Source organism: Lepidochelys olivacea (assembly GCF_965140295.1).
Source record: "Lepidochelys olivacea isolate rLepOli2 genome assembly, chromosome: 10".
Lineage (NCBI taxonomy): Eukaryota > Metazoa > Chordata > Testudines > Cheloniidae > Lepidochelys > Lepidochelys olivacea.
Window position 1 is genome coordinate 15364762 of NC_140420.1, and position 144179 is coordinate 15508940.

The 144179-nt window shown below is 42.9% G+C and overlaps 1 protein-coding gene and 1 long non-coding RNA gene across 2 annotated transcripts; both read right to left on the bottom strand.

The window, feature by feature from the left end:
- Positions 1 to 836: 836 nt before the first annotated feature.
- On the bottom strand, positions 837 to 74629 carry LOC311527676. The gene is made up of 4 exons (XR_014713416.1): positions 74543 to 74629; positions 57226 to 57258; positions 20075 to 20149; positions 837 to 1246 (listed from the first exon to the last, which is right to left on the bottom strand). It is a non-coding gene; the product is annotated as an uncharacterized lncRNA (long non-coding RNA).
- A 31998-nt stretch (positions 74630 to 106627) lies between these two features.
- NPTX2 (neuronal pentraxin 2) lies at positions 106628 to 121035 on the bottom strand. The gene is made up of 5 exons (XM_084640862.1): positions 120308 to 121035; positions 117435 to 117651; positions 112086 to 112330; positions 110131 to 110310; positions 106628 to 108357 (listed from the first exon to the last, which is right to left on the bottom strand). Exons 1-5 carry the CDS (start codon positions 120767 to 120769, stop codon positions 108130 to 108132), a joined length of 1332 nt encoding a protein of 443 aa, XP_084496988.1. The 5' UTR covers positions 120770 to 121035; the 3' UTR covers positions 106628 to 108129.
- Between the last annotated feature and the right edge of the window lie 23144 nt (positions 121036 to 144179).

Below are 144179 nucleotides of genomic sequence, written 5' to 3' on the forward strand. Positions count from 1 at the left end.
TTTCATCCAGTTACACACGTACCTTACAGTAATTTCACCAAGACCATGTTTCCCTTGTTTGCTTATGAGACTGTTGTGTGGGACTTTTGTTGTGTCAAAAGCCTCAGTAAAATCAAGATGCATCATATCTACTGCTTCCTCCTATCCACTAGGCCAGTAACCCCACCAAAGAAGGAAATTATGTTGGTTTGGCAAATCTATGTTATCTATTTATTCTTGAGGAATCTATGTTATCTATTAATCACCCTATTATCCTCTAAGTGCTTCCAATTTGATTAATAATTTGTTCCAGTATCTTTCCAGGTATCAAAGTTAGGCTGACTGATCTATAATTCCCTGGGTCCTCGCTGTTTCCCTTTTAAAAAACAGGTCATATGTTTGCCCTTCTCCAGTCCTCTGGGACCTCACCCATCCTTCATGAGTTTTCAAAGATAATTGCTAATAGTTCCAAGACTGCTTCAGCTAGTGCCTTAAGTACCCTAAGATAAATTCCATGAGGCCCTGCCGACTTCAATACATCAAACTTGTCTAAATATTATTTAATTGTTCATTCTCTATTCTGGCTTGTGCTCCTTCCCACTTCCTACTTTGTAAGTGATTTTAAACAAACAACTTAATTACAACAGATCCTCACTAATTCACCTAACGCTTGGGAGATCCACTGCTAATTACCTGCCAATATTAAAAGTTTAATAAGTAAACAGTCACAATTAAAAAACCCATCAAAAACATTTTGTTCATTTGTCAACTGCAGTTTATGGTTTCTTTAATTATTTACAATATGATAATACTTCCTATTATACTAGTCAATATATCGTATTATATGTTGTATTAAATCTTAATGTAGGACACTTCACTAGAGTGTCTTCCTAGGAATACTTGCTCTCCGCTTTTCCATTGTGCAATGAGGTGTTTTGTTCCTCTTGTTGTGCGTATCCTGATGACATTGGCTTTTATTGATTTTGTGACTTCAATGTAAGTATCGACATACAGATCAGATGATAATGTTCTTGTTTTGTGACTTGCATGAATAGTTCCACTGTTCTTTTAGCCATTTTCCGTTTTTCATCCTGTGATACCCTGGGTTGTGAGTGTTGGTCAGGCCGACGCATGGTCTATGCTCAGTTTCCTGGTTTATTCTGCTTTGTGTGGCTTGTTTGGCAGAAGAATTTTGCAGCAGTGCATTCAGGATGCCAGCCCTTGGGCCCTGTAGCTGTGGTACCCCCTCCACTTTGGCCAGGTTGCCCTAGAGTAATAGAGGTATGGTCAGGCTCCCTACTACCGTGGATGCTAACTCGACACCTTCTCGGATTGGTAAGATCTGCCAGAGCATACGCTCCATCATACTTCACTGTCAAACCACATTCACCCCACATCAACGCTGAGGTGGGGAGGGAGGATTTTGTGGGAGCGTCTGCTATGAAGTTATGGCTTAGAAGTGAAATGCAAACAATTGTATCTATTATAGAGTTAGTGGGTTAGCAAGGAGTGGTTTAGCATGGTTATATTAGGAGTAGTTTATAATAGAAACACCAAATGTACCTTAAGACCCCAGTCCTGCCAACACATTGATGAGTAATTTTATGCACATAAGAAGTCATGAGGCTTCTCATATGTGTAAAGTTACTCATGTGTGTAAGTGTTTGCAGTATCAGAACCTAAAACTGCCCGTTTCCCCTATGTAGAAAATTATAGCTGTAATAAAATAAGATCCATTGAAAAGGTAATTTGAGCAAAGTTTTATCTTCAGAACAAATAAATGTTGAAAAACAACTGGAGTTTATCTTATTTATATTGATGATTTCTAGTAAGTTTCCATGGAAGAGACATTATTTCTGATTTTTATCTTACAAGGAATGGATACCATGAAACCCACTTGATCCCAATACTTTTTTTTAATTATTAAGAGTGAGAAAAACACAAAGCTCTGGAGAGTAATTTACACTATTACTAATAGTTGCTAACGTGTAAATGTCCTCCAGAAATTCACAGCTTGGTATTCCAGAAAAAAAAGTGCTTCTGTTGTAGGTAAACATTTCCACACATCAGCAAGTCAATGTCTTGAAAGCTGCCAGCTGAGTTACAAGTTGCTCAGACTCAAGCTGCTTAGGAACTTCATTTGTTTTGAGAAGTAATTACATACACACAAATCTGAAATATGGTTCCAGATGGCAAATTAAATCTTTGAAGAGTAATAGACGTACTAACTTCATAATACAGCCATAAAAAATCCACTCCCCAACTAGCCACAGCAAGAGAGTTACCAAACCTCAAGAGAAATACTGCGTCTCAGTCGTGAGCTGCAAAAATGTATTTTCATTTCATATTTACCACAACTCATTCACATATTTTATTGAGGAAACTTTTTGTACAGATAACTTCTTATCCCTCAGTTAATTTGACCCAATCATCTCTTTGTCCAGTAGGGGAAATACCAGTTTCAACATCTGATTATGGGTTTCTCATTTAAAAGTGCCTTACACCACTAGTAACTATAGGCCTCTGGGCTGACATACTGACTGTCTGAGGAACATATTAAAATGTGTGCCTTTTTCTTCATTGTCCTAGTTTACAGAAGAGAAAACTGAGATAGAGAAACTAAGTGATTTTCCCAAGGCTACACAGGTGGTCAGTGGCAGTGCTGGGAACAGAACATAAGAGTTCATTATGTAACCTGAGAAAGAGGAGGAATGATCATGTTACACTTTCCCCCACCCCCCCGCCATCCTTATTCTTCCCTTCAAAATTCAGTTAGTACATGTGAGCTGAGATATCCCTGCTAGTTATACTTGTGGTACTTAGGAACCCCAGTTTAGAGTCTGATCTGGAGAACAGTCTTATGAAGTTTAGAGGTAAAATTTTGCATTTTTGTTTACAATATCGGCATGATGAGGACTATGAAGGCATAGAAAGCTGGACCCCACATGACCCCTATCAGGGGACAATGATAGGCTTCAGCAGTATACGTTGCAACTGTGACCTGACTTGCTGTTCTTGAGGGGTTTGTCTAAGAAGTGTATGCAAACAGCAGACACACACTACCTACATTTTTCAAGTTTTGATTTGCATTAGGTAGCAACAGCTCAGGCAATGTACACTGGGACTGTTTCATTGATTCTGTTTCACCAGCAAACAGCAATTGCAAAATGGCCCCCTCATGTAAGAAGCATTTCCTGGACAGAGAAGACTACACACAACAAGTGTTGCAATTATAGAATTTTCATTGAGTCCCATAGAGTTAAGTCTAAATGGATCAATGGAACTCTGACAATTAACACCAGCTGAAGATCTGACGTAACACCAGTATTACGTCCCCAAACACGTAATACTGAAAATTTAAAGACAATATGACTAGCCAGATACAACACAGGTAAAGCTGGTTTACACACAAACTTGAACTGAAATAACTCCATTGGCTTAATTCACACCTTTTGTTATTTTGCTGCAAGTTTGTGTGTGGACATTTATTTTGAAATAAGTGTCCTTTTTGGTTCAGCTTAAGCTAGAGAAAAATTGTTTATGGCTAGTCTACACTAGAAAGGAGATGACACTTACACAGGAAAAGGGGATCTTGTACTGGTACAGTTAAACCACCTCCCCAAACAACAGAAGCTATACCAGCAAAAGGAGTCTCCTGTTTTAGTTGTATCCACGGGGCGGGGAAGTTTGCCAGTGTAGCTAAATCAGTCAGGGGTATGGAATTTTTCACACCTTTGACAGACACAGCTATGCCGGCAAAACTTTGTTGTCTAGACCTGGCCTTAGCTTAAGTTGGTCAAAAAATTACTTAAGCTAAATTAATATAGGACACTTCACTTCCAACATAAGTGTCCACATAGAGACTTATACAGAAATAACAAAAGGTATGAATTAAAATGAGTTAAATGTCTGTGTGTGTAGGCTAGCACTTCACCAAAAAGGATCAGTATTCAACTAGCTGGAAGAATCAAGAAAGTGAGCTCTGTAACAGATACAAAATCAAATGAGTAAGAGGGAGCCTATGAATGGCCAACAGCGGGCCAACCGAAAATCAAAATTTCAGCATTACCAATAACAACTGTCAAGAGATGGCATCACCCCCCCCCCCCTTAGGAGGAAGCTCTTTGGCCAAGGACGCTCAACTGAGGAAGAATCTGAGCCCAGTCCAGTCTTGAGTGAACCTGGAGATGAAGAACAAACCTGCCTGTTTACTGTGTCTGCAGGTTGGCAATTTAAGGTGAGAAAAGATCAGTCAAATACAGAGAAAATGGCAAGATTAGATAAGATTAGGATTCCACTGAGGTGTCTGGAATGAGAACCAAACCTATTCTAAATTATGAGAAAACCGCAAATCATGCTCTGTTAGTCAGAGCCAGAGGATCTGATTCTGTGTCCTTGGCAACAGAGTTTGGGAACAACAGGGCACTCTGGCAGCCTGTGCTTTAATGGAAGACGACAATGCTTCACATTGAGGAGTTGATACAGAGGAGGTAAAGAGTTTATCTCGCTCCATCTGGCTTTTCTCTTTACTGCGCCTTCCTGATAAAGTTTATTCATTTCTGTTGATTTGTTGAAGCAATTGAAACAAAAGGAGAAATCTACATAACTGTCAGGCTCACATATTTATGGGACACAATGCATGAGGAATACAAACTCAAGAGTCACTTTGAGACATTACCTTGACTATGGAGTACACATTCCTGCCCAAAAGCTTCTTTCCTATGGTGTGTCATTAGACAGGGAACAAATAAATACGATTAGGTATGATTTCTTTTGTGAAGCAAACTAAGGAAAGCTAAGACATGGAAAGTTAACTGGTAACACTATCCTATTATACATTTGTAAACAGAAAGGGGGACAAAGATATTAAGTTGAAGCTGAGAGATCTGCCTCAGCTCCAAGTACTTCTTGTGTGATTTCTGTCATTAAAAGAAAACAAACTTTATTAAAGATTTCAGAGTAACAGCCATATTAGTCTGTATTCGCAAAAAGAAAAGGAGTACTTGTGGCACCTTAGAGACTAACCAATTTATTTGAGCATAAGCTTTCCTGAGCTACAGCTCACTTCATCGGATGCATACTGTGGAAAGGATACTGTGGATGCATACTTTCCACAGTATGCATCCGATGAAGTGAGCTGTAGCTCACGAAAGCTTATGCTCAAATAAATTGGCTAGTCTCTAAGGTGCCACAAGTACTCCTTTTCTTTTTATTAAAGGTGAAGAGGGATAAAAAACAACAGATTAGGCAACATAGGGACAAATTGTGGTCTGGGTCACTAAGGGTATGTCTACACTGCAATTAAAAACCTGTGGTGGCAGAAGTGAAAGTGGACCGCAGGGCCGTCCCAGGGCATACACAGAATACGCAGCTGCCTATTGCCTCAAATGTCATGGTGCCCTAGGCAGCTGTGAGGGGCAGGGCCATGGGGGGGCTAGGACAACTCCCTCCACCCCACCTCTTACCCTTCCCCCCTGCTCCGCCCCCGGCCCGCCCCCATTTCACCTCTTCCCCCAGCGGCGCCGTACTCACCAGCGGAGCAGCCCGGCCCCAACCTTCCCGCTAATCCCCCGGGCCTGTGGAGCCCACCAAAGCGCCCCCCCCAGCTCCTGCCTCCCAGCCCCCGCAGGCCTTGAGCGCAGCCCAGACCCTAGGGTGGGAGAGGGAGGAGCAAGTGCTTCCCCCCCCCGCGGAGGCCCGGGGCCCCACACAGCCCCCCCCACGTGGGGGTGGGTGCGGGTGCCTAAGGCGCCAAAATGGCTAGGGACTGCTCTGGTGGCCCTTTAAATCACCCCAGGTGGTGTGGTCCAGGCAGCTTGGAAGGGCTGGCAGAGGGAGGCTGACTCCAGCCCCGCCCCTTCTGCCTGAGGTCCCGCCCCTTCTGGGGGCCTGGGGCCAGGCCCACCTACCGCTAGGTATTTTCTCTCACTTTCACCCCTATGGGGCAGGCCCATACCATCTGATTTGGGATGCAGAGCCGCTTCATCACCCTATAGACTTCTGGGCTGGGGCTGCAGTTCACCTCAGACGGCATGGGTCAGCAGTGGGTTTTTAATTGCAGTGTAGACATACCCCAAGAGGAGAGCTGCATATCTGTTTAAAATACTTATATGCCCCCTCCCATTACCATAGTATTTGAGACTCTCAGGCTTTAATGGGTTTAGCCTCATGAGGTAGGGAAATGCTATTTTACAGATGGCAAACTGAGGCATAGAGACACTAAGTGACTTACCCACAGTCATACAGGAAGCCTGTGGTAGAGCGGGGACTTGAACGCAGGTCTTCTGAGTCCTGGGCTGTACCTGAAGCACTAGAATCCCTCAGTTGAGGGCCACCTCAGTCAAAATGCGTAGGGATCATTGGTCTGAGAGCTAGCTTGTATATTATAAATTTCTACTTTCTACCAACCCTGTAGGTAATCTCTGCAGAAGCTAGCCTTGGCTGCAATAACTTCCTGGGGGAATCCCTCCGTGCTATGGGAATTGAGGGTGCTCAGCATTTTGCAGGATTGGTCCTAAGGTTGCCACCATTATTAACAAAAAGAAGAAAAGTCTTATGCAACAACATAAAAAAAAAAAAGATTAATTCCGTTTCAATTAGAGAAGAGGCCAGACAGGCACGGAGCACATCAGCTGTCATCACTCACTGCAAATAGGCATAAGGAGGCTCATTTTGTTCAAGGTCTATGGGTATAATTGAAAATTAATATTTTATTCATTCAGAGCTTCTCTCTCATCCCTCACTCAAATTGTCCTGTCTTTTGCTAGCTTTCCTCTAAACCCTTCCATTGGGGGTGGGGAACCAATGTTAATATAATGAGAGAATAATGGGGTATTAAAAATATACTTGCAGATGCATATAGCAATGTTGCTTAACTGAAGGGGTGCCCATTCAGCATGGTACTTAAGCACGCATCCCATTGACTTCAGGGGGGACTACTCATGTACCTAAAAGACCTTACTGTATTGGGGCGTTAGGCCCTGATCCTACAGACACATATGTAACCCACTTAATGGGATTATCCAGGGACCTGAAATTAAGCTCATATGTAGTACTGCAGGATTGGAGCATGAAGAGCTGCCTTTTTCTTAACTCCTAATGGGTGCATTTATTCTCATATTACCTTCTGAAGTAAGGAAGTGCTATTATCCCCATTTCGCATGGAGAACTGAGGCACAGAGACGCTAAGTGACTTGCTTACAGTCACACAGGAAACTTATGGCAAAGGAAAGAATTGAACCTGGGTCTCCCACGTCACAGGCCAGTAACCTAACCATTGGACAAGACGGCCTCTCCTTACATTTGTTAGTAAAGCAAAAATAAAGTTGTGGCTGAGTTTGGGGGTTTTTTTAAACTTCATTTTCAAGTCGATTCTTGTACTTAGTTCTTGGAGGTTTGCAGGGTAGTTTTTAAACTTTCCTTGGTTTATGTTGTATACATTTCTCATCAGAAGCATCAAGACAAGCAAAAGGTTGCAGAGAGTGTGACAAATGTTACTCTCCGATCTCTTTGTTCTTGCAGGGTTGGTTTTTTTAAAGTCACTTATTTCATTTTGCTACTAACAGAACCTTTGTACCCTGGACAAATTCAATAACCATGACTCAATCTACAACCCATACTGAGCCGTCTTCCGTTTCATCTTACCTATTAAAATCAGCACAGAGTGTTTGATGAGTGGAGAAAGGATTGATTCCAAGCTATATAAACTCTGACAAAGTGGAGGGGTGCACTAGAATCATGAAAGAGCTACTGTATTACTCAGGGCTACACACGTCAATTCATGCTCCTTTCAACGTGAGCAAACACTTCATGTGTCATCCCTTTCACCTCTGACTTTTAGGAGCCATATTTCTGCAATTATGCATCACCTTTTAACTTTTCATTTATTATTTATCTGATGGGGCCAGTAACAGATGGCACCTTGTGCTTTCAGAAAAAGGCCTGTTGTCTTTCAGCCCTGGGTTAAGTCACCTGCTTAACTGCTATTTTGCAACAGCACAGGGCACCGTATAAGCATTAAATATCAGCAAAGGTGTGTTTAGTGCTGCCTCTCTTCAGCTAAAACTTTTCTACCCAAAGCCACAGTCCAGCTCAACAGTAGTCAGTCAGATGCATGACGGCTCACATTTTTGCAGTCATGCTGATTTCTACTGGGCCAAATCTTAGAATCCTTACTCAGCACCAAATCCTCCAGCCCAGCCTGAGGAAGGGTTACAATTACAGCAAGCCCAAAATACACAGGTACTCTGCAGGGTGGTGCAAGATGCTTGATGGATCACATACTGGGTAATAGCACAGGAGGAATCCATTGTTATTAAACTAAGTGGGCTCTTTACTAATGCACCAATTTATAGAGATGCCCCAAATGCAGCTCAGCCTTCCTAGCAATCCACACACACTGATTTCCTGGTGCCTCCTTGAAATTATTCTCTTCTTCCAGGTTGCTATACTAGACCAGAAAAGACTACAGAGGGGGTACCCCATTATCTTGGCACTCCCCTAGGGGGCCTGTCCACCTGGCACTGTGAGAGGTGATAATTAGAGAGGAAGCCAAGGACCTGGCCAGAAGATCAGCAGCTGCACAGGTCCACTGACCACAACACACAAATAGACAGGTACTATGCTACTGTGACAGTCCTAAAGTTGCAGTAGTAGTTGGTGTATATACAGGCCTCTGACAGAGTACTGAGAAGCAACACCTATTGAGTTCTGGGGAAGCAAGCAGGCACAAGCCCACCCACGTCTGAAGGCCCGTACCCCAGGCTAAGGAGGGGAGCCACTAAACCCAGGGCTCAAATGAATTGGGGGGGACAACAAATGATAAACCAGGAACAGATAGGGTTGCCAACCCTCCAGGATTGGTGTGGAGTCTTCAGGAATTAAAGATTAATCTTTAATTAAAGATTATGTCATGTGATGAAATCTCCAGGAATACATCCAATCAAAATTGGCAACCCTAGGAACAGGTGTGAGGGTCACAGGGTCATAAGCATGAAACTTGAGGGAGACACCAAGCAGAAAACCCCAGACAGTGCTCACTGTTCCTCAAAGGTGTCTAGGGAGATGGCGGACGCAACCCAGAGGAACCCTGCCCGGACATGTGAGTGAAGGCAGGAGCGGAAGTAGGTCCCACAGTCACAGAGCACCTTCCTGTCCAGCATCCTCCTCTTGGTGGAACAGATAGCCACATTTGCCAGTGCCAGGAGGTGGAAGACAAGGAACTTGGTGGGACCATGGATAGAGTGTGCATAAATCAACAACTGAGCCAGCACTTTGGTCACTTAAACACCCAATTAATTCCCCACAGGGTGGACCAGGAAGGGCCTAATTAGTGGATGAGAATAGGCTGGGGGAGGACTAATGAGCAAATTGGCCCATTAACACAGCAGGTATAAGAAAGCACAGGAAGGATGTGTAGGGGAAAAAGAACCAGGACCAATCTCTGGGTAGAAAGCCTTTCTTTCTCTTTCCTCTCCTGTCCCTGGCAGAGAACTGAGGAGAAACTGAAACTGTAAATAATATGGTGCATGGATCAGTTAGGTGGTAGGAAGAGCAAATGTAAATAAACTACACTGGGTGTTTAACAACTGAAGGCCTCAGTCAGTGTAGGCAGAGCAGAAGACAAGAGTGGGAAGTTGCCCTGTAACAAGGCTTGATGCCCAAAGTCTGTTTAGTCAGGTGCTACGCATATGAACAGGATATGGCCTTCAATTTTTACCAAGCTATCCTCCTATGGAACTGGATAAGGACTGCAGGGCTTGGCCCAATGTAAATAGATGCTATTTCAGTTCCTGAATGGTGAAAATGCAACAAGAAGATTAAATCTCATGTTATTTCAGCCCTCTCAATGACTTCCTTAGGCTGAAAAAGCCTTCATGAAATGTGAATGCTGAAATATTTGATTTTAAATGGGTCCTCGTGGAATCTGAATACACAGCGTTGATGAAAACTACCTTTAAATAACTTTCAAAATTCTATATGATCTGAGCCTCTAAAAATAGGTTTACCATACATCCAGGTTTACCTGGACAAGAGATTTTTTTTGTTCCTCCGATCTCTGACCAGGTGGATTTTTGAAATATGAACAAATGTCTATGATTTGGTATTGCCACCCTCATTTCCACACTACCTTCAGAGCTGGGTGGCTGGAGAGCAGCAGCTGCTGTATGACCCCTCCCACCTCACAGCAGCGTCCTCTATTTGGAAACTTGAAATATGGTAACACTACCCAAAAAGATATAAATCCCTTTGCCTTCTATCTTGAAGAAAGAGATTTTCATAGGCACAAATGAGTTAGGTGACTTTCACTGGGAGCTGGGCACTTAGCCCCTACTTTTGCTTTTGAATTTCAATAATGACCCTATGTGTGACCCATTGTAAGGACCCAGATCTGTAGAGCTTGGGAGGTCTGATATTCCCACAGGGCCACTGGAAGGCCCAGCAAAGGCACAGCCAGGGAGCCACAGAAGAATAGATACCACAGGAAGTACCCTGCAAGAGACCCAGAATGGCAAGTACCCTGCAAGAGACCCACGGCCCTCTGATTTGCCAAGTGCCCCTACTTAAGCCTAGGGCTTGCCCTAGGAAATGGTCTGGGCAACCATACAGACTTTGGCCTGCTACTATGCTGGACTTTGTCTTGTCTCCTGACCTGACTCCAGCCTGACTTTGACACTGACTCTTGCCTCAAGGTCCTAACCTGGTACTGCCTCTGATCTTTGGCCACCAACCCTGGACTGACTGACCCTGACCTTGCGATTCCTCTAACTCCAGCCTGGCGATTCCTGTCCCTGATGGGCAGACCTCAGCCCAACTGTGACCGCTAGGCAATACTGCCTACACCCCAGTCCCTTACATCCATCAGCTCTAAAAGTGATTTATCATTTTTTGAGATCTGTCTACACAGCCAGTAGTGAGATTAGCATGATAGTGCCTTTAATTTTCACTTCTCTGTAGGGAGGTGTAGACTTTTATCACTCACATTTATATTGGAACTTGGGCCCAGAGCAGGCAACGTTCAAAAGGTTCAGTTGGCTTCTGGATGACAGCAGGAAGGGGAAGGACAGGCGTTGAGGGGCTGGGGGATTACACTGCTTGGAGCATGAGGTTGCTATATGCTGAGTGGTGACAATATGAAGGACCTTGACTGTCCTTAATGCGTAACTGCTTTGCTTTTTGCCAAGGGGAAGAGAGAGGGCTGGGCTTCATACTGCAGAATACTAAACTGAGCAACCTCAGCTTCCATTGAAATCAGTGGGAAATGAAGGCATTCAATTTACTGTGGTGTTTGGGGAATTAGTTGTAATGAGATTTGAAGCTATCCAAATATTAATTGCTTCAATTGCACTAACGCCACTGTGGGGGGAAACCTTTAAGAGGTTTTTTTATAATGTGTTTCACAGAGTAAGTCTCAGGTACTGCACCCAGTAACCAAATTAAATAAATAAATTGGACAAAAGCCTCAAAGATTTCATTTTGAAATCTCCTTAGTCAAGCCTGTAAAAATCTACTAGGTGGGAATTTTCTTTTTTTAAAGCAAGCTTTAAAAAATATTCATGGAGGATACTCCCTTCTTTTAATTAAAACAGGACTATATCAGAGCTCCAGGGAAAAGCACATTTCCTTTAATAGCCTAGTAAGTAATTGCTATGGCATCCTATCCATTACGGTAATATCCAGCAAAAGACCCATCAAGTACTACCTGATCCTCTAATAATTAATAATTTTTTTAATATATATTCATCCCTGAGACTTTACACTAGACTCTGAATAAAGGTGCTGCTAGAGGGGTACTGCACTTTTTGCAGATGCTTGGAGATCCTTTCAGTAGAAGTTAGAACACGTACAATTTAATAATCCTAATAAATCTTAGAAATTAAAGTACTTAATACTACTAAAGTGCTGGGGATAAACTCCAGGACTCTTACACTGCTAAATGAACTCCCATTAGCACCTCTCCAAGGCAAATCTGGAGTTCTATGCAACACAGATAACTGCACTGTCCAAAATAGCCAGTGTATTTGCTACCCTCAACAGGCTGAATGTAGCTGTGGTAATGAACAAGAAAGACTGAGCCTTCCTTAAAACAATAGGGAAATATCCATGCTTTGCTTGAGGTTGCAGTATGGCTTTTTAACATTTGGAGCTTTTGTTGGATCTCCAAGATAGAAATACTTCCTGACAGATTCCTTGTTAACATTCAAGCAACTCAGGAACATATCGTTACAAAGTGGTAAGTTTCAAATTAATTGGCTGTCTTGTTTTAGTTGTTTGGCTTCTCAGGTCTTGTGTTTCTATCTTAGTCTGTGAGTCTATTGGCCACGTGACAAAGGACACATAGGGTAGTCTATCATTATATGGGATTCCAATTAATGAGAGACAATAATGTCGTTCCTCTTCAAAAGGCAGACATCATTCCAAAGGAATCTCCAGAAAATTTTTAACAAATGGGACCATACCATGTCATCCATTTTAAAGTAGTTTTCCTGATTTCAATCGGTAAGGAGTGCTGGTTAAAAGTGGAGGGTAGGATATTTTAAATTCACCACTCAACAGTGATGATGACTCCTCCTTTTCAGAGAAAAGTTTATTTGCCCCCATCTCATTCTTCCTTTTAGCAAGTGGATATTTTCCCTTCTCAGAGATTTTTAAGTAAAAAGCCTCAGAAACAAGATTTAGGCAAAATTCCCAGTTTTCACAGCAGCATCTAATAAAACATGATCTGCCAATTTTCACAGCAACACCTTATAAAATATAAGCTGCTGCCATCATGCATCCAATCTCTCTAAAAAGCCTGCAGGAGTGGTTATAGAGTCTGACATTAAACACAGATGGTCAGAGGAACTTATATCAGGAGTGAATTTGACCTATAAAGACTACAAAATATTTCGATTTTTCAAATAAAAAAATCAGTGGAATAAGTACAAACTGACTCCTTTGAACACTGATTTCCACCTCTCATTTGAAGTGGGGCTGATAGAAACTATTGCCATTTTTCCATTGCATTATATAGTATGGACTATACAGTGCCATCATTAGCTCTTTCCTTATAATTATCATATTATTGAATGGTATGTTTTATCTTTGGAATATCCCATTTTCAAAACTCTGAGTAAAAGCTTGGCCCAATGGAAGTCAATGGGAGTCTTGCCCTGATTTCAATGGGGCCAGGATTTCACCCCATGGATCTAATCCAAAACACATTGCAGAGAAACTAAATGAATTCTTTGCATCGGTTTTCACTTCAGAGGATGTGAGGGAAATTCCCAAACCAGCGCCATTCTTTTTAGGTGACAAATCTGAGGAACTGTCCCAGATTGAGGTGTCATTAGAGCAGTGGTTCTCAAACTAGGGCCGCCGCTTGTTCAGGGAAAGCCCCTGGCGGGCCGGGCCGGTTTGTTTACCTGCCGCGTCCACAAGTTCAGCCAATCGCAGCTCCCACTGGCTGCAGTTTGCCACTCCAGGCTAATGGGGGCTGTGTGAAGCGGCGCAGGCCAAGGGATGTGCTGGCCACCCTTCCTGCAGCCCTCATTGGCCTGGAGCGATGAACCGCGGCCAGTGGGAGCCCCGATTGGCCGAACCTGTGGACACGGCAGGTCAACAAAGCGGCCCGGCCCACCAGGGGCTTTCTCTGTACAAGAGGCAGCCCTAGTTTGAGAACCACTGCATTAGAGGAGGTTTTGGAACAAATGGATAAACTAAACAATAATAAGTCACCAGGACCAGATGGTATTCACCCAAGAGTTCTGAAGGAACTCAAATGTGAAATTGCAGAACTACTCATTTTAGTTTGTAACCAGTCATTTAAATCTGCTTCTGTACCAGATGACTGGAGGATAGCTAATATGACGCCAATATTTAAAAAGGGCTCCAGAGTTGACCCTGGCAATTACAAACCTGACTTCGGTACCGGTCAAACTGGTTGAAACTATAGTAAAAAAACAAAATTGTCAGACACATAGATGAACATAATTTGTTGGGGAAGAGTAAACATGGTTTTTGTAAAGGGAAACCATGCCTCACCATTCTACTATAATTCTTTGAGGGGGTCAACAAGCATTTGGACAAGGGGGATCCAGTGGATCTAGTGTACTTAAATTTTCAGAAAGCCTTTGACAAAGTCTCTCACTAAAGGCTCTTAAGCAAAGTAAGCAGTCATGGGATAAGAGGGAAGGTTCCTTCATGGATTGGTAACTGGTTAAAAGATAGGGGGGAAAGGGTAGGAATAAATGGTCAGTTTTCAGAATGGAGAGAGGTAAATAATGGTGTCCCCCAGGGGTCTGTACTGGGACAAGTCCTATTCAACATATTCATAAATTATCTGGAAAAAGGGTAAACAGTGAGATGGCAAAATTTGCAGATGAAACAAAACTACTCAAGATAGTTAAGTCCCAGGCAGACTGCGAAGAGCTCCAAAAGGATCTCTCAAAATTGGGTGACTGGGCAACAAAATGGCAGATGAAATTCAATGTTGATAAATGCAAAGTAATGCACATTGGAAAACATAATCCCAACTATACATATAAAATGATGAGGTCTCAATTAAGTGTTACCACTCAAGAAAGAGATCTTGGAGTCATTGTGGATAGTTCTCTGAAAACATCCACTCCATGTGCAACAGCAGTCAAAAAAGCAAACAGAATGTTGTGAATCATTAAGAAAGGGATAGATAATAAGACAAAAAGAAACTATCATATTGCCTCTATATAAATCCATGGTACACCCACATCTTGAATATTGTGTGCACATGCGGTCGCCCCATCTCAAAAAAGACATATTGGAACTGGAAAAGATTCAGAAAAGGGCAACAAAAATGATTAGGGGTATGGAACGGCTGTCGTATGAGGAGAGATTAATAAGACTGGGACTTTTCAGCTTGGAAAAGAGACAATTAAGGGGGGATATGATACAGGTCTATAAAATCATGACTGGTGTGGAGAAAGTAAATAAGGAAGTGTTATTTACTCCTTCTCATAACACAAGAACTAGGGGTCACCAAATGAAATTAATAGGCAGCAGGTTTAAAACAAACAAAAGGAAGTATTTTTTCACACAAATGCACAGTCAACCTGTGGAACTCCTTGCCAGAGGATGTTGTGAAGGCCAAGACTATAACGGGGTTCAAAACAGAACTAGATAAATTCATGGAGGATAGGTCCATCAATGGCTATTAGCCAGGACGAGCAGGGATCGTGTCTCTAGCCTGTTTGCCAGAAGCTGGGAATGGGCCACAGAGGATGGATCACTTGATGATTACCTGTTCTGTTCATTCCCTCTAGGGCACATGGATACTGGCCTAGATGGATCTTTGGTCTGACCCAGTATGGCCATTCTTATGTTCTTATATTGAGATTAATGGGAATCTTTCCACTGATTCCAGTGGGCTTTGACCCATGCTTTATAAGTGTTTCTCTAATTCACTATTATAGGCCCTGATTCAGAAAAGTACTTAAAGTATGTGCTTAACTTTAAGCATATGCTTCAGTGCGTGCCTGAATCAGGTCCATATTCATTAACGAAATAAGGGAGGGGACTGATACTGTATTTCAAGGAATATTTACTTTTCTCCTGGGGCTGCAGCGTGAAAATGAATTCTTGTCTCTATCAGATTAGTTAGTGGCACATATATGGAGCCTTTGACTTTGAAACTCAAAAACTTCTCAGTAAAGTTTTCTGGGTTCTAACATCCTAATGCCCTGGGAGGCATCACTTTGAGTTACACAAAACTCAAATAAATATATTTAAATAACTAAAATAATTACTAATTTCCTCATTATTTCATTTAGAAAAAATACTTGTAAGATTGTCAAGGACTTATAAAATGCATTGTTAATTACCCTGAGCCATATCACACCGTCAATTTTTAAGCAAATCTATTAAAGGTCAAAAGAAAAGGAGTACTTGTGGCACCTTAGAGACTAACCAATTTATTTGAGCATGAGCTTTCATGAGATACAGCTCACTTCATCGGATGCATACCGTAGAAACTGCAGTAGACATTATATACACACAGAGACCATGAAACAATACCCCCTCCCACCCCACTGTCCTGCTGGTAATAGCTTATCTAAAGTGATCATCAAGTTGGGCCATTTCCAGCACAAATCCAGGTTTTCCCACCCTCCGCCCCCCCACACATAAACTCACTCTCCTGCTGGTAATAGCCCATCCAAAGTGACCACTCTCTTCACAATGTGTATGATAATCAAGGTGGGTCATTTCCAGCACAAATCCAGGTTCTCTCACTCCCTCACCCCCCTTCCAATAAACCCCACACACAAACTCACTCTCCTACTCGTAATAGCTTATCAAAAGTGACCATTCTCCCTACAATGTGCATGATAATCAAGGTGGGCCATTTCCAGCACAAATCCAGGTTTTCTCACCCCACCCCCACCCCCATACACACACCAACTCACTCTCCTGCTGGTAATAGCTCATCTAAAGTGACCACTCTCCCTACAATGTGCATGGTAATCAAGGTGGGTCATTTCCAGCACAGATCCAGGCTCTCTCACCCCCCCACCCCCGGGAAAACACACACACACACACATAAACTCACTCTCCTGCTGGCAATAGCTCATCCAAACTGACCACTCTCCAAGTTTAAATCCAAGTTTAACCAGAACGTCTGGGGAGGGGGGGTAGGAAAAAGCAAGGGGAAATAGGCTACCTTGCATAATGACTTAGCCACTCCCAGTCTCTATTTAAGCCTAAATTAATAGTTGAATGAATTCCAATTCAGCAGTTTCTCGCTGGAGTCTGGATTTGAAGTTTTTTTGTTTTAAGATAGCGACCTTCATGTCTGTAATTGCGTGACCAGAGAGATGAAAGTGTTCTCCGACTGGTTTATGAATGTTATAATTCTTGACATCTGATTTGTGTCCATTTATTCTTTTACGTAGAGACTGTCCAGTTTGACCAATGTAAATGGCAGAGGGGCATTGCTGGCACATGATGGCATATATCACATTGGTGGATGTGCAGGTGAATGAGCCTCTGATAGTGTGGCTGATGTTATTAGGCCCTGTGATGGTGTCCCCTGAATAGATATGTGGGCACAGTTGGCAACGGGCTTTGTTGCAAGGATAAGTTCCTGGGTTAGTGGTTCTGTTGTGTGGTATGTGGTTGTTGGTGAGTATTTGCTTCAGGTTGCGGGGCTGTCTGTAGGCAAGGACTGGCCTGTCTCCCAAGATTTGTGAGAGTGCTGGGTCATCCTTCAGGATAGGTTGTAGATCCTTAATAATGCGTTGGAGAGGTTTTAGTTGGGGGCTGAAGGTGACGGCTAGTGGCGTTCTGTTATTTTCTTTGTTAGGCCTGTCCTGTAGTAGGTGACTTCTGGGAACTCTTCTGGCTCTATCAATCTGTTTCTTCACTTCCGCAGGTGGGTATTGTAGTTGTAAGAAAGCTTGACAGAGATCTTGTAGGTGTTTGTCTCTGTCTGAGGGGTTGGAGCAAATGCGGTTGTATCGCAGAGCTTGGCTGTAGACGATGGATCGTGTGGTGTGGTCAGGGTGAAAGCTGGAGGCATGTAGGTAGGAATAGCGGTCAGTAGGTTTCCGGTATAGGGTGGTGTTTATGTGACCATTGTTTATTAGCACTGTAGTGTCCAGGAAGTGGATCTCTTGTGTGGACTGGACCAGGCTGAGGTTGATGGTAGGATGGAAATTGTTGAAATCATGGTGGAATTCCTCAAGGGCTTCTTTTCCATGGGTCCAGATGAAGAAGATGTCATCAATATAGCGCAAGTAGAGTAGGGGCTTTAGGGGACGAGAGCTGAGGAAGCGTTGTTCTAAATCAGCCATAAAAATGTTGGCATACTGTGGGGCCATGCGGGTACCCATAGCAGTCCCGCTGATCTGAAGGTATACATTGTCCCCAAATGTGAAATAGTTATGGGTAAGGACAAAGTCACAAAGTTCAGCCACCAGGTTAGCCGTGACATTATCGGGGATAGTGTTCTTGACGGCTTGTAGTCCATCTTTGTGTGGAATGTTGGTGTAGAGGGCTTCTACATCCATAGTGGCCAGGATGGTGTTATCAGGAAGATCGCCGATGGATTGAAGTTTCCTCAGGAAGTCAGTGGTGTCTCGAAGGTAGCTGGGAGTGCTGGTAGCGTAGGGCCTGAGGAGGGAGTCTACATAGCCAGACAATCCTGCTGTCAGGGTGCCAATGCCTGAGATGATGGGGCACCCAGGATTTCCAGGTTTATGGATCTTGGGTAGTAGATAGAATATCCCAGGTCGGGGTTCCAGGGGTGTGTCTGTGCGGATTTGATCTTGTGCTTTTTCAGGAAGTTTCTTGAGCAAATGCTGTAGTTGCTTTTGGTAACTCTCAGTGGGATCATAGGGTAATGGCTTGTAGAAACTCGTGTTGGAGAGCTGCCGAGCAGCCTCTTGTTCATATTCTGACCTATTCATGACGACAACAGCATCTCCTTTGTCAGCCTTTTTGATTATGATGTCAGAGTTGTTTCTGAGGCTGTGGATGGCATTGTGTTCTGCACGGCTGAGGTTATGGGGCAAGTGATGCAGCTTTTCCACAATTTCAGCCCGTGCATGTCGGCGGAAGCACTCTATGTAGAAGTCCAATCTGCTGTTTCGACCTTCAGGAGGAGTCCACCTAGAATCCTTCTTTTTGTAGTGTTGGTAGGGAGGCCTCTGTGGATTAGTATGTTGTTCAGAGGTATTTTGGAAATATTCCTTGAGTCGGAGACGTCGAAAATAGGATTCTAGGTCACCACAGAACTGTATCGTGTTCGTGGGGGTGGAGGGGCAGAAGGAGAGGCCCTGAGATAGGACAGCTGCTTCTGCTGGGCTGAGAGTATAGTTGGATAGGTTAACAATATTGCTGGGTGGGTTGAGGGAACCATTGCTGTGGCCCCTTGTAGCATGTAGAAACCTATTAAAGGTCAAGTTTTGCTTAAAACCAGTGGGACAATATGGCCCAAAGTTTATTTCATTAGGTAATAAAAATAAAAGTATTCCCTCCCTATTTCACACCAACACAACAAATTTCAGGGGGTTAAGCTGAGCAATGCCTATTAAAGTCAATAAGAATTATGCAAATAAAACCTTGTACAAGTCTTTGAAAAGTTATACCTGAAGGCTTAATACATATCTTGTAAAGAATATAATTGACCCTATACATATTTTCTTATTAAAATTACATCAAATATTTTATTGAAGTCATACCAGTTGAAGTTACCATTTTCTTATTATTTATTTGTGTTATAATAGCACCTAGAGGTCAACCATGACCAGGGCCCCATTGTACAGTCATATAGTAACTCCCTGCTCAAGATAGCTGACAATCTAAATACATAAAATTGAAGGATGAGAGGGAAGGGAAGAAAAAGAAAATATTATCATCCTGATTTTAGATATGGGGAATTGAGGCACAGTGAGATCAAATGACTTGCCCAAGTTCAAACAAGAAGTCTGTGGCAGAACTGGGAATTGAACTCAGATCCTGAATCCCAGGCTAGTGTCTTAACCATAAAACTCTCCATCTTCCACCAGAAATTAAGCAAGGTCAGATTCGGTCAGCAGTTGCACAGTAGTCCCTAGGAAACCCACTGTGTCACATGAAGTGGTGTTACCTAATATTTGCAATGCTGCTGAAGAAGCAGAGCACAAGACATAAATCCCAGGTCATAGCAACTTGTGTTAAAACTACCATGCACTTGTTACAGTAGACGTATTGTTCACCATGGTGTCATAACCAAATTCCACCTGTAGTTTCCATATAGTTATGTCAATATGCCTACCACACCCTATAATCATTTATAAACACAAAGCTACAAAATGCGAAACACTGAATTTAATTTGATTAGATATGGTATGTTTCACTTCCCTGTCATTAGCGACTGCAGTGTTACTGTGATTGTTCCTTTGTTCCCCAGAGGTGACTGCATTTTAATGGTAGGGAAGATGATTCTTGTATCCATAGTTTCTAAAGCATTTTGGAATCTAAAATAATCTAAAGATTACTCTGTTATTAAAAAAAGCTCATTTAACTGTAAACTTCCTCCTTCCTCCTATTTATCTCACTCAACTATCTAGCACAGCTTGAATTTCAAAGATTGAAAACTCACGGTCCCCTTCATACAAGTTTGTGCAGCACCCAGCGCAATAAGGTCTTGGTCCTTGAATGGAGCCCCTAGACATCACTGAAATAAAAATACAGATGCAAAAAAATTGGAAGTCATTATTAATAATGTCATAACTTAAACGGGCCAAATCCCTCTCTAGTGTAACTCTTCATTAGCTTCAATACATTACATCGTTTATAATAAATTAGTCAGTCATTCTTCTAAGTGCATGCAAGTTGTTGTAGTTTAAATTTAGAAAAAAGTATCACATTTGTTCAGTTGGGAGGTGGGAAGGAAAAAAAGCATTAGCGCCCTTCTCTAACCTTATCAAGTGATATACAAAAAACACAGACATATGTCTGGGGGTGGCAGCTGGTAGAATGTAGGCTGTGCTGAGTATCCTCCTGGATTTGTAGAGTCCTCAGGTCGCAAGGCACTTGTAATCCTGTAAGAATTACACTTAGCTTTTGCTCCAATTAACGCAAAAGGTATTTTTTGGAGCTTCAGTAGTGCAGAAGGCGATGTATTTTGCTGGATCAGGTTCTAGCCACAGAAATATACTAGATTCCAAAGCATTTGGAAACAAACAGTTCAAGTTGATAATTGTGTAAACACTGAAACCCAGTTTCTAAAATTAATGCCAACTATGATGACTGCAGAAACATGTGGAACAGATGTGTATGGGCACACACGCATCTCCAGAAGCCTGAGAAAACAATGGGCTACAACATAGACCAATAATACTTCTATGTGAAGCCAAAAATAATCTTTTGCATTTCTGGACCCTATCACAAATAGGAGATGATAGTGTCTGTGAGAACCAGGTCAGGAAGGCTATTCCATGTGTACAGGGTCACATGGAAGAAAGCCTATGGAGTGTTGTGGGACAAGCAGACAAAAAGCAGTAGGGAGTAATGAGACTTACCTCAGTGGTGGAGTGGAAGGGGAGGTGTTGGAAGAATGTGATTAAACCTGAATATTTTATTGCCTAATGCTTCTCTGTGGGCTACTCCCTCACTGAGGCAAGGAAACCAAGTTTGGGGTCATTGTTTTCCAATCAGAGAAACCAGAGTTTGCAAGGGAAAGTGGGCTCTGCCCTCAACTTTTAGATCCATGATTTTATAGCTCTGCCCTCCTTTGCGTGGAGGCCTCGTTTCTGTGCATTGCCTCCCATTTCTGGCCCACTCATCTGCCACCTCCAAAAGCTCTCCACCAACAGAGACAGTTAAGAGGATGCATTGATTCAGCTCATACCCAGGCTTCACCTCCCAATAGCCAGCACTGATCTCTTTTGAAGTGATACTGACCTCTGCAACTGCTTTGGGCTGCTGCATCTTCCCCCAGTGGTGAGCTTTCCACCACCAGGATGTACACCAGAGATCATGAGCTGAATCTGCCCCAGTATTTCTTAGGATGCAAGCTAGTTTAACTAAACCAAAATTAGCCACTGGCAATGGAAGTGGCAAAATACCCACTATGTAAGACATTTCATCCTAGGTTGGCAAGCACCGAAGATCATAGGGAACAAGAGATACTATAATACACAGTGGCAGAGAAGATGAACCAAGTGACTCAACAGCTCATTTCCATCTCTAACTCCAATGATCCAGTTTTTTCAAAGGATAGACTATTCATACGGGCAAAGACTTTTCTAATGAGAGACTTTTTTTGGGTAACTCATTAAACTAAATTCCTTGCGGCAAAATGTAAGGTCAGTGGCCTTTCAGCAAATGGTTAACTTCGTTGTAATAGTACTATTATCAAAAGAATACATTTTCGTTGTGCTAGTCAAGTCCTAAGATTTAGGACTATTTTTCTGGTCAATGTATTTGCTTTATTTTTTAATGCATGCTGCAAAGATTTACACAGGGCGTGAATGTTTTCTCCTAACATATTGTCAGTGCTTTACTGCTCCACCTTAAGCAATTTGCCAACAACCATTTTCTGCAAAATGAGCTGTGAGTTTGGAACAAAGAACTGCCATTCTGACAGGCATCTTCACTCCCTTGCCCACCTTTCTCTACTGACTAAACTGGTTCAATTTTATTCCACGGTCAACAGGAAGCTTATGGGGAGAGAAACAATGTGGGGAGATTTCAGAGTAACAGCCGTGTTAGTCTGTATTCGCAAAAAGAAAAGGAGTACTTGTGGCACCTTAGAGACTAACCAATTTATTTGAGCATAAGCTTTCGTGAGCTACAGCTCACTTCATTGGATGCATACTGTGGAAACTGCAGAAGACATTATATACACAGAGACCATGAAACAATACCTCCTCCCACCCCACTCTCCTGCTGGTAATAGCCCATCCAAAGTGACCACTCTCCTTACAATGTGTATGAAAATCAAGGTGGGCCATTTCCAGCACAAATCCAGGTTCTCACCCCCCTCCCCAAAACACACACACACAAACTCACTCTCCTGCTGGTAATAGCTTATGTGTGTGGTTTTTGAACAAAAGGGGGGGGGGTGAGAAAACCTGGATTTGTGCTGGAAATGGCCCACCTTGATTATCATACACATTGTAAGGAGAGAGTGATCACTTTAGATAAGCTATTACCAGCAGGAGAGTGGGGTGGGAGGAGGTATTGTTTCATGGTCTCTGTGTATATAATGTCTTCTGCAGTTTCCACAGTATGCATCCGATGAAGTGAGCTGTAGCTCACGAAAGCTTATGCTCAAATAAATTGGTTAGTCTCTAAGGTGCCACAAGTACTCCTTTTCTTAATGTGAGGAGACTGATGAATTGATTTGGAAAAACTCCAGCAGAATTGAAACATTGCATCTTTCTTTATTATTAACATGAAACAGTGAAAAATATCTATAGGGAAAAAAAAGACTAAGAATTCCCCATGGGGAGATCTGAAACAATGAGACCAAAACAGAGGATCTGAGGATTCATGGCTTCGAGCAGGCAGGAAATACCCAGCTGACTTTCAAAGCTGAGAATGCTCTTCAGTGAGACAGCCTAGGAGAATTCTTCAAGTAAATGATTCAGTGGACTCAGCTAGAACAGGCTGACATGATACAAAATAAAGGAAAAAGAAGTCAAGGGACCAACATGCAGTGATGAATTGAGCTGGATTTGGAAATGGAAATCTGTTACAATCCTCAGGAATACTTGAACTACTTAGGAAGTTTCAGTAAGGAATAAGGGCTTCTTCAGGAACAACTGGGCGATATTTTCCATCCAAAGCCGTAAGCTTTCCAGGACATTTTAAGTTTAAATTAATTGTATCAACACTTGCAAAAGTGGAATGGGTTTTTTGTTTGTTTGCTTTTTAAAAATAGACAGGGACGAAGAGGATTTTAGGTTTACTTGGGCCTGGCACAGCTCAGGGAGTGGGACTTGACCTCTCGAGGTCCCTTTCAGCCCTACATTTCTTTGATTCAGGTTTTGTCACAGAATTCTTAAAATGATTACAAAAATAAGAGAGAAACATAGAAGAGGTGAGACAGTAGGGCCTTCTCAGATAAAGAAGGAAAAGGAAAAGTACTATTAGATAAAACAGGGCTTTGCCTCTCTTCTCTTCTTCACACTGCCCTGCCTTCACAGCACTTCTCTCTGTAACCCAGGATAAAAAAGATGTCAGGTATCTTTAGGATATAGAAGTGGAATATAACAATGTTTTAAGACAATGACTACAAGCCTCAGGCCTGCAAGAGATTTAGCTTAGCCAAATTAGGCCTTAGGATAAATTAGCTACATTATAAAGATAACATGCTTACACTGAGAGGGGACTCTGATGAGAATGAGCAATTGAGAAGGGTGGGAATAAACTTTCTCAACCAATAATAAATCTGCTGAGCTTGTGTCTATGTCTGTGGTACACTGATGTTTTGCAAGTAACTGGTGGGTTTGGGTAATAATGTCCACGAGAGATCAGTGGGCACCACAAGATGACCATTGGTAGCTGGGTTGAAATCTTAGAGACTTCATTAAGGTAACTGCCTATCACTATGGTGATAAGGGGACATACATGTAATGGGAATTAAATGAGTTAGCCTATGAAAAACTGGGCATCCCAAAAGTAGTGTGGTGTGGAAGTTCAAATAAGGAAAAGGGGTTAACACTTTCATAAATATTTATGAACCCCAGTGGGCTTCAGTGTAATACATTATAAAAGCGGTATCCCAATCTGTGTGCCTTGTGGGAGTGGGAATGGAGATGCGAGGATGACAACCACTGGTGATGACGATGATGACTAACACTTTGGGTTTTTCTGCAAGGCATGGTGTGAGTAATGCAAATACTATGCGTTCTGTATTGGTCTTTTGCTCCTTTACCAGATTGCAGTGTGTGTATTGTTGTTTGGTTGGTTAATAAAAATAATTATGATAGAAAGAGCACTGCGTAGTCTGTGTGCGCACTGTGGCATTCCCCTTCTATTGATAGCCTCCCTGCTATAGTCAATCTTCGGGGGGAAATCAGTGAGCAGGAGTTGTGGAAAAGCCTGATTGAGCTTTTGTTTCATCCTCACATTACTTTTCTGCACACTTATTTATGGGGGCAGGAGGGAGGCAGGTGCTTAGGAACAAAGAAATGTATGCCTCAGCACAGAAGAGAAGAGGTAGGAGGGGCAGGTAACTGTGTGCTCCATATGAACCAACTACTTGGTGGATGCAGCACATTATCAAAATCAGGTAATCAGTATGTCCCCTTGATCTCAGTGCACTGGCAGGACTTCAGAAGTGACGCGACCCCGAGTGCAGGATTTAGCAGGGTCCAGTGGGGAATCCAAGCTGTCAGCTTAGATTTGCTCCCTGTGAGCAGCTAGTCCCCGTGGTCACTTCTGAAGCTTTTAAAGCTGAGTTTTCAATTACTGAAGCTTATTTGAAGATTTCAAGTATTCAAATACACTTTTGTAATTGAAAGGAAGGAGGCTGTTTAGGATAATGCATTCCTCCTCACCCACATAACAAGTACCAGGGTTGTGAGTACCTGCATTACATTTCAGTTAAGCAATGACATCCCTCCAAATCCTACCAACTGTTTTGGTTTGTTTCAGAGTTTATTGTTCTGCTTTTATCTGAACTTAACTTGATGCCAAACCAGTAAAATAGACAATAGTATAAAACACATTTGATGTCTAGATTACATTATGTCTGCATGCTTCTCTTCATTATTTACTGTGCTCTTGCATTTAGTTGCTTCTGCAAACTTGGAAATCTCATATTTCATGTCAATTGGCCACAGCTATTGTAATTTACCAAGGTTCCAGCAATGTACACCTGCTACTATCAGCAAACTCTCATTGACTTGAAAACCATTTTCTTGGTTTCCAGCCCATTAGCCAATTACCATTCTCATTTGCCAAAACACCTCTTAGTTCAGTCACATGCCTTAGATGTAGAAGGAACCAAATATACTGGAGTGGATATATTTCCAATTCATCCAATTTCTGAAGAATCCCTTATGATGTTTTTATTTAAATCCATTTTTGAATATGTCTCCTCTCCCCCGTACTCCCCCCCAAATACTGCAGGAGTTAAAGAGATTATGAAATTATCATCTTTTCTTTCATGGATGCCTATCTAGTATCATCATGTAACTTTGACATATAGCACCTATACATCATGGATTGATTTGTATACTAGAGGGTTGCACACTTCATTTTTTCTGTTCCAGGCCAATGGGGCTGCGGGAAGCAGTGGCCAGCACATCCCTCACCCCACGTCACTTCCTGCAGCCCACATTGGCCTGGAATGGTGAACCACGGCCAGTGGGAGCTGTGATCAGCCAAACCTGCGGACGCTGCAGGTAAACAAACCGGCCCGCCAGCAAATTTCCCTGACGGGCCGCTTGCCAAAGGTTGCCGATCCCTGATTTAGATGATAGGCTCTTAAGAGCAGTGACTGTCTCTCATTATGTGGTTGTAGAGTGACTAGCACTCTGGGACCTTGACCTCAGTTGGGGCTTGTGGGCACCATTACTAATAAAAATGCTCAGAGTCACCCTTTTGAGGCCTCCTGAACTTGGAAATCAGGCCTGATTTTAATTCTTATGAGTGAGTTTCTGGCTCTTTTGCTCAAGGAGAAGGTCAGCTTGGATTTATACGCTTATCACTAGGGTTGGAAGATAGACAATGATTTTCCTTCCTGCTCCACTTCTACTCTCACCCCACCCCCACCCAAAAAAATCCACAGGTGATTCACAGACCCTTCAGAATAATTGCAGTCTGGAAATAACAGCCACAGCAAGACCCAGATCAGTACACAGCTGTAGGGAGCAACTCCACCCATGCTACTGCCAACAGCATTCAAAGACCTGCAAAATGCAGACCAGCTGGCTGCCTGAGGCTGAGCCAGCTACTCTGCTGAGGAGGCAGAACGTAGAAAGGAAAGCCACCTTTCAGTAAGATCAACATTGCTGGCTCTGGAATGTGTTGATACCAAAGGCTGGGAGGGCCACTTTGGCCATGACCCAACCACTTTTTGGCCCACCACAGCCCAGTTCAGGGGAGGTGATCTGGCAGTACCAAAGCCAGAAGGGGGTTGGGCAGGAGAGAGCAGGGGGAGGGCCCCACCTGTTTGGTATACAGAAAGACCATCTGGCCAGAGCAGGGAGCCAGGCCAGCCCAGCAGAACAGGAGCTGCTGCAGGGTGGGATCATGCTCCAGTTCCCCTCTGAGCCTCCCATCCCTGGGGACTAAAGTGATCTTTAGCCTGTGGAGGTGGGAGAAAGCTGCTTACAACCCCAAACACCTAGCTCCACTCCCCCCATTTGGCTGGAGCAACTAAACAAATGTTGAACCTCCGGTCAACTTCTCTCTCCTGCTCCTGTTCCCAAGGTTTGTCTTCCTGGTGCGCTGTTCAGGGATCTGGGAAGCAGGGCAAATGTGCGGAGAGGTAAATAATAGAAATTACAGCCAAGTAATCTGCTTGATATCACTCAGGGAAGTCTCAGAACGAGGATTCAGGGAGGAAAAGGTTTGGCAAATAACACAGCTAATTTGGGACCCGCAGCAGGAAGAGCTGGTCATACATAATGAATTTACTGGAAGTCTTTCAGGATAGTCATGCCAGGGTACTATGCGACAGCATCCTAGTCCCACAGGTTCCTCAATTTATATCAACATGGCTTCCAGCAGTAAGAGTGGGATGGCGTGATGCTACTACAATTACTCTTCCTACTCCTAGTACTTTAATGCATCATTGATAAAAGAATTTCTCAGGAACAACAAAGGCTTAGATTTTCCAGATGCCTCTAGACCCAAAAGGGAACTATGCCTCCAAGGTTATAGAGTGCAAAAGAACTGGAAGGAGGTAGAGCAGTCAGTGCTCAGCACCAGCGTTACTAATTGTTCTGAAATCACCTCAAATCATCGTTTCTCAAATAGATCAATATGCCTTCTTATGTACAGAAGATATTGGGAGGCATTTTCAAGACACACAGCTTTGATCCAACTCTTCTCCCATTGAAGTCAAGGCTTGTCTGCACACAGAAATTGTATCAGTTTAACTTAAACTGGTTTAAAAACTCATATAGTTAAACTGGAATCCCTCGATGGACAGACATTCATTAAAAATTGGTTGCATCAGATTACATACCTGAGTTTACACATGCAAGATAAACTGATAAACCAGGTTTAAGCTGATTTAAGAGTGTCCACAAACGAAGTTGGTCAGGTTTAACAAAATCATTTTTAACAAACAACAAAATCATACTTCTATTTAAACCAGTACAACCTTGTGTCTGGACGAGACTAAATGGGAGTTTTACTCAGGATTTCAATAGGAACTGAATCAGGTCAATGCCAAGAGCTTTTGAAAATCCCACCCATTTTCACTCTGTTAGTAGTTGGACAGAAGTTCACAGAGGTTGGCTGAGCTCATACTTATTTACAGCTGGCGTTGAGACCTGTCTCCTGCTCTAGTCACAGTGAATACGCAAAGGATTGTTTCAGTTTAATAGACCTCTTTTTGAAGTATTTATTTGAAGTATAACCTCTTACATTACTAAAACAGATGCACAACTAAAAAATAGTGGCTAAGACCCTGCAATATAGCAGAAACGCACAGAACAATTGTTGCAATGAACCCAGTCCCACTTTTCCCTGCAGTTTATTTTCTAGTGCTTTGTCCAATATATTTTTAATACATCCCAAACAATTAAATTTCCTCTTCTGTAAATTTCCTAAAGAAATTATGTAACCAATGGATCTCACTATAAGAAAGTTTTCTGAAGATTCAGTCCAGTCTACATTTTATTTCTTTGGTTTCATCCACTATTCTGTTTCATGACCCATGAGGCCAGCTTGACATTTACAAGATATTTTTTAAGTCATTTACAAGATACCATTATGTCTTCAAGTTATCAAACAATTTTGAATGACTGTTATGGACAAAAACAAAGACGCATGAAAAAAGCACTTTAAAATAGTATGAGAAAGATCATTCTCTCCTTACTCTACATTCTTATTTCAATAGGTTCAAGAAAGTTCAATTTGAACTGTTAGACTTCATTCATACTCTGACTCCCACTGAATTCTCAGGATCAGTACCAGACAGCACATCTAAATTCTGTATGAATAATAAGAGTTGCATCTATAATAAAAGGGAAAGAAATCAAATCTTCAAAATATTAGCAGCTTGAATTTAACCTTTACATGAAATAAGTGATTCCCTTTATTTATTTATTTTACTTAATGCAGATATTGTTCTGCCAATCAGGAGACTTTGAATCTGACAAATCCCCAAGACCACAATTACAGGCTTTTCTTGGCTGTACTAGCAACAGGTGTTACTGACCAATCTAATCGCAGTGCAGTTCACACATACAGGCTCACACTGTACAGACTACATAATACAAAGATGAAAGTGACTCAACTTCTGCACACACACAAAGGTTATAAGCTACCTCTGGCAAGAGGCAAGATAATGACAATTTTAAACTCCCTAGTTTTTTTTTTAATTCTAATCCTTCAGTGAATTTTCTTTAGATATGTCCATTATAAAATGCATGACATGTTCCTAAGAGTCTCAGCTCAGCTGTATCTGTCCTAAGGGCAACAAAAATAGAACTTGAAGTAACAATCTAAAATGATGTAAAGCTGCTTTATTGTACCTAGTTGAATATATTAGCAGATGGTCAAGCCTCAGCCTATACAATGTATAACAAATACACACATTCTAGTAGGAGGGAGGTTGCCTTTCAAGATACACAGCACTCAATGCACCATCAACACAAATTTCTTTGATGAAAGCATTTGCCTGTGACGGTTTGTAAGTTGTTTTGTTTTTTCTCCCCTCAGCCGTTATCAGAAGATGTATCTAGATTGTAATTTAACTTGTTACAGAATGAGGCAGTTCACTTATGAATCCACATGAGCTGCAACCATGGCGGTAACATCTAGCGTGAGGAAGGAGATGCAAAGCTCATTTCATTGTTAATGGAAGCTGCACGTCCCAACTCCTCACATACATACACAGAAATCTGACCCCATGATGTTTATCTCCAACTACAACACAAGCAGCAGCTCCGAATCGCTAGATGTGGAAGCTGGTAATTTTCTCTCAGCTGCTTTTGTCTCCTCGCTGCCACTGCGTAGGACATGCCATATGCTACAAAGGAAAAGATAGACCTTTCTGTCAGGTAGACTTGTGTTCCAAATTAGACATGAAATTAATGTTTATAAAATAATTCATTTAGGGGCAGACTGACTATTTTGCCAAGCTCACAGTCAGATACAATGAAGCACTTCTTTCCAAAAGGCTCGTGTTTTTATTTCTTCCAGGCATTCCTTCTGGAAAATAAATGCTTTCTGTACACCCCTGGATAGCTCATGGGCACTGAACCTGGGAAGTCTTGAATCTTAATAGAAGATCCTCTACTACCTGAGTGAAAAGACTCACCTCTCTTAGCCGTAAGAGGCAGTTGTAGGCTCATCCATCACTAAGGAGGCAGAACACCACATTGGGTTACATCAGCAAAGTTGGGGAATGAGTCTGCTTGTTAATAACTGATGACTACAGCTGGGTGGGAAATGACAGACCCCTCCTCCCCTTCCCACCCCACCCCGCCCCAAAAAACCACATTGTTTCATTTAAATTTTGCACAGATAATTTCCATTTTTTCTGAGAAAATTCAAATACCAAAATTTTCCATTTGGAAATGCTGCCACAGTGCCTCCTGGGAGTTGTCATTTGGGTGCCTCATGCTCCATTTCTCCTCTACAGGCCAGAGTCCCTCGTCAAACTACATCTCCCACAATGTACCATGGTCTTGCCTCCTGAGAGGAGACAGTGCATCTGTGAAGTTCAGCCAGGGAGCCCAGCCAGAGGACAAGGAGAGCACGAGGCACCAAAACTACAGCTCCCATGAAGCACTGCAGCACCAAATCCAAATACTTTGGGTTTTGCGCATTCAGTTTTCAATGAAAAAAGTTAAATTTTATACAGAGCAGCCATTTTTTGTAGAAAAATTTCATTTAATAAAAAAAAATTTTTTTTGGAAAATGTTTGACCAGCCCCACTGACCACCCCTACTGGTTCTAAAAAAAGAGGAAACTTAGAGAAGCCACTGCCAGTCCTCCCCGCTCCTTCAACAGAGGACTCCTTCAATGATCATTCTGCCCCTCAGTTTTGTAGCACCAGGAACAGGTACCAAGTGCACAAACTGAACAAGTAAATACCAGCCTTCGCAAGATGGATGATTTCAAAGAAACACCAATGCCTACCTTTTTGTCTGTTTAATGGCATTTTGCTTTATGCATTATGTGTTTTGAAAGAGCACAGCCCCCTCATCAAATCAACTAAGCCCACAGGGGCGTTGTATTATTAATTAACCTTTGAGTTCCACTAGTAAGTAATACTGTCATTCTTTTCTGGGATATGAAAAAATCCTTTATGAATAAGCATGTTTCTACAATGTAAATACATTCACAATGGATAGAATTTCCATTACAAATGTGCTTGATCTTTAGTAAGTAGACCAGCTCCACGAAAAGCCTAATTCAATATCAATTATTAAATGCAACTGAAAGGCTTCCATTGATCTCTCTCCGGCCCTAAAGCACTACATTCTGATGGGACTTTAGATGGCAGTTTCAGTCACTTTCATTATATTTTGATATGGTCTTTATGATGAGTATTTGTGCAGCTACTGTAACCTATATGGCAACTCAGCTTGAGTCCCAAAAATATTTGTAAGAAAACTTTAAAAGTTACGGAAGGCAGATTTAATTGTCCAAATTACTTTACTTCTTATCAAATGCTTCCAGAAGCCTTTGCTAGATCTAAACCCCCCCCCCTTCCTTTTTGATGATAAAATGTCAAAAAAGGATGAAGGACAAATTCCTAAAGCAGCTTCTAATACTGTATCTGCCATGGGGGTTTGGATGCGCAATTTTTTGGCATTGGAGTGTTTGCATGTGTAAACTGCATTTCTGTATGCAAATCAAGTGGGCAGGTCTCGAGCAGCAGGTGCTAAGTTGGAACTTTTGCCCAAGGACTTTGTAAAAGTTACCGTCGGTCTTGGAAAATGGTCAAAACCAAACGGTTTTTTCCCTCCCATGGTCTCCACTTTGGTGTTGCACCTGGTGTAAGAACAAATAGTTGCTTTCCCTAGTACAGGGGTGGCCAACCTGAGCCCGAGAAGGAGCCAGAATTTACCAAGGTACATTGCCAAAGAGCCCCAGTAATACATCAGCAGCCCCCATCAGCCGCCAGCCCCAGCACCTCCTGCTCGCTGGCAGCCTTGCCAATCATCACCTCCCACTCCCTCCCTGTGCCTCCTGCCCACCGCGATCAGCTGTTCTGCAGTGTACAGGAGGCTCTGGGATGGAGGGGGGAGGAGCAAGGGTGCAGCAGGCTCAGCGGAGCGGGCAGGAAGGGGCGGGGGCCTTGGGGTAAGGGGTGGAGTGGGGGGAAGGGCCTGGGGTTGAGCAGGGGAAAGTTGGCACCTGTAGCTCCAGCCCCGGAGTCAGCACCTGTGCAAGGAGCTGCATATTAACTTCTGAAGAGCCGCATGCAGCTCCGGAGCCACAGGTTGGCCACCCCTGCCCTAGTACTTTTACAAACTATTAGGGAATAATATGGGCATCAATTTTTAGACGATGGAGGTGTGCAAGTTCTGTTAACATAAATGAGAGTGAACTGCCTGAACCCCTCACTGCTTAGTTTCAATGACCAGAAATGCTCGGTTAATGCACCTATGTTATAATGGAATTCTTTGCCACTACTAAAGAATCATTAGCCAGCACATGAGTTTCCTCCCAAAGCACAGACTTTGAGAATGAGTAATTTTACCACTTCACGTAACCACAGATTTTGTTCATAACACGAACAGCTTTCCTGTATTCATCCCCTCTGAACCACAATATATGTCTCTTTAAACACTATTTCCTCACCACCAAACAGCACTTGCAAAGATATGCCACCTGCATAAATATTTAAGTTGGTATTTGATATCTTAGCTCTTGCAATAACCAACAGGAAGGGTTGCTCAAGCTGTAACAGCATATATCTGAAAACAGAAATTCAAAAAGTACCTGAAATAAATCATGGCTCAATCCACCAGTACCCCCAGTCAGTTTGCATTGGTAAAGGAAACAAAATTCATTGGAATCAGTTTCCATTAAGAAAAGGAGTACTTGTGGCACCTTAGAGACTAACAAATTTATTTGAGCATAAGCTTTCGTGAGCTACAGATGCATCCGATGAAGTGGGCTGTAGCTCACGAAAGCTTATGCTCAAATAAATTTGTTAGTCTCTAAGGTGCCACAAGTACTCCTTTTCTTTTTGCAAATACAGACTAACACGGCTGCTACTCAGTTTCCATTAAGATCCCAACATGGTGCGGAAGTAAATAAGTGACTGATACGTATTTGATATTTGAGAACACCAGACTCTTAAATTAATCACTGCATATCATATGTGCTTCCACAGGCAAAGATGATAATGATATATTGGTTTAAATTATGTTGCCAGTTAATCTGGATTTGCTCCAGTGTAACTCCACTACACTCATTGGATTTATTCCAGATTTATGACAGTGCAAGTAATAGCAAAATTCCAAGGTCCATATGGTTCTGTTGATTTTCAAGCAGAACATAAGCAAGCAGAATGATTCAGTGGGTGGAATAGCAAAGGCAAAGCAATCTTTTGGGCCATGTGTGTTCCCCAAATCTTTTTGATTCCCTGGGATGTTCAGGGTGCAATATTTACAATAAATACAATAAAATGGTCAGTCTTTGCCAAAAATCAAAGCTAACTCCACACCTGTGCTCACACACACCATCCATGTGGCCTAGCACTTTAACCTTATTGTGTGACTTGATTCAGGATTTCCATATTCCAAGGCATCCTCCACGTTCTGTCTCCCTGCAGCTACCTGGGTTTCACTGTGTACAGAATATCACAGAAGCCTGGCTTGTAAACTCCTTCACATGGATGGCAAGATCTTCTTCAGAGTTGTTTCTCTCATCTCTGTGGGAGAAACACTGAATTTTCTTCTTGGAGAATAACTCCATTCCAGAGCTTGTGTATCTCCCCTGTGCAGATGGAAGATCAACTTACCTACCTATTGCCCACTTGGAAAAAAACGAAGAACAAACAGTACCTGATTGTCCTGTCAGTAGGGGAATTCCATTTTTTAGAAGCCATCGACAAATTCCCAATGTCTTAAACCTCTGGCTTAGTCTTTGAAGACATTTAGTCCTTGTAAATATCTCCCTTGGCTGACTGACTTGTTGTAACCTAGGAACGTCTTAGTGCCAACTAGCAAAGAGTACAGAGGGGGTGCAGAAGTGTTACAAGGATCTCCTGAGTCTGGTATGTATATTTTTAGTGAGGTCTCAAATAAAAGCCAGTGTCACATTGGTCATTAATATAATTGTGAAATGCACATGTGGATGTTGTATAAGGAGTTATGTTTCTACACTGAAAATTATGTCCTTATGGTCTGTGTCTAGGGACTGGTCACCAGCAAAGGTGAAAAACAGATCCCGCCAGACAAGAAATGTTTATCCAGCTGTCTGCTTATATATAAATTACGTATTGTATAGTTCACAATGGGTCTCCTCTAACCAGTCTGAACTGAATGCTAATGAAGGATTATGAAAACTTTGAAGAGAGAAAAGTAACAGGAAAAAGCAAGTAGCTGGTAGGTGGGCGGTAGTGGGGACTACCCTATCTTCAGGTGAACATCAAGTATATTTGGGAGACAAAGACGACACCTTGGCATCCTTCACTGAGGAAATAAATAGATAGCAGGTTTGCCTCTTGAAAGAGGAGTCTCAGCCAGGATTGGTTGAAAACACTGGAGAGAATTCTTGGTGAGGTAAGCTTGTTTGGATAGGAGGTTAACTCAGTAGTTAAGTTTAGTCTCTAGAAAGCTTGTTATGATTTTGTTTTATATGTAACCATTTGTTTCTGATATTGTTACTCACTCTCACTTGAAGCTCTGTTCTTTGATAATAAACGTATTCTTGTTTTCACTATAAATACATCAAAATGCTGTGGTGTTAAGCAAAGTAGTGATCCTGAGTTGAAGTTTACTAACTGGTGTGTACTGTTCCTTTGGGGAGAGTAGGTCTGGCAATTCTGTGAGCGTCCAGTGGACGTGGAGCTGGATAATATAGGGAATGTTCTAATGACTCAGGGGTTGGTCTATGCCTATCTCTACCAGGACAGAAAGAGGGAGGCCTGTGGAGGCTGGAAGGCAGTGCTTGTGCTGCCAGAGGATGGTCATTTCAGGGAGCTGGTGATCCAAAGCAGGCACAGAAAAGACTTCCTCATGCTAAGGGCAGGTGGTGGTGAGGTCCCTCACTGCTCTGGGTACCCCAGGAATGTCACACTCGGCTGTTTAACGTTAGGAATGGACATCTAGAATACTGTTAGTGAGAGGGCAGAGCAAATGTCTAAGGAATACAGCTTTCTTTGGAGGACATAAGAAATGAACCTGTTAGCTAAGGCAACCTCTGATCCCATATTGGACCTAGATGAGACTCCCTCCCACATACGTCTGACGTGCCCTGGTATTTTCTTCTCGTTGTTTTGCTTGTTTGGCTGTTGCTGCAGCTGGGGAGGGGGAAGGGTGGAAAGGTAAGATGCCTACTACACCATCCCCCATTTCCATAAGAAACGTTCAGGGAAGCTTCTGAGACTTAGGGCTTGTCTTCACGTATAGCGCTACAGCTCCAGTGCAGCTGCACCATTGCAGCGCTTTACCAAAGATGCGACCACATTGAGAAGCAGTAGCTTCTCCACTGACCTAGTGCTGCCTACATGGGGGGTTAGGTCAATATAACTACGTCGATATGGGGTGTGGATTTTTACACCCCCGCATAACAGTGATAGTGATATACGTCTGTAGTGTAGACCTGGCCTATTGCTTGAAGAAAAGATCTTTCTGTGGTCCGTGCTGGTGAATGTAATATATAGAGCAAGTTCCATTGTGAAACTAGATCAAAGCTGCATCTTGTACAAACTGAAGTATGAACCAGAATAATGACTCGACCTTTTTAGATCTAAAAATGCATCAATACTGTAAACTGGGACATGTAGAACAAATGAAGAGAATTAATTCTGTATCCAATAACGTAGCCCCACAGTTTAGTCTTTTGAACATAGCAATTAAGGAATTGTGTTAAGTAAAGAGCTGTTTGCGCTGTTCCTGTTGATAACGGTAGGTGTGACCCAGAGAAAGATCATGCGGCCAGGTGATCTCACTACTTCCCAGGTCCAGCAAAAAGAACACAATTTAATTCAGATATAGCCAAAAGTCTAACAAAATACTCTGCCTATAAAAGCTAATTTGACACAAAAGCAATATTTAATCTATTTGGATGTCAAATTAGATCAGACTTTGACATCAAAATGACTTTCTTTTGGACAGTTAATCATCAAGACACTTTCATTTTGAAGATGTAATTGACCATGTCTAGGAAAAAGGCAGTTAATACCAAAGTGTGTATTTAATGTGCTAATTTTAACCACACTAATTACCAATGTGGGACTGCATTGTTATTTATGTACCGTTAGGCTCCAGCAATCAAGTGCTAAATAAATGACTAATTGTTAAGCACAACCTAGCAGACGTTGCAAACTGTACTGCAGAGTTAAGCAACATTACTGCTCTGAGATTAAATTGGCCATCATTCAGAGAGGTAAGTGCATGCCGGATCTGTTCCAGCTCCCACTGATCAGTGAAAAGGTTCCCTTTGACTGCAGTGGGACCTAGATTAGGGTATGTCTACAATGCAGTTAGACACCCGTGGCTGGCCCGTGCCAGCTGACTTGGTCTCGCAGGGCTCGGGCTAAAGGGCCGTTTAATTGTGGTACAGACGTCCGGGCTGGGACCTCAGCTCTAGGACCCAACGAGGTGGGAGGGTCCCAGAGCCCAAGCCCGAACATCTACACTACAATTAAACAGCCAGCTCTTTAGCCTGAACCCCATGAGACCAAGTCAGCTGGCATGGGCCAGCCGCATGTTTTTAATTGCAGTGCAGACATACCCTTAGTCACCAAGTTAGTCAAACATCCCAGAATAGAGATGCTTAATGTCTGGTTTTCAGGGATCCTGAGCACCCCCAGCTCCAGCTGAAGTCAATTGGAGCTGCTAGTACGCACCTTCTCTGAAAACCAGGAAATTTAACTGATGCACAGGACCCAGAGGGAGGCCTTAAGGAGTCTCCATGAACCATAAATTAATACTCATTTTGGGCTCAGAGAGTCAGAAATTTGATACGTAGCTTCCCCCACACACCTCCCATCTCTCAGGGAGTTGTAGGTCTGAATCCAGTTTCGGTCAACAGTAATCAGCATCCAAATCTCAGTCCCTTTCCGGATAGGTGCCCATGTCACAAAACCCATTGCTGGCAGACACAGGAAAGCAGTTTAGAATGAGCATGGGCTTGGAGATGCAACTTCTCTCACTCCTAGAGGTGGCCCTGGCAAGTCATAGTAGAGGTTATGATGCTGTCTGCCCTGGTGCCAGCTCTGGGCAGGGCTACATAATAATCACATGCTAATAGAAATCAAATGAGTATCAAAAGGTATTGTAGTGAAATCAGGCCAATTCATTTGTGTGTTAGTTTAGGTCAAAGGAAATGTTAATGGTATTGTCTTCACTTATCTATAACCAGTTAATTGCCATCACATTACATTATGTATATCCCTGTAACTAGTTAACCCTAGATCAAAAGTGTGTGTCAGTGTTAAGATGAGAATGTACTTGATGTGTAAACTTCATGAAAGCTAATGAAAGATTGGTGTGTGCAATTACATTACCTTTTACAGTGTGTACATTCCTGTAATTAAATTACCCATCAGACACGACTGGAACTTTAGAAATGCAAACTTCAAAGCAAGGGCCATTGTGCTCGATAATAGAAATTCACTGGCCCATGTGGGTGAAGACAATTCAGATTGTTTTCTGTGAGCAGAAACTATAAATACTGATGCAAAGGAATAATCCTTATTTCTGGACTGTTTGGATTCTAACAGGGTGGAATATCTGGACAAGCCAACTGAGATCCCCAGAGTTATTCTGGGTAACCCTGAAAGACTTGAGAAACTAGCAGATTGCTATATCTCTGCTATCATTTTGGATATCCATTTTGACCCACCCATTCAATGTATTTCCCCTGCTTTAACTTCTCAATATCTCATTTATTTTCTTAGCTAATAAATCTTTAGTTTACTAGAGAATTGGCTCCCAGTGTTGTCTTTAATGTGAGATCTAAAGTACTAAATTGATCTGGGGTAAGTGACTGACCCTTTGGGATTGGGAGTAATTTAATGTGATGTGATTTTTGGTTTATATAACCTTTTATCACAAAGTTCAGTTTGTCTGGGTGGCAAGAAAGCCTACGGGGACTGTTCTCTTCATGTGTCAGTATATTTATATCGGCATCTGTAACTTTCATTCCATGCATCTGAAGAAGTGGTGTTTTTACCCACAAAAGCTTATGCTCAAATAAATCTGTTAGCCCTGGTCTACACTAGGAGTTGAGGTCGAATTTAGCAGCATTAAATCGATTTAACCCTCCACTCGTCCACATGACGAAGCCCCCTTTTTTTTTTTTTAAACCTTGAAGGGCTCTTAAAATCGATTTCTTTACTCCACCCCCGACAAGGGGATTAGCACTGAAATCAGCCTTGCCGGGTCGAATTTGGAGTACTATAGACACAATTAGATGGTATTAGCCTCCGGGAGCTATCCCAGAGCTTCTCCATTGTGACCACTCTGGACAGCACTCTCAAGTCAGATGCGCTGGCCAGGTAGACAGAAAAAGGCCCACAAACTTTTTAATTTCATTTCCTGTTTGGACAGGATGGCAAGCTGCAGGTGAGGGCGGAGCTCATCAGCAGAGGTGACCATGATGGAGTCCCAGAATCGCAAAAGAGCTCCAGCATGGACCGAATGGGAGGTACAGGATCTGATTGCTGTATGGGAAGAGGAATCCGTGCTATCAAAACTCTGTTCCAGTTTTCAAAATGCCAGAACATTTGTCAAAATCTCCCAGGGCATGAAGAACAGAGGCCATAACAGGGACCTGAAGCAGTACCGCGTGAAACTTAAGGAGCTGAGGCAAGCCTACCAGAAAACCAGAGATGCAAACGGCCGCTCTGGGTCAGAGCCCCAAGCATGCCGCTTCTATGATGAGCTGCATGCCATTTTAGGGGGTTCAGCCACCATTACCCCAACTGTGTGCTTTGACTCCTTCATTGGAGAGGGAGGCAACATGGAAGCAGGTTGGGGAAACGAGGAAGATGAGGAGGTTGTAGACAGCTCACAGCAAGCAAGCAGAGAAACCAATTTTCCCAACAGCCAGGAACTGTTTCTCACCCTGGACCCAGAGCCAGTACCCCCCGAACCCACCCAAGGCTGCCTCCCACACCCACCAGGTGGAGAAGGGACCTCTAGTGAGTGTACCTTTTTAAATAGTATACATGGTTTAAAAGCAAGCGTGTTTAATGATTAATTTGCCTGGCATTCATGGCCAGTACAGCTACTGGAAAGTCTGTTAACGTGTTTGGGGATGGAGCGGAAATCCTCCAGGGACATCTCCATAAAGCTCTCCTGGATGTACTCCCAAAGCCTTTGCAAAAGGTTTCTGGGGAGGGCAGCCTTATTCCATCCTCCATGGCAGGACACTTTACGACGCCAGGACAGTAGCACGTAGTCGGGAATCATTGTAGAACAAAGCATTGCAGTGTATGTTTGCTGGCATTCAAACAACATCCATTCTTTATCTCTCTGTGTTATCCTCACGAAAGTGATATCACTCATGGTCACCTGGTTGAAATAGGGTGCTTTTCTTAAGTGGACATTCAGAGGTGCCCGTTCCTGCTGGGCTGTTTGCCTGTGGCTGAACAGAAATGTTCCCCGCTGTTAGCCATGGGGAGGGATAAGGGGTTGGCCATGCGGTGTGGGGAGGCAAAATGCAACCTTGTAACAAAAGCACATGTGCTATGTATGTAATGTTAATAGCAAGGTTTACCGTGAAAGAGGGTACCTATTGTTCTATAAAATGGGTCTTTTTAAATACCACTGTCCCTTTTTTTTTCTCTACCAGCTGCATGTGTTTCAAGGATCACAGGATCTTCTCCTTCCCAGACGCTAGCGAAGATTAGAAGGTGAAAAAAATGCACTCGCGATGAAATGTTCTCTGAGCTCATGCTATCCTCCCACACTGACAGAGCACAGATGAATGTGTGGAGGCAGACAATGTCAGAGTGCAGGAAAGCACAAAATGACCGGGAGGAGAGGTGGCGGGCTGAAGAGAGGGCTGAAGCTGAAAGGTGGCGGCAGTGTGATGAGAGGAGGCAGGATTCAATGCTGAGGCTGCTGGAGGATCAAACTAATATGCTCCAGCATATGGTTGAGCTGCAGGAAAGGCAGCAGGAGCACAGACTGCCGCTACAGCCCCTGTGTAACCAACTGCCCTCCTCCCTAAGTTCCATAGCCTCCTCACCCAGACGCCCAAGAAAGCGGTGAGGGGGGGCCTCCGGCCACTCCACTCCAGAGGATTGCCCAAGCTCCAGAAGGCTGGCATTCAATAAGTTTTAAACTTTTAAGGTGATGTGTGGCCTTGTCCTTCCCTCCTCCACCACCCCTCCCGGGCTACCATGGCAGTTATCCCCATATTTTGATGAATTAATAAAGAATGCATGAATGTGAAGCAACAATGACTTTATTGCCTCTGCAAGTGGTGATCGAATGGGGGAGGGGAGGGTGATTAGCTTACAGGGAAGTAGAGTGAACCAGGCCGGGGGAGGGTTCATCAAGGAGAAACAAACAGAACTTTCACACCATAGCCTGGCCAGTCACGAAACTGGTTTTCAAAGCTCTCCGATGTGCACTATGCCCTCCTGTGCTCTTCTAACTGTCCTGGTGTCTGGCGTAACAAGCGGCCAGGCAATTTGCTTCAACGTCTCCCCCTTACTCTCACAGATATTGTGGAACGCACAGCAAGCAGTAATAACAATAGGAATATTGGTTTCGCTGAGGTCTAACGGAGTCAATAAACTGCGCCAGCACACTTTTAAACGTCCAAATGCACATTCTACCACAATTCTGCACTTGCTCAGCCTGTAGTTGAACAGCTCCTGACTACTGTCCAGGCTGCCTGTGTATGGCTTCATGAGCCATGGCATTAAGGGGTAGGCTGGGTCCCCAAGGATAACTGTAGGCATTTCAACATCCCCAACAGTTATTTTCTGGTCTGGGAATAAAGTCCCTTCCTGCAGCTTTTGAAACAGACCAGAGTTCCTGAAGATGCGAGCGTCATGTACCTTTTCTGACCATCCCACGTTGATGTTGGTGAAACGTCCCTTGTGATCCACCAGTGCTTGCAGCACTATTGAAAAGTATTCCTTGCGGTTTATGTACTTGCCGGCTTGGTGCTCCAGTGCCAAGATAGGGATATGGATTCCATCTATCACCCCACCACAGTTAGGGAATCCCATTGCAGCAAAGCCATCCACTATGACCTGCACATTTCCCAGGGTCACTACCCTTGGCTACTTGCATCACAGCAGCCCCAACAGTAGATTTGCCCACTCCAAATTGATTCCCGACTGACCAGTAGCTGTCTGGAGTTGCAAGCTTCCACAGCGCTAACGCCACTCACTTCTCAACTGTGAGGGCTGCTCTCATCTTGGTATTCTTGCACCTCAGGGCAGGGGAAAGCAAGTCACAAAGTTCCATGAAAGTACCCTTACACATGCAAAAGTTTCGCAGCCACTGAGAATCGTCCCAGACCTGCAACACTATGTGGTCCCACCAGTCTGTGCTTTTTCCTGGGCCCAGAATCGGCATTCCACCGCATGAACCTGCCCCATTAGCACCATGATGCCCGCATAGCCAGGGCCCGTGCTTTGAGAGAAATTTCTGTCCATGTTCTCATCACTCTCGCTACTGCACTGACATCGCCTACTCGCCCGGTTTCGCTTTGCCAGGTTCTGGTGCTGCATAATGCGCGTGGTGTTTAATGTGCTTCTAATTGCCAAAGTGACCTGAGCAGGCTCCATGCTTGCTGTGGTATGGCGTCTGCACAGAAAAAAAGGCGCAGAACAATTGTCTGCCGTTGCTCTGACGGAGGGAGGGGTGACTGACGACATGGCTTACAGGGAATTAAAATCAACAAAGGGGGTGGCTTTACATCGAGGAGAAACAAAAACAACTGTCACACAGAATGGCCCCCTCAAGGATTGAACTCAAAACCCTGGGTTGAGCAGGCCAATGCACAACCCAATGCTCAACCCACTGAGCTATCCCTCCCCCCGGTATTTCAGGCAGGACTGAATCTCCATTAAACTTTTCCAGGTGCTTCTGACAGACCTCACCGAAATGATTGTTGGCTGTTGATTTCACAGAGGGATGGAGGGAGGGAGGAGCAAAGGAATACAAAACAAATCTGGTCTATTACTTGTTTTGATCCACTCCATCTATCTTTTACATCTTTGGCTGGCAGCAGATGGTGTAGGACTGCTAGCCATCCTCATGTCCTGCCTGCTCGGTAGAAGATGGTGCAATAGGACTGCCGGCAGGACTAAAGAGAATGACCTGGTCAAGTCACTCCTATTTTAGTCCCTGCACCCATGTCTGCCCAGGCGCTCCTGAGCGACCTTACTGAGGCAGCCAAGAGCACCTTGGACATGACGATGATGGTTATCAGGCCTATTGCACTGTCTGCTGCCACAAGGCAATGAGCTGCTGCTGTGTAGCAATGCAGTACCACATCTGCCAGCACCCAGGAGATGTAAGGCGACAATGAGCTGAGCAGGCTCCATACTTGCCGTGGTATGGCGTCTGCACAGGTAACTCAGGAAAAAAAGGCGCAAAACGATTGTCTGCCGTTGCTTTCACGGAGGGAGGGAGGGCCTGACAACATGTACCCAGAACTACTCGCGACAATGTTTTTGCCCCATTAGGCATTGGGATCTCAACCCAGAATTCAAATGGGCGGCGGAGACTGTGGAAACTGTGGGATAGTTACCCACAGTGTAATGCTCCAGAAGTCGACACTAGCCTCGGTACTGTGGAAGCACTCCGAGTTAATGCACTTAGAGCATTTTGTGTGGGGACACACACAATCGACTATATAAAAACGATTTATAAAAAAACGACTTCTATACATTCGACCTAATTTCGTAATGTAGACATTGTAAAACTCCAATTGAGTTCAACAGAGCCAGGATTTCACCCTAGGGCCACGTTCTACTAAAATGTAAAGAGGAGCTCCCAATGTACTGAGAATATGGAAATACATGATTTTTTTATAGTAGTGCCTCTCCAGAGCACAAGCAACAGGATATGACACAAATGCAATATCATGCTCTTAAAATATACAAATGGTAGAGGCAGTTTTATATTAGTCACCTTCTTTTCCAATCTCTCTATTAAAGGCAAACGGAGGCCTTTATAACATCAAGAGTTTTTTAGACACTTCTATGTTTAAAAGTGCAGTATACAGAAAAAAGAAAGACCATATCCTCTTTCAGCAGCCTAGCTTCTTATCCCACAATAATATTAAGACCTCACCTCAGATAAAATCTGTATTTCCACTCACATAAATAACGGAATTAGAGCATCAGAATAAGCAACCAGAAGAAAGTCATCCTCAATATCTATTGCCCATTTTCTAAATTTAAAACATTGGCCCCAATTTATTCCTCTGAGCTATTAAAATAGACAACAATATGAAAATGCTTTGAGATTAGTTTGCCTGTGTGTGGATTTGAAAACACTAAATCCTTTCTTTTGGAAGAAATGTTAATTTTTTTTCAAATTCTCTTCCCATTCGTAGCTCCCCTTTCTTCAGATATCCAAAGAAAAGCTATAAGGTCAATTTGGCTTTTTCTAGCCCATATTAACAGGCATCCGTACAAAAAATATGCTCTGGTTGCTATTTCCCTGCTGTCCCTCGCTATATTTAGTCCTCTGACCCACCTGGAATGTCTTGCCTTCTACTAAGATCACAAGCAATTTGGAGCAGGGACTGTCTTACTATAGTATATGTCTGTTCTGTACATAGTACTATGGGGCCCTGACCTGGTCAGGGCCTCTAGCAACTACAATAAAGGTGTATAATTGCAACCAACTGCACAGAAGGGTGATGCTGTGAGTAGAACTGGTCAAAAAAATTCTGGCAAAGCATTATTTCTATTGGAATTTGCCAATTTGTCAAAATGAAAACGTTTTGCAGAAACAGTTCAATTCTGACTAACTTCTGATGGATCCCTGCTCATTTTCCTGTCAGCTCACCTACCCGAGTCCTCCACAGCCCGCCTGGCAGGCTCCTAGGGAACTGGGGCTTCCTGGGTCTAGAGCTCCAGTGCCAAGGCTGGCCTTACCATGAGGTGAACTGACGCGGCCGCCTCAGGTGCCAGACTGGGGCGGGGGGTGTGAGTGCCACTGGGACCCAGACTGTAGAAAGTTGTGTCTTCTGCTGGTGCATATATGTATTCTCTCTGCTCTAGATGCACAGAGATGGTGGAGTGTGGTGCTGGAGGAAGGAGGGCACAAGAGAAAAGGTGAGAGGGAATAACAGAAAGCAGCAGGAGCTGCAGGGAGAGAGAGGAGGAGCCTTTTATGTACCTCTCTAGCACCCCTAGGAGCCTGGACTGATTCACACCAGCTTCTCAGGGAGCTTCCTGTTTCCTGCTGCTTCTCTGAACCCACTTAAGGAGAACTGGCAGTCAACTGAAGTAGTAGGAGCCAGTTAGGCCCTGAAGACACTGATATCTTCCCTCACGCAGGCCCTGCTACCAGCCTGCTTATTTGTCCCCTTCAATTGAGTGGTGAGAGCCACTATAGCTGGCACTGAATAGCAGTCATGAGTGAAAGAAGAAAATGCCCCTCTGGGTCAGCATTCAGAAAAAGAAAGAAAGCAAAGGAAAGTTTTCTATCTAAAGCAGGAAGGAGCTCTCCTGAGATACACAGACCCAGTGAGGATTTGAGGGGTGAGGAGATGCCTGATCTTCCAGTTATTCAGAGTGAAGGTGACCTGGCAGCAACTGCAGCATCCATATCTCCATCTCAAATGGATGTAACCATGCACATTCCTGAAGAAAAGTGTAGATCAGAGAAGAGTGTGGTGGAGGCACAAGAAACAGCTGCTGCTGAGTTTAGTTCCTTAAGTCTAGATGATCCAGAACTGTGGACCTACTCGAGCAGTATCCTGAGGGACTTCCTTGTACTGCATGGGCCACAGCAAGTGAAAAACTTCATGTTCCCCAAAGACAATGAAAATGGAAGTTTTCATCCAACATATTACTGGTGTGAAATCCCCAATGGTGTCAAAGTGGAGAGGCCATGGCTTGTGTACTCCAAAACCCAGAATGCTGCATACTGTTTTTGTTGCAAACTCTTCCAGTCTAATGTTCCAGCCACATTGGGTTCTACAGGAACAAAGGACTGGAAAAATCTGGCTAGAAATCTGGCTTGCCATGAGAAGGCAGCAAATCACCAGAAAGCATTCCACAGGTGGAAAGACCGTGAGATGAGACTAAGGTTAAAGTCCACCACAGATGATCAACATCAAGAGAAGATTGCATCAGAGTCTCTTTACTGGCAAAATGTTCTAAAAAGGCTCATTGCCATTGTGAGAAAGCTTGCTACCCAAAACCTAGCACCACGTGGCACTTCAGATCAGCTGTATGTGCCAAACAATGGAAACCTCTCTTAAAATTGTGGAGCTGATGGCTGAGTTTGATGCTGTATTCCAGGAGCACCTAAGAAGAGTCACCACCCAAGAAATGTACACACGCCACTACCTTGGAAAAACAATTCAAAATGAGATCATACAGTTACTGGCAACAAAAGTCAAACAGAAGATTGTGGCAGATCTGAAGTCAGCAAGATATTACTCTTATCCTGGACTGCACACCTGACATCAGCCATACGGAACAAATGACTTTAATGGTGCATTTTGTAACCATAACAGAACCTAATGAAAATGTCCCTGCAATGGTGACTGTCAGAGAGCATTTTCTAGAATTTATTGACATTGATGATACTGCAGGAGCTGGTATGACAAATGCGCTTCTTAAAAAGCTGGAAGATACAGGAATTGTGATAGCTGGCATAAGAGATCAGGGCTATGATAATGGTGCCAACATGAGAGGAAAGAACAGAGGAGTGCAGACACGGATCCGAGAGTTAAATCTTCGAGCTTTTTTTGTCCCATGCAGTTCTCATTCGGTGAACTTTGTGGTCAGTGATGCAGCATCAGCTTCTAGTGAGGCTGCTGAATTTTTAATGTAATTCAAAGCATCTATGTATTTTTCTCTGCATCAACTCATTGATGGCAAATTTTGAAGCAACATCTGGGAACATCCTCTCTGACACTGAAACCACTGAGTGCCACATGATGGGAAAGTCGAGTGCAGGCGATAAAGCCTATCGAACATCAAATTGGGAAGATACATGCTGCCATAGTTGCCATTATGGAGAATGTTAGGGGGCTTATTCCTTCACTCACTCACTTCCCTGGTCCTTCTCGCATGAAGAGAGAGCAACAATACCCGAAGTCCAAAGGTGCAAACAATTCGATGTTTATTGGGGTGAACTTCCAGCAAGCATGATTCCAGTTTCCTTCCTTAGTGTCCCCCTTCCCAGCTCTGACACCACAGAGCCTTACCTATGTCCCTGTTCCCATTCCCCACCCTTCGCAAAACATGATTCCAATTTCCCCACCCCCATTCCCTGTTCCCACCCTCCCCTCCACACACACACACACACACACACACTTCCTGATTGACTGCAGACTATATAGAAAAACTTGAGTTCTGCTTAGCTATACCTTAACCAATCATTTTGCTGAAATTTAACTAACCAATCCTAACATATTGTAACCTGATTATTTAACCAATTATATCGCACCACCTTAATTAGTTTACACCCAGCAAAATTAATTATACAGCAGACAGGAACAATCACAGAACCAGACAGAAATTATGCAGACAAACAATAGGGAAATGGGGACTACAGTGATAGAACAAACACAGAAATGAGGATTTCACATCCCTGCTGTTGTGAAGTGAGTTCTTGCCAGACAGGATACTATCAAACTAAGTTTCCTTTTACATCTTCTAGGCACTTCCCTTTCTCTGGAGGCCATAGGCATTATCAGGACAGGATTGTATTTGTAACAGCCCAATAGCACCTTATTTCAATGTGACTAGTTTGGAATGTGAGGATGTGGACTGTTCGCTTCCCAGCTTATGGCTGCCTCTGCTGCTTAGCCAAAGATCTTAGCCCAAGCACAGGGCCTCAGACTGTCACAGTAAGAGAAGACCCTTACACCAGCAGACAGTGATTTTGATTCTTTCTTACCTCTATAACTAGCTAAGTGATAAGAATACACCTAAATTCTTATAGGCCTGTACAGATAGGCCTGAATATCTATATCCTAACAGAGGATAATGCTATGACAGGAACTGTTCGTGGGAGAACGGTGGCAGAGGGAAATGGAATCACCAGAAACATACATAACTTCAAATTTCTGTGTGGCTTAATATACTGTTTGAAATAAAAGTTGTAAGCAAGAGACTCCAAGGTGTTGACCTTGATATATCTGGAGCAATGGAACAACTGGGCAAAGCAAAGTCATACCTACAGTCTTACAGGTCAGATGAGGGATTTCAAAATGTTCTGAAGAGGGCACAGAAGTTGGCAGAGGAACTTCACACTGAAGCTATTTTCTCACCCATTCAAGAATACAAGAGTCATGGAAGAAGACATTTTGATTACGAGGCACGGGATAATCCCGTGAGAGACCCCAAACAACAATTCAAAGTTGAATTCTTTAACCAGGTGCTAGACTGTGCAATACAGTCAGTTAAAGAACGTTTCATGCAGCTCAAGGGAACACAGCAGTATATTTGGAATGTTGTATGATATTCCAAAACTCCTCACCGTACCTGAAGAAGGCCTGCACCAGCAATGCAGGGCACTAGAGACAGTGTTGACACATGATGACATGCGCGATATTGATGTAAGTGATTTAGGTGATGAACTGAAAGCTCTTTCAAGATACATTTCAGGAGGATCAACTCCAAAGGCTGTTCTGGAATATGTGTGCACAAATAAGATGACCACCCTCTTTCCAAATGCTTTTGTTGCTCTGTGCATACTTCTAACACTTCCGGTAACAGTTGCCAGTGGAGGACACAGCTTCTCCAAGCTGAAGTTAATAAAAACACATCTACGCTCCACAATGACACAGGAGAGGCTGGTCGGCCTTGCAACCAGCTCAATAGAGCATGAGCTACCCAGACTGTGGACCTTCAGGAAGCAGTTCAAATCTTTGCAACCAAGACGGCATGGAAAGCACCACTTTGATTGTTCAAACAGATAAAAATGCCAGTGTTTACTCTGCAGACAAGAAAAGTTACATTTGCTGTTCAAGCCTTTGAAAGTTAAGTGTTACTTAAAATTTTTGAACAAGGCATTTTAAGTTGTTAGTTCTCCTTCATTGGGGTAGGTAGCAGAGCAGTACCATGAGAGGAGTAGAACTGGAAGAAGGCAGAATTGAGACCTCTCAAAGTTTTGGCCCAAGTGAGGGGGCATGGGGGCATCATTTGAGCTCCCCGCCTCAGGTGCCAAAATGTTGTGGGCCGGCCCTGTCCGGTGCAGCCCCCTAGAGGCATGCAGGTTGTTCTGTGCCCACCCAGATTTGCTGCTCAGCTTGTACTGAGCATGCTCAGTAACTCTGCTGAAGCCAGCTGCCCTCACTCTGCCTCCTCACCTCCACTATTGGCAAACTGCCTGCAAGTAAAGGACCATAAAGCTTCCAGACTCCTGAGCTAGCTCGCTGCCTGCACTGTCCCTGGGAGCCAACTGGCCTGGGAGTTGGGAAGCCCTGGCTTCCAAGCTCCTTAACAGCCCACCCGATCTTTATCGCCTCTTCCACCTGGTTGCTTCAGAGCTGACACTCCCAGCGTTTTCAGGCTCCCAGCCCGCCCATCGGACAGGTTTGCCATGGAGCCAGACTGTGGAAATATTTGGCAATATTTGGAAATAATCCTGGCAGCTACAGACTGAAATGACATGTTTCTGTCAGTTTTGCTGCTGCCCACTAGTCTATAGCAGCAGTGAAACTAACCAGTCTCTTGCTCACTTGACATATGGTCAGCGCCACTGCTAGATCAAATGCTACAACAGAGTTGACTGACCATGTTCTCCTATAGCAAGAATCAGTCCATGCCCAGAATTGCCTGACTTAGCAGCTTGTAGATTTTAAGCAAACACCCTATGGAGGTAGACAAAGATGACAAGCTGATTACAGCTTTCTTCCCCATCTCAGCATCTCTAAAATAAGACTTTAGATGTTGCCATTTTTTTTGTAAATACAAATATCTGGTTTCATTATCATCACTGTTTCTAGCCCACTAGCTTGACTGTCATAAAAATAGAAACCCCCATGTCTTTTCCATTTACAAATACATCTAGATTAATTTGCATTCTGAAAGCTTAAATCAAATATTTTAAGACCGGACATGGAAAAGCAGTAATCCACTTCTGGGCTGAATTCCAAATAAATAAATAAAAGATTTGACATCAAAGCAATAAACAATAGTAACGCCAGTTACTCGTTAGAATTTCAGGTCTGAAAACATGACTGACAAATGCTTTAATAAAAGGCTAAAGAATGCCATGAAACCAAAGTGCTCGTTGCTCTTCAAGCTTTTCCTGCTTGTTTAGGCAACATCACTGTGATGTGATGATCATTCCTGAATATATTCACAGAGTTCTAACGTACCCAAGGGCTAGAGTTCTTTTAAATAAGAGTCATTGAGGAAGACACATATGAAGGGAAGAGATGTTTCCATTTCATTTGTAACTTGCCTGTATATTTTAATGCTAGGCTATGGTTAATTCTTTTTCTGATCTAAGAATAAGAAAGTGTTGTTTTTCAAGGGGTGAGAGAGACTGTATCCCTTGCAAACACTCAGCTATTCCTTCGGGATAGATTGTGACTTTAGGCACTGCCCTAAGCAAGGGGTGGCATGTAAACCGCAACACCACAGGAGGCATTGTGACTCACACACACATACTTCTGAGTCACAATTCCTCCTCTGCTTTCCTCTTCAAGAATTCGGAGGAAGTAATTCGCAGCAGACCTGCACCAGTAATTACTGCCTGCTGGGGATTGGGAATAGCGAGGTTCACTATTACCAACCTCAAGCATTCAAAACAGCACAAGACAGGCCCCCCATAGAAATCATGACATTGGCTTAAAAAAAATATCACAGGATGTTTTAAATGATAAGTTTGAGGATTTTTTTATTTGCCTTCTGCTTTTTGAGCCATTAGGGTCGGGTTTTCAAGCTTTTCTTTGTAACTATGAGGGATTACCTTCTCCTCCCCACCGCAAACGAAGGTGGAGCTTCTCATGTACTCACCTCATTCCAGGCTTTGAGAAAAACAACCAGTTATCACAAGACTCAAAATAAGAATCACAAGAGTTGAAACTAAGGCTCTGCCTGTTTCCACTCACCTCCAGCTAATCCAAGGAGGAAGTAGAATCATAGAATATCAGGGACCTCAGGACGTCATCTAGTCCAACCGCCTGCTCAAAGCAGGACCAATCCCCAACTAAATCATCCCAGCCAGGTCCTTGTCAAGCCTCACCTTAAAAACCTCTAAGGAAGGAGATTCTACCACCTCCCTAGGTAACCCATTCCAGTGCTTCACCACCCTCCTAGTGAAAAAGTTGTTCCTAACATCAATCTAGACCTCCCCCAGTTAAGCTGGTGAGTAGCCCCGCCAACTCCTACATGCCCAGATTCAGGGTCCAAATATCCCCTGAAATCCACTTCATTTCACAATCTAGACTTTAATTAGGCCCTGATTACAGGTTTAATAGGACTCCTCATAGGTGCAAGAACCTATAGGATCATGCCTTTACATTATTTGGAGAACTTAAAGAGCCATGACCAAAATTAGCAAGTCAAAACATGTATCTGATCTTAACAGCAATCATCTTTTTTCCCCCTCAAGTGTCCACGTGAGGGAGTGAGGTTTAGTGGTTAGAGCAAGGAGTATAGATTTGTGTTAGTATATTATAGAGGATTTGATGGTTTGTCTTGGACTCACCAAAATAAAACATTGTGAACCAAATTTTGTTCTTATTGGCACCTATGAAATCCCAAAGTCTAGGGACGTGCACAGAAGTGACAGAGGATATAGATCTCCACCAGTAATTCCTCCTTATCCCCGCCACTTGTGCCAATGAGTTGAAGCCCTAATGGGGCCAAACTCTGCTAGGAGTTATAATAAACATTCTCCACAGTTGTACCTCACAGCACTTTTCATAGGAAGAGCTTCAGGGCCCAGATCCTGAAAGGTATTTCAGCCCCTAACTCACATTGAAATTGTGGATCTGGGCCCAAGTATTTTGCAAAGCTAGCTAAATATTATTAGCCCTATTTTAAAAAGAAGGGAACCGAGAGGCTGAATGGGCTAGTGGTTAGGGCACAAACCTATGCTTTGGGAAACTGGGTTTCAAATCCCTGCTCTGCTACAAACTTCATGTACGACCTTGGGCAAGTCCCTTAGCTTCTCTGTGCCTTTTTTCCCTCTCTGTTAAATGGGGATATTAGCACTGCCCTCTGTCAGTACAATGGTATTTAATATCTCAGAGATAATTGTAGAGAGGTTAGGTGATTTGTCAGGGGGCAAAGCCAGGATGTATGCTTAGAAATTCTACCTTTCAAGCTCCTATTAAAACTACTAGACCACACTGTCAATAGGAAGGGATCCATGTAACCGAGAGTAGGATTTGATCCACAATTATGTAAAAATTAGAGAATTGGTCTGAAATCGAAAAGATGAACGCCAATAGAAACAAGTACAACTCTTAGGAAAGAAAAACTCAAATGCCCAAATACAAAATGAGGAATAACTGTAGAAAAGGATCTATAAGGGTCTATAGGGATCACACATTCAGTATGAGCCAACAATGTGATGCAGTTGAGAAAAAGGGTAATATTCTGGGGTGTATTAACAGGAGTGTTGTATGTAAGACATGGGAGGTAATTGTCCTGCTCTACAGGCTTCTGGAGAGTACTGTGTCCACTTTTGGGTGCCACGCTTTAAAAAAAGATACCAAGAAATTGGAGAGAATCCAGAGGAGAGCCACAAAAATGATAAAGGGTTTAGAGAATCTGACCTATGAGGAAAGATTTAAAAAAAAATCTGGGTATGTTTAGTCTTGAGAAAAGAGGACTGGGGAGACCTGATAGCCTTCAAATATGTTAGGGCCACCATAAAGAGGACTATGATCAATTGTTCTCCATGTCCATGGAGGATAGAACAAGCAATAATCAACTGAATCTGCAACAAGGGAGATTTAGATTAGATATTAGGAAAAACTTTCCAATTTGAAGTTAAGTACTGAAAAAGGTTGCTAAGGAAGATTGTCTAACCTGTTCTTGAAATCTTCCAAGGATGGGGATTCCACAAACTGTGGTCTAACAGGGATGGTCTGTGCATGTTTGACCCTGCCTCAGAACAGGGCAGGGCTAGACTATAATCTGGCCTCTCACGGTCCCTTCCAGTCCCACAGTTCGACCATTCTATGAAAAACCCAGTCAGTAGATCCCTGCAATACAGCTCTGCCAATACCTAAGCAGTTGCTAAGTAAAGGCTAAACTGCCAGATGAAATGTTTGCCCTTATGCCTTAGCGTCTCTCTCTGGGGCACCAAAGTCAAATCTTACCAATACTTTATACAATTCAGGAGTTGTATTCAGATTTGATGTGTATGAGAGGAATAATGACCCAAAATAGCATCTACTACAGTAGATGACAAAGAAAAAGCACACACAGGCTGCCTTTCATGGCCTTTCTTCCTGGAGTAGTACACAAGCCTTCCTGCCAATTGGTAATGAAAATTCCTTTACTATCTGCTCAGTGCTTACAGCCCTGGTTTCTCTGAGCCACACCCCCCAATATGTTTCTCTGATTGATTTTCCCTTCCCCCACAATCAACTTCAGTGATGATCAGATTTTAGATTGTAAGCGATGTAGGTCGGGGACGATGTTCTTTGCAAGAAGTGAGGAGGGGTGGGAGGCAAAGCAAAAACAGCATACAGCATGTCATCGTCAGAACTCACTGAATGAGCTAATGCACTCCAAGGCTACATGCTCAAGATAGCCCTGATCCTGCAAGCTGTTCATGTGGGCAGAGGCTTACATAAGGGAGTTGCACATGGCTATCGGATCGGCCCTTATTGCTTACACCATCAGGGCCTGAGGGTTGAATAGTATTGTAGAGAGGGGGCACAGAAGAGGCGGCTGGGGAGTGAGCTGGGATGCAAAATAGTAGGCAGCCAGAAGCACAGACTGAAACATGTTTGAAAATCAATATGTAGATTTTTTTTCCCCTCCCAAGAAATCTAACCATAATATTTTTTTTTTAAATCTATTTTCCTAGCTCCCTCCCTCCCCCATCACCACACACAGATTTTGTTATTCTTGCAAGCTCCTGTTTGAATTCTGGAATGGTTTGGTTCAAAATCCTTTCATGTCTCACCCGGTAGAGCGCCGGATGATTTGATGAGCTTAATGTAATTAATGGACAACACACTCATGGGCTGGGTCTCAACAAGGAAGGGAGTTGTGACCATTCATTTTTCTCTCCACGCCTGAGAAGATGGCGAGGAAGACCAGTAGCAGCTTACTTCCACCCATCCCAACCCACCTGGCAAAGCAGAGCTTCTGTCTACAACCTGCTACAGCAAAATGGGGGAAGAGTGCCTTTAAGGATGATAGTAGTTTCCTTATTTCAAGCAAACTTTCTTGCTCAGGGCTAAATGAAAGTAGCCCTTTCTGTGATTCCTTACTATGGTCATACGACCACCTATTCTTACAAGAGTTTTAACCTAGCATTACAGATATAGGGTTCTTTATCCCCGTTGTTTGCTGCTTATCCATCACTAGTTAGAGCATATCACCATCAGATGGAGAGATTTGTCATGTAATGTTCTATTTATATTTATACCATAATAGCTATCGGTGGTTTGGTGACTAATGCATCTTCGGGGGAAGAGCAGACTGGATAGAAAAGTTGGTACCAAGTGAAAAAAGTCTGCAGTTTGATTTAGACAGTAGTTTTCCCCAGATGTTATTTTGATGGAATGTCTTAATATTCACAACTGGTAAAAGTTTGCAGCAATGACAACAGTACAAAAATTATGTGGCTCAACGGATATGCCAACTCTTCCCACTTGGCTTTTCGAGTTACTGTACCAGGACACATCTGTGACTACGTCATAGCGAACAAGATGTTCTCAGATCTACAGATAAACAAGACTAAAATTTAAAACAAAGAGTAAACCTATTTGGTGGGCAATGATGCGTTGCTGCCTGAAACAGAATATTGTTCTCACACAATTATCCCAACTGACTCACACCCTACAGCATCTCTTATGAAACAAAAAGCATGACAGCACTTTCTAAGCCCACATCACAGAGGAATTATGTTCCCTGCCAGAAGGTTCCCAGAGGACAGGAATGTTCAACTTTTCCCCATCTGTGACCCCCAAACCACCTCAATTTGTTTCCTTGTGGCCCCTGTCCCAGAATCCTTTGTATATATTTTTGATCCAAAAAGACTAAAATGCTATAGTACATCTGCAGAGAATGAGGGTGTTATAAGTAGTATTTTTTTATAAATATTATATGCACCTCAGATTGTGTGAGATATTCTCTTTCCTGAATGCATAGAGTTAAATCAAAGGAATGAAGGAGAGAAGGCTAAATAAAAATAAAAGCCCTGAGGAAACAGTAGGATGGTGGTTTATTGGGGAATACCCCCTACCTAGCTCTACCCAGGCTAAGAACAGTTTACTCCTCTGAAGGCTAGCCCTACGGTGAAAGGGGATCCTAAACCTTAAAGGTTTCAGAGTAACAGCCGTGTTAGTCTGTATTCGCAAAAAGAAAAGGAGTACTTGTGGCACCTTAGAGACTAACCAATTTATTTGAGCATGAGCTTTCGTGAGCTACAGCTCACTAAAGATAGTCAGAAAGGAGGGGAGGCTGGCCAGGCAGTGTCAAATGCTTGCAAGGAAAGAATGAGGTGTAGGAAATATACATACAGGATTTTTTGTTATCTTGACCTTCTGTCCTGTGTACTTTGTACCTTTGGGCGAATGAATAAATACTTGTTTTTAAGACCCTGGGTTGCTGCAAATTGATACTGTCACATGCTCCCGAGTGGAAAAGGCTTATAGGTGCCAAACTGAGTCTGTCCGGATAACAGAGCTGGGAAACGGGGGGCTGCAGCCCAAAGATCCAATTTAAGAGTGGATTGAACAATGTGACTTAGCTTCTGAGCAGCTTTGCTCTGCAGTTCAGTGGCATCCTATTGCTTCAGCTAACATGATACAAAGTGGCATTTAAATACACCTTCCATTTAACCTGAATGAAATTTGGTTAGTACCCCAATAGACTTTAACCAGATCTGTGATTGATCTATAGATGAAAGTCGTGCTTGATGGCAGTCATTAACACCTTCCAGCCTAACAATATCTGAGTAAATCTATTAGGAAAACTGCATAAACCACACTCTTTAATTTTCAGTTGCTAAAGCTTTGATCCTGCAAAGCCTTACACACATGTAGAACGTTACAGTAGAATCGTGTGTATTTGTAGACTCTGAAGGATCAGCGCACACAGACAAATATGCAAGCAGAAGTGTTGCAAGATTCAGAATTGAAAGCAATAAACAATGCTACATCTGTAACATCAGAAAATAGCTTCCAAACTCAAGGTTGAGATCCTCAGACATACAGGGTGAAACCCTAGCTCCAATTAAGTCAATGGGAATTTTGCCTTGGACTTCAATGGGGACAGGATTTCATCTACTACCTCGGATGGAAATGGAATTATGTACTATTGGGGAGGCCTTCTGACCTTCACCAAAATTATCCATATCGTACACATGAAGCATGCATTACACATTCAAACTATGTCTGATCTTATCTCCCTGTCTTCTTTTTGCCTCCAAATTAGTGTTTGTCTTCTCACCTAAAACCTTGTTCCTTTCTTATGCTAATCTCATTGCTTAAAGGGCAGGGAGAAAGAGAGAATGGTGAGATTAGGGTCCATGAGACAGCCCAATTTAAAAAGCATCAGGGGATGTCTACATTATGCACTGGATCAATGGGAAGCGATCGATCCAGCAGGGGTCGACTCATCACATCTAGTCTAGAGGCGATAAATCAACCGCCGAGTGCTCTCCTGTTGACTCCTGTACTCCACCAGAGCGAGAAGCGTAGGTGGGGTCGACTTACCACAGTGAAGACACCACGTAATAGATCTAAGTACGCTGACTTCAGCTACGCTATTCATGTAGCTGAAGTTGCGTAATTTATATCGATCCCGTCCCCCTAGTGTAGACCAGGCCTCCGATGTACCATATGTGAAGTTGGTTTGATTTTATCAGACTACATGCTTTAGTTCCCTTGGGGAAAAACAAATCATTTAAATTTTAACCCTGACTGAAATCTACAAAAAAGACAAAAAGCAAGTGCAAGTTTTGGTTTGTTTGAACACCAATTTTGGTTCACCAACTCTTATCCTCAAGAATGGAGTTCTCAATGTAAGTTAAGTAAATAACAAGAGAGACATAACTGGGTTTTCTCAGCATATAATAGCATTCCTGAAGAGCACCAGCTACTCATATTTCTGAACAGAAAGGAAAGTTCTCAGGCCCAGGTTCCAGTCTCTCTTTTTATGGGCCTCAAAACTCTTGGACCTTGACCCAGTGCTCGTTTATGTATCTGCTTTAATTGAAGCACCTGTTACATGTGTATTGCAGGTTGAGGGGTGGGGAGGAATGAGGGAGGCTACTGGCCAATTGCTAGTTGAAGATAATCAGCTATTGCCAGTTTGCCCCTCTTCTATTGGCAAATCCTGGAACCTGTAGTTTAGTCATTCAGCATTTTCTGACCCACTCTCACCAGCAGCAGATGGGAAACTCAGCCCTTCCTTAAGGAATTAAACCTTCACCAACCCAAATTTGCAGTTTTCCTGGAAGACAGTGTTAGAGCTCCACATTTTTTATAATAAATTCATCAAGGACCTGGTCATAATATGCTTTCCTATCTGATGCAGCTGGCTCCTGGTGCACTGTACAGTGTATATTACAACAATTAGATGGGTATCTAGCCTTTCATCTAAGATGAGTTTAGGGTGTTCTTCCAAGGCCCCATCTGTGGCCTTTGCAAAACCCCCAAACAACTGGCACTCTCAATTTAAATTGGAGGAGGAGTGAGTTGATGATAGCATTGCAGGTCCACGCTGAGGTTCACTGACAACACTTGTGCTGAAATATTCACAATGGGTCAGATTCTGGTCTCGATTACACTTGAAGTCAAAAGAGTTTCAACAGATTTACTCTGGTATAACTGAGATCAGAATCTGGTCCTATATGCCTGGCTCAGGCTAGTGGGGCTATTTCTCCACCACCTTGCATCATCATTTATTCCTGTGCGGAGGATATGTAAAACTGTACCACATCAGAATCAGAGCACTGACTTTATGAGGGTGCAAAGTAATGAGTGATCAGGTCCAGTGTTTTAAGTCTCTCACTTTCATGAGTATTTAATGCACTTATTCGGGGGTGGGGGGGGTAGCGGAGGAAGGAGAATATTAGACATTTAAAAATATATATATTAAAATAATTTAAATACCTTGGGAAAAGAATCTGTGCTGATGGGCTCTTTCTGAAAGAGGAAGAGAAAAACTGGATCATTATGTGGAGTCAGTCAGTCAATTTACTAAATCCTTAACAGACGTAAGAAGCTTAATCTGTCATCCCCTCAACCTCTAGTCCTTGTTGCCTTGTTACTTTTAGTGACAGCCACTATGAAGCATAGTGAAGGCTGGGAACATTAATCCATACTGATTTTTTTTTTCCCTCTCAAGTATAACGTATATTGTACCTGGGGAAAAAGGCTACATAATGATACATTCAAGGCCAATGATGGGTTATTTAAAGTTTGTGAATGACACCTTGATATTATACGCCAGATCCTCAGCCAGTCTGAGCTGAAGACCATACAGCGATGCGGATTTACACCAGCTAAGATCTGGCCCTATGTTTTTAATTCATAAAGATGACTGGCAAAGGCTATTTTTCAAAATTGGTTTTATTTGTAATTTGTGTTACTGTTTCATGCAAAGCACTTGAGAAAGTTTCTCTGATTTTCCATCTCTCACACAAAGTCTGGGCCTTAGAATTTTATTACAAAGAAAAAGTTTTTTGAGAGGAATTAAAATGTGAAGACTGAAGTATCATTTAGATTCATTTTCCAATGCAAAAAAAGAAAAAAAAAAATCAAAACTTGGTTCCAGTGACAGTATTTTTCCTGTGAAAGTCTTTTTTGTTTGTTTCTGGTTGTATTGCAGATTGAGACTTTAGAGTATGGGAACGTTCTCAGATAATTGATCTGCCTCTGCACTGCCTTTAATAAATTTGTAATAATTTTACTAATGATCTAGAGTAATTGTCAATGCCTCCTGCTGCAAAAAAATATTCTGTGTTCTGTTTTATCATGCATGCAACTAATGCTTTATGTATTTTCATTTATTCAGTATTTTATTTTGGGAGATGTTCAGAAAAGGAGAATTTTTACAAATTCCTCCTCTGTGTTTCTTATGCAGTAAGAGAAATTCTCAAACTCCCACCACAATAATACTTAGTATTTCCACAGTACTTTGCAAGCATTACCTAACCTTATCAATCTTGCAATGCCACCAGTTACAATTTAAAAGTTTGCACCAGTATTACACGTACAGGAAATCTCTCCAAATTGTATAAAGTTGATGACCAGCAGGGGTCTTGCATGCACACCAAGTATAGTAAAAAGAAAAGGAGGACTTGTGGCACCTTAGAGACTAACCAATTTATTTGAGCATAAGCTTTCGCGAGCTACAGCTCACTTCATCGGATGTTCACGAAAGCTTATGCTCAAATAAATTGGTTAGTCGCTAAGGTGCCACAAGTCCTCCTTTTCTTTTTGTGACTACAGACTAACACGGCTGCTACTCTGAAACCAAGTATAGTAGTATCCCTGTACTGAGATACAGGCATCACCTCTTGGTCCCAATGAAGTCAATGGGGGCCACAGAAAAGGTAAGCTATGCATTTTCAAAAGCTGCCTTTCATTTTGGGCACACAACTTCCAGGTGCAGTGGACTTGGTTTTCAGAGCCACTGAACATCTGTAGCTGCCTTTAGCTTCTGTAGGAGCTGTGGGTATCATCACTTTTGAGAGTTGTGCCAAAGTATCTCAAGTTGGGAATCCCTTTTTTAAAAATGTGTGACAGGTTGGGTCACAGAAACCCCCTTAGGAACTGGCACCTGATGTGCTGGGACTACCTCTGAGCCTGTTTTCCCTGGCAGCTTGGGACTTCACTGCCCTGCATGGTTGTGCCAGACACACTAGCCTGCTACAAACACAGATCCAGGTCTGAACCACGTCCCCCAAAAGCTGCAAGCTTAACTGAGAACAGCTTAAGAAGTGCTCCTGTCTCCAACACCCAGATACCCCAGTTCCCAATGGGATCCAAACCCCAAATAAATCCGTTTTACTCTGTATAAAGCTTACACAGGGTAAACTCATAAATTTTTCGCCCCCTATAACACAGAGAGATATGCAGAGCAGTTTGCTCCACCAAGAATTATTAATTCACCCAGAGCAAGTAAAAAGTGATTAAATATAAAAAATAGGATTTAAATGGTTCCAAGTAATAACAAACAGAACAAAGTGAATTACAAAGCAAAATAAAATAAAACACACAAGTCTAAGCCTAATACAGTAAGAAACTAAATGCAGGTCAATTCCAACTTTGTCCCAGGGAATGGCAAGTTTATGCTACATCACTGGTTCTTTCAGCTGAGAATCCCTGTACTTCTGACACATTCAGTACCTGCTCACCATTTCTTTGATTTAATTATTTATCCATGGCCAGAATATAACTTCTCTCTCTTTTTTGATTTGGTCATTCTCAGGTGCCCTTGTATTTGTTCCAATATTTTCCTTATCACTGTGGGAACCACGATCTGTGTCCCCTTCAGGAGCACTCCTGAGGATCATCAAAAGTTCATTTTTATAGCAGGTGGGAAGCACTGATTTTCCCTCCTTTACTTATCACTTGTATCACTGTTTGTAGCATTTCACCTTCACCTATTTCTGACTCCAATTAATCCCCTATGCCTGGAGATACAAGACATTTATATGATGTTAACATGTGTTTTTACTGTTTGTTCCAGATCATCAAGTTGTATATTGTCAGATAGAGCATATGTTTTTGAGAGTAATGTCTCCCATTATTAAGTACCATCCAGGTTGGAACTCCAGGGTCAAATCATACTTCTGTATTTTCAAAAGTAGCCACTCTATACTTAGTTGTGCTTCCTCAAGTCCTGTTTTGTATATTGCGTTCAGTGGTCTGTCATCAGTTTCTGCTTTGAAGCTACGAGCCCAGAGAAAGAGTCATGAAATCTTGTACATCCATATACCAGACCGAGTGTTTCTTTTTCAGTTTGGGCATACAACTTCTCTGCATCTCTCACAGCCCTAGATGCAGGAGACTGGCAACCAAGCAGTTCCATGACACTGTAACAGTATTGCTCCCAGTCTTCTTTTTGGGCATCTGTGGAGAGTTTGATGTCTTTCAGTGGGACAAAAAATTGCAGCGTGGAGCTGATGTCAGAATGTGCTTTAAATCATTGCACTCTACAATCCATGCCCATTCAGTGACCTTGTGGAGACGTCGTCTTAGGCGAGTTGTGTGAGCTGTATAGTTAGGCATGAATTTGCTGATGTAATTCAATATGCCCAGCAACCTTTGAATTTCCTTTTAATCTTCAGGTCTCAGCATGTTCAGTATTGCTTGAATCTTTGATTCACGGGGCAAAATTCTCTTGGAGGTCAGCCTCTCTCCCAAGTAGGTTTGGGATGGATATTTAGCTTTCTTCATTTTCTTGTTATTAGTTCTTGTAATTTCCAGTACTCTCCTCAGTCATTCCTGAGGTGAGATGGCAGTGCTGCCCCAAATTGTCATGTCATCTGTGTATGCTTTCACACTTGCTAGACGCTCTAGCATCTGGCTCATTAGACAGTGAAAGACTCCTCAGACTGCCTTTTGGAGTACGTTTGGCTCCAGAACTAGCTACCAAATGGCGTGTTGAAAGTGCAGACCCTGGAGCTTTTCCGTGTCCCCAGGGATTTGCCAGAATCCAGCCCGTGCTGAAAAATTTGGCCCCTGACATCTCAAACAGTTCACTTCTTGTGGGCATACATAGGAGTGAATCCAAATCAGCTGGTTCTTCCAGTCTCTGAATTATACCATTTGCGGTCATGTTTTCTGGTTCTTCTTTTAGCCCCTTTAAGGCGTGTGGGACTTTTTGTGCAGCGTGTACCACAGGGTTCTGCATTTTCTCTTAACTGTAGCTTGTACGTTACTGGGAGGCACTCATTTCCTGTGAATACCTCTTCATATGTTGCTATTAATACTTTCTACCTGGTTCATGTGGTATACCTTGATCATATGGCAGCCCCCACTAGAGTGCTTTTCTGAGGCAGGCCACAGCATGCCTGGTGTACCTGCCTCACTTTCCCCTCTCAGGTAACCCAAGGACTTCACAGCATCCTCTCTTGCCTCAAAAATATAACCCACCCTTGGGGTTCTGTAGCATGGCAGCGACTCACCCCTGCGGCACCTCCTGCTGGTCGTGCAGGGAATTAGCATTCCAGCCTCTGGCGCGCCCTCTGCAGGCCAGTGTCCAGCTTGCCGCTGGCCCCCATGTGCCTCCCAGACCCCAGGGCCCCTTTTACCTGGGGTGCTGCCCCCTAGCAGTAACCCCACAACTCACCCCTCTACCCCCACCTTGCCTCAGTCTATGGCCACTGCCAGTCATCAACTAGTCCCCATTCCCTGGGGCCAACTCCAGTGTAAATGCCACTTATCACAGGTAAGCGGGGGTTGGACCTGCTGCCTCTGCCTACCCGTGGCTGCCCCCTGCAACCTCAGTACCTAGTTGGCCTTATTCTAGGCCTGCAGCCTGGGGGGTTTCCAGGCCAGAACTCCCCAGCTCCTCTGGCCTTCCCCCAGCCCTGCTCCACCTCAGGTACTCTTTCAGCTTCCAGGCAGCCAGGCCCTTCTCCCTCAGCAGGCTAGAGGGACAGTCCCCTAAGCTCCTGGCTTCCCTGGCCTTTATAAGGCCAGCTGGGTCTGTTTGGGGCATGGCCCCAGCTGCAGCTGCTCCGCCAATCAGCCCAGCTTTTCCCCTGCCCCAGCCCTCTCCCAAGGCTGTTTTAAGCCCTTCCAGGCAGGAGCAGGTGACCACTCCGCTACAGGTTCATTACAAAAGCTGTGTGCAAACTGTCCAAAACATAAGTCCCAAAACATAGTCCATTTTCACCCCACTGCAAGTAGTCCTTAAAAGCCCAAGACATCTCATCCATTGATGGAACACGTAGCATCTTTGTAGGCAGTCTTCTGTCCCTCTGCCAGGGCAGAGACCCCACCCTTTCCAGCTGAAGTGCAACCTGCTATTCCCAGCAGGAAACCCCCACCCCAGCCCCAGCCTCTCTACTGGGAAATCATCCCAACCAGGGAAGCATCCCTCACTGTTCCCCTGGGTCCAGCTCTCCAGCATATTTCAGAATATAAGTCGCCCTGCTGCTCCTCTGCCTTTAGCCCTCCCTGGCCCTCAGCTTTGGCTCTCCAGTGTAGACATCAACAAGCAACTACCCCTGCTGCTCTCTGGTCTTCAGTCCCCTCCAGCTCTCCATCCCTGGCTTGGGGAAGTCAGCCATCAAACCCCTGCTCTCCTGCCTTTCTCCAAGATCCCCCACAGGACCTTCCTGGCAACTCTCACCTTCCCTCTTCCTGACTGTCTCCTGCTGTCTCTGACTCCAATTCAGCAAGTCTCCTTCTCTAGGGCTTAGGTCCTCTCTTTTAAACCCAGTTAGAGTGAGCTGATGAGTCAGAGGTGCTCTGACCTTTCTCCTTTTTAAAGGACCAGTGCCACCCTGTGACAACATCATCTTCATGTTTGTAGGCCCAACACTGGTTGCTTGCCTCTCTGTACCACCACAAACACCTGTTTTATCCTTTTCATTTTGTATTTAAGTGTCAGTGTGTACTCCCCCAAAACGGGAATCGTTCCTCCATTATGCTCTTTCACAGATACTTTTGACTCTTCCACTTTTACATGCTCCCCACAGTCTGTCTTTTGATGCACATTTAAATTAGCCAATCTTCTAAGTTTTCAGGCTCCTTATTATGCAGAAGAGCAGCTTTTCCTCTATTTGACAAATCCCTTTTTTACACTTAATACATGCCCTTTCCTGCTTTCTCAGCCCATTTTAGCATAATGGTTGGGTTTATTGCTGTTTCTACATATTTGCCTGAATGTTGGGCATTCCTATATTCATGCAGGTCGCCACATCACTGGTGTGGTTTCCTACTTTCCATGTTTCTGTCCTTGGCCAAATTAATTTCTGTGCGCTTTTCCCATGCTGGATAACTATAGTACTCACAATCATCAGCTGTGTGCCTTTCTCCAGGCTTTTTATTTGTGTTTCCATTTGTTCTGCTCGGTATATACACATTGCTCTTTCTAGTATCGGATCCATATCCCTTAGTAACCATTCACAGATTTTTTATTGTCACACCCCACGACAGTCTGGTCTTTAATGAGAGAGTCTTTGAATACACCAAATCCACAGGAGTGACTTTTTGGTTTTAAGTCCGTGACAGACTCCTCTATTGTTCCCCCTTCATTCTGTGTTCTCATCCTGAAAATCTCTCTCATAAGTAACATTTTTCCTAGGGACACAATGATCCTCAAATGTTTTCATTATTTCTGCAAAGCTTTCCCCTCTCTACCCATCACAATCACAATATGGAATGCATTGTATATGTTGGGCTTCTGTGCCTACCCCTGTGAAGAGCACAGCAATCTTTTGCTCATCCTCCAGTTTATTTGCCCCCAAGGCTTTCATATATAGTTCAAATTATTGTCTGAACCTTTTCAGGGCATAGTTAGCATTTCCCCTGGTTCTCAGCGCTGGAGGGGGGAGGTATGCGCAGTTGCACAGGCTCTGTAGCAATTATTGCAAGGTTATCTCTCACAGGGTGTTCCAGCCTGCTTTGCCTTCCACTTCTGGTACCATGTACAGTAGAACCTCAGAGTTACAAACACCAGAGTTACAAACTGACTAGTCAACCACACACCTCATTTGGAATCGGAAGTACACAAATCAGACAGAAGCAGAGCCAAAAAAAAAAAAAACAAATACAGTACAGTACTGTGGTAAACTAAAACAATAAAGAGAAAGTTTAAAAAAAGATGTGACGAGGTGAGGAAACAATTTCGGTGCGTGTCATTTAAATTAGGATGGTTAAAAGCAACATTTTTCTTCTGCATAGTAAAGTTTCAAAGCTGTATCAAGTCAATATGCAGTTGAAAACTTTTGAAAGAACCATAACGTTTTGTTCAGACTTATGAACATTTCAGAGTTACGAACAGCCTCCATTCCTGAGGTGTTCGTAACTCTGCGGTTCCACTGTAGTACTGCAGGCCCTTGTCAACAAGATGCACAGAATAAAAGTAACAAACTTCCTCCTGCTCTGTGCATCTGCAGCCAGGAGCGGAGGAACCGCCCTGAAAGTGAGGGAGGGGGCTCTCACCGGCATCCATTCCCCCTGAGGCCCCGCCCCCCACGCTGACCCCTCTCCCTGTGCTCTCACCCCACCCTTTCCCCCCAAGGCTTCGCTCCCACTCTGCCCCTTCCCCCCCAAGACCCCACCCCGCATTTGCTCCTCTCTGCCCCTCCCCCAGTCGCTCACCCTTATGGCCAGTAAAAAGTGGGAGGACTTCCCCCTCCCACTTTTAAATGCGGGGAGACCCTGTTCCCCTCTGTTCCAGTGCCCCTGGCTGCAACCTATGACTGCCCTGCTCTGAGTTTCTTTGTTTCTGCCCCCGCAGGAAATGAAAGACTGCATCTAGAGTATATAGGAAGTGGGGCATCGCTATACTTCGCAGAGGATGTACTCTACAGCACAGCTATGGCCTGGTTCCTAACTGGCTCCTTAGCTGCTCACTCTTTTTCCTCATGGACTGTGGACCACATAGTGGGCCTGATTCTAGGCTTGCCTGGACGGCTGTAAATTAGAAGTTACCCTATGGAAGTCTGTGGAATTACACTGGTGTGAATGTGGTGTAAGGGGGTGGAGACTCAAGGCCCATGGGCAGTGGGTATAATAGGCAAGGGGAGGCATTGCCTCCCCTAGCACAGCCATCCTTGCTGCCCAACACCTGGGCCATGGTGCCCCCCACACACACACACACCTCTTCCCCTCCCTGCTCTGACGCTTCCCCAAGGCTCCCACAGCTTCCTGCTGCTTGGGATGAATCTTCCTCCTCTCCTCTCCTCCACCCCATCCACTGGCCCCCTTGCAGGTCCCAGCAGCTGCCGACCATGTCTCTCCTCACCCCCTGCTTTCTCCAGGGCACGGGGGTGTGTGAGAATGCAAGCAGGGAGTCGGTGGCAGATGTGGGGAGTGAGAAGGCAAGCAGAGGGGGTCCCTGAGTAACTTTACACAGTGAAAAAACCTTCCAGAGACCCAGTAGCAGAGATCACTGAAACTGTTAAAGAGCCATTGAAGTGGTAATAAAGCCATTTAACAGGCATTCGCCAACGCCCAGGAAGCCTTTGGCCACTTTCAGCTGGCTTTTATATTGTAGGAAAATGCGTTATTGGGGTTAAAAAACAGTTTCCAAATAACAACTCTTCACTTATTCTCGTACCCAGAAGTAACTGCTAACCTGGCTCAAGGAGGAGCTGACTTAGCCAGTGAGTTTATTTCTTGATCTAGTCGTTTTATTCAAACCCAGTTTAAGGGCTTGTCTACACTGCGAAGTTGTCGACAAAACTTTTGTCTTTCACGGATACTTAAAAAAGCCCCCCCCGAAAGACAAAAGTTTTGCCGACTCAAATGGCAGTGTAAACGTGGCTTTCTTAAAGCTAACGCGCTCACGGGCCTGGAAGTATTTTGTCGGCAAAAGTGCCAACAAAGTACCGACAAAGAGCGTTCACACATGCTGACTTGTAGCCACAAGGCTGTGTCAACACAGCCTTGTCACTAAAAGTTGCGTGGTATAGACAAGCCTTAGGGTTTGTCTAAGTAAATGAGTCTGGCAGGGAATTCTGTGTAAGAAAGGTGATTAAACTACTGCCTGAATGCAGTCTGTCAATGAGAAGCACTTTTTCAAAAGGAGAGATTAAGCTTCAGGTTGGCGCAGGTAGCCTGGCTTTTCGTCTCTCTCTATACAGCATACGCCGAACTCCCTGCCGCACAGAGGAGAATCTATCTGGCAATTGAGCCTGTTCAGTTCCCTTGGGGAATGTTATCAGTGCTTTAAGATGAAAATGGGAGAGGGTGTCATGGCGGGGCGGGGGCAGCAGCTGGGTGAGGAGGCAAGCGGTGAGCACAGCAGGTGGGGGTCTTGTGGCAGGCGGGGAAAGGGTCTGGCTGGAGGGTGAGGAAGTGAGCAGCAGGTGGGCTGGGGAGGTGGTGAACAGAGGAGGGGATTTCAGGGTCAGTGAAGAGGTGAGTGGCAAATCAGCAGTGGGAGGGGCCGGGGCTGTGGGCAGAAGAGACAGGACAAGGAGCTTGCCTCCCCCCAGGAGAAGTTTCACCTACTACCCATGTCAAGGCCAGAGAATTTGGGGAGGGGGATAAAGGCAGTTACAGTAGGGGGGGATGGGAGGATACCCTATACATCAATCTCGCCCATGTACCTTCAGAGCAAGTTTTGCCCCAGTTTTGTTCTCTTCTGTTCTGTCCAGTAGGGGCACACAAAGGCCCCAAGCAAATAACCTTACAAGGTTAAACTTGTTTTGATGCACTGGTTTCAAACAGTTCTGACAATGTCATCAGTCAGTCGTTTCCATGATCACCAGATATACATGTGTTTTAGGAACACTTTTCCTTCAAAATACTGGAGAGCAAGTTTTTATAAATTGGAGCTTTGGGACCTGAGGGGTTTTTGTACTGCTGGTAGCAGTGACAAGGAATACAAATGTGCTAGCTTCCCTGACATCAATTCAGATGCCATCAAACCCATGTCATGGTGAAACTTTCTGCTGGTTTGTCCACTTAACAATTCTATTCCTTTTAGTAGAACACAGAATACCATTATACAATGTAACATTACAACATATTGCGTGTTGGTGTTCTACACCACAAGAGTTAAATTTTAGTCAGGAAAAAAAAAAAGCCTTTATTTGAAGATGCTACTTCCAACTTACATCCAAAGTAATAGTGCATCAGTGTGGATATTCGCTAGTGAATGGGTGGAGACCAAGGTCACTGCAATTGTAGCCGAATAAACTTGCATTTTGATGTTATTTCATTTGATTTTTGAATATCTAAAAAAGTTTGTTCCAGGGTCTAGGCCCTGCAAAACATTTCTTCTAAAAAATCCAGACATATAAACCAGCAAAAGTAACCAATCCAAAACCAATTCCCAGCAAATACACCAGTGAATTACCAGAGGAAAAGCATACACAATCTCTGTTGAATCCAGCCCTCCTACATTTCAGTCTTCCCCCAAAACCCAAGGGTCAGATTCTACACCTTTACTTTATTTATGAAGTAAGGAGCTGCTCAGTGCAAGTCAGGGTGGCAGGATCTGGCCCTAAGAAAACAAATAGGTACTCTAGAGGTCAATACTCTGTATCCAGGCTGGGAAAAGAGGGGAGTGAATTCCAGTGGAGGGGCCTTCATGGAGAACGTTCTGCCAGCAACCCTCTACCGTGTGGAACAGAGCTCTCCAGAAGTGGTAGAGACTTGACCCTGCAAGGTGCTGAGCACCTTGCCCCTGTTCCAGCAAAACACTTAAGCATGTGCTTCACTCTAAGCACACAAGTAGGGTCTCTGAGTTCATGGAATTATTCAGATGTTTAAGTCTGGGCTGGATTTGGGATGCATTGTTTGTGTTTATCATTGTTTGCCAAACATTTCCTCTCCCCATCCCACCCACCATGACTCCTCTTTCTCAAATTATGGACCTTTCAAAAGTTACTCTGCATGACAGGGGTAACCAAGCCTCCAGCTGATGGCCAATACTCCTTTAAGACACTGCAGCCACTGCTCCTCATCCCATACCTGCATAACTATTCGGTCCCACCAGTCTGTGCTTGTTTCCCTGGCCCAGAAGCAGTGTTCCACCATGTCAACAAGCCCAGCTGCCACCGTCAGTATGTGCAAATTGCTCCATTCCATGGCTTCCAGAATGGTTATTTGCATGGCATCACATTCTTCCATGCGGTGGCTCCTGGTTAGGCTCTGCAAATACTGCAGGACGAGGCGCGAGGTGTTTGCAATGCTCACAACAACAGTGTACAGCTGAGCAGGGTCCATGCTTGCCATGCTATGGCATCTGCATGAGTAACCCAGGCTTAGGCACAAAAATGATTGTTTGCCGTTGCTTTCAGGGATGGAGGAAGGGAGGGATGGAGGAGGCAAGTACATCATGGGAGGCTGATGATATGTAGCCAAAACAACTCGTGAAAATGTTTTTGTCCCATCAGGCATTGGGAGCCTATCCCAGAATTCCAATCAGCAGCAGGAACTGTGGTATAGCTTCCCACAGTGCATCGCTCCATGAGTCGATGCTAGCTGTGGTAGTGAGGATGCACTCCGCTGATGGAATGTGCATAGTGGGGACATGCAGCACTGGCTTTGTAAAATTGAACATTAAATGTTGACTTAAATAAATTCGACCTAATTTCGTAGCGTCGACATGCCCTAAGACTAAGGTCCCACTGCTGCTTCTTTTTGGCCAGCCACCCATTGTGCCTGGTGTCTACCAGCTGATGGTTTTGGCACTTGCCAGGCTGCCTGGTCAGGAAGTTTGTCTTATTGGCTCCACTGTGGGAGTAGACAGCAGAATTTAATGCCATGAAAAGGAAGGAAGAACAGAGAGAGTGTGTCTCACAGAAATGTGCAGAACCAGCATTCTAATAGCCCAGATGATGCATCACTTGCAGTTAAACAAGCATAACAAGAGGGGGTGCTTCATTTTCCTCTGGAATAATTCGATTCTCTCATTGCGATCAACCACTTTGCCTTCAGCCTTCCAAGCTGTCCACCTGGGAACCTGATTATTGCCTTGTGAAATGAGGCACCCTGCCTGCTATGTTTACTATCACTCCCCGTTAATTAGCAAAACTGGATGTGGAATGCACCCCTACCCATTATGACTAAACCTCACTCAATATGACTTAATTATGACTGTGTTAAAGCAAAATCAGTCGTCTAATCAAGTTTAAATTAAATGCATATTTAGGAATTTTAATTTTAGCATTCCCAGAAATGTGATATTTTGGCAATGAATTATTTATTTTGACTTTATATCTCCAGTATATTTTTTTTAAGGATAAGAACAGCAGCAACACACCAGCCCCCCAGGAAGCTAGGTAAATAAATTCAGACTCTAGTCAATAGCATTTTTCTAAATTAATATCTTCCCCACTGTGTTGGATGGCACACACTCAGAGCCGTCACAGTAAATGGAATAAAGAGCATTCAAAGCATACCAACAAAATTAAAATGTGGTTTTCCAGGATAAATATGGATTGAGGAATTATATATTACCAGCAACCCTCAGGTAATATTTACCTTTTTGTCTGCCTGGCTGAAATCCCAGAGGCATATTTGCTGTAGCATCTACTGTTTAAAGGCTAAGAACAGATATTTTCCCCCATTATTCGGGGTCTTTAATGTTTGTGAAAGGTGCTAGATTGACAGCAGAACCGATACAGCAAAGGTAGTAGCAATGGCAGCATCCCTGTTCTGCCCAGATCATGCACTATTGGGACAGATCTTCAACTATTTACTGAGTAGGGCCTAATTCAGCAAAACACTTATTCACAAGATTAACTTTAAGCAGGTACCTAAGTCAATTGAAGTCAATCGGACGTAAGCATGCGCTTAAAGTAAGCACCTGCTTTGTTGAATTGGAACCTTGATGTTGGGACCTGGGTTCTCTGGTACTAGGTTAGATCCAGATTCAGAAAAGCATCTCTATTTAACAAAGTGTATGCTGAAGTGAACTTAAGCAAGTGCTCAAAGTTCAGCACATGCATAAGTGCTTTACTGAAGTTGTCTTTTAGCTTGTCTGTGCTGAAGTTTGCCTGTTTATTACACAGATATAATAATGGTCCATTGGATTGGTGTGAAGCTTAATTAATGTAGTTAAAATATTTTGAGATTCTTGAATGAAGAGGAATATAAGCACAAATTGTTATTATTTTATGACATCAAAAAGTAACTAATGTCATTAAAGCTACACATATACATATTTAAGTACTATATAATTATCTACTCAGTTAATAATTAGCCATTACATTTGCTTGTGACTTACCCTCTGCCATCCTTACATTTGTACTGCTGCTCATAAAATGAAACATTTACCGGAAATGTCAAGTTGAATTTTCAATGAGGTCTGAATTTTGTACATCACCTGCTTTTGACAAACAGCAACAGCGACAAAAAATCAATGTGGTAGGACCACTGTGGTTTAGTGGCCAGCTTTCATTGAAAATAGAGTGATCTGCTTTCCGTTGTTCATCATAATACCCATTGAAATCATGAGGGGAACATACAAAATATGTAACAGGATCTTATTAATATTACAGGGGGATTTTTCCATCAGTCCTTTAAGACTCTGCAGCCTCTGTTAATTCTAGGTTATCTTAAAAAGGAATGTTTCAATAATTTGATGTTAAATCATGATAAAGGTTTGTGCCTAAGGTTCTCTCTCCCTGCATCCTGTCCCTCCCCACCCCGCTTCCCTGAGATGCCAAGCATTAATCAAATTCTACACTTGTAAAATAGTTTAGACAGTTTGTCTAAGTTTCAGACAAAAATACAATACAATGTCACATTGAAGGTACCTTCTTTAAAAAACACCCCTGCATGTACATGACAGATGAAGCTTATAGACACAACACGTCGGATATGGCTACACTGTAATCAGAGGTGTGACTACAGCTCAGATAGCCCTACCTGGTCTAGCTTTAATCTAACTAGCATGGCTAAAAATAGCAGTGTAGACACAGCGGCTCAGGCTGTACAAGCCCATCTGGATCCCTGAGTATGTATTCACATTGCTAGCCTGCACCAGGATCCATGCTGCCACTGGTTTTGCATCTATTTTTAGCCACACTGACTAGACTAAAGCTAGCATGGATGTGTCTACCTTAGCAGCAATCATATCTCTGTCTTCCCTGTAGACACACACGTAGTGACCTGTTTTCCCTTCTTTTCAACGTTTAAGGGTAAGAACAAATCTTTGCTCTCTTGAAAGGTTACTGAAAGAGATTGGACTCAAGCCACAAACAGTGGAATGGGATGAGAAAGTGTGGAGATGTGAAGATACAGATCAGCCCACTACAGAGATCTTGCCCAGACAAAGAGCATGGCCAGACCAAATGTGGATCTAAGCGTTCACAAAGTCTGGAGGTGTTCAGTCATGAGGATTTGGTTTGCATTTATCACTAGTTCCTGAGCTTTCGGAAGCCTATTTCAAATCAGGCAAAATAGTAATTTGTATTTATCATGTGGCTTTCAGTTGGCAGTCTCCAAGCACTCTACCAAATTAATTAATTAAGCTCCTCAGTGCATCTGTGAGGCAGATAATACTGTTGCCCCTTTTTGACCTGAGCTGCTAGACAAAGTTTGGGGATGTTCCAAATGGAGTCTGCGATTTGCTTTGATGCACTCTTGTTTATATAATGTTCAAAGTCCTGCTTTTCCAAGTGCAGGAGGAACCAAGAACAAAAGCAGCTGTTTCTTAGCTTATTGCCCCACATCTCTTCAGCCAACAGACCCAAAGCTTGCCCTCTCTAGCTTTTCCCATGCTCGCACTGTGCTTACAGGCAGCTTCTCAATTCTCTTACTACCTCTCAGTTTCCTTACACACACGCACATGATCACAATACCCAGTCAAACCCTCTGCATGCTTGTTTCTGGGCAGACACAGTTAGACCTTGTCTTAGGGGTGGCCTTTTCAGTGTTTCTTACAACCATCCAACCAACCAACCTTCACACATCAATTTTAACAAGTTTTCAACACAACCTATAACACGGTTTCACCCAATTCAGAATGTTATCCATTCTAAAGATGCAGACAGGACTCTGGGGCAGGGACTGTCTCATGTGTGTTTGACAGTTTCTAGCCCAATGAGCCCCAGATATTGTTAGTATCTCCAGATGCTTTGTAATACAAAAAATAGCTAAAAATAATAAGGAGGCATGAAGAAGTTAAGTTACTCATCACACAGCAAGTAGGTGACAAAGTCGGAACAGAACCCAGACATCCCGATGTTCATTTCCCTGGATTAACTATTGCCTTGGTATAAGTACTCTGTGGGTAACAGAAGCACGTTTAAAGACAAGAAAACTGCAGAGTGGGCATCTAATAATATATCCTGATTTACCTGCTAAAAGTTTAATTAACCCCTCTCCACCCAAAATGGTCACTCTTACATATTTTCCAATTGCCTTAGATAAAAATGCATTGTTTCCATAGTTGCAGGATTCCTTACATATTGCCTATAATAGGTAAGGAAAACTGGGATATCTATTTAAGGCAAAATTAGTCAGATTTTAAGGTTTCAGATTTTAAGGAGGACCACTATATTGCTCTTTGACGAAAAATATGAAGAGTATTATAGACTAGTCTTTTGCAGTCACTGTTTTAATCTAAACTTTATCCTCATACTTATTAAGCGATGATAACATGTCTGAAAGTAGCATTTAAAGTCAGATCTCCAATCATAATGAAAGAGAACTAATGAATAAACAGATGCAATCACCACACAGCCTGAGGATAAGCTAGTATCTTAGATAGTTATACTTATATCTGATTAAAATAGCTAGTTTTAGTATTCAGTTAATATAGACAATGTTTTTTATTATTTATCTGGCTTTTTCCAGGATTGTAAATCTTAAGAACTGACACTAAATATGTTTATAAAAGGCCAAGCCGGAATTTGGCCAGGATTTAAGAGCTAATATGGCTTTCTTTGAGAAAGAGCTGAGCTAATAAAAGAATAGAAGTAATAGTATGGCTCTAAATCCCAGGCAACCACCTACTGAAAAGGAGTAGGACTGAACCGGAGAGCACCACTTACTGATTGACCAGCACCATTAGTTCCTTGAGGGCTCCAACCAGCTACTGACCAAGCCTGAAGCTTGAGACATAAGGCCACAGCCTGAGGTGAATGAGTTGTGGGACTAAACTAGAGCTTTAAATAGGAAATGTGGTTGAATAAGAGAATGAAGATCCTGCACTTCATACAAATAAAAACAGTCAAATTCCTGTTGCATCTTTCACCTCGAATGAGCAGTGAGCTATTACTTACTCACGCTGCTTGACCTTATATTCCTCATGTCAAGGACTCAACAGTACACATTTAAGATTGACACTTCTTGTTTTCTTTTCATCTTTTGCTATTTGTTTGAGAAACTCATTAAATAGCTTAAAAGACCTTGTTCCACAGGACTGAAGGTCAGACTGTACCACATCCCATGTGAGTTTGGCTGTGTAATTGGATAAACTTGGCCTGCTTTTTAAAATTGGTTTAAAGGGACTTCAAAAGGAACAGAACACTAAGTGAGCCCTGGCTAAGTGCACAATTTAAGAAAGATCAAGCTGAATCTATTATTTCTGAACCAAAGCAGAGGGAACGAATTCACAGAAAAATTGCACACTTGCTAGCTTCACAAAATCTTGTCTGTTGAAAGGATGGCAATCACCTAATGGAAGTCTGGAATTTAATATTAAATAAGATCTCTATTTCCAGAGTAAATAATAGATAATCTTCCTAATGCATCAGAAAAATTAATTCAATCTTTTGCAGCTGTGTTTTGACCTGGGTAAAGCAATAACTGCTTGGGGCCACATCCCCTCCCTGGTGTAACTCTACTGACAACAGGGATTAATTTGCCTCATGGTATTTTAACGTGAATATGCATTAAGTTAAATTCACAATAGGTCTGATTCTGATTTTACCTGCTCCTGATTTCATATGAAGTATGTGGAGTTACTCTAGTGTGAAATGAATATACTTGAGATCAGAAACGGGCCCAGTGATGTGAGTTGCTGTGGCCCTGATCCACAAAGAGGCACCTAAACCAGTAGATTTAGGAACCTAAGTCCCATTTTTAGGCACGACTGTGATCCACAAAACCCCAGCCCTTCTTGGCTGCTACCTAACCACACAGGCACCTGAACTCACTTGGTGCCTAAAGTTCCAGGATAAAAGTTCTCTAGGTTTTTGCCTCTGGGAATGCAGACTGCCTATCACCCTGCTAAGCCCCAGAGCAAGAGGATGAGGGACTATAGAGGGAGTCTCATCCTCTCTGACCCAACTAGTACTTAGTTATTTAATTAAAGCAGAAAAACATCAATAGGAAAGATTGAGGAAGACAGAGGGGGGACTTGAACTGGTGGTCTCCCAAAATGGAGCTGAGTACCCGAAGCGCTGTGCTGATGGTTATAAGGGAGCTTCTCCCCCCACCCTGGCTGTTTTGTGTGGAGCGAGGCGGCCTGTGAGCATGCCTACCGGATTGTGCCCTGCACACAAGAAAGGCAGAGGAGCACCTTGTCTAGCCCTGTATCATGGATCACAAGCAGAGAGTCGCTGAGCTCCATGAGGGGGCAGGGCATAGGACACACCCCTCTCTTCGGCATCTCCCATGGTCTCGTTTAGACAGCTTTTCACCTAGCATGCTGGCTTTTGAGGATCACATTCTAAGGTGACAATCTCTTCCCATGCGTCATGTAGGGATCCTAATTCAGGCTCTGTGGCTCTCCTCCTATGACGCAGAGCACCGCAACTCCACTGTTGACAGGCCTATGTTTCTGAAGCTGGAGCTACTTAAATCCCTGTGCAGATTAACTGGAACATTTACTTACGTGTCAAATGAATTCTGTCAGGCAACGATCGTCGTGCTTTGCAAACTAAGCTGCTGAGAGGCCACCCCCATCATTCGTTGAAGTTTGACATCTACTGGAATCAGCACATTCAGCACTGACCATGAGTTTAAAGTTCAGGAGCAGTTTTTTCACCCCGTAGGAAATGTCTGCCTCACACATTCCCTATCAGAGCTCATACAAAGCTATATGATTGTGAGCCATGGGACTTGCCTACCCTAGAAAGTTGTACCGTTTTAACTATACCAATCTATTTAGCCCCCAGCACCAGCCCCTAAGTGTGGATGCAATTATCTCTGTGTAAAGATGGTTTACAACTGTGTCCATATTAGGGCTTCTACAAGTAGAACTATCTCAGTTAAAAAAACAAAATCAACATACCCCTAAACAACATAGTTATACCGGTAAAACTTAAGTACTTGGGTCATGAGGAATTTAACTGTCTACAAGTATATGAGGTGAAAACACCAAAGAGGGAAAGGAATTACTCAGAGGGGATTGGGGAGGGAAGGCACATAGATTGGAGTAATAGGATGAAATTAAGCTAAGGAAAATGTAGGGTGAATATCTTGAAAAAAGACCTAGCAGTGAGCAGGGCTGGCTGTTGGGATTCTGCTATCCTTAGCAAATGTCACACACACGCTAGCCTGCAGCCACCCATACAAACTACCACTGTGCATTCACCACCTTTAATATTTAACCACACTAGATCACCTGTTCTGCCTGTATGACAGAGCCAGCCCTGACAGTCAGACCCTTTTAAATCATGGCATGTATAACCATTTGCTTGAGCTGTTAAAGCAAGACTAGATAAAGCTTTAGTCAATATACTAAGTGAAAAATCCTACAATGAGCCTGTGGCCCTGGACTAGGTGACCACACAGATAGATCCGGTTAATCTTTAATTTCAGTGGTTCTCTCTATTCCATGCACATATTTTTTTGTGGTTGGGTATGAAGATTTTCCCCACTGAATTTTCTACATCTTTTCACATAGCTGGGATTTTGGTAAATACTGTCTCCTTCACAAACAGGAGTTATTTATGAGTTCATTTCTTCTGCACCACTTCATGAATCCTGGTGCAATATACCCGTTTTTCCATATGTCAAATGTCTCACTAGGGGAGGACTTTTCAGTGAATATTTTTGTGGATTCAGTCCTTGAAAGCACTAAAAAAATAAAGGGGTGCCCATTTTCCTAATCTGTGATACCTTGAACCCCAATTAACTGTCCCCAGTGTTCATTGTTCAGGCCATTTAATCAATGAAGTAAGTCTGTTTACCGTAGTCAGATGTAGCTCTGCTTCTGCATGAAACCAGGCTGGAGCGGAGACATAATTTTGTGGATGCTCTGGTTCAGACAGTCAATCACTTTATGGCAGAGACAGGACTCAGTTACCTGACAACGAACCCCTTCTCCTTTCGGCCATAGGACTAGCAGGAGTAAGGAAGGAGAAAAAGTGATAGTACTGAGTGTGACGTTTCACTCCATATCTTTATGAAAATATGCTTATGATATGAATGACATAACTGAGATGTACTGTATGCAAGATGGCTCATGTAAGATATCATTGGAAAGGTTATGATTTACTGAATGTGATTATCCAATGTGTATGCCTGTATCATTTCTGTATCTGAAGTTAGGAATATTGACTATGTATCTGTATTTCAACTATGCCTCTTTGGGTGACACCCACACTTCAGGTAGGACAATGGAAGAGCCAGACAGGGCAGATGGCTTATCAGTAAGGACAATGGACTGTGAAAAGGCTTAGCCTTCTTGCGGACGCTTGATACAGCCACTGATTCATGCCCGCTGTGATACTACAGAGTCAGGTGATCTTTTCACCTGATACTAAACATTACCTGACACTTGTAACTTTCCACTGGAAGGGAGGGGGGTCAAGTTTGGGAAACAAAGGATTCCCACCTTATGCAAATCCTATTTAAGGGTAGGGAGGAAAGCAAAGGGGACTCCTCCTCTCCATGGCCTGTCTGTCCAAGAAGAAAGACTGCTAAAGTCACCTGAAGGGAAGGAAAGGGGGAGTCTGGACTGAGACAGGGGTCCAGTCTGAAAAGGAATATAACTGGAACTCTGAACCACAGAAACTTTGCAACCTGCCTAAAATAACGTTTAGGGTAAGAAATTACATTTTGTAACCTGTTTCTTAAGTATATTCAGCTTAGCTTGCGTACTTTGGTTTATTTGGTCAGTAATCTGCTTTGTTCTGTCTGTTATCTCTTATGGTCACTTAAAATTCACCTTTTATAGTTAATAAACATATTGCTTGTTTATAATATAACCCAGTTTCTGCAATTTCTAACTGGAGGGGCAAGAAGTGTGCATATCTGCCTCCACATTGAGGGAGGGGGCTAATTTTATAAAACCTTTGGGTTTGTACCCCTTAAAGGGAGTGGGCACCAGAGTGTTGGAGGGAGCCCCTAAGGCTGAATCTTTCCAGAGCGGATCTCTGTCTCTCTGTGCAGCTGGATGTGTCCCTGCCTGTGTGCTTGGCTGGAAGAGGCTTGTGAGCCTAACCCAACAAGGCCAGGTAAAGGGGACCCAGGCTAGCAGAATAGGCTGATTGAGCAGGGGAGACTCAGTTAAACCCCAACAAATCAGGTGACACCCACAAAGGGCCCAAACCCATCACACAAAGTATTGGAGGCTTTTTAAGCTGTTGTATCAAGTTGGAAAGATCTTGGGAGCATTTGTAAGAAGCGGTCATATAAAAAACTTGCAAAGAAATATTAATGAGGTACCCTATAATTATAGCTAATTGGTCTGGATTAACTAGTTCACTAACAGCAATTGTCTGTAAAGTTCTTTGAAGCTATAAAACACATCTAAGTGCTGAGTATTATTATTGCTAGTTCATTGAGGATTACTATTGTGTCAAATCCTGATGCTGGGAGCTTTTCTGGATTGTGAATCCCACAGCATACAGCAGTCCCTGAGCTCCAGGGCTGCAACTCTCTCTACTCTCCCAGGACCCACTGTGCCTTGAACGGGGTGGGGAGGAGGTGAGGGCATGGCTCCACCCCTTCCTCCCCCCAACTCCAGGTCATGGAACAGGACTGACAGAGGGGACAGTATGTTGCCCCCTATCAGGGGGCATTATGACAGATCTGTTGGAAAAACTTTGATGGAACTATTTTCTGTTAGAAAATGCAGTTTTGTAGAAGTCAAAACACTTTGCAAAACTGGTGAAATTGACACAAAATTTCCATTCAGAAGAAAACCCAGTAAGAGTTCTGACATAGTCAACAGACCCCTTTCAGTTCTTCATTGTGAAACAGCATTCTGTTTTGAATTAAGATTTTGGATTTAATAAAATAGAAAAAAATGAAATAAAAGTGAAACATCTGATTGTCAAACCAAGATATTTTGATCAATCTGAAGTTAAATATGTTTTGGAGTTTGGAGATTTTTCCACAGAGAATTTTTAAAAGCTCAGGATTTATTCCTGATCAAAATGAAGACACGTGTCAAAATTCTTCATGAAACAGAATATCCATCCTCCACCCAGCTCCACCAGGGGGTTTATGGGAGCAATCCACCCTCCTGCTTCCACTCTGGGCAGAGCACCCTGCACCACTTTTTACCCTGAGCTGTGCTTAATAGGCACAATCTAGTCCTCAAATGTAATTCTGTCCTTAGCAGTCAAAACTCAGTGAGGTGAATTGGGAGTTTACCTGAGTAAAGGCCTTAAGATCTGACCCATCACTGAGTTATTTTTAATCACTTATTGTCACTTACTAAGAAGTTTCAGCAGCAATCTTAGACTCAAACAACCAACATTGTAGTGCAGTGGAGAAATATTTGCAATGTTGCCAGCTCTTGCAGTTTTATCACAAGTCTCACACTGCTCTCTTTCCTGGTCAGCCTCAAACTGAGCTGGGCCTTCTCTTTTTAAGTCCTTCTCCACCTCAGACATCTGCTGCAGGATGGGGCCAGTTGGGTCCACAGGCCTCATTAACTTCTCCTTGAGTGTTAGCCTTGCATGCCCTTTCACAACAGCTGCCTCCTTTCTAAAAAGAGGTGAATGTGACCAGTCTGCAAATTGTACTTAGATTCCCTGATTAGCCCATATGAATCTCAAGTACACACACACTTTCGCTTTGCTTATTTCAACCATTTAATTTGATTCTCACCGACAAGCAAGAACATGGGATAATTAATACTCCACTTGTGGTTCTAGTATCATCATCTTTAGAGGGGAGCATTCAGCAGATCTATTTTTCTATCTAATAAATTCTGCATTAATTCCCTAGCAGCGTATTAATCTTTCTGTCAAGAAGTCCCAGCTCCCCTGAACAGACACTATTGCTCCAAGTACTCAGAAGCCTAACACTTCTGCACAGTAGATTTGACCCCCAACACTTACAGAAGGCGACATCAGATGTGCCTGGCTCACTCGGCATTCAGATAATGGGGAACTGTTCAGAAAATTGAAGATGGGGGCACTGTGGTAAGAGGAAAATGGCTTTAAGTTTTGTCCACTGGCTAAGCAGCCATCTCCAGACCCTAAGCCTCATTCAATGCCCATTGAAATCATTGGAAAGATTCCCATTGGCTTCAAATGGACATTGGGCCAAACCCTGAGTGCTGTAGGTTTAAGGCCACCTTATTTAGCCTTAACTATCGTGAGAATTTTCAACCATTCTCCCACAGCTGGTCTAGCATTAGGACAGCTCCATCAGTCGTAGCAACAATGGCAGCCCAGTGTAGGATCAGCACAGGTATTTTTACCCCTATGGGGCCAGAGCGTGAATCCCTTACGCGCCAATCAACGGGATTACTCATGTAAGTAACTGCTCACCAGTGTGAGCAGAGGGGACACAACCTAACCCATACTGTTTAACGCTGGTTCAAGCACATTTAGAAAACGTGGTGGTAAAAATGCCTGTCCCAGTCTCCCCTAGAGCTAGCTTCCATTGGAACTAAACCAGCAGTGCGGGAATTGCTGGAAATTGTGTGTTGATGCAGCCTCTGTGGCACAACGCCAATAACCTGCTGTAACCTCAGTCCTGCCCTTAAAACTTTTTTCAGGGTTTCCTAAAATAGAATTTGTAAGCAGATGTTTGGGAGATGCAAAGAGACATCTGTCCCATTAGAAATGTAAATCCCTGATGGCCCCACTCCAACCGTTCTCCAGCCTGGCAGCAGCCCACCCTCTATCCTGGGGGGTTTAAAGCCTCAGCCCAGTATCATAGCAGTCACCTCCAAAGAGAGACCAAGGTCACACTATGTAAAGCCAGATACCAGCAATATAACCCCTTCCTGACACCAATACTATAACTCCAGCTGCATTTGCAAGGATGTTAGCCTGATTGCCCAGAAACATTTTCTGAAAGGAGTGCTGTAAGATATAGGCTCATATGGTGTGAGCACGTGTGTGTGTGTATGCAAGCACGCACATGTGATTATATGGTGCAAATTGCAACATACAATATCACAGAGGAAAAAAGGTGCCAGAAGGAAAATCCTGGCTGCTACTTTAATTGAAAGTGTGCTTGTTTTCTGTGTTCTCTGCTGGCAGTGCGAGGCTTTGAATAAAACATGACCAGTAATTTATTTAGCAAGCAAGTCTTTGAAAAATTCTTTTGCACAGCTTTTATTAATTTATGTTACACAAAATTAACCCTGCTTTGTGCTCCTCATGTCCATGTACTTGAAATGGCTGGTGGGAAGATAAAACATATGAAAAAAGAAATCCTGCAATCTAAGTGTTACACTCTGCTAAATTTCTAGTTATCTGTTCCAACCACTAGCAGCCTTTGAACGTTCTAATCAAGGATTCACTCTCTCATTTCTGAGATTCACTTTTATTTTGCTTCTCTCAGCAGCAGTGCTTTTTCTTCAGTAGCATCTGACATAATATATTATAGCCCTGATCCTGCAAGTGTTTGACTTCACAGATCCATCTAAGCCCATGTAGCTCCACCTGCGCCCAGGATTTCAGCCAGAGGACGTTATCTTGCAGGATCACATATTGGTTATATAATCATTGAGCGAAAGAAAGTTGTATAGTATGGATTTCACCACATTTACTATACGTGGTTCACCAAACACCACCAGTTGTTAGAGCATGTAGTTAGGGTGACAGACCCGCAAAGCATCTCTCAGAAGAGCATCCTTATGGTGTTGGACCTCAGGGCTGACCAAGGAGAAGAGGGTGGGACAAAATTGAACAAGAACTTAAGAGCTCTTAATGTGAATGAACATGAATGGGGAAAATGTGTCCTTGAAAGAAAGATGGGGGCAGTGACCCAGGACCTCCATGGTCTAGAGCAGAGCTTCTCAACCTTTTCTTTTCTGAGGCCCCCCTCAAGATGCTATAACAACTTCATGGCCCACCCGTGCCACAACAACTGTTCTTCTGCATATCCAGTAGATTAAAAGCCAGGCTCTGGGAGTAGCAAGCAGGGCAATTGCCCAGGGCCCCATGCAGCTAAGTTGCTCTGGCTTCAGCCCTGGGTGATGGGACTCAGGGCCCCGGGCTTCTATCCCACACAGTGGGGCTTCAACTTTCCACCCTGGGCTCCAGCAAGTCTAACGCCAGTCCTGCTTGGTGGACCCCCTGAAACCTGCTTGCAGCCCCTCAGGGGGCCCCGGACACCTGGTTGAGAATTGCTTGTATAGAGCATCAGGCATTAATATAGCATGGACCAGATTTCCATAACTACTGTGCACTGTTCCTGTGACTCGAAGTGGCCATAAACCCAGCTTACCCAGACAGTTCAGATCAGTTTGTGGCTGGTTTGCATTGCAGAGTGGTTCAAAGCAGCCAGAATGTTCTGGTGAGTCTTGCCCTATATTGTTGAACAAGTTTTTCTGGAACACTTGTAAAAGGCCTAGTAAAAAGGTGACTTTGTGTCCTAATTAATTCCAGCTTACCTTCTCTCAAGTTTAATTATTTATTAAACACCAGTAGTGTTTTCAGACCATTGATTGCAACTTCCAGAGAATGGGTTATCTGAGTAGTAAGTACTTAGCTAGGAAGGAAGGACAGAAAATTAAAAAAAAACACCACACTATCTAAACATATACAGCCTCACTCTAAGAACCTAGGCACTAGGGTGATGGATGCATAACGAAGACCATGATTCAGCAAGGTGCATAGTTCCCCTGAAATCATATCCACAGTTTCACTCAACAGGACTCCTCATGTGCTTAAATTTAGGCAAGTGCTTGAAGACTCAGTTGAATCAGGGCCAAATGCCTTAAATAGCTAGGCAGACCAAAAGAGAAGATAAGCAATTGCAAAATAAAAACCAAACCACCACACACACACACATTAATCCTAGGTCAAAAGTTTGCAAAAAGCATTTGCGAAAAAAGCGTTCCCTTTTTTCTCATTAAAAAAATGTGAAGTTTATCAGCCAGCTCTATTGAATCTCCCTCTCAACATTAGTCTTCATTCTTTTCAAGTGAATATTAATAAGACAACCAGACCATATAGTGAAGGCTCAGTTATATTATTTGCTGCTTAATGTGAGCTGCACAAAAGAACAGTACACAACTCTGTTGAACACACTGTTTTTTGTTAGGCTTAAAAGATCCTTGAATAGCAATCAAGATGTAATGATACTAGCAGAAGAAACCCAAGGATAGATAGGGGTACAGGGATAGCCTAGGTTCACCACAAGTGTGTCATTTAGGGTCTCTAATGAAAGCCTGTGTCACACTGCTCACCATAATCATTCTGAGATGTACTTATATATGCATAAGTATTTTCTCTAGGCCTTGTAGTTAAGGACACATCACTCAGAGGTAGCACACCTTGAGATAAGGGTCTCCTGCCTGGAGAAATCTATTTTCCTGGCAGACCATTCCATGCCTTACAATGGAAGTCTTTTAGGATACTAACTCAAATGCTAATATAGAGCTTTCAGAGACTTCAGAAGGAAAAGGTAAACAGCAGGGGGATGGGAGGGACCCTGTTTTCAAAGCATAGTCTGGGATATCTGCAGGTGCACAGGAATCTGGCATCCTTCAGTCTGTGAAGACAAGCTGCCAGCAGGCTCGATCTTATTTCCATAGGGTACTTACCACTAGGGCACCTCCTTCTGGCCACCCTGGGAATTAACCCTCCACAAGTCTGATGCCTCCCATCTGTCAGCTTCTCAACCTGTGGTCTCTATCTTTCTCTGGGATTCAGGGTGCTCCTTCTTCATGACTCAGCCCTCCAGCCAGATCACTATAGCTCTCCCCTTCCTGGGTATCAAAGCCCCATTGGCCATTCCAGTCAACCTTCCAGCCCAAGGCCAGGTCCAGTGCTGCTTTTCCAGCAGCCAGTAGGGAAACCCAGGCTCACCCACAACTCTGGGTTCCAGTCCAGGGAACCTTATACTTGGCAGCTATGGTCTGCTAGCTCCCAGATCCTGTTGCTACTTCCCTGGACTTCTTCCCTCTTTATCCTCTGGACCTCCTTTGAGTTTACCAGCCCAAACTCCCTGCTCTCAGGAAGGAGCTGTAGACGACACCATCTCTGGCTTCTTGACAGCCTCCATAGCCCCAAACGCACCTCTCTTCTCCCCAGGAGTGACTACAGACTACCTACAACCCCCTTCCGGTCTTAGCTTGCTGGCTTTCTACAAGCTCAGCCTGCTCTGCCCAGGTAGGCTTCCTCATCAGTTAGTGTTTCTGGCTCTCACCCAGGTGTAGGCTATCAGATTAATTGTCTTAACAAACTGCTCTGCCCAAGGGGGCTGGAACAATTTGTATAGTGGAGGTGCTGAGAGCCATTAAACCAAACTATAAACCCTGTGTATGATGGAAACCAAGCCAAACTTTTTACCCCATGCCCCCCCTTACTCCTGTTCAGGCTCCCCTGCCCCTAGATCTTGGGTCGGGAGCAGGGCTGTGGCTCTGGGAGGGGAGGGGGGACACAGACAGGGGTAAGGGGGCCAAGGCTGGGGCCACAGCTTGGGATGGGTGCAGAGCCCTTGGTGTGGGGCTGGCAGCCGGTACCCCATATGCAGGACTGGGAGTGGAGCCCCACGTAAAACCCAGGGGTGCTACAGCACCCCCCACTTCCCTAGTTCCCACACCTACGGTGGTAAGATGCTTCACAGACCTTGTACCCTGAGAAGTGTCACACTCACTCTGAGGTTTGGTGGAGAGAGCAGGGTTCAACTATATATAAAAGAAGGAGTGCAAACTCTGATTTGGCAAGATCAAGCTTGATTCTGATTTCCCCCATTGTACATCAGGAGTAATTCCATTGAAATCTAAGGTATAAATCCAATGTAAGTGAGATCAGAGTTAGGCCCCAAACAGGCAAATATTTATAGGAGAATTTTTTTAAAAATTCAGACCATGTTCTCTCTTTCCCCAGTCTCCATCCCACCTCTTCAGAGCTAATCATTTCCTCAAGACCAGGAACTCTTCCATGTTTTAACAGTCAGAAATCCACCCAAAAATGCTGGATCTGAAACCTGTATCTAGAGCCTCATTTTTAAATGGCTTTGTCTCTGTGAGAGGAAGAACTGACACTCCCGATCCAAATATTTAAGTGTTTGAAATCTGCCTTAGTGTTTTGTGATCTGATCCTATCTCTGCTATTTCACTCACACAGCTACTATAGAAGACAGAATACCTCAATCCCCTCCCAAATTCTGCTCACCTCTTTTGCAGTGCTTGGGGCCTGAAAATGAATTGACTTTACTTGTGTCCATATTGATTTTGTTGGGTAAGAAGATTTTGAGGAGACAAAGTCTACAACTCAAATAAAGATGATCTGATTAAGTCTGCAAATGGACTTATTGCTCCTGGATCCTTTTTTATTTTTAAAAGTGTTATTGATTTGGAATTTGTAAAAGACTTCAGAGTAACACCAAAGAATGCTGTGCACAAAGGGATAAAGTCCGGGAAGATTGCACTGTCTTACGTAGCATTCATCTTTCACTAGAATTACAAAATAATACTTGTCAAGGCATACAAATTAAGATATGCAGATCACACAGCCATGAATTTGTCAAATATCTTCTTGCAAATCATTGGGGGCCACATGCCCAGCACTGATCAAAAGGATAGATGTTGATTTTCACTTGACAGGTTTAGGGCTAACTTCTCCTTCATGTGCGTGCTCATGTCTCTCATCAAATGCAAGGACCGCCCAACAGTTTGAAGACTGGCCTGAGATTTGGTGTTATGTTAAGAGTATAAAATACTCTTTCTGGAAGCTGCAATGTAACACTAATTTTTCTCAGAATCCCAGAACTATAACAGCCAGGAACCAAAAAGAGAGAGAGAGACAAAGCAAGCTGCTCCCTAAGGGAGACACAATTCACTCCATCTTGCTTTAGGCTGGCTCTTTGCAAACTGTCTGCTGAAGACCCCACCTTGCATGCCTCCCTACACAACCCACTATCCTGCAAACAGGACCAGGAAAACCCCATAGAATTTAAAGTGATAGCGTATAATGCTAACACAGTTTCCCCCCTTGGAAGACATGGATTCAATTCCTGTGCTGCCACAGACTTCCTTTGTGAGCTGTGGCAATTAATTTAATCTACCGGAGCCTCAATTCGCCACTTGCATAAGGGGAGTAAAATCACTCCCCTACCTCACAGGGGTGTTGTGGGGATAAGTGTATTACAACTGTGAGGTGCTCAGATTCTACAGTAATGAGGACCATAGCAGTAGAACTAGGAGTTCCCAAACTGAGTTCTGAGAACTACAGAGGATCTGCTGAGCACTTGCTGGGGATGTGCCATCTGCTGGCTAGTAATTCTGGTTCTCCTCCTTGTCTTTAGCTGCTGCATTTAATTAAAAGACAGCTAAACAGACACTAAATACTTTCCTAGTGTAACTTTCCCATGACCGTAATTCATGTCTTTGCCACAGGGATACTGTAGGATCATGAATGGCAGGGAAAGCATCCCACACAATTTTAAATGGGATAATCACTCTAATGAGAAGTGGTGCAGGGTGTGAAACAGCGTGAAACTCCTGTTCCAGGCAAAAACCCTGCAGGAGACAATAGTTCTAGGAACAATTCTGTTCTCCTTATTCAAAAAAAGCTCTTTCTTCACAATTTAGAAGGAAATGACTCTTTCAGTGATTTTTTACCATTGTCATATGACGCAAACTGACTTGAAACCTTGGTTTACACAGTTTTACCATATAGACGGCCCAATGCTCTTCTGACTTGCACCAGTTTTACACCAGTGTAAAGCTATTAATTTCAGTGGAATCGGTCCTGATTTACACCAGTGTCGGAGAAAAGGAAATCAGGCCAATAGTGTGTCTTAATTAATAAATTAGATACTTAGAAATCCAGGGTATATTAACATAAATTGCTAGTTTACACATATGATGTATATATACATAGCACCTAAAGCACTTTGAAACTGGAGACATACGACATCACTGAAATGTAGCCATTTCTGGGATGGCATGCAGCAGCAAACTCAAGAAAAGCGTCATTGATTTCAGTGACGTTATTTGAACCTTTACATGCAACTTGCACAATTCACCGGGCATATACCCAGGCAGGAGGGTTCCTTAAAAGGTATAAGGTTTGATTCTCCTTCTTACACCAATATAAAACAGGAATAAAGTCCTGGAAATTAATGGAATTACACTGACGCAAAACTAGTTCTAAGGCCCCAATTCAGGAAAGCACTTAGCCATGTGCTTAAAGCTAGGCACATGCTTAAGTGCATTCCTAAATCAGGGCCCATCTGAGATCAGAATGAGGCCCACAGTATTTAATAAAGCTGCAAGATACTACATGCATTCAAATTCCCATGAAAGACAGAGATAAGGCCACATACAGCTGAAGAGGAAAAGAAAGGATGATTGGTAAAAGAGTTCAAAGAGAAATATTGAGTTGATATTCCAAACAGAAACCTGAATTCCCTATAGAACTCCCGCACAGAAGGTCAATTTGGAGACCTACCAATGGGGGAGGAAACAGTATACACTTTATTGATCGAGTTACCTAAGCTATCCAGCTACTGAAAAATGACAAAATAAAAGGGAATAGGTATTGATCTGCTCTCAGGGAAATGTGGAGAGGAAAAACTTGCTGCTGCTGAAAAAGATTGAGATTTTAACTTTTAGTGTATTTATTGTGGTACTTAGTAGTTTCAAATAAAGCACCTGTAAATGGATTAAAAACTGGCTAACTGATATGTCTCAAAAAGTAGTCATCAATACAGAATCATCATCAAATGAGCAGTACTTCTAGTGGGGTTCCTCAGGGATCAGAATTAGAACCAACAGTATTCAATATTTTCATCAATGATCTGGAAGTAAATATAAAAATTTGCAGATGACACAAAGATTGGTGAAAGGGTAAATAATGAGTATAAGACAGGCATACAGGGGGATTTGGATCACTTAGTAAGCTGGGCGCATTCAAGCAAAATGGGTTTTAGTATTACAGCCAAATGCAAAGTTATACATCAAGGAACAAGGCATGCAGGCCACACCTACAGAATGGGGGAACTGTAGCTTGGAAATCAATGACTCAGAAAAGTATTTAGTGACCATAATGGACAAGCAAATGAATATTAGTCCCAGGGCAATGCTGTCACAAAAAGCATTAATGCGATTCTTGGATGTAGAAACAGGGCAACAGTGAGTAGGAGCAGGGAGATGATTTTACCTGTGTGTATGGCACTGGTGAGACCAATATGGAATACTGTGCACGGGTCCGGAGTCCACATTTTCAAACCAATATGGAAATACTAGACAGTGTGCAGAAAAGAGCCAAAACAATGTGCAAGTAAATGAGCCTCTGATGGTGTGGTTGGGTCCTATGATGGTGTCACTAGAGTAGATAGGGGGACGAGCCTCGCTTACACACAGCCCTCCAACCTGAAGCAAATACTCACCAGCAATTACACACCACACCACAGAAACACTAACCCAGGAACCTATCCCTGCAACAAACCCCGGCGCCAACTCTGTCCCCATATCTACTTTAATCAATTATTGGCCTTCAGCATTGGTTCTCCATTTGTAAGGTAACTCCCTTCTCTTCATGTGCCATTATATATTTATGCCTATATCTGTAATTTTCACTTCATGCATCTGAAGAAGTGGGTTTTTCTCATTAGAGTGATTATGCCCAAATAAATCTGTTAGTCTTTAAGGTGCCACTAGACTCCTCATTGTTTTTGTGGATACAGATTAACATGGCTACTCCCTCTGATACTCAATCTGGTTAGCTTATCAAAAACAAAAATTGAGAGGTGACTTGATTACAGCAAATACCAAATACTAAAGAGCTCTTTAATGTAACAGAGAAAGGCAGAACCAGAACCAACAGCTGGAAGCTGAGACCAGACAAATTCAAATTAGAAATTCAGCACATATTTTTAATAGTGAAGGTAATGAAACATGGAAATAAATTACTCAGGGAAGCATTAGATTTTCCATTTCTCATCATCTTCAGATCAAGACTGGATGCCTTTCTAGAAGATATACTTAAGACAAATGCAGGTTATTGAGCTCAGTACAGAGTAACTGGATGAAATTTAATGGGCAGTGTTATACAAAAGATCAGACTAGATGATCTAATGGTCCCTGGTGGCCGTAAATGTGATGCATCTATGAATTCCATACCATAGTAGTTGAATGTGTCCTGTCAACACCACAATTTAAGGCCGGATCCCCATTGAAGTCTATAGGCCTTTGGCATTGAGTTCAATAGGAAAAGGATGAGGCTGCTTGCTCATCAACCAACTTATTCATAGATGACATATGGAGGAGGATAGCTCAGTGGTTTGAGCATTGGCCTGCTAAACCCAGGGTTGTCAGTTCAATCCTTGAAGGGGCCATTTAGGGATCAGGGCAAAAATTGGGGATTGGTCCTGCTTTGAGCAGGGGGTTGGACTAGATGACCTCATGAGGTCCCTTCCAACCGTGACATTCTGTGACCTGGTTTACGTTTCCCCTGGGTTTTAGTTTTCCCGGTCTAATTGCCTTCCCCTCGTTTAACTATCATTTCAGGGAAGTTTATTAGCCCTGAACTGCAATGGACACTTGTTCAGCTGGTGTTGTAGCTGAGTGGTGTTAATTGTTCTGTCCCATGGTCCCATGTGAGCAGGAGGGGACACAGTGGCTCTGTAGAGGCCCTTCCTTGGTGCTGCCACAAGCCCTAAGTATTTCATGGTTTCCCTGTTTTCTTTGGATTTTTTCAGTTGCAGCTTTCTTCTGTGATCGTTTCCCTCAGAACAAGAGCTACAAAAGGATCTCTCAAAACTGGGTGACTGGGCAACAAAATGGCAGATGAAACTTAATGTTGCTAAATGCAAAGTAATGCACATTGGAAGGCATAATCCCAACTATACATATAAAATGATGGGGTCTAAATTAGCTGTTACCACTCAAGAAAGAGATCTTGGAGTCACAGTGGATAGTTCCCTGAAAACATCCATTCAATGTGCAGCGGCAGTCAAAAAAGCAAACAGAATGCTGGGAATAATTAAGAAAGAGAAGTAATAGGATAGAAAATACCATGTTGCTTCTATATAAATCTGTGGTAAGCCCACATCTTGAATAGTGTGTGCAGATGTGGTTGCCCCATCTCAAAAAAGATATATTGGAATTGGAAAAGGTTCAGAAAAGGGCAACAGAAATGATTGGGGGTATGGAATGGCTTCCATATGAGGAGAGATTAATAAGACTGGGACTTTTCAGCTTGGAAAAGAGATGATTAAGGGGAGATATGATTGAGGTCTATAAAATCATGACTGGTGTAGAGAAAGTAGATAAGGAAGTGTTGTTTACTACTTCTCATAACACAAGAACTAGAGGTCACCAAATGAAATTAATAGGCAGTAGGCTTAAAACAAATAAAAAGTATTTGTTCACACAATGCACAGTCAACCTGTGGAACTCCTTGCCAGATGATGTTGTGAAGGCCAAGACCGTAACAGGGTTAAAAAAAAAAACTAGATAAATTCATGGAGGATAAGTACATCAATAGCTATTAGTCAGGATGGGCAGGAATGGTGTCCCTACCCTCTGTTTGCCAGAAGCTGGAAATGAGCGACAGAGGATGGATCATTTGATGATTATTTGTTCTGTTCATTCCCTCTGGGGCACCTGGCACTGGCCACTGTTGGAAGACAGGATACTGGGCTAGATGGACCTTTGGTCTGACCCAGTAGGGCCCTTCTTACGTTAAATCACAAATGCCTCATTTCAGTCTGAACCCTAGTATAATGAAGATTTTTGTCTGTGTGTGTATATGTGCACTGTTAATTAATATAAACCCTGGATACAGTGCATGTTATTAAAAACTCATAATAAATATTATTGCCAGGTGCTGAACAGCAGATGTTAAGCAGTATTTAAAGATTACGGGACCAAGGTAGGTCAAGTTATTTTAGTTCCACTCTCTGGAATCTAGGGCCTTTTAAGCAGATTATGTGAGGGGAACATGATTGCCTGCTTTCATTACCAGAAATTCACCATATCTAATCCCCTTGTTTTATGTGGCAGAGTGTGCTGAGTGACATTTGAATACTTCTTCTGGTTCATTTTAATCCACCATTCATAGTGATGGTCAGGCATCTGGGCACTCAATTGTTTGGACTAATTAATATATTAATATGCACCAGCGGGCCGTAAGTGCGGAAAATAATTCTGTAAAGATGATGAAGTTGGTGCTAAAGCCACTCAGACCTGTATGAAAGTACAGCATTTGCTCAGGCCACACCTAGGAAATGTGGATCATTAAGAATGATGGACAATAGAGATGAACTAATGCAACTTGAAGTTTAATGGACAGGTACGCAGACTGCGCACTAGCTGCCAAGGAAGCTTCCAAGACGCCCGTTCGTGAAGGTTGCGTGTATCCTTTGCTTTGAAGAAGCAACAAAGTCCCAGGTTCATCTGAGAGTGGACTGATGGCTAGTGCTTCGATTAAAAGGCTCAGGTGAGGTCTACACTACGGACCTTACAGCTGTACAGCTGCAGCTGCACTGCTGTCAGGTCTTTTATTATAGCTGCTCTATGCTGACGGGAGAGAGCTCTCCTGTCGACATGACATGATTCTGTGTCTGATGCTCTCCTGCCGACATAAGAATGGCCATACTGGGTCAGACCAAGGTCCATCTAGCCCAGTATCCTGTCCTCTGACAGTGGCCAATGCCAGGTGCCCCAAAGGGAATGAACAGACAGGTTATCATCCAGTGATCCATGCCCTGACACCCAATCCCAGCATTCTGGCAAACAGGGACACCATAGGGACACCATTCCTGCCCATCCCGGCTAATAGCCATTGATGGACCTATCCTCCATTAACTTATCTAGTTCTTTTTTTGAACTCTGTTATAGCCATTGATGGACCTATCTTCCAAGAATCTATCTAGCTCCCTTTTGAACCCCGTTATAGTATTGGCCTTCACATCACCCTCTGGCAAGGAGTTCCAGAGGTTGACAGTGCATTGCGTGAAAAAAATACTTTCTTGTGTTTGTTTTAAACCTGCTACCTAGTCATTTCATTTGGTGGCCCCTTGTTCTTGGCTTTTGTCAGTGAAACTTATGTCAGTCAGGGGTGTGGTTTTTTCACCAACAAAAGTTTTACCGACAAAAGTGCTAATGTGCTATAGACACAGGCTCAGTTGTCCCCTTCAGAGTGTGAACAATAGCTCAAGCTGTAGGTTTGACTGCTGAAGCAGTGCTTCAGGGCGGTTTCTCTGCTTCTCAAAAAGAGAGAGACAATGAATAAAAGATTCTAGATGGAGACATTGAGCCAGATCCCAAGCCCATTGAAATCAATAGAAAGATTCCAATTGGCTTTAATGAGCTTTGGATCAGGCCCTTTGTTATCCTTATATTTCAACCTAGTTTTGCTTTGGTTGGTCTCTTTAATCATTTGGATTCTGTATTTCAAGTCCATTTCCATTCTCCTTTCCTATTTTAGTAGCTCAGCTCTTATCTAGTCTCAGTCTGTAAATAATTCTTTTCTCACTCCCCGTTTTTGTTAAAACTGAAAGTAATAATATCCAAAGAGGGACGGGGAGGAGGATGAGAGGTGAAGTGGAGGCCAATGTGACCATCTTTGAAGCATGACAGTCACCATTATCTAAGAAACCAAGGAGTTACTCTTAGCTCTGGGTAAGCTTAAGCAATTACAATAAGAGTTCATTTGATAGCAACAAAATCCTATTTTATCCACTATTTAAAGATCCATCACATTGCATCACATTCAGCTGATCAGATAGTAAAGTTATAGTCTAGCCCTATCTGCCCTGAGTCAGGGGTGGCATAGTAGCTCTATCGCACCAGGAGAAACCCATGGACCAGGCACTGAACTGTGACTCAGAATTCCTCCGCTGCTCCCCCCTTGATCTGAGGGGAGACTAATGGCAAGTCTACACTTAAAATGCTATGTTGGTGCCGATGCTGTAGCTCTTTAATTAAGACACTCTAAGCCGATGAGATAAAGCTGTCCCATTGGTCTGGTTAATCCACTTCCCCAAGAGGCGGTAGTTATGTCTCCTGTCAACATACCACTGTCTACACCAGGGGTTAGGCTGGTATAACTGCATCCTTCGGGGGTGGATTTTTCTCGCCCTTGAGCAATGTAGTTATACCAATGTCAGAGTATAGTGTAGACCTGGCCTGAGTAAGGGCAGTGAGATTCTAGCTCATAAAAACTAGAGCTGAGCTAATAATGGAGTTTTTGGTTCCTTGACTATTCTGAAAAATCTGAAATAAAAATTACATTGGGTCAAACTGAAGATGAATGTTTTAGAAATTTCCAGCATATCAAAAAGTCAACAACAAAAAACCCAGTTGTTTTGGATAAAACAAAACATTGTGTTCAACCTGAAACAAAAACGTTTGTTTTAATTTTTTAGACTTAACATTTTTAAGTGTTTTAAAATAAAATGAAAGGAAATGTGTCTTTGTTCCCACAATAACTTCTAATCCACTTGTCTTCGTTATCGTTGGGGTTTATTAGCTAGATCAACTTCCATGAGCAGTTCACTTCCAACACACCAGGACAAATTATTTGTACACTCCAAAATTCACCCCTGTGTTGAGAGCCACTACTGATGTATGCACTGCTTAGCTCCCAGTTAAGCCCTCTGGACAGAGATGAATTTTGCTCAGAGGAATTACATAAAAATTCTGGGGACAGATCCTCAGATTGTGTGAATCTCTGCAGCTCAACTAAAGTCAATGGATCTATGGCATTTTACACCAGCTGAGGATCTGGTCCCAGAAACTAACTACACAATTATAAACTGGCTGTCCAGTTTATGGCTATTCTGCTTTAGCCTCCAAGGCACATCTCAACAGATATTTAAAGAAAACTTCCCAGAGCGTTTCGCTGGCTTGGAAGTCTTTTTTCCGTCTTTATAATCACTGGGGGGGGGGAGCCTTTTTTCATTCCATGTGATTATGCAACACACTTCAGAACTAGGCTGTGAGAGCTAAAAAGCCTGTAGGTCTTAGACTGGGATCAATCTGACAGCCACTAACCTAACATGGCTGTAATCTGATACAGCAACATAATCATGGAGGAACATATCAGGACTCCACAGATCCCTGCAAACCTCGACTTAATGATTTCAAAGCCAAGACGACTGTTACAATCAGGATGTATACATGAAATATTCTTAAAAATCCATATTCTCATTAGTATTAATTATTTTTCTAAAGTACCAGCCAGAAGCTGCAGGCTGGTCCGAGGCCCCACTGTGTTAGGTGGTGACATGGTGCCTGCCTCAAAAGGGTTGCAGTTTTTATACAGTGCAAGGGAATATGATGCATGATCTGCATGCAGTTCTCTACATGCAAAATGGGGTCAGCTGCCTCCAGGCAGCATTCTGCTCTTCCATGGGCCAGAGGCCCATTCAGGGGCAGTAGGGACAGTGGACAGGCCATGGAGGAATGTGTGAGCCATGTGAAGCAAGGGGATTCTTGCCTAACAGCCAGAACACACAAATATCATTTCCCCCGCTCCCCATAGGCCAAGCTTACTCACAGAGTCATATTACAATGTGATGCTGTATTGATTCTCCATACTCCTCCTATCCCATTCATGGCAGCTCTGGCCAACTGGCCATGGGACTTCTTGACAGTAGAGCTGCAATGGAACCATACTGCTAGCAAATCTGTATAGGGGGAAGTCCTGGGATACTATAGCCAGCAAGGAGGCATAAATTCTCTATGCCGGTGGCCCTGGTTCCTAGGTCTTTGGCAAACAAAAAATATTGTCCCAGAGGAACCATTCGGTAGGGACTCTGTGAGATTTCCTTCTCCGCAGCTCCCTCCCATGTGTTTTACAATGTGAGAAGGGATCAAGCCCAGAATTACGCACTTTATCATACAATCTCTGCTCCATAATGGCAGCAAAATATAAAGCAGCTGTTACTTTAGTGACCATATTAAATAAGTTTTGTCTCTTAGGGGATGTTTCAGAAACTCAGCTAGATCACAAACAAAGGCTCTGATTCTCCCCACCCACCACCACCACCTCAAATTCAGGAGAAGTTTTAAATTCCAGGAATGCTAAATTGGCCTTTTCTCCTCTCCTTCCCAGCTAATTAAAGTTTAATATTTGGTGCTTCTAGTCTTTCATTATTAGAGAACAGAAAATGTTGTGAATCACTAAAAATCAAAGAGCTGTACTCTGCTATCACTGTTTACCCAAACCTGTACCCATCTCAATAGCAATTTTGCAGGCAGAAATTCTAATGATGGCAGATTATGGCCCAACACTAAGATGAAAATAATATAGATAAATCTTCATTTGTGGTTATGTCAGTCAAGTATTTCACGTCTCAGGAGGGTTCATTATAGAAATCCAGGGCTGGGACAAACTGAAGAATAACCTTTCCAGCCTGTTCTAGTGCTTTAAGTGATGTAATCATCACAGCCGAAATTCTGTTCTGTGAAAATCCAGAGTGACTTCGATGACTACCAGCAACATTTACATCTTGGCTAAGAAAGTATAATGGGTTCGCAAACACAATGGCTACCTGACGCCATTGATTTTTAACCAAAGATTTATTGCTTAAAAATTGAGGGTGCAAAGTATCCCAACATCTTTTCTGGAAAGAAAACACAGTTTTTTCCCCTTTTCTTTCCCAACACAGTAGGGAAAGAAAAGGGGGAAAAAACTATTAGCCTTTTAATGTGATTTGCTGGGTTTTCAATCAAAGCCATTGCGGAATACACACTGTTTATTATTCAGTGCTCTGGGAAACTCATTTTGGGCCATGTTCTCTATTTAGAAGTATAATTTGATGAAACACAGGGGTTTTTTATATTTTGTGTCATGGTAAAGTCTCTGAAATTGTATTCAGACTATAGGAGAGTATAGTTATTAACCAAAGCAATATTGCATCCAGATTTGTACAACTAACTGTAACAGCATGCCTAACCCAAGAAGATAGAAATAGCATCTAAGGAACTGTAAGGTTACAGATGTACACGACAGTGCTTCTCAGCCAGTAGGCAGTGACACTCAGGGATCAGAAAAGACAATCAGGTGTGTCCTGAGACATTGAAAATGTCATTACAATCTAAAGCAAAGAAACTCCAACTCCCTTCCCACCCTCACCCTTCAAGGTCAGGTATTCTCTGTCAACCTCTCAAAATACACATACAAATAGATTATGTAGACACAACATTGTTATCCCGGATATATTTACTGTATGAGTAAGAGTAAAATCTAAGGGGGGGGGAAGGTCACAACACATTTGATTTTGAATGAGGGGCTGCCAATATGAAAAGGTTGGGAAACACTGGTATCATAGGGTACACTTTACAGTGGGCCCAGCAATAAACCTACTGAAGTCAATGGGATTCTTTCCACTGACTTCAGCTGACTCTGGGTCAGGCCCAGCACAGATCATAGGACATTCTTTGTGGTGGTTTGAGCTTTAAACCTTGTCTGCTCTACAGGGTCTATAGCAGTATAGCCACAGCCCCATAGCTATGCTGGCATAAGCGAGTAGTGTAAACGCAGCCTGCAGCAACAGAAGGGTTTTTTCCTATCACTGTAGTAACTCCACTGATGGGTGGTAGCTAGGTCAACGGGAGCAGTCTTCTGTCGTCCTAGCTGTGGCTATCCCAGGACTTTTCACATCCCTGAGTGATATAGCTACGTTGATTTGCATTTTAATGGTAGACATGCCAGCCTTTTCAAGTCAAAACCTTTTCCTTGTACCACTGAAAACAGAAATAGCTGAAGAAAGATTTTACAAGTGACACAACCCTCAGACTGTACAAACAGCCTTTGCAAGTCTGACACAGATTTCTACAACAACCTGTTTTCACCTTGGCCTTTATTCAATTCAGATGGCTCTGCGGAGCTCTGGTCTGTCTCTGGAAAAGCAAATGATCATATTTCCAGTAATTACAAGATATTTTCCCCCCAGCCCATGGGATAGTATAATGAAAATAAATATGTCTGAAGCCAGCTGCTGCAGTATTGTTTCCCAAAACATGAACCTGACCTTCAGGCAAAGTCTGAGTGAGAGATAGTTTTTTCTGTACCCATGAAGATCAGAATGATTTAGATGTGTCCTGAAAAGCCAGTCGAACAGCCATTATTTCTGACTTCTACTGTTGAGTTCAGAGACAGCTTTTTCCCTTATCACATTTTTAATATTGTCACAGGCACTAGTTCCTTTCATAATTTTTTTCCATTCTTAATATAATGGATTATGTTATTTCATTTTGGATGATTTGGATTTTCATTTTTTTTCCCAGTTGTGACAATGTGGCTACTATAAGCTGGGGAAATTATTATGTAAAGAAAACTGCCACCGCTCAGATCAATAGCTGCTACTAAAATTAACATCCCTCACATGGAAAACAGTTGTGTGGGGTTTGCTCCTATGCATACTGACACAGAACAGAAATCTGGGGCCCAATCCTGCTCCCATTAAATATTAATGGCCACTTTCCCATTACTAATTACAGGGGCTTTGCTTTTATTTTACTTTCCCACTCCAAATGACAGCAAACTCAGGCTCTCAAAACGCTCACTAAAAACAAAACCTTGTATAGAAAGTGTTTAACAGATGAATTACCATCAGCCTTTTTCCTCCATGCCTGAAAGTCAGCTCAGCAATTTCACAGCATCCAGCAAAAACAAAACACAAACCAAGGAATCGGAAAAGCTCCCTGACACCCAGAATGCAGATCAAAGGCAAATTGCCATCCTGTTCACCACAAAACAACCAAAAGAGAAAAAATTAGATGGAAACTAAACATTTTGGTAAAGATTAATTGCCTTCCTTTTTATTTCTGTAGTGAGTTTATATAAATTCCTTTTGTAATGCATTTGGTATACCAGGCCGCTTTCTGATCCTTTGCGGTGATAATTATTGTACTCATCAACACTGGCACATTCCCCCTTTAACATGTGTAACCTATCTTTTAAAGAATCTCCGCTCCAGCACCATGCAGTCTTCAAAATTACTAGGTGTCAGAATAAAAAAAACAAAAACAAAGAATATAACAGAGCCTGGGTGATTCAGAGTAACCATTCTCCCCTGTGATTTAACGTCACAGTATATTTTTCACTTCATCCTTGTAACTTGTTTTTACCAGTATGCCTAGACTTACCATAACAAACAACAGCAAGCCTAGTGTCTGATCTCATTCACATTTAACTCAGTGGGAATTCTTCCACTGAGTCAGAGTGTGATTTTCACCCCGGTGACAGCTGGGTAAATTGACCAGAGCAATATAAAGGGGGTTCCCAGTGCAGATACTGGGAAGAAACCCATAAAGTTGTCTTTCAAGGGCCACTTTCAAGCCCTGCTGCAAGACACGTCCCATAGGGGCTACATTAACTTTGGGTATGCTTACACTTCAAGCTAGAAGGTGTAATTTCCAGTTCGAGGGAGATTCCTGCGCTAGCTCTGATCAAAGTAGAAGAGTAAAATAGTATGTAGCCATAGCGGTGTGAGCAATAAGAGAGGCTAACTGTCCTGAGTACATGTCTCTGACAGGCTAGCCCTTCCTGCCACCACAGCTACACTCTATTTTCAGTGCCCTAGCTCCATCAGGGCTAGCATGGGTATGTCTCCTGGAGCTGGGAATGACACCCCGAGCTCACAGTGTAGACAAACCCTTAGACAGACACCCAGGGCTCTCTAAGTTAGCCTGCAGGCTTCTCCAGCCCCCAGAGCAGCCCAGCGTCGGGAGGCTTAAATCTCACTCCTAGATGTCTCAAGTTGAGCACCCACACATCAAGGCACCCCAAACCGCCAATTAAATTGGGTTGAGACGAAGGAAATATTTTCCTGGTTCTTTTTTAAATCCCCAATATAGACAAAAGACAGCATCTTCTGTATAATGTATGAGAGACCAGGGCATAACTTAAAAAGGGAGAACTGCACACAGTCTTTATCTTCGATCTTGAATCCAGAGTGTAAAGCCCTGTTCCTAGCTGACCCGTAGAGTCAGTGATGGCTGGGTAACCATGGCAGCATATTTGAACAATGCCAAATGCTTGTAAACTGAGAGACAGAAGTCCAAGGAGTGAAATATACAAAACATGGAGCTGACTCTGGTGTAAACTAGAAAGAAGGCCATTGACGTCCCTGGATTACACTGCTGTGAGACCAGGGTAAGTGAGAGGGGAATCAGGCCTGCTTTGTTTCTAAGAGACTGAAATGAGGTATTTGAACACTGCATCTAAGATGTATTCAGCATATTTAAATCCCACTATAAGTTGTGCCCACTGGGCGAAATTCAGTAGTGGTGTAAATCAGAAGTCATGGGTGAGTGAGAAAATGGGAGTGATGGTAAAGGCTTGGTGTCACTGGAGATAATGCAGATTTACACCAGTGTAACTGGTAGTGGAATCTGACCTTGGAACAGCTCCAGAATTGCTTTGATGGACAATGATCAACAAACGGTTGTTTGATCTGCCCACTTTCAATGCCGCTAGCAAGCCCTGATAGCTCCTCTCACCACACCATGAATAGCTATTTTCCTAGATGTGACAAGGATACCGTACCCAGCCAAAAACAATCCTGGATGTACTAGACTATACCTTTGTGCCGCAAGTATTTACCTATCATAATTACCCCTGAAGCTGGAATCAGTTCCAAGACCTGATGAGCCTTGAGAAACCCCAATTAACGCACTACCATAAATAATTTGATCTCTTAGGACTATGTGCACTCTCTAAACTATAACAAACAGCTTCTTTAATGGAAAAAGGGATGATTGTATTGTCTGTTTTTCCCAGCCGCCTATAATTGGCCATAAAGAACCTGATTCCTTGCTTAAAACAAAAGCCAAAAATAAACCCCAAACCCCCCAGTATCCTGCCTGCTAGTCAGAGTGTGCTTTTGAAGTGAGTCCAGCCCTGCTCCACTTTGTTAACCAGAAACTTCACTACCTGCTTCTCTGGATAGAAGACATTATACATAGCATCAGATGAAGACCTGATACTCACATGAATTCGCCCAAGCCTCCTTCAGGACTAGAGGCACTGAAATGGTTGCACTGGGCCTTCTGCTTCCAACCTTCTGGAATGATTTGGGAACAGCCATTTTCAATCCATTTAGCCAGTTTTTAATCCATTTAATGTGTGTCATGTTAATTTTATTTCATTCTAGTTTTTTTAATCAAAAGTTAGGGAAGTCAGCAATTTTGAAGCTTTCTCTAAAATTAATAGAATCCAATATTTATTACAGAAATTAATAGTTTCCCACACATACTCTAATGCTGCATGGAGTGAGCTCAAACTGTGCATGGATTATCAGACCGAAAGATTCACAGAGCATACAGTAATTTAAGGGGGAAAGCAGATCTCTCTTTCACAATAAGACCTGTGCAGACACGGGCCTTTGTAGAGCATCCTGCCTATGTAACAATATTTGGCTGCATCTTTTGAACAGAAAAACCTTTGCTGGCTAGACAGTGAATTTACAGTGAATTCCCTCATAAATAAGAGATAAAAACTGACCTACATGATCTGTGCTTACCGATGCCCTACACATTAGCCAAAATCCCATACAGCATTAAGTGACATCATTTAGACATACACACTGAAGGCTAGATTCTCTGCTGTGCCCAATATCCACTAGACAAATCAAGTGGGAAGAGCTACAAACAAGATAGTCCCTGATCCAAGGGTTGGTTCTACACTGGCTGCAGTCCTGGCATACCGTGAGCGATGTCACCAAAGGGGTCATTTGCCAGGCGGGGATCAATGGAGCCCAGCAACATACTCCTACTGGCCCACCATTCCTGCCCCACAACCATGTCTCCAGTATGCATCTACACCATGGCTGAGATGGACGTGGTGTAGGAACCAACTGAGGACTGTTCCAACTCAAGGAGATCTTCAGCTGGAGATACCTAGCCTGTTTACAGCCCCAAAGGGGCCATATGACGGAGAGAGGCCGGCTCATGAGTACTTTCATTTCTTTGCTCACAGCAAGTTATAGCTTTGTGTGTTTTAAAGTGGAACAGATTTCATAGAAATCTGCATTATTGCATGTTCCAAGTGCTATAGCTGTCACTCAGCTCCCCATAAGTCATTACTTCCACATATTCAAAGCTTTTTGAGAAATGAAGTTTGTCATGTCACTTTCACACTCCATAAACAATATAGATGCCGGAATATGGTAATATTTACTCCTGTTTTGCCATCTGCTTATATATGCATATAAAATGTGAGACTCCCAGGAATCTGGAGCTGAAGAATCATATCCCTTTTAGATGCAAGAAAAAGGTTAAAAATGCAATAAATACACTTTCTTCTTTTTAATAAAACAATGTAGTATTGCACCCATTTAGAGGAAAGGTTATCAAACAATGTAAAACCACACTCAGTGGATAATATGCTGTTCAGTGTCATGCCTTTGCTGAAAAGAACCGTTCTATAAAATAACACCATTTTAGTTATGTAATCAGTCAAAACACAGTGGAATACCAGTTGTTTATCTTAGGCAAGCAGAGACATATCCATCCCTGATATAATTCCATTGCAGTCAATTTATCCTAGGGAAGAGTTTCAGCCCTGAAAGCACCCTTACCTGAGTATTGAGCCATCTCCTTTAAAATGCTAACACTTTGTTCTTTGATTTCTGCACTGGAGATGCAATCCAACCCCTTCTTTGTAGTTTTAGAATCTTTTCATTCCCTCCACTGCACAGCAGAGATGGAACTTGTGCAAGAAACAGTCAACAAGTAAGGGCCTGACTTTCAGAGCTGCTTATCCACACCAGCTCCCACTGAAGTCAGGAGCTGTGAGTAGGATGCCGCTGAAAATCAAATCATAAGTATGGAGGAGGCCGGTGGTGGTGGTCGGGGACTCTCTTCTCAGGGGGACTGAGGTATCTACCTGCCGCCCTGACCGGGAAAACCGAGAAGTCTGCTGCTTGCCAGGAGCTAGGATTCACGATGTGACAGAGAGACTGCCAAGACTCATCAAGCCCTCGGATCGCTACCCCTTCATGCTTCTCCACGTGGGCACCAATGATACTGCCAAGAATGACCGTGAGCGGATCACTGCGGACTACGTGGCTCTGGGAAGAAGGATAAAGGAGTTTGAGGCACAAGTGGTGTTCTCGTCCATCCTCCCCGTGGAAGGAAAAGGCCTGGGTAGAGACCATCGAATCGTGGAAGTCAACGAATGGCTACACAGGTGGTGTCGGAGAGAAGGCTTTGGATTCTTTGATCATGGGATGGTGTTCCAAGAAGGAGGAGTGCTAGGCATAGACAGGCTCCACCTAACGAAGAGAGGGAAGAGCATCTTCGGAAGCAGGCTGGCTACCCTAGTGAGGAGGGCTTTAAACTAGGTTCACCAGGGGAAGGAGGTAAGTAGGGATGTGGGATACAGGGAGGAAGCACGAGCAGGAGAATGCGAAAGGGGAGGGCTCCTGCCTCATACTAAGAAACAGCAAGTTATCTCAAGTGCCTATACACAAATGCAAGAAGCCTGGGAAACAAGCAGGGAGAACTGGAAGTCCTGGCACAGTCAAGGAATTATGATGTGATTGGAATAACAGAGACTTGGTGGGATAACTCACATGACTGGAGTACTGTCATGGATGGATATAAACTGTTCAGGAAGGACAGGCAGGGTAGAAAAGGTGGGGGAGTTGCATTGCATGTAAGGGAGCAGTATGACTGCTCAGAGCTCTGGTATGAAACTGCAGAAAAACCTGAGTGTCTCTGAACTAAGTTTAGAAGCGTGAGCAACCAGGGTGATGTCGTGGTGGGAGTCTGCTATAGACCACCGATCAGGGGGATGAGGTGGATGAGGCTTTCTTCCGGCAACTATCGGAAGTTACTAGATCGCAGGCCCTGGTTCTTATGGGAGACTTCAATCACCCTAATATCTGCTGGGAGAGCAATACAGCGGTGCACAGACAATCCAGGAAGTTTCAGGAAAATGTAGGGGACAATTTCCTCTTGCAAGTGCTGGAGGAACCAACTAGGGGCAGAGCTCTTCTTGATCTGTTCTCACAAACCGGGAAGAATTAGTAGGGGAAGCAAAAGTGGATGGGAACCTGGGAGGCAGTGACAATGAGATGGTCGAGCTCAGGATCCTGACACAAGGAAGAAAGGAAAGCAGCAGAATACGGACCCTGGACTTCAGAAAAGCAGACTTTGACAACCTCAGGGAACTGATGGGCAGGATCCCCTGGGAGAATAACTTGAGGGGGAAAGGAGTCCAAGAGAGCTGGCTGTATTTTCAAGAATCCTTATTGAGGTTACAGGGACAAACCATCCCGATGTGTAGAAAGAATAGTAAATATGGCAGGCGACCAGCTTGGCTTAACAGTGAAATCCTTGCTGATCTTAAATACAAAAAAGAAGCTTACAAGAAGTGGAAGATTGGACAAATGACTAGGGATGAGTATAAAAATATTGCTCGGGCATGCAGGAGTGAAATCAGGAAGGCCAAATCACACCTGGAGTTGCAGCTAGCAAGAGATGGTAAGAGTAACAAGAAGGGTTTCTTCAGGTATGTTAGCAACAAGAAGAAAGGCAAGGAAAGTGTGGGCCCCTTACTAAATAGGGGAGGCAACCTAGTGACCGAGGATGTGGAAAAAGCTAATGTACTCAATGCTTTTTTTGCCTCTGTCTTCACGAACAAGGTCAGCTCCCAGACTGCTGCACTGGGAAGCACAACATGGGGAGGAGGTGACCAGCCCTCTGTGAAGGAAGAAGTGGTTCAGGACTATTTAGAAAAGCCGGATGAGCACAAGTCCATGGGGCTGGATGCGCTGCATCCGAGAGAGCTAAAGGAGTTGGCGGATGTGATTGCAGAGCCATTGGTCATTATCTTTGAAAACTCATGGCGATTGGGGGAGGTCCCGGACGACTGGAAAAAGGCTAATGTAGTGCCCATCTTTAAAAAAGGGAAGAAGGAGGATCCTGGGAACTACAGGCCAGTCAGCCTCACCTCAGTCCCTGGAAAAATCATGGAGTAGGTCCTCAAGGAATCAATTCTGAAGCACTTAGAGGAGAGGAAAGTGATCAGGAACAGTCAGCATGGATTCACCAAGGGCAAATCATGCCTGACTAATCTAATTGCCTTCTATGACGAGCTAACTGGTTCTGTGGATGAAGGGAAAGCAGTGGACGTGGTGTTCCTTGACTTTAGCAAAGCTTTTGACACTGTCTCCCACAGTATTCTTGCCAGCAAGTTAAAGAAGTATGGGCTGGATGAATGGACTATAAGGTGGATAGAAAGCTGGCTAGATTGTCGGGCTCAACGGGTAGTGATCAATGGCTCCATGTTTAGTTGGCAGCCAGTATGAAATGGAGTGCCCCAAGGGTCAGTCTTGGGGCCGGTTTTGTTCAATATCTTCATTAATGATCTGGAGGATGGTGTTGATTGCACCCTCAGCAAGTTTGCAGATGACACTAAACTGGGAGGAGAGGTAGATACGCTGGAGGGTAGGGATAGGATACAGAGGGCCCTAGACAAATTAGAAGATTGGGCCAAAAGAAATCTAATGAGGTTCAACAAGGACAAGTGCAGAGTCCTGCACTTAGGACAGAAGAATCCCATGCACCGCTACAGACTAGGGACCGAATGGCTAGGCAGCAGTTCTGCAGAAAAGGACCTACGGGTTACAGTGGATGAGAAGCTGGATATGATTCAACAGTGTGCCCTTGTTGCCAAGAAGGCCAATGGCATTTTGGAATGTATAAGTAGGGGCATTGCCAGCAGATCGAGGGGCATGATTGTTCCCCTCTATTCAACATTGGTGAGGCCTCATCTGGAGAACTGTGTCCAGTTTTGGGCCCCACTCTACAAGAAGGATGTGGAAAAATTGGAAAGAGTCCAGTGGAGGACAACAAAAATGATTAGGGGACTGGAACACATGACTTATGAGGAGAGGCTGAGAGAACTGGGATTGTTTAGTCTGCGGAAGAGAAGAATGAGGGGGGATTTGATAGCTGCTTTCAACTACTTGAAAGGGGGTTCCAAAGAGGATGGCTCTAGACTGTTCTCAGTGGTAGCTGATTACAGAACAAGGAGTAATGGTCTCAAGTTGCAGTGGGGGAGGTTTAGGTTGGATATTAGGAAAAACTTTTTCACTAGGAGGGTGGTGAAACACTGGAATGTGTTACCTACGGAGGTGTTGGAATCTCCTTCCTTAGAAGTTTTTAAGGTCAGGCTTGACAAAGCCCTGGCTGGGATGATTTAGTTGGGGATTGGTCCTGCTTTGAGGAGGGGGTTGGACTAGATGACCTCCTGAGGTCCCTTCCAACCCTGATATTCTATGATTCTATGAAAAGGCAGAGAACACTTAGGAGAGCCAGGTATCGCCCCACACTGTCCCCACACTCCAGGAAGTCCTCCCCATACAGTGGGGATCCGCAAGCTTTGAGATGGTGGAGCTGGGAGGCTCAGTGGAGTAGATTGCACAGTTGTGTTATATCCTGATTTAGGCCCCAGTTTAGCAAGTTACTTAAGCATGTGTTGAACTTTAAGTACATGACTAGTCCCACTGAAGTCAATTTCAGAGTAACAGCCGTGTTAGTCTGTATTCGCAAAAAGAAAATGAGTACTTGTGGCACCTTAGAGACTAACCAATTTATTTGAGCATAAGCTTTCATGAGCTACAGCTCACTTCGCTGTAGCTCACGAAAGCTTATGCTCAAATAAATTGATTAGTCTCTAAGGTGCCACAAGTACTCCTTTTCTTTTTACTGAAGTCAATGTGATTACTCCTATGCTTAAAGTAAGGCATGTGCTAAAGCACCTTTCTGAATAAGGACCCACAGGACCAACAAACTCATAGGCCTTTGCTTACCTCAGATACGGAAAGGATCCCAAGGCTCTAGCTGTGAATTGTTAGGCCCGCTCTTTAGGGCAGAGACCCAGTTATATGGGGGAGTGTCTGAGTCAGAGCTCCACCCATTACTCCTGAAAGCCTCTTCTTGGAGAGAGGCTGGGTCTCCAAGTAGAGTAGACCTGAGGTAACTACCAGTTTGATTAGGAAAGGAAGGAGGGAGAGAAAGAGAGGGATGGAGACAGAAAGATGGCCTGAGTGGTGGATCTAGTTGTTTATCATCCCAATGGGATGAAGGAAGAATATGAGCCCCTCAGCTCAATGTCCTGCTGTTTTTTGTTTGATAACTGTAGTAGGAATGTTTTAAATCTTAACCACACTCCAGAGTCAGGCAACCCTGTTTTGTTCAGGGTTGCTCTAATTTACACCAGGCTGCTCCCAGCCCCCCAATGCTGTTCTGGCAGCTGAGAAAAATGGGGACATACAGATACCTCAGCCAGAGTCCTCTCTGAGGAGGGTGTGTCAGAGCTGCAACAGCAGCTGTACACCAACTGAGGCTTCTTCTATGCAGAGGGGTGTTTCAATGTCTAGATCCTCCAGCTTTAAACCTACTTTGTACCACCAGCCCAATGCAAGTATCCTACACAGGGCCCAGGATTAGGACCTTAATCTCTTGCTACCAGACCCTGTGGTCTTCAGTGCAGTTTATGTCTAGCAATTTGATGAACAATTTATGCATAGGGCACAACATCATTTCACTCAGTTCTGATCCATGTAACTGATAGTTATAGATTTCAAAATTATTTGCTGCATATGTTATCTCCTCAGATTCTTTGGGATATACATGGAGACAGAGGGGGTTGAAAGGTCAGGACACCTGTTGTTTTAAGGCTTATATTGAAGACTGCAGTTCTGTGTGCTATTGGTGGGTGCTACAGGATAGGCAGGTAAACTTTGCTCCTGATTAATTCACTTGGTGTGGGTCTTTCTGATGAGACGTTAAAAGATTGACACTTTGTATAGGAGTAAGGGGATTAGCCCACTGCCTTCACCACACTGTGTAGCATACTCTTCACTCCTTGCTTGCCACCTACTACCCTTCCCCTGAGAGTAGCTATGGCTATGTGCTCCCCTGGCATTTGCCCTGTCTCTCTCTGTACCCCTCCAGGGAGGGGAATCATTCCCACTAGCTCTTGGCCTACCTGCCCTGCGGTGCATCCATTGCTTTCCCCTCTGAACTCTTGCCACAGTGTGGAATAGTATAGCTACAGAAGGGTTGTGACTATTGCTCAATACAATGCAAATTACATAATTCATGCCATCATAAGCAGGGGGAGAGACACTCCTCCCTCCCCAAGCCTAGACAAGACCTCCCAGCTGTGGATGGGAACATGGAGAGGGTGTGAGAAAGTGAATGCCAGCATTGGTACTTAGGGTTCTCTCCCCCTCTACTCCCCAAGTGAAGCTCATGCATATTATCAGTAGGTCTGGCTCCCTGTGCCACAGTGGTGAAAGAAAATGCCTTTTTACAAAAGACTTTACATGCCACTTAATAGTGACTGCAGCCACCTGGGTGTACAGGGTACATACACGTCAGTCAGTGCAGGATTGGGGCTGTAGTTTGTATGGCATTCTGGAATAAAGGAAATAGAAATATAATTTGAGAAGACCACTTTTTTTTTTTTTTTTTTTTTTTTTTTTTTTTAAGAGGCACAGTTTATAGGTCTAAAAAATGATTAAAATCATAGCACTGTGAAGTAGCAGATGGTACTTTGCAAGAATATAAAGGAAAGTAGTGATTTTACAGTGCATTTTTTAATTAAAAGTTGTATGAATTTTTCCTTTAAGATCATACTACATTAGTGGGATTATGTAACTTTATCCAACAAATGGAACTGTAACTATAGAGATTCTTACAATTCAAAAGATGAAAAATAAAATATGGTATTTAACTTTATAAATTTCCTCTTTTAAAAATCATTTTTCTTTAAATCAATAAGTATTAACTCTTTCTGGTACAGTACATATGCTATCTGCAAGCCACAAACCAAAGAGTCACTAAATACCAAGAAAATACAACTCTGTCCCCAAAGTATTAAGAAAAAAGCATAATAAAATATACTTTGTAAAGTCAGCTCAATGCTTACAGAAGTCATGACAATTAACAAGAATTGAAAGCCAACACATTAGTCATAGCACATAGGACCATCATAATACAGGAAGTGTCTGCAATAGAGACTTATGTTGGAAAAATATATATATTAGTGATTCTCAGCAAATGGAAACTGAACTTTGGCACTTGCTTATAAAAAGGCCTTTCAGAGTAAAACTGAAATTCACTTAGAAATATTTTATATGTATTTAGAAAAGAAAAAGACTAGTGATTGAAATCAGAGATAAATGCAGCATACTCATTAACCTACATAAAATACAAGTACAGTCATTCAACCATCACCTAATCCATGGGAGTGGGGAGGAGCAGAGGGAACACATGCAGACTGGGGACCAGAACATCAGCTGGTATAAACTGATATAAATCAGCATAGCTCCATTGATTTCATGGAGCCATGCTGATTTACATCAGCTGAGTATCTAGCCTGGTCTCTGAATTTGGAGTGGAATAGCATTTGCATTGTATTATATAGTCCCTCATGACCTAAAAGAGGCAACAAGATGTGGGGGGGGGGGTCATCATCTTTTATTGGACCAACTTCTGTTGGAAGAAGGTACAAACTTGTGAACTACACAGAGCTCTTCTTCAGGTCTGGGGAAGGAGGCAGAGTGTTTCGGTCATGACATACCACAAGGCAAGGATTCTAACTTGTCTAAATTGTAGAGCAATTACCTTCTGTAATGCGGGTAGTGGCTACTCTGCTGCTGCTCTCTGCAGATCTCAGGTGTGTTGAGTTACGGTGTGATAAATGCAGTATAAGGATTACCTCATTTCTTTAAAAAGGTTGTAAAAGAATTGAATACGGGGGGGGGGGAGGGGAGATTCAATACCAAGGTGTACACTTTGCCTGTTATCAGAGAGAAGCAATTTTCCACTTGATATAGGTAACATTTGCAAAACAGATTCCCCTAGAAGAATTAATGTACCAAGCAAGAACCTGATCCAAAGTCCATTGAACTCAATAGGTATCTTTGGATCCACCTTAAGACAACTGCTATTTGAGCCTCTTTCATCTTCAGGATTCATGCCAAGAGCTACCAGCTTTATTTGTCCCCAAGCAGTTTACTCAGGATTTCCCCCCCCGACCCCCCAATTCATTTGGTAGGGAAATAAGTGTGACAGACCTTACAAGGATTGTCCTAATAAAATGGGGCACTTAAATAGAAAAGTGATTGTAGCTATAAATCTAGCAAACGCTCTTCACATGTCTCCACAGGCCATTTAGTTGCACCTCCAAATACATCAACATTGTTATCAACCCAGGGTATGATGTTGCCAGGCATGTTGGTAGAGCAGTTAGCAATATTCATGATATCTTCTGCTTTTAAGACCCTGTCCCAGATATTGAACTGGCTCATCTCCCCAACGAAGGCTTGAGTTGCATCAAATCTGCCTCCAACCGTGTCCTTTATGAATAAAAAATAAAAGAATTAGATGAACAGGTTTTTCCATGTGCTTTAAAATTACAGAAGCCACCCACACTACCCGCAATAGGTGAAATGCAAGTGCAAAATGCTAGTCACCAAGATTTCTAAATGGTCTTTGTTTTACTTTTCACAAAATATTGCTCTTTCAAGCATTTAGAAGCTCATGTCTCAAAGAACTGGTGTGCTGTATCACAAGAGTGTGAACGCCATTTCCAATAGCAAGAGGGTAAAGTCATAAATCAGAGGAGCTACTCATGCTCACCTCTGGGAGCAAGGCATACAGATGCTGGCCTTAAAAAAAATATATTAGAGCTGATTTAAGGCCTGATTGGGTAGTGCTTGCCCAGACTAGATTTTGTTATCTTCAGTGATAACTATGCATGTGTAAAGTGTGCTGGTTTGAGCCCTTATGCAATTATAGTAGTAAATATAACCATGCCCCTGGACCAGTCATCTGCAGGGATTGAACCAGGACCTCTGGGTTTAAAAAAAAAAGTATAGCTTCTATTGCCTGTATTAAAGGACCAACATCATGTTGGAGGTAATAGCAGTCTGACTCCTTAAATGGTCCAGCCACTAGCAAGTGGCGAAGAGCTACACTGAGTTGGCATGATTATACAGTGAGTTGGCAGTACAGATTGGAGCCAAGTATAGTATGAGTAGGCAGAGGGAAAGCTTTACAGAAGAGCTCGCCAGTGCTTTAATGGTGAACTTGAGCATCTACTATGCAGCGACTGACATGAGCAAGGAGCAATTAGTTTACAGCCAATAATTTTAGTGAATCTCACTTCCTTTTCAATGGAAAAAGATCACAAAATCTGTCAATTTATTCCTTAGGTAATTTGACAATTTCATAGCAAGATATCTTCTGTTTTACAAAAATTATTAGTAAAGGCCATTGCCAATATTCAAATATCACAATTTGCAGCGTGTTGGTTACATAAGTCACTGTATAGCGAGTGGTCGGATGACTTCTGATTGGAGAGCTCCGAGTACCACAGAGAAAAGTGGCCTATTCTTCCCCTTTACAAAGGCATAGCATGTGCTTCAGCCTCCAGTGGGTTTGCCTCTGGGACAGGGCAGGAAGGGACCCCGGACACAGCCACAAGCCTCTCCATTATGCCCCCTACTTGGGTTTAGTGCTCAGTTGCCATAATAGTTTGATTCCTCTACGCATTCATAGAGGAACAGTGCCAATATTCTAGCTATGAAGGGGGTGGAAGGAAAAGGAAGGGGCTCCTTGTGCTCTCCCTGAAAGAGGAACAAATTGCGCTGGCCTGAAGATTGGAGGCACGGCAACTACTGTTGCAAGCAGTTGTCCATCACTATGTGCAGATGCATCATAACTGATCCAATTCAGCCTATTTCCACAGAGTATTTAGCCTCCATATAGCTGCCAGCAATCAGTTTCAAAGGATTCATATCTGACTAATGCCTTGAATCACTGGCAAAAGTAACAGAACCAATGCTTCATATTTTAGCATTAAATTAAGACTTGCAATAGGAAATATTAAATAAGAGAAATACAGCATGGTAATAGGTACTGGTTCCACCAAATATCTGTTGCTTTGTCATGCATCTCAGATGTTACACATGGAGCATGGGGAATGGTATTTTATAACTGGACAACGGCAGTCCTATGAATTCCAAATTCATTTTATTTGTAAACAGTAGGTTTTTCTTTAATTTCTGCTTTTAGAGAAGGGAGAGAGATTTGGTTATTTTTATAAGAAAAATTTTTCTTCAACTCACCTGCTCCTGACCCAAAATCAGGACCCCTCCAGGTTTAATTGGGTGCCAAGGGGCTAAATTTTCCCCAGTGCCGAGCTTCTCTCCATCCTGAAAAGCCTCCCACATTCCATCTCTAGTTGTCCACGTGACACAGATATGATGCCACTTTCCATCGCTAATAAAGAGAGGGAGCTGGGCAACCTACATGTAGATAACAATAATGAATACCGGAGACCTGTGTCTGGCAGTGCCAGCCCTTGAATAATGGCAACCGACCAAGGCTTTATTACTATTCTAGTGTCTTCATACACTGATACAGGACAGACATTCATTCCCATAGAAAATTTAAACACAAGTCATTCTACATTGTCCCAGGTTTACAGCTACACTGCAAATGGCTAAAAAGAGAATCATCTCAATGAAAGGAGGGGTGGAGGTATGTTCAATGCACTGGGAATTCAGCAAGACAGACATGTTTTCTGCTCCAGTTGTGGCTAAATACCACAGGTACGAGAGCCTGGGCTACCACCATTCCTGCTGATGCTGCAGGTTAGTCCATAGCATTTCTTTGTTGTTGAAATCCCTTCATGCTTAGCTCTAACCTTCCATTCAGTTTTCGTGCTAGGATAGTCCTTCAATCCTGGGGCTTGCCTGTGGCATTTGTAGAAAATACTGCTGCACTCTACTTGCCAAGATCGATCTTGAGCCCCTCCTACTCAAACTGTCTATGGGACCTTTACTGTGGGCTTCCAGGGGCACAGGCTTAGGCCCCTTTATGGGCATAATCCAACACAGAAGTCAATAGTAAGACTCACTGGCTTCAGTGGACTTTGGATCAACCCTTAGCGTAGAAGAATATTTTTAGCCTTGCACAAGCAGTTAACAGTGTAGGCTAACAAGCCTACAAATGGGGAGAACATTAGAGAGAACTTAACAACCTCCTTTCCCCCTCTCCCCACATACACAAGCCAAAAATATTAACAAGGTATTTTAATAAGTATTTCTTAACCCACTACATGGACTGTGAACCATCTGAATTGTACTGTAGGTATCTTAGCAACCCTATCACTATACTCCCAGGGATTAGGTGTTTATGAGATTTCCACCCCTCTGTGCACACAGAACAGTGCCAGATGCCAAGTTTTGATAAAACTCACTTCAGCCATTATTGAACAATCTAGTTTTTACTCAGGTAAGTAGTGTAATGACATAATTTGAGGTTTACAAGTTCTAAATCAATTTCTTTTGACAGCTAGCCCAAACTACGGGTGGGGGTCAGGGGAGATGTTCAGGGTACTTAATTTTGAAAAGTTGGGTTTTAGTATTTCTTCTCAGGCTTGATTCTGCAATGTGCCGAGCACCTTTACTGTGTGTTTGACACTTTGTAGGAGAGGTCCCTGATAATTAAACTTCTTATAGACAAAGACAACAGTTGGAAAAGTTTGACATAAATTGAAGACCTAGTAAGTAGAATACTTTAAAAAATAAAAAAATAAGTCTGACATATGCCTTATTCTCTTTGCTCTCAGAATGAAACTGGCATAAAATTAACCTGATATATTAAATTCCTATTAATTTAAAAAGAACGTAATTGGTTTGACTATGATCTCTTTTATACAGGCTCTAAACTGGTTTAACTTCAAAGAGGTTACTCCTGATTTAAAATGGTGTGAATGAGAGGCGACTCAGACCCAGGATTTCTAAATGTTTGTAATTGTAATGTACAAGCATAGGTGAAGCCTATCCAGCTATACCACATTACCTATTCTCATGAACAAAAGCATCACCTAATTTTATTCAAAGCCATTCTGTGAAAGTACGTACATTTTTTATTTTAAACTTTAGTGCCCTGATCTTGCTGCCATTGAAGTCAGTCGAAAAGTTACCTGAGATTTTTTATAGTGCAGATTCAGGCCTTAAAATATCTCCGTTTACCTGGGCTGTCTATTCTAGACAAGAAAGTAGTTAGTTCTCACCTTGTCATTAATTAGTAATTCGATTGGATTATTCCCCCATTCTATCAGCACAATTTCATTAGCCTGCCCAGGGACAGCATAGGAGAATGGTGTTCCAATTCCAGGAGAAGCACTTGACCTCAGCCACAAGCACACAGTGAAGGCATACAACTCTGGCAGAGTCTTCTTGATCTTCCCATATAAATAATTTGTGCGAAGAGGGAGACCGACCTTGAATTCGTCTGGTGATTTAAAAGCACTGCTTCCTATGGTTATAGAAAGAGAAAAAAAGCTTTACATGCGTTTTAAATGACTTCTTATCTAAAGCTGAACTCAGTTAAGACAGGTTATTTTCTAACTGACTGATTTAAGGAATTACACACAGGCTATGTTCAAATAGCATGTAGGTTGCACAAACCTACATTAAGGTTGAACAATTTGCCTCCCTTGTGTGTTTGTTCTAATAGAGTCTTTAATTATATGATCACATACTGTTTTTCCATAGGATTCCTGCCTCATTCAGTGCACAGAATGAACAGCGCTCAATAAGCAGCTATTTATATTTTGAATTCTCCTTGTTGTCCAGTGTGTGGCCTAGACCTAATTTACTCCCCATTATTCAAAGGCAGCTCTAAAAACTAAATTATTTTCCCCATGGCCTTTTCTATGGCACTCACCACTTTAGTATCTGAGTGCTTCACAAACATTAATGTATCTTGACAAACCCCCTGCAAGATGAGATGGTATCATGGTCTCCATTTTAGAGATGAGGACCAAAAGCACAGAGAGATTAAGGGGAAGTATTCACTAGGTCTGGGAGACCAATTTAACATGACTAGATCCAGATCTCAGAGTACCTACTTTCCATTCTGTGGAAGGTGGGGTTTTTTTGTTTTGTTTTATTTTTAAGATTCATTCTGAACTGGAATGAAGAAAGTTTGAGGCTTATTGTAGAATTCACAAAAATTGGCACTAACAAGATACTTCTCTTTGATAATTTTGGTTTATTTCATCTTTTATTATACAACATAATGTAGATATCTTAATGTAATACAAAAGTCAAAACAAAATTGACTTAAATTATTTCAACTTTTTCCTGTTGAAAGTTTCATCAGAATCAACATATTACTACAATAGGTTTTGATTTTGACTAAATGGTATTGTCCAGTGGAAAATTGTGTCCAAATGTTTTTGATGAGCTCTAATACTTAGCATTATACAGCACTTCAAAAGCACAGCTCCCATTGCCTTCTGTTACAGCCCTGAGTGCTCAGCAATTCTGCTAATTAGACCGCAGGGTCCAGTTGGGCACCCAGAAAGAGGAGGAAAACAATTCATGACTCCCTGTGAAAAGCTTGGTTTGACTTGCCCAGCATCACATATATAGGAAGCAGGGATCGAATCCAGTTCTCCAGGGCAATATACAATTGCCTTATCCATCATACCTTCTTTATTCTTCCTGAAGTCCTCTGCCTCATTTACTCACCTTCAAATTTCTGTAATAGCCTCCTTCACTACACAACCCCAATTCATCCCCAGAGAAGGTCTAGTCTGTGCACTGAACAAGGCAAGGATCATGTGGAAATAATATGTGAGCATGTAATTAAAGACTGTGCATAATGTGCTAGGATACAAGGGGACCAAATTAGGGTTGCCTGTGCAATCTTAATTCTGGTATTTCCTAACTTCCTTGACTTTTAACATGAGTTTTTGTAATTTCCTAGGTTTTTTTTTAAAGCAAACTGGGGGAAAGAAAAAGAAAAGAATAAACCTCAGAAATTCTACCTGGCATCATAATCAGCAGGGAACTTTTAGATCCACCACACAGACCTCTGCCACTTGTGCTAACAAAGTAACCGATAGCAATAGTAGGACCCATCCACTATGTGGACCAGCACTGGAGAGGGTTGAGACATACTTTGCCAGTATGCCAGGTCACAGATATATGCTGCCAGCAGGGGAATGGCAAGACTCAGGAATGTTGGGTTCCATTCCAGGCTCTGGAGGGGGGGTGCTCTAGTGGGCACAGACTCTTCTGTGCATTTTCCCCAGAAGCATGACCCCCTTCCCTGTCCTACTCTTCCCCACCTCTGGCTCATTCTCCTACCATTCCCAGTCTTCATTACTCAAGATTTGTGTCTCAGCCCTAATCTCCTTGTCCAGACAGTTGTAGGTCTCAATCACCCCCTCACCCTGCTGCACAAACACTCCTAATCTCCCCCTCCCTACACTTAGGGCTAGTCTCCTTGCCCAGCCTAGTTCCTCCCCCCACCAACTCCTCTTCTGATCCATCTCCTCCACTGTCTCCCAGGCCCAGTCTCCCTCTCCAGGTTCCTTATCCAATCTCAGTCTTGCCCCTACCCATAATCCTCCACAGCTTCTTGCCCCAGTCTCTTGGCCAGACAATCCCAGTTCTCCCTCACACACCAGCTCCTCCTCAGTTCGGTTTTCTCCTCCCTTCTGCCCTGGTTCCTTCCAATTCCCTGACACACTGGTTCTTGGTCCCCTTGTCCAGCCAGACTCAGTCTGTGTTCCCCTGACCAACTGGTTCTGGTTCTTCCACTCCACCCCACCCCACTTCTCACTGCCTCCCAGTCCCACTCTCCTTAGCCAACCAGTCCTAGCTTTTCCCCTCCTTCCAGAGGGAGTCTCAGACTCCTTGCCCCAATCAACTCCTTTCCCAGGTCTGGTTTTCGTTCCCTCTGCATGTGGATCACATGGCTTCCTCCTCTACATTCCCCTTGTTAGCAGCCAGGCAAAGGTGGGAAGGTCACCAAGAGCACAGGAGAGACAGGCTCCCCGCTCTTGGTTCCAGTGCCTGGCCCCAGCCATGACCAGAGCAGCTCGGAGCAATAATTACAGGGAAAGTCTGGCTTCACCCCTGTAGCTATGGGCTCCAGGGAGCATGCTCAGTTTGTCTGAGGATAGTGCATGCACAGCCTAGTCAGCAGGTGCTCCAAGGCTCAAGCATGCTCAGTGAGGATGGCATCTTCAAAAATGTAACTGCTACAAATCAAAGAATTCACCACTAAACATGTGCAAACTGATTTTTCAAAGACGTATAACTTGGCCAAACTTTCATGGGGGCTATCAAAAGGCACATGCTTGACAATGGTCATGCTTCTGACAAATTTCTCCAAAGCATGGGGAACTAGAACTAGAATTTAACATGGCCAAATTCCCCTACCCTCGATCTTCAAAATGGTTGATTTATTTATTTATATTTTTGAGAACTTCAGCCAAAGCCATTCAGCATGGCCTGGAAAATTGCAAACCCCAAACAGTTGTTTGGAAAAGCCAAAAGCAACTAAAAACAGGGTCTTATCCTGGGGAGTGTCAGGCAGCCTCTCATATAGGTGGTGCTACCAGCCCTGACTATGATAACGAACAAAAAGAAAGACATTTGCAGCTGTAATGGTAGGTGCTAGGTTACATATACATGGTAAGAGACAGTGGCTTGCAGTCTAACTAAACGTTCTCTGGCGCATTTTAACATAGCGCTATGTTAAAGTGTCCTATGGAGCCTTTGGTGTGCACCAGCAGGGTCTATACAGACTAATTAATGAGCCACACATCAGTGTGCTTTAGAAATCACCCTTAGTGTGCTTTACTTCACCAGGTAGGCAAGTCCTTGGAGTCCACAATCATCTGTTACACCTCCATATCAAAAAATCAAGAGCCAGTCAGAACTCTTCCAGAGTCTCCTACTACCCTTTACAAAAGATTCTTTTGCCAGGACAAATACAAGGTCCAGAGATTGTGGCACTGTGGGATGGTTGACAATCTATTGCCCAGAAATAGATTGCAAATGGACCCGCACTTTAAAGTTAATACTTGGCACTTGTATTGCTCCTTTTGTTACAGCATCCCAAAGGGCTTCACAAACATTAATGGACTGAATTTCTCAGTCTCAAGAATTAAACACAGCAAGTATTATCCTCCGCTTTACAGAAGGAGAAAAGTAAGGCACAGGAAAGGCTAAGTGAGTTGCATCAGAATTGCAGAGAAAAGTAACAATGCCAGGATAAGAACCCACATCTCCCAATTCCTGGCGCCAAACACATCAACACTTTAGAAATCTTTGGGAGATCAGCTTTTTTTAAAAGTTCTCTCAGCTGTTTTTAGTCCCCCAAAGAGTTATAAGCACTGGATATTGGACTCTTACTTCTCTCTGAAGACCTGTGTCCTATAGGGACACACTATTTCTGGCCCAGTATTACAAGTGTCAGTAAGTTTGCAATTCAAGGCACTTTTATAGACAGTCTTCGTTAAAAAGGTTCTAGAGAAACTTGTTAATTTGGAAGGGTTCATTGCTCCAAGCTTATTACATCTCAGACATTTTCACTGCAGCTCAGACTTCAGTTTTGATATTGGGAAAATGTTAAGCGACTAGTTAGACATCTTTTTGCACATTTTTAAATGAAAAGAATATGCCCAGTACTGAACAAATGGATCCATTAGTCTGTAGTTTAAAATTCATGAGATGTGTATGTTTGTAGTGGGTATATTTTCAAAAACGTGCAATTTGTTTTTAAGCAGACAGCCCATTCACCCAAGCAAGTTCTTGTCCAACCCTGCTGTTCTTATAAAGATTATTTAAGGATAATCTAATGCTATGCAGTTCTCTGTTGGTATATTGTCCTTACCGACAGTTTCATTTTGTCGTTCATTGCCACATGCATTTGTAAGTTAAATAAGTGGAGCACTCACACATGCAGTCCCCAGTAATAATTAATCTACATATCTGATTAAATGATTAGGATTAAAAGTCGCCCAGTGGCACCGCGTGTAATCCATTGTAAAACCTGAAGGTTGCACATTTGGGATAGGACAAATGCTTCAAGGTCTGCTGAATCTCAGAGGCAATGTTCACCACTAATGAAAACCGAAGGTTGTGTCTCAATGGTGTATTCAACAGAAAAAGTGGAAAGGGGCTAGTGGCATAATTAGTGCTTGCAGATCTAGAGGGTGAAGCTAGCTGCAGCAGCCTATGCCAATAGGCAACTTGTGTTCACTAACTTTATCTGCACTAAAATCATGTGATCTAATAAAGTGTCAAAAGCACTTTTGAGGAGAATTGCCTTTTTCCCCTTCTCCATTTAGATGGCCCCCATATCTTAGCATCCAACAAACTTTAAGGGATCATCTTCAAAACCCTAGTATTTTTTCCAGTTTAGAGATGGGAAACTGTACGGACAAAGTCATTTGTCAAATAAGTCTGTGACAGAGGCAGGAATTGAACCCAGATCTCCAGATACATAGTCCAGTCCCTCAGCACAAGACCATGCTGAGTTTTAATACTGCAGCAGAAAAGGAGGAAAGCTAAACAGGAAAATTCAGGGAAGGCTTTAAATTCTGTTTCTAAATTACCTTTCTCCAGTTCAGAAACTCTTTCTAGCAATGCACTCAGGGCTGTTTCTGTCTTTTGCCGATGGGCTGAAGTTTCATTATGAAGCAGGGATTTCTCATCCTCAAGTTCAGCCACTTTGCTTAAAAGCTGGTGCTCTAGATCTCCTAGCCTCCTTTGAAGCATCTCTCGAAGCTCATTAGGCAGGGCTGCATATGACACATTGGCTCGGAGTTGATGCTTCAAGGAAAAAAGAAAAGAAAGATTTCATGCCATATCTGAAAAAGCAAAAATTGTGAAATGTGGGTCTGCTCATGACCAAGGAAGAAAGCAGTTTTCAAACCCAGAACACTAAGCTCTCCTGAAAGTATAATAGAAATGCTAAAAAGCAACGTCATGTTCAAACCTTTCATCAGGCTAACGAAAGAAATAGACTCATTTCTTTAATACCAATGTATTTGTTTAATGCTTCCCTTGTTTCATATCAATGAAAGGTCATACATTTAAGGAAGATCGTTCAATAAAATAAATTCAAGAAGCCAAGTTTGATGTATTTCAAATAGCTACATGTTGCACATTTTCAAAAAATGAAAAAAAAAAATGAAAAATGACATTACAAGACACTAAAGCAGAGTAAATTATACCAAGAAAATGTTTTGATTACTTTAAAAAAATCAAAATAGACATTTGGGGTATTTTAATTTGGTAATAGTGAATGATTTAACAAACAAGAGTTCAGATGTTTCATCAAATCAATTCTGAAAGTGACCCATTATGGAAGTTATTTGTTTAAGCTGTCAAAGTGGGCTAGCCTTTATCCCAAATGACTCTGATTTACTTAAATTACAGTTAGAAACCAAGAGTTTTATCTTCTATGGACATTTTAGTGCCAGAGCTTGTTTTCCCCACCAAAATTATAATGCCATCATGAGATGCTTCAAAAAATAGCAGCATAATAGACTAATGTTTCACTGAACAGGAAAAGCTTTCAAAGTTGTCCTTGAGAAGCAGCCCTTTTTAAAATTTTATTTATTTTTTATTGAATGTTCTCTTCCAAAGAGAACAGGAGAACTAGAGAGAACAAAACAAAGAAACGGAAAGGGAGGGTAAAGAAAGAAAGGAATAGGGCAGAGGGGAGAAAAGAATGACATCTCAGTTTCCATCTGCTAGAAATTAAATCAAAGACCAAATCTTTTCAAATTTACCTGAGGTCCATCTTTTCTGAAAGATTATGTGCTCTCTAGCTGCCAGGTCAGCCGAGTCACTGTGCCAAGCGTCTATCCCTGGAAGCAGTCCGCTCGTCCTCTAAGCAATGCAAGCTGTTTGGCTACAAGCACTGCTCTAGAGAACCAAGCTTTCCGTGAATTGGAGAGTTTCCAAGGTGGTGGGTTAGGTCCCAAAACACAGTTCTGGGAAGTAATTTTTAAGCAGATATCTATTACCATATCAATCCTCCTGCCTACTTCAAGCCAAGTGAATCATATTCTGGGACAGTCCCATAATATGCTAGACAGTGTGACTCCAGAAGAGCCTCATCTCCAGCAGCAGGCAAGGCCCAAGCACTGTAATCTATGTGGGGAAGTAGCCAATGAGGGAATGCCTTGAAAAATGTTTTAAAACCTATACTATTGGAGGTATTATTAAAACAGATTCAACAGCCATTCTGGTTAAAGAACAGCTAGTAATGGTTGACTAGACATGAACTTTTAATAAATCATTTTAAATCCTCTTGGGAATCACATACATCAGAATGGGGTGGGGGAAGAAAACACCTAGAATTCTGCCATGGTCTGGGAAAAAACCCAACACTCTGCTTGGAAAAAAAAAGTTTCCATCCAAGCAAACGTTGCCACAAGTGCTGTGTCTAACTGTGAGCCTGACCCAAGCCTTACTGAAGTCAATTAGAGCCTTTACACGGATTTCAGTAGGCTTTGTATTTGTACCGTTCTTTGAATGGCTGGCTTTCACTCTCGACCAGCTCTCATGAAAGCATCCTATGGTCTTTATGACCCACACTTCACAACTTTCTCAAGGGCCTTGCTGTTTTGTTCAGCACCCTATGTCAAGGTCATATGGCCGGACATGTCGGCATCATAGTCCAAGCCCTACGCAGGCACGTTCTCAGCACTAGCAGAGATTTAAAAATATTAAAAACAGATGCTAAGCTCATAACAGCAGGAAAATAAAACCCACAAATCTCTTCTCTTCCGTTTTAAGGGCAGGGACATACTAAGAGGGATACTCGATTTTCCATTAACTAAAAACAACAAATCAATTCTCTGTAGCCTCTCCTGCAGCGTCACTTCCCTCCTCCCCCACCCTTTAAATAAACACATAAGGAATTCATTAACAATTTAACATGCACCCAGCACAAGGGCTTGCACCGCAGATTGCCGGTCTAAAGCACCCTTTTATTCAGAAAGTACAGTCCCCACATCCAGTTCTCTTCTCAAACCTCCCCTCCTATGCCGCAAAGGAAACGTGGGCCCTCGCTGTCACTACACTAGGGTATATATTTAGAGTCGCCCCTAAGAAGAGAGGGGGGAGACTAGATAACTGATTGACCCAGAAGTGGACTAAATAAAGGCTCTTGGCGAGCCCCAGCTGCAGGATGAACCATCTGTAGCTTCTGGGAAGCGATGCCGGTTCCTTTCAGTCTGTGACTGGGAGCAACTTCGTGAATTGCCCTTCCGAAAGAGGCCGTGTATTTTCAGTGGGTGACATCAGTCCCCCCAGGGCTATTCGTTACAGCCTGGCGCTGCCGTGGACATGGCACCGCGGATTAAAAATGCTATACGGACATACACAGCAGCAGCCGCCGCCGCTGCCCTCTTTGCAGCACCGGGGACAGCTCCCCATCCAGCCGGGCTCTAGCTTGTCCCGGAGCATCTCCTACCTCCAGGTTCTCCAGCCGGTCCTTCAGCGTCTGCATGGTCCGGCTCAGCTGGTCGATGACCTGGGTGTGGTCCCGGGGCAGGTCCCCCATCGTGTCTTTGCCTTTGGCAAACTCTTTCCTCCACCCTCCAGTGCCGGGCTTGCCGTCGGGGCCGGGGAAGCTCTCGCAGCGGCTCAGCTTGCTGGTCAGCTCCCGGATGGTCTCCCGCTGGTTGCCGATGGTCTCCTTCTGCTGCAGGATGGTCTCCCGCAGCTGCAGCACGGTGGCTTTCAGCTCCTCCTCGGAAGGGAGGGCGCCCCCCTGCATGGGGACAGGGGGCAGCGGGCAGCCTGAGGGGGCAGCGTCCAGCGGCAGGGAGGTGCACACGAAGCGGCTCCCCGGGGGGCTCTCCTGGCCCCTCACTCCCCGCCAGCTGGCCCCGGAGGCGAGGGAGAGCAGCAGCCCCGCCAGGAAAGCCAGCATGCCGGCTCACGGGGTACAGAGCCCCCGGGGGCAAGGAGCCCTTAAAGCTGCGGGGAAGGGGGTGGGGACCACTTGGGGGACCTGGTGTAGCTCAGCCCCCGCGCGGAGCTCTCCGGGGCGGCTGGGACCAGGCGCTGTCCACGCCCTCCTCCGAGCACGGTTGGCGGCGGCCCCGGACAGCTCGGAGCAGCGCCCGCTCCAGGACCTGCGCCGCCCGGCTCCGGCTCACGGGCTCTTAAAGGCAGGGCGGTGGGGGAGAGGCCGGCGGGCGCTGGGTGAGGCGGGCGCTGGTTGGTCGGGGCGCGGGCTGACGCCACGCGGTCCCCCGCGCACCAAGGAGCCGGAGTGGGTGTGGGAGGCCGGGGAGACTTCCCATTGGCTGCTCGTCAGGACTGGGAGACGCGCGAGCCCGTTCAGGCGGGCCCCAGGCAAGTCAAGGGAGAGCCCCGCCGCCTGAGTCATTAGCCCGCGGGTGGGGCTGAGGCTGAGCCTGGTGGGGACACGCAGGCGGCACCGCTGACGCTGCTTCGGGGGGCGGATTGCAGGCCGGTGATGAGTACAGGACGGCGCGGGGGCTGGCAGAGCCTCAGCTGGATCCATGCTGGACGCTCCAACAAAGTAGCCCGCTCGGGGGAAAAGACAGCCACGTGGTGAAAGCACCGGATCCGCAACTGGGTTCCTGTCCTGTCTCCAAGTCACTGTCTCTGGCTGCCTCCGTTTACCATTGTTACGATGGGCATCCTGCTACTTCCCTACTTTACGCCATCCATCTAGTGAGGGTAAATTACTGCAGCCACAATTTTCAAAAGTGGCCAGATGTTGAGATTTTTGGTTGCTCAGCCTTTGATCTGGTTCTTCAGAAGTGCTAAAAGGCTCACAACCCCCAGAGGAAGTCAATGGGAGTGGGGGGTGTTCAGTGCTCATGTCTGTGCTGAGATATTCCATATAGAAAGACACTATAACTTTGAAGTGATACTAGGGACTTCCCCTTTCTCCAGTCAATGTTGTGTTGACTGGTGAATTGTTCAGTGCAGTTCATTTTCAGGCAGAACTGAATTTAAGCATGCAACGACTTGCATTTCAATGTGTGTAGTCATCAGCTATCAGGAATACCCATCACCCACTGCCTGGGGAACAGGTTTCAGAGTGGTAGCAGTGTTAGTCTGTATCAGCAAAAGTGTTCCTAAAGTATCTCTGCTGGTAGGTGGAAGCCTTAGGACCCAATTCAGAAAAGCAGGTAAGCACTTACTTAAGACAATCCCATTCGGAAAGCATTGGCTTCTGTGGGACTTAAGCACACGCTTAAGTGCCCTTCCTGAATTGGGATTTTCTTCTGAATTAATGCTTTAGGGCCTGATCCAAAGTCCATTAAAACTAAGTCTTTCCACTGACTTCAGTGGGCTTCAGATCAGATATTTCATACAGAATATTAAAATTTCTAAGGCAGTGGCTCTCAACCTTTCCAGACGACTGTACCCCTTTCAGGTGTCTGATTTGTGTTGTGTATCCCCAGTTTCACCTCACTTAAAAACTACTTACTTCCAAAATCAGACATAAAAATACAAAATTGTCACAACACGCTATTACTGAAAAATTGCTTACTTTCTCATTTTTACCATATAATTATAACATAAATCAATTGGAATATGAATACTGTACTTACATTTCAGTGTATAGTATATAGAGCAGTATAAACAAGTAATTGTATGAAATTTTAGTTTGTACTGACTTCACGAGTGCTTTTTATGTAGTCTGTTGTAAAACTAGGCAAATATATAGATGAATTTATGTACCTCTCCCACCCCCCCTCCCCGCCCCCGGAAGATGTCTGCATACCCCCAGGGATACACATACCCCTGGTTGAGAACCACTGTTTTAGGTCAATAATGTCATGTCTTCAGACTAGATAAAGAGTAATTGGTTAATGTCTGTATTATACTATGAAGATGTAAACTATTAAGGAGTATTCATTATTAAAAGCATGAATACAAAAATACATACTAAAGGTCTGATGGATGTTTGTGAGGTACCATGCATCTGTAAGTGCAATGGCACAGGGAAGAGCAATGTTTGGCATTTCAATGAGCTTTAAGTTGGCACCACAACACAGGCACAACACTCACAAGCTCTGCAGTGCATTATACCAGATACACACTTATTTGCCTCTTATTTTTAAGGAATACTGTTCAAGAGTAATTAGTCTTGTTATCTCTAATACTACGTATAAATAGATTTGTCATTTCTATTACAAAGCCAGCAAACAAAAAATTATTTTGGCAAAGAATTTCATTAACATTAAATGAAATTATTATGAGGATATAAAACTGAATGCACATACAATTGATTGGGCATCCTGCTTATTATATTGATTCTGTGATGTGCAAGGATGGTGCTTCATAACTATATCCAAGTGATATAGGTCATGTTTAATTCTTTCATGATTTAGCAAGATCAAGTTGAATAATTTCTGAGCAATTTAAATAAGTAGATATCTCATGCAAAGAGAAATAGGATGCAATATCCTTAAAAGAATTGATTCAGAAGTTTCTAGAAAAAAATCATGTTAAATGAAATTCAGACAATCAAAGGAATATCTCAAATATAATTGTTTGGAGTATTAAATGTTTTCATATTATTTGACTATTAAGTTCCAATTGCAGCTTTAATGAATATTTATCCAAGACCAAAATTGCCATATTTCATCTGAATGTGTTGTCCAAAATTTAAGTCTGCTATCATTTTCAAATGGTAATCTCAAGACAGAGTGTTTTTTACCATGGCCCTAATCTGGCTGCCATTGACGTGAATGGCAAAACTCCCATTGACTTCATAGATTCAGGAACAGATCCAACACACAGCAGCAAATTTTGCAGTTTGAACCTAGGCTCTTTAAATTAGTGTTTCCTTTTATTTGTTGTAAACTGACTAGCCATTTAAGCCTTAAAATGAGATGGTGGAAAAAAGTTTATCATATTAGGTAGCGGAGATATTTTAACATTTATGGTCCTTTCATCACATACACAATCTATCCTCCTAGGTTTGCTTATGTCGCTTGACAGGTGTGTACTGTTCACATTATTTTGTCCTTGAAATTGGAAAGAGCTTCATATTTGAAGTGGTAAGAAGAGAAAGAGGGAATTTATCTGATTTGCAGAAGACCGGGAATTTCAACCCTAGGAAATGGTCCTGCAAATGCTCCATAAACAATAGTTGCATTGATTTTAATGGACCATTCTCTCTAGTGAGAACTTGAAGGACTGGATACATAGTCACAGAGATTCTCAGTTCATACAGAAATAAAGCATGATAGCAAAGTCCTACATCCATAGAATCCCTCATTTGCCCATCTGGGAACAGGGACTATCTAGCCACTTTATTCTCCGAATATCCTTTCCATCTACAAACCCAAGTAGTATCATCTGAAAAACAACTACAACATTCAGTACATTCACAGGACTGTGTAACCCTGTTGGAGTTCATCAGCCTGAAGAGAGAAAACAATGTTGTACAATGATGGAGAATGAACAATCCACACCCAAAAGGGGCCCCAAGAATAATCTATAACTGGTTTTTATGTTTCCCTGAATGCCCCCCAAAAACACAGTTCTTCCAGAGATGTCACGTGTGACCCACCTACCAGTAGGAGGTGGCCAGCACTTCCGGACAGTAGTATTGAGCTGTCTTGTGGCTCCTACCTATTGAACTTTAAGTTAGTTTCTTTTATATGTTGAATTATACCAAGCTAAATTTATCCCTGATTTACTTGCTCTGAGTTAAGGGGACATACACCACAGACGATTTTGGCCCAAAAATGCTGTTATTCTTACCCGGGGTTCTTTCAACCTAAAGCTCTTGGTAACTTTTACTCTGTGCAAGGTGGTGTCAGGAAATAAATCAGGGGAGACATGGCCGTCCAACCGATAGATGGCTGGCACAAACAGGACAACACAAGAGTGCTTTCACTTAAAGCTAAACTTTACTTAGTCTCAAGCACTTATACACATGTCTGCAACAGGTTAGTAAAACTCCCCCAACCCTTGATAATTATCAAAGCTGAGTGTGGCTCTCGAGTGGCACAACGGCAGCCCGTCTGCTAGTGGGGAACACAAAATGCATCCAGAGGGAGAGTCCAGTCATGAAGAGTCCCCCACCTCAAACTTTTCCCTCTTATTTATACATTAGTAATAGAATGACATGTCCGTTAAAGCAAACTTGTTAAGTAAGCAGTTTCAATGGTCAAGCGAGAGGTTCCTTCGATTAACCAGGTGTGAGTTTTTCCAGAGTTTGCAGCCTTGAGGCCCCAATAGACATTCCTAGGGCACATCCTGCTCTTCTAAGATGCATGTATCAGCAACTTCAACACAGTTCTTATCAGGAAGGATGTGGGGTCAAGCTGCCCTTTCTGTGGCACCCAAACCCCCCCCCCCTCCTCCACTCCCCTCCCCTCCTGCCTTGGTTAAACTGAGACTGCTGAATGGCCAATTTACAGCCTGCTGTCTTGGCTGCTTTTAGCAATAAGCCATAGTGGTTTACTGCTTTGCCAAAGTCTCCCCCTACATTATGACTTTAATAATAACATTACCACAGTGTTTGCATTGACATTTGCAAGCAATTTGAGGGTGGGAGGGAGAAGGAGGGAAGACCATACAAGAATGTTTTCACTAAAATAATATTAAAATGATCTAATAGGGCAAAAATTTAAAACTTGGGTGCCCAATGGAAGATGACAGTACATTTAGATGCCTGTCTTTAGGTGCCCATTTTTTAAAATATTTACCTCAATACTTAGCACTTTTATTGATAAAGTATTTTACATTTTTAAAGCCATGTACAAACATCAATCATTGCAAATCTCCTGTGGATCTGTTGTAGGTAAATATTATCCTCATTTTGCAGATGGTGAAAGTGAGAGAGAGATTTTTATGCCTGAATACAGGTTCTTCTACCTCGCTCTATAACACAGGGTAAGAATGTACCTCTAACATGCATATTATAAAGCAATTTAGTTTTTAAAATATTTAAATATAAAATTAATGATATTTTGTGACAGAACAAAAAATAACATTTGTTTACAATAAATAGTGCAACTAATAAATGTTTGATAATGCCTATGTACTGTGAAAGATCTTTAGTTCTGTTTGATTAATGCGTAAATTGCTAGATTTTTCAGAATGTTATGGAGTTTCAAGAAGTGTGTATAAACAATGATATGATTGTATCTGGACTTCCGAATAAAGTCCAGAAGAACTGCTTGCTGATATTAACTAAGCCAGGAATTTCTCTAGCAATATCCTATTTGACTGAGGATCACATTAGTCAAAGCTAACCAGGGTCATCCTTAAGTCATGCAACAAAAATATGATTCTGAGCTTATTTATTCAAGAGGAGAAAGTTTGCAGGGTTGATCTAAGTAACATCCAAAAGTTCAGATGCTTGTTCAAAATATCCCTTTTGTCTGGGGACAGAGACTCATGCTGTCCTGGTTTGGACTGGGATAGGAATAAGCACTCAGATATTATGAAGATGAGGGCCATATAAGTACCCTGAAATCATCATGTCACTCATCTCAGTATCTTTTTTTCCCCAGGTAAAGTCAAGAAGTGTAGAAATACATACACAACTTAGCAAACTTTTTCACTCTGAAAGTAAGTTTGAGTTTGACTAAATCCAAGCTTTGTTGGATAGGTACAGGTTTCTTTTTTACAACTGGTTCCTCACTCCTTAATAGGAATGCTGGTGATATTTTATGGAACGACCTCATTGTAACTAATGATAGGCCAGCTTTTCAAATTTCAGATCCAGATTTTTAATTCCAGCTCTGGAGACGACAGGTGTTTGCATCCAGGGTTTTGGCTTGACCCATGACAGGGGTAGAGATAACAATACTGAATCCTCCTCAAAGTCCAGCAGTGTTTGGATCTGGTGTTTTGTTTCTGGCTCTTCTTTAATTGTAACTGGATTTTGGCACAGAGATAATGACACATTTCGGCAGGTTGGGATATAATACTCCTGCCAGTAGTAAGCACTGCATGTCTGACTTCCAAAGTACTGTACAGTATATGGCAGTAAATTGGTTATGAGAACAAAAGCATTGTCCCATAATACAGAACTGTACTTTATCTTTCATTTTGACAGGCAAGGTCAATAAGATAGCAAAGAATCCTAACATAGAGAATATAAGAAATGGCAGATTCCATGCCCCATGAATGCAACCATGGAGGGAGGCCCGGTGAAGGCAGAGAGGGAATCTAGTAGTAGCCATATTCTTCATTAATGTTATCCATATTTTTATTTGGCATTTCAGTACTAAAATAACCCCATCTTCTAGATTCCAAGGCCTTAAGTGAGATAAATATTTGTTAAATGCACTACTTGCAACTACAGCGGTTGTTTTGATGTTTAAGAGCATATAAATCTTCATTTTGAGTCACTAATATGCATCAATTGTTTATTGGCTTGGAAACAACCAAACCAAACAGAGATAGTCTGCTGTCTTTGCTGCCGATTTGTTATTAGATGATAAGGCTTAAGCAAGTTCCATAGTTAATCACTGGAGTTGTTTTAATAAGGACAGTTGAGAGGAAAATATTTTTCTGCTTTTAAATGAGAGGTATGGGTGTTCATGTACAATGGCAATATATTTCACCACAGGATAAGTGTTTTCTGGGGAAGCAGAATCAGATTACTATTTCAGTCAAAATGATTCTAAAATTTCTTGACCCTAAGGACTGTCTCACAGTCTAACTTCTCTGCAGCCCATAGAATGGCTTCTTAATTTTTTATTTAACTTTGACAATTTCTCCTGCCTTCAGAAGGGCGTTATTCTCTTCAGATACAGCATTTGCATTCTGGCTGCTATCATTATTTATCTTTGATGCACAATTTCATAGAATATCAGAGTTTGAAGGGACCTCAGGAGGTCATCTAGTCCAACCCCCTGCTCAAAGCAGGACCAATCCCCAACTAAATCATTCCAGCCAGGGCTATGTCAAGCCTGACCTTAAAAATATCTAAGGAAGGAGATACCTCCACCACCTCCCCAGGTAACGCATTCCAGTGTTTCACCACCCTCCTAGTGAAAGAGTTTTTCCTAATATCCAACCTAAACCTCCCCCACTGCAACTTGAGACCATTACTCCTTGTTCTGTCATCAGCTACCACTGAGAACAGTCTAGATCCATCCTCTTTGGAACCCACTTTCAGGTAGTTGAAAGCAACTATCAGAGCCCCCCTCATTCTTCTCTTCCGCAGACTAAACAATCCCAGTTCCCTCAGCTTCTCCTCATAAGTCATGTGTTCCAGTCCCCTAATCATTTTTGTTGCCCTCCACTGGACTCTTTCCAATTTTTCCACATCCTTCTTGTAGTGTGGGGCCCAAAACTGGACACAGTTCTCGAGATGAGGCCTCACCAATGTCGAATAGACGGGAACGATCACGTCCCTTTATCTGCTGGCAATGCCCCTACTTATACATCCCAAAATGCCATTGGCGTTCTTGGCAACAACAGCACACTGGTGACTCATATCCAGCTTCTATTCCACTGTAACCCCTAGGTCCTTTTCTGCAGAACTGCTGCCGAGCCATTCGGTCCCTAGATTTAGATTTAAAATATCTAAGACCAGAACTTTGATATGTTTTTAAAATGCAGTTGGACTCTAAAAAAATTAGGATGGTTTTGTGGTTATGGTATTGGACTCAGATGCAGGAGCTGTGGATGCAACTCCTGGCTCTTGCATTGATTCCCTGTGTGACACTGGGCAAATCACTAAAGGTAACATTTTCAAAAGGACCATTTTCAAAGGTGATAGGCACTTAGATGTCTAAGTCCAATTGACTTTCAATGAGATTTAGGTCCACATCTTTAAAGGTATTTAACCATTGCTGAGTTCAGTATTGCAAGGCCTAAGTCCCATTTTCAAAAGTGATTTAGGCACTTAAGGTGTGTCTACACTGCAATTAAAAACCCACAGCTATCTCATGCCAGCTGACTCAGGCTCACAGTGCTAGAAGCCCTGTGAGATGGGAGGGCCCCAGAGCCCAGGCTGCAGTCTGACCCAAATGTCCACCTTGCAGTTAAACAGCCCCTTAGCCTGAGCCCTGCAAGCCCAAGTCAGCTGGCATGGGCCAGCCTGTAGACATACCCTTAGGAGTCCATGTGTTACTGAAAGTCAATGGCTCTTAAGTTCTCAGTCACTTTTGAAAATGGATTTAGCCCTCTGTGGTAGGGCCCACTTCCTCCTGCCTCTGCTCAAGCATACAAACAGCTCAGAGCCCTTTTTGTTGGTAAAATACCTGGTGCAGTTTATTTACAATATTAATATCCACCATCCTTATTCACTATACAGCCTAACCCCTATAGTCCTAGGGAGCCCTCAGCTCTGGAGGCAGGCAGGGAAGAGTGATGGATCTAGATCTCTCATACTTCCTTTCCCACTTCCTTCCTGTGCCTTTTGTATGCCCTGCCTAATGGCCTAATTAGCATCTTAGTTCTCCTCAACCCATCAGTTAGGCACAGCTCTTCTTAATCAGGTCTGCTCTACAGTAATTAAGTAGAGGTGCAGTGACCAGAGGGCTGGCTCAGCTGCTGTTGCCCAGCACTCTGTCACACCATCTAAGTCATTTAGGGCCAGATTTTTAAAGGTATTTAGGCACCTAAAGATGTCACTAGGTGCCAAATGGGATTTTCAGAAGTGGCTAGGTGCCTGGGCCCTCTTGAAAATTCCTCTAGTCACCTATCTGCATATTTAGACACCTAAATACCTTTTAAAATTTGGCTTTTGAAAATTTTACTCTTAATCTCTCTGCTTCATTTCTCCATCTGTAAAGTGGGGATAATATTCCTTCCTTTCTTCCACCTGGAATAGAGCAGCCCTACCTGAAGCTCCTGCATTAGCCACCCCAGTTTTCCCTTTCAGAGTCCTCAATAACCACACAACTCTCTTGCCTTAATGATTCCCCCTCCTTGGGGCCTGTTAATTACCAAAAAGTAGATCAAATAATCCCCAACAAGAAGTTCCCACCATAATCCATTTCCCACAGGCCACCAATTAGGCACAGCTCTTCTTACTCTAGAGCAGACCTTATTAAGAACCCTGCTCTTCCCTACAGGCACTCAAAGTAGCCTCACTGCTGGGAGTCCTTCCATACCATACCATACCATACTCTGATGTCTTCCACTACACCTAGGCTCTTAGTTGTTCCTCTTCCGTACCTCTGCCAGGACAGACACTCCAGCCGCTTCAGTCAGAAAGGAACTCCAGTCTTCTCAGCAGAAACTGCCACAGCCTCTCTTCTGGAAGATCTGGGGGAGCATCCCTCTGTTCCCCTGGCCTTCTCCCTGTTCCCCTCGGTCCAGCTCATGGGTGCTCATGGGAAGCCCCTAGGCTGTTCCCTTGCTTTCTGCCTTTTTTGACCCTTGGTTTTGGCTCTCCATCTTAGATGTCAGCAAGCAACTCCCTCTGCTGCTCTCTGGCCTTCAGCCCTCTAGATCTGGCCCTCTGGCTCAGGGAAGTCAGCTGACAAATGCTTCTTGCTGCTCTTTGGCCTTCAGCCTTCTCCCACAAACCAACCACAACTTCCTTCCAGGACTTTCCACTATCCCTCTGGTCTCTGGCAGCTCTCACTGGCCCTGACTGACTGTCTGTGCTCTACAGTAACCCTCTCTCACCAGGTGCCTCTCCCTTGAGGGCCCAGATCCGTATTTTAAACCCAGTTGGGAGGCAGCTGATGATCACTGGTGCACTGACCCTGCTTCCTCTTAAGGCACATCCATACAGGGAGTGGGAGCCCACTGCAGCAAGTCTGAGGGGCTAGATTGAGAGACTCAAGCTCATGGGGCTCATGCTCCAGCACTAAAAATAGCTGTGCAGACTGTGAAGCTTAGGGTCTGAAGACTATTGAGGTGGGGGGCTTCAAAGCCTGAGCTAAGACCCGAGGTGCAATGTCTACATAGCTATTTTTAGAGCCATAGCCTGAGCCTGTTGACCCGGCCTGTGAGACTCATTGCCACAGGCTGCCACTAGCTATGAAGATGTACCCTAAAAGGTAAAACCTTTTGCTTATCTTGCCTATTTAAATTGTAAACCTCCTAGGCAGGGATTATCTCTTACTATATATTTATACATCACCTAGTATAATGGGACCTGATCTCATTTGATGCCTTTAGGCACTACTCTAATACAAATAATAATAAATATGTTCTTTAATATATGAATCTCTGAGAAAGTCCTACCTAGGCCAATGATGATAATTTCTAGAGGTTATGCATACAGAACGTCCTTCTCTCTGGTTTCTGATGACTCCAGTGACAGTTTATTATTAAGAATTAACATAATGCAGATCTATCTTTAGAATGTGATTAGCCAAACCAAAGCACGTACATAATTATCAGGAGAAATCGATTTCTCCTGAGTTCAGTGTCAAGATTTATGGAGAGGAAGGCTTGATATTGAATCTTAATTTTAGTATAAGGCAGGCTGTCCAAAGCAAGGAGAGACTATTAGAATCATAAATGGCACAGAGTTTGGAAAGGTATGGATAGAAAAAGAGTATTTTTCACTAAAATGATTCAGGAATTTCTGTCAAGTGGACAGATTTTCAAAACTGCTCAGCACCCCAGCAGACATGGTTGCTGCTAACTGTTGAACGCTTTTGAAAAACTCGCCATTTCACTTCTCCCTGAATGGGAGATGAATTCTTTGGAAAATCTGGCCCTTTCTCTCTAAAACAGCCACAGTGTTAGCCACAGTGCTTAAATGTGTTTCTTGAAAAGAAAACCAGATGTTTAGGTTATTATTGTATTGTAAAGATACATTTATTGCAAAGTTCTGCATGTTGCAGCCAGTAATCTCAGGGGAAAAATACATTTATTAACAAACAAAAAAATCTTTCCTTTGGTTCTTGTATTTCTTTTTTCAACAAAAGACCAAGGACCAAATTAATCTCTGTTGTAACTCCAACAAAGTCAGTGGATAAAGCCTTAACATATGAACTTAGTTCAGTGTCCTTGATAATGTGCTTACTGAGATGATCAAAGCTATAAACAGCATCCTTGCTTAAATTTGAATATATACCTCAGGCTGAATAAAAGACTTTGGTTTCTGATTAGAGATGTGCCTGAGCAACAAAATTCAATTCAGAATCTGGATTTTGAACCTCGTAAATTACATGCAGCATGTGGAGAAGGTGTTTCAGATCCAGGGTTTCGGTTCATCCCATTACAGATAGGGCGCTTGCCTTGAGGCTTGGATTTGGGTTCAGAGTCTGAAATTCATAAAATATAGGGATGTTCAAACATGAGCTTTGGTTTCAGCCCATCCCTATTTTAGATTTTTTTAATTGATAAAATAAAGATGAAATATTACAAGAAACTAACAGAGAAGGGAGATAATCTCTCATTATTTCAGTTTCCAGTACTGTTCTAATCTGTAAAACTATGGGAAAAATCCTGGTCCCACTCAGATTAATGGGAGTTTTGCCATTGATTTTAATAGGGTCAGGATTTCTTCTGATATCCATGGATACATATTACTTTTCTTTCATTTTTCCTCAGTTAATGACTCCCACCATTCAAGACCCAGAATCACAGTGAACTTCCTTCCAGCAGAGGTGGGAAAAGTGTGACTTCCTTTAGTGCTAATCAGTGTGAATCCTATTTGTCATATTCAAAGGCCATGAGACATTCAACAAATGATCTGGCTGCCTATAGTGTTCCTATACCCCATCACTGCCTCTTGATAGGAACAAGTGACTGTGTCTGGAACTCAGAGCAGCTTTTTCACCTAGTAACACAAATCACCAAATAGAGCAGTGGTTTTCAAACTTTTTTTCTGGCAACCCACTTGAAGAAAATTGTTGATGCCCGCAACCCAACAGAGCTGGGGATGAGGTGTTTAGGGCGTGGGAGGGGCTCAGGGCTGGGGCAGGGGGTTGAGGTGTGGGCGGGGGTCAGGGCTCTGGGCTGAGGGTGCAGGGTTCTGGGGTGGGGCTGGGGATGAAGGGTTTGGGGTACAGGAGGGGGCTCAGGGCTGGGGCACAGGTTTGGGGTGCAGGAGGGGGTCAGGGCTCTGGGCTGGGGGTGCAGGCTCTGAGATGGGGCTGGGGATGAAGGGTGCAGGAGGGGACTCCAGGTTCAGGGGGGGTTGGGGTACAGGAGGGGGCTCTGGGTTTGGGGGGGCTCAGAGCTGGGGCAGGGGGTTGGGGTACAGGAAGGGGTCAGGGCTCTGGGCTGGGGTGCAGGTTCTTGGGTGGAGCTGGGAATGAGGGGTTTGGGGTGCAGGAAGGGGCTCTGGGTTTGGGGGGGCTCAGGCCTGGGGCAGGGGATTGGGGCTCGGGATTGGGGCGCAGGCTTACCTTGGGCGGCTCCTGGTCAGTGGTGCAGCGGGGGGTACTAAGGCAGGCTTCCTGCCTGTCCTGACGCCATGGACCGCGCTGCACCCTGGAAGCAGCCTGCAGCAGGTCCAGCTCCAGTCAGTGCTTGGAGTCGGTGCTCAGGGTGGGGGCAGTGTGTGGAGCCCTGTAGCCCCACCGCCTAGGAGCTAGACCTGCTGCTGGCCGCTTCCAGGGCACAGTGTGGTGTCAGAACAGGTAGTGACTAGCCTGCCTTAGCCGGGCAGCACAGCCACCGGGACTTTTAATGGCCTGGTCGACAGTGCTGACCAGAGCCTCTGCAACCCAGCGCCTTATGTTCCATGACCCAGTACTGGGTTGCAACCCGCAGTTTGAAATCACTGAAATAGAGAACCATTAGGTCAGCCACTTCAAGACCTTGTTGCTTTCCTAATGCAGCCCAAATATTTAACCAAAAATACCACCTCTACAAAATACAGTAGGGAAGTAGGCCAGTTTTCATGGGGCCAAATCCTGAGGCCCTTAGTCACTTGTTACACAGTTCTTATTGAGGCAATTTCCTGTGGAGTCCTAAGTCCAAAGGGAGTATGAAACTCAAGATTTGGCACATGATGTAGAAAATCCATCTTGTGACATACATTTAAAATCCTCAGACACATATTATGCAATACTGCAACATGCCACACGTCTTCATAAATTCAGATTTTGACATATATTGTACAAGTACCTTCTCAAAGCTCCCAATCCCTATTACTCCACGCGCAGCAAGACAGATATGTCCCATGAAGCATCTCCCTTTGGGAAAAGACCGAATGGCTCTCAGTCTGTATATAACTACAGCTGAGATGCAAGCGCAAGATTGGAAAATTCCTTCCTCTCTTCCGATCTACTTCTCATTGTTAACATCAGCCAGCACCATTATAGCAAGGATTATAGCTTGCAGTGTAGTCGCTGTGATAGCTGTATAGATGCATAATTATTAAATCTGCTTTTAATTTCAGGGGCCTCATTGCTTTGCCTGAGAACAGAATGGATTACCTTGGGCTACTACAGCTACAAGTACATTTAACTACCATCTGTATAATTATTATGACTCACATAGTGGCCCTGCTTTGCTGGCATTCTAGAATCACTGAGCCTTGACCCTTGGTAAGTCCTTTTCGCTACCCCAACGTAGAGCTGAGGTTTCCCCTTTTGTAGATGGTGGAATTTTGTCCTCAGAGTAGGTAGTTCACTAGGACTGTGATATTGACAAGGGATTTTGTGATACAGGGGGTGCAGACAGACAAATACAAATAGATCATCATCAGGTCCCATGTTCACGTTTTTAAAAAAAAACTCCAAAAACTTATGATTGAAATCCCCGCCCCCCTCCATAACTATACACTTGAATTTATGTCTAGGAGCCACAAATGAGACTACTATTCAAACTATGCCCCCATCTTGTCATATAAAGGATGAAAGAAGAGAATACATGAGAAATCTTGGAGAAAAGGCAGAAAAAAACCTCTTATGCCTTTCAGTAACGAACATTACTATGGAAGCTTTCATGTAGGGAAGTTAGGTTTTCCATTCTTTCAGAAGTGCAATGATAAGCTTAAGTTATATCTACAGGGTTTTTTTTTTCTCCTTTCACTATTTCCATGTCTCGCTCTGTGACTGACAATTAGAGATTACATCTTGACCCATATGACATTTGAAATGCCAAAGCATCAGGTATCCTGAGATGATGTTAGAGTGACTCAATAGACTTCATCGCTATTTCTAATGAGTGCAACAAAAGAGTCTCTTGGTTTGCTGGGGGGGGGGGGCGGGAAAGTCATTGTCGGCATCAATTGAAGGCCCTTTTAAGAGACACTAGTCTTATAAGGGTGCACCTACATTGAAGCAGACTTATGAGGGAGAGAAATTATTGGAGAATTACAGATAGTGGATTTCTTACATTTTAGCTAAGGATTCTGCACCTAAGATTTGTTATACTTTATAGTTAAATTTCTTGAGGACAGATTGTGGAGCCCTTACCCTGGTGAACATTTACTCATGCAAGTAGTCATGCTGGGTGAAATCCTGGTTCTGTTGACGTCAATGGGAGTTTTGCCATTGATTTCCATGGGGCCAGCATTTCACTCATTAATTTCCATCAGGCTATTTGAGCTAATACATGCTTATCTGTGTGACAAAGGGTTAAACGGTCTATCCTTTTTCAGATAAGATTTGTCAAAAAGGATTTGATTGCACTGCATGAACTCTGTTGGCCAGATTGTGATCTCATTTCCACTGGTGTGACTCCAGAAGAACTTCTCAATGCTCATAATACCATTACGACCTCCTCCTCCCCATCCACGTTTGTTTCATCCATCTGTTGTATCTTGTCATTTACCAAGATTGTCAGCTCTTTGGGACAATGACTGTCTTTTTACTAGATTTGTACAATGTCTAGCACAATGAGGCCCCAATTCCTGATTGAGGGCTCTAGGCACTACTGCAATACAAATAGATAATTAATAATTTGTATAATGGAATTACTCTAGATTTGCTTATGGTCAATGAGATCTGATCCTATCACTAATTGTTCTATTCAGCTTCAGTTGTTTCTTTGGTACCTTGCACACACAGTGACATAACAGATAATACATTTATTTCTTAGATTGATGTAGATTTGCTAGGGGAACACATAGACCAGTAGTAATTAAACTTGCAAATTTTTGGTGTTTTGTGTTTGATTTAAATTGGTTGATGCCACTCTAAATATTATGAAACATTAGCATATTCATTTGTTCAATAGACCAGAGTTGAATATTTTCATTTCTTTAAGCAATAAAATTGTGCAGTAGAAAACTAATTTGATACAATTTCCAGATGAACTGAAAAATAATGTCTCAATAATCCACGCATTTCAGTCTGTGAAAAATATCTTGCACTAAGAACAGCATGTTCTGGTCCTTGCTGTGCCTCATCTAGTCTGGACAAAGGTCTAAATGAGTTTGTGAGTAGTGTGAAAAAAAATCACTGATTGTCTGACTAGCTGTCTGGAGGGCAGAAAAAAATCTTACTTGTCTAGGTTTGATTGAAACCTGAGTTAACTGCCAATGCTCACACAAACCAGAAAAACAGGATTAAAGGCCAAGGAGATATTAACAGTAGACATCTTGTACCTCTGCTTTGACAGATGATTTTCACAGTTCTCCGATTTAACAGCAGTTCTGACAAAGGCAAATGAAATAATTAATAACAACTCAGGATTAAAGAATCAAAGTCTAAACTCCCATAAAACTATCTGAAAGATTTATAATAATGATGCATAGAGATACAGCAGTTCACTTAGCTATGAAATTTTAAGTTGAGTAGATGTCGGTACATTAAAATCCAATTAATTTCATCTCTTTGTACAATGCTAAGATCCTTAGTCATCTATTTATTTCACTAACACTGGAGCGTTTTAAATGTGACCCAGTCCCATTGTTATCTGGGATTATGGAGCTACCATAGTGATTCTATAGTTAAAGTTGTAAGGAGGGGGACTGAATCATTTAATTAATGTAGCCTCTTCCTACTTGCAAGCAGATCATGACTTCCTCCAATTTATTTATTACTTGAATTTACTCAAGGAACATGTGTATGTATGTGTGGGGTGGTGGGGGAGGGTTCATTTCCTTACTCTATGGACTGATCACAAACAATTCAGCGGGACTGTTGACTACTCCAAATGAGCTATGTTGGTTAGTTGTGATTGGTCACGTAAGTCACATGGTAGTGGGTTTGTGCCCTGATTGGATAAGGAGTGCATCTTTTTAGAATCAGAATGAGGGCTTGGATTCTTTCAGAAAGAGGGAATAAATAGTTATTTTATTTTAATTTTTTCACCAATGATATTAAAACATTTTCCTTTGTGGGACACGCAGGCATTGCTCAAGATCAATTAGTCCCAGAAAAATTAGGTTGTTGTAAAATTTATTAACTTGGGAGCAGAGTTTAAATGTTATGTTCCTTTGTCACAGTTACACAAAAGCAATTATGCGTGGGTAAGAAGTCCTAGTTATGTAAGGTATGGTCTCAAAATCTTGTCTATCTTATATAATTGCCATTATACAAGAACTTTGTATAGTGTTCTACAATGCATTACAAGGGGTTTAATTGCCAAACCTGCTCTTTCACTTTCCAGGTTGGAAGGCACAGGGTGATTCAGAGATATCATACTTAACAGCTGGAAAAGGCTCAACAGTCACCCCTCCTGCTGATTTAAAAAAAAAGATGGTAGCAATAGCACAGAGATTTAAGAGTGAGGCAGTTCAAGGGAGGAAAAGGCTAGTTAGCTCTTGGCACTGTCATTTTTTGCTTGTGCACAGAGTTTAATCAGATATTAACTCTTGTTAAAGATATCTTATATGATAAATACAATGCTCAGGATTAAAGACAGTGAAAGCAAGAAAGAATGAGAACAAGGCCAAGTGCCCCTACAGCGTGGGGCACAAATATTAGGAACTCCTAAACTTCAGCTGCTGTTAATGAGGCTCACGACACATTCAGATCTCTTCCACAGCTTCCATCCGATTTCTGTCATTAAAAGGCAGGATCCATATGGACTCATCAGTACTGACTACAGTGCTGAGCCTTTAGAAAAGAAGGAAAAGAAAAGGTTTGATCCTTGTAGTCATTGTAAATGAAAGGTAATTTAGTGCAATCAGGAATAGCTGAAGAAAGCAGCAAGAAGTCCTCAAACTACAATGAGCGGGCTAATAAGAGTCAGTTGAAAGGCCATTTTAGCCCCTAAGGATTCTTCTGAGGACATCATGCTGGTACTTCGTCTTCTTTAGGGCACAACTGGTTGTGTCTGCTGAGGAAAGTGGCCACAGTTGTATGGCTGTCTAAAAAAAAAAAGGGAAAAATACTGTACAGCATTACAAATTTAGTCTCTTGCTAAGTGTTAAGTCTTTTAAACATTAGGGGCCTGCTTCTCCTCTCATACTAGTTCATTGTGATGGTTACTTTTAATAAACAGTGCTGAGAGAGGAGAATCACACCTGGGACCTTATAACTACAAACACTGGTCCATATGTGAGAGTGGCTGAGTTTCATTCTTAGCATGGTCAGGGACTACACCTAATTGCTCAGTAGGGAGTAGTCCAATCCTTTGAGATGTGTGGTACCCTTAACTCTGATTGGCTCTAGTGGGTTTTGAGGGTTCTCAGCACTTTATCGGACTGGGCCCAACATAAGCAAAAAGGCACATTTGGCAAGTTTCACTAGTGATTCAGGAACCTTCCTGTGAATCTGTCTAGCTTTCACAATCAATGTCTTCATAACAGGATGATGAAAGCCACATAGCCTTTTTTGCTGTGGATCTCTCTCATTTTTGGTAGAAGATTTTGCTGCTAGCCACTTGGGAGTGGTGGATCATTTTAAGTTGGTGTCATAGGTGACTACCAGTAGCCTTAGCCACAAAAAGGGACATGTACGTTGAAAAAGAACACTATGTCCAGGGGAAGTAAGCATCCTCTGAAATAGGTCTTCATTTAATAAGTGTTACTTATACTTCCCTTAATGTTAACCAGATCTGCTGCCTAGGCTGTTGCTAGTGCTGTTATGACTTGTACTACTGTTGGCTGCATTCTCTGCTCTCCTTTCAGTTAAATTGCGTTTTGATTTACTTACATCTTTTATGTTCCTCTGGCTGCACCAGCTTCAGTCTGACAAAAGTTGCCATTGTTTTCTCTGCACTTGTGAGTTTCAAGGCCAGAGTTATTTTCAAACTCTCATAGTCACCATTCCATGTACTGAGATTCATTTTCCAACTTTCTAATGCACATCCTTCAGTAATGCTGTGGCTCTGCTTTTCTTAGGACTTCCGTCACTCCTTCCTTTTCTCATGTTTCATGACACTGACGTATGAAATAAAGACTCAGTCTTTATTATTCTGCAGTTATTTGTTTTGAACTTCATTGTCTGTTTTTCCCTTGATCTAAGACTTTTTGTAGATATGTGCAGAGTATTATAAGTATGGAGAAAATCCCTGAGTACTGCCAGATGTGGCATTAATTCCTAGAGTACCCAAGGCGCATCATGAAAATTAGAGGAATAGAAGTAGTTATCTCTGAACTGTATTTATCTTCCATTAGCTTTCACTGGCTCCAACTCATTATTTACAATTCTTCTGTCACCCATTATTATAACTGTGCCCCCTCTCTAATTCTTCACACCAAATACAGTATCTAAATATTGAGAGGCTTAATGTAAAAAGCTACTTTACATTAGTGTTTTAAATGTAAGTCTTCATTTTAATAAGCATTATCCTTTTTAAATATATAAAATTGCGATTTTTCAGTGACTGCCAGTTCAATTACTCTCAGAGGTGTTGGATTGTCTCTCTCATTTAGGGTATCCTAGAAATGGAATGTTCCCATTAAGTCACCTCTTGGCCAATGCAGAATTGTGTTTTTTTTTACAGGACATTTCCACGTGACATTTCACACACATTTGAAAGTAGGACATGGGTAATGCCATGGTGGTTTGAGGATAGTGAAATTAAATCCTGTGTAAACAATAAAAGGAGTTCATGTACACTGCATTATGTGGCCACCCTCTAAGGGGACATCTACTATGATGCCTTCTTTCTTTCAACATTCATGCTCATGAACAACCACCTTGATTTATAAAACTTAATATGACTGTGGGATAAGTTGTGATAGCAAGGGCCTACACTTTTCTCCATGGTTATAGCGAGCTGGTTGACATAACCACTTATTTCACCTGGCAAGTGTCAGGCCAACTTTACAAGGTCCCCTTCCTCCCTACCCCCAATCAATTTCCTTTCATTTTCTTATCATTGTTTTTTAAGATAACCAGACAGTTACAATTTTTGTGCACTTCCCATCTGTAATATCTGAAGCTATTTTAAGGTACAAATCTTAAGCTCAGTTTTTTTCAGGGGTAGACACACCTGAGCAGGACATGAGTGCAATATTTATTTTCCCTTGATACCTCTTGTTCAAAAGGTATTCATATCTCCCAATGATAATTCAATACGTCTCATACATTTGTTGCCAGACATTCTGTGGACTTAAATATGCATCCTAAGAAAACAAGAATGGCTCCATGCTCAATTAGGCAAGGGAAAAAGTCTCTAATTAGTCTGGAGCCAGTCAGGAGTGTCTGGAAGCATTTTGCCAATAGGAGCTATAAAATTAAAGTGTTCTTTTAAATCACACATGGGAAAATGAATTAGGAATAGTGTGTTCCATGGGATGCACACTGATGGAACCCAGAACAATTTTAGTATGTGCGAGAAAGTACTGAACGTACTGCAGTGACAGACCCTAATTAATCCATTGAGCACCATTAATACAGATGTCAGTGTGAATTGCTCATCTAACCAATAATTTGGAGGTAGCACCTTTCATCTTTTCAATCACAAAAATTCTTCTCTGACATGGGATTTTATACTATGTGACACCATTGACTTTAATGAAGCTAACCCTAATTACATAAGCATAGAACAGAGGACAATCTTGACCAGACTTCAAATCTCTCTCTCCAGTGGTGTTGGTTGAAAAGATCTGAAATTTCAAAAGCTGGAAACAATATAAGGACAGAACTTTAGTTTTCAAAATATATTTTCTCTCCAAAAGCATTTCCAAGAAGTCAGAAAGCTGACCTAATTTTACCTCTTTTCAGTGATCCCCACTGGCTTTTTACTTTGGCCGGGATTGTTTTCTTAAATAATAAATTAGTAATCACACTTTGCACTTCTCACCAGAGACTCTCAAAGTGCTTTGCAAACATTAATTTAGCTTCCTCTTACTCTTCTGAGTTAAAGACAGAATCCATAGAGTTCATTCCATCTACCACTGAAATGCAGCTGGTTTTAGGGTAGAATGTTGTTTAACATGCTGTATAATAATTTAGGAAAGAAAGGGAAGAAAAATAATACATGAAATCCTGGCCCTATTGAAGAGAATGGCAAAACTTCCATTGATGTCTCTGGGGCCAAGATTTCATCCAAAGCATCTAAGCACAATGACAGAGAAAGGGGGTGTTAGAATATAATTCCTCATGCTGGAATTTGGTCAGGACACAGGAGTTAAAAACTTACACTCTTATGAAAAGAGCCATGGAATCATTAATGACTACAGGTAACTAGGACCTCCTTTTTTAACTTCCCCTCTAGCAGAATTATGCTCCCTACTTCCACACTGAGACATTGGGTCAAAAGGGAGTCAAAGACCATAATGCCAATGACTAAATCACCAACTCTGTGTTTTTCAGTCCCTTGGAAGTGCTCCAACCTGCTTTGCCTCTTCAGTCAAGTCCATGTCTTCCGCCTCCAGGCCCTGCAGAGACTCCTTTATGGTGCAGGTAGCCAGCCTGGAACGTGCTGGCGCACACCTTCCTCTGCCACCTCCAAGAGCTCCGATACAACTGGCAGTTCTTCTACCTCCATCTGAGGGGTCTCCCATGAGACCTCTTCAAACTGCTGGTCTTCTACCAGGATCTCCTCAGGACCTGGAAGCTGGTCTCGGTGACCAGGTCTGCAGCGGCCACCAAGAGGGAAGATCTCCTCACGGAGCCCGTGCTACACAACCTCGATCTGTGTGGTTGGTGCCGTCCCACGCAATACGCCGGAGGTTGGTCCTGGCTGGTACGACAGGATCGGAGACCTCCTGGACTACAACTCAAGGGACAGGGTAGACCCCTGGTGCTCCACCGGCACCTGGGGCACTCCATCCCTCACGTCTTCCAGAGTATACTCCAGGTGGTGAGGGCAGCCTTACCACCCGCCTCTCAGGCTTTCCTCAAGCAGCTCCTGCAGGAGGGTGCTCCCCATCCACCCCTGGCCCTGTGGGCCTCACCATTAGGCCCAACCCCATGAGCCTCCAGTCTGTCTCTGAACCATGCCTAGGAAACATCTGTGAATGGTCGTACTCCACACCCTTCACTTTCTCACCCTCCTATGCCACCCCAGCACTAAGTGGTGGATATGGCAAATCTCCACAGGTTTGCAAACCCAGGGGTGATGTGGAGATGGTTTTCATTTGATCCCACCAAATTGGAAAGGGGCACAGAGAGATGCATAAGAGATTCTGGTTTGTACCTCTCTCTACTTAATAAAATATCCCTGTTCCCCGCCCGTCCCCCTGAATATGTAAAAAAGCTACCACAAAGAGAAATGGAAACTGTAAGCTGTATGGGCACTGCATCAGGTCCAAACATACTCCTTCCTGAACTTGGATTTCAATATTAACTTCAATAAACAGATCTCAGCCCAAACCTCCTACTGAGCTTGGCTGCCTCTAGCCCTCATCCCTGTTTTTCCTTTCTCTTAGAGACACTCTCGACCCTTTATTCTCCTAGATTTGACTTAACACAACTCCCTTGATCTGCCTTCCAGGGCAAGTCAGCAGAATGTTCTGTGTCTCTGCTGAGCCCTGGCATCTGAAACCTTGCCACAGAAACAGTCGTGTGTTGCAATGGTAAGGGATGTACCATAGGAACTCTGATGTATATTTGTGTAAAACACACAAAAAACAGCCCAAGTTTCCTTAGCCAAGCTAAGCAGTGACTGGAGAAGTTTTCCAGTGAAAGGGCTATTCCTGAAAGACTGTGAGAAATCTGTTGAGGCACCAAATGATCTCTGTATATAGGAACCAATCCTAAAACACCACCATGCATAATGCTTATTACTGTGAGTAATCTCATTGATTTAAGGCATAGTAAGAGTAGACCTGGGAGGAAAATGATCTTCCCATCAGAATTTCAGATTTCAAAAAAATTTCCTGGCCTCAAATCAGGACAAAGTCAAAATTTCATGAACCTATAATCTGAAAAACCTTTTTAATCAGGTGAAATCAAAACATTTCATTTTGGTTTTGACCTTTTTGACCGTTTAAGTATAAATTAACAAAAATTTTGAAAAAGTCATGTTGAACCAAAAAAAATGAGATTTTTCAGTTGAAATTTGTCAAAGCGGGATATTTTGACTATTTCAAAACTTTTTTCAATTTTTTTTTCAAATCAGGGGACTAGTCAAAACTGACCCTTTCCTCTGAACAGTTGTTTTCAGCGAGTAGCCATTTTCCAATGACAAAATGTTTAGTTAGAAAATTATTTCCCAACCAGCTCTAGTAGCAAGCACCATGCTTGTAAAAAGTGTTTTCAGGATTGGGCCCTTCGCTGAGACCAGAAACCTAGCTGTTAAAGCAATCTTTCATGATAATTGCTTTCAGTGCCTTTATGACTCCAGGGAACTTTAGAGTTTATCATGCTAATAATACTGAAATTACAATTGTTTTATGGGATGTCAGCTTCCCGATACATGGAGATAAGCATAAAAATGGGATTGAATGAGATGTCTGGCATTATCTTAAAAGGGCATAACATTTAGATTTAAAAACAAATATTTGTCATATTAATGTATTACATCCTTTGCCTAGAAACATTTTGGAAGACATTTGTTTTTCGCGTTTGCAACCTAGTTAACTCTTTCAAACAAAATGCTTATCAGTCATTCATCCTCTGTTGCTGAGGTTTTTTTCTTCTCCAATCTTCATCTGGTCTCTTTCAACATAACCCTGTCACTCAGCCTCTCTTTGACATCCAGTCCATCAGTACTGATGATATCTTGTCTGCTGTCAACCTTCTCTTCCCTGTTGTCCATTGATATGGTTGTTGATTTGTTCTTTCCATAGCTCACGAAAGCTTTGCTCAAATAAATGTGTTAGTCTCTAAGGTGCCACTAGTACTCCTTTTCTTTTTGCGAATACAGACTAACACGGCTGCTACTCTGAAACCTTTTTGTTCTGTGTTTGTACAGCTCCTAATACAATGGGATCCATGACTAGGGCACCTAGGCAGTATGGTAATAAAAATAATAATAATAGAGCCTTTTGGAATATAAATATGCAGAGATCACACTTAGCTGGTGTGATGGGGTGTACTGGCCCCGCATTGGAGTGGAAGGGGTTAAGGCAGCGCTCTTAGCAGCAGAAGCCACGCCCCCTCAATTTCTGCTGGGCATGCTCCAACTGCTGCTGCAGCATAAAAGAGAGCAGCCTAGCTCAGTGTGGG

What these genes read in the sequence shown, in the direction of transcription:
- NPTX2 (XM_084640862.1), bottom strand. Translation starts at nt 120,769, where the DNA reads ATGCTGGCTTTCCTGGCGGGGCTGCTGCTCTCCCTCGCCTCCGGGGCC. An exon ending in ACCGGCTGGAGAACCTGGAG is followed by an intron (nt 117,652 to 120,307) that starts GTAGGAGATGCT and finishes TTTTCCTTGAAG; the next exon opens with CATCAACTCCGAGCCAATGT. An exon ending in TGATTTTGGGTCAGGAGCAG is followed by an intron (nt 108,358 to 110,130) that starts GTGAGTTGAAGA and finishes TTATTCATAAAG; the next exon opens with GACACGGTTGGAGGCAGATT.